Source organism: Hakea prostrata, chromosome 2, assembly GCF_041222555.1.
Source record: "Hakea prostrata isolate BN-2017 chromosome 2, UWA_Hpros_2, whole genome shotgun sequence".
Classification (NCBI taxonomy): domain Eukaryota; kingdom Viridiplantae; phylum Streptophyta; class Magnoliopsida; order Proteales; family Proteaceae; genus Hakea; species Hakea prostrata.
Genome location: NC_142601.1, coordinates 43,272,096 through 43,416,274, shown reverse-complemented (window position 1 = coordinate 43,416,274; position 144,179 = coordinate 43,272,096). Strand labels below are relative to the sequence as shown.

Genomic DNA, 144,179 nt, shown 5'->3' with positions numbered 1-144,179 from the left:
GGCGACCGCCTGGTCCTGATTGCCGGATTTTGCCCTATTTTGCCCCCTGACTCCTATAAATAGTAACCCTCGCCTATTTTACGAATATTACATTCAGGATTACCGTTTTTGGAGCTTAGACGGCTATGGAGACGTGCTGGAAGCAGTTTTGAAGTGCTGTTAGAGTCCCAGAAGGTTCTACTGTCTTTCATAGTTCATTTGATTGAGGTAAGTGATTCCCTGTTCACTCATGCTTCACCACTTGCTATGATAAAAGTAGATTAGTGTTTCTCTTTGGTTGTTGTTGATCCTTCTATTGCATTGCCTACCTTTTTGTTGATCTTGGTGAGATCAGATCCGAAAACGAAACCCTGCTTTCGTGAAAATGGCTGATCTAATCAAGAGGGAGGTTTCTGGATAACCAATTTGGTGTCTTTGGTTAGGTTTAGTATCACCCGTGGTTATAGGAGTGTTAGATTTGAGATTCAAACTATGATCATTCAAAATTCGGATTGAAAATGGATGATCAGAAGCCTGAGTTTCGGATTGAAACTCTCTATTTTTGGGGCGGTCACTAGTGGCGGTCGCTCAACTTAAGCGACCGGCCCGAGCGACCGGCTGGATTCCAGTGACCAAATGACTTTCGGTTTTGATCCGATTTGATTCATTCGACTTCTACCTTATTGTAACCCTGTATATAGGTATTCTCTATTTCAAATAAAAGTCTTATAATAGTTTCTGGATTACAAGTTAGAAGAATTCTGCATAATTACAGGTAAGGATATACAATCCTATTCTTATGTAATGACTTGAACATGCTAGTCCAGTGTCTGTTATTACTGTTCTTTCATTTCATATACTATTGTAACCTTGTTTAGCATACTAATCTTGTTATATGCTTGATGTTTGTACTGTCTTTACTTATACTTTGTTGATCATGAATGTGATATGTTGATGTTGATTGGTTTGTGGTTCTGATGGAAGGGGTATTCCATTGGGATATCCTAGCTTGGGATATCAGATGGATGTGGTATGGGACACATGCTCGCTGATGTCTCTAGCTCTATCATAACTACTGGATAACATACCTAGGTAGAGTCTAGAGTTGCATGGCTAGGTACCCCACATGCTACTACTCTTTCGGTAGGGGAATTGAAGCCAGATGACCCGTGATGACAGTGATGTGACGTTGGTCCACTGTTGGTCATATAAATGGTAGAGTTGCTTATGTTAGGGTTGGGCTCATAGACGTCCAAGGAACGGACCGGGTTTCGTGAGTCATGAGAGCATTCCGCCCCAACAATATGCGGATGACCATAAGATTATGGAATGGAGTCCAATAGCGGTAGCCAATCTGTGAGGGTTCTCATTCCTAGGTTGCAAAAGATACTAAACCGAGTTGGTTGGTGCCATAGGGGATGTATCTGGACTTCATGTAGTATGTTACTTTTATGACCTGCATTGGATTAGAAACCCCGACATGCGCCAGTACTCATGCCAATGGTCGTGGTGAGAGAGTGTTGACTTAACCCCAGCCATGGTTTGAGAGCCAGGTGTGGACTTTCCATTTTACCCAAGATCCCTACAAAAGTAATCAGTCCTTGCCGGATTAGAGTGACTAGACCTACCCAGAGGAGGGCTGGTGTATATCTTAAAGTATGTCAACTGTTGAGACTTGCATGGTTAGATCTTAGTGGTATTCATACTTTGCATTCATACTTATCATTTATGCATTTTTGACTGGTTTGACATATGAATGGGAATTATTGTTGTTCTTACTGAGTTCTCCAGAACTCATTCATTTATTTGTCTATGTTTTATTAGCTTGTACAGATGGAGGAAATGTGCAAGAAGATGGATTGGTTTCCTATGAAGGAATCTTCCCGTATGAAGAAGATGTGGCATCGACAATGGGAAATGGAGATAGCCTGTGCGAGAGCTCCTGCAAGTGCATGGAATGTGCTTATAGCACCCCATTGATGGGCGGAGGAAACAAGTTGCCAGACAGTTTGCTCACCGTATGGAGAAGAACTGAAAGACCCCATTTCTAGAAATTCATGAAAAACATTATTTAGCTTTAGAAAATGAAACTGGAAAGAAAATTATATAACTCTTTTTGATTGCTTCCACTGAACTCATTTATATTTTGATTATTTATTCTTTCTTGGGTTATTTTATTGGAGTATTTGGACTCCTGTAATCCTTTTATTTAATTATTGAACTATTCTTGCTCATGATTGCCTTTACTTGCATTTATTATTACTGATAGACTAGAACCGTGGATCCCGTGACAGATCACTCCCACAGGTTGTCGGGCGGGTAACCGAGACCGGCGGGTGGGGTGTGACAGTTACCATCCCAATATCTACTTCTATGTAAATAAGCACTTATGAATAAGGGTGTGCCAATTTTTGCACAGCCAACCCAAGACCATTTCATATGGATTAACTATTCATTGACACTTATAGAGGACATGAGGGCCTTTTCCAATGCTAACTAGGCAGGTTGCCCTGATGATCTGACTCCACCTTTCTTTTCATTTCAAGGAGCTTACAAAAACAAGCCACCGTTGTACCCTCCAGTACCAAATCTGAGTACCATACACTTGCAAAAGCTGCAGCCAAGCTTACCTAGGCGCGTTCTCCTCTTAAAGAACTTCAGGTGTTTACACCCGAATTTTATGGTGTGATAATGTCATTACCACATATTTGACAGCCAATCCAGTGTTTCATGCCGTAACCAAGCATGTGGAAATTGATTTTGATGTTGTCAAGAACGAATTTGGCCCAAGCCCAAACTGTAAAGAAACTCTGCGGCCCAAAGAAATGTGTCCGTCGCAACACAATGTGAAACATGAGCCATACTCTACAAGATGAGACAACTACATCACTTGAGCTACAACAATGATTATGATAAAGACAACTCCAACGCATAACCTATTGTGATATGGTTGATCATACTAGGAAACCTAGTAACCTTGTAACAATAGACTCTCAAACTTATGCGATATCATTTAACATAACCTCATCCATAATGACTTAGTGCAAAGAAGCCTTTCAATCCATGGATAGGTTAAGTTCTTTCTCAACTAAACCATGTTAGACTGTTTGTCATGTTTTTCGTGTTCAGCCTATTTTAACAAATTAGAACGATGTAGCTGACATAAATAAAGCACAAGTGATGGTAACAATGAAATTTCAATGTCATGGACCAAGTACCATACCTGCAACTTATATTTCACCATGTAATACAATGCGGTTGAGCATGAAACAAAGACTTATGCAAACTCAAGAAGACACGCCCCGGGGGGGGGGGAGCAACTCCACACCATGCATTATTAATAGGAAAGACTGCTTCTCATTCAATATATACATCATAGACTTGATCAACCCTACTTTTACTAGGTTCTTCCCTTTTGTGGCCTCACAACAAGAATAGGGCAGTTGGCATGATGTGCACAGTAGTCACTAACACTTCCAAGAAATACCCTGTAACATATATTCACACTGTTAGCACCATATCATATAGAGCTAGATACAATAACTATATAGACATAAAGCTGATGAATCATAGTATGAAATAATGTCAGAATAATTGAAACCCAACTGAGACAAGAAACCACTATAACAAAGAATTTGGCTTCATGCCATGAAAATCTATAATAGAAGCAATATTTACCTAATTAGGAGACTACTGTAAATGTATAGGAAATGCAAAAAGGATCTTCATATGGTCGTTGTTGACTTAAAAAAAATCCTAGGGTAATGTCCCTAGAGAGTTGATCCAAAGTTCAACTTCAATGCTGAGCGTGCAGTACTATGTTGTGAACGGTCGAGATCGAGATCTCGACTGTCCGTTCTCAAAAGTGTGAAAACACATTTTCAGAAATGGACGATCTCGACCATTCACTGCAACTGCGCCACACCCGAGCAATTTCTGTTGATCCAACTAGTACCAAAAAACATAAAAGTTCTAGTACTTACATGGACAGGGTTGAAGATATAAGCGATGCCAATGATAGTGTAAGAAGGGAGAGGAGCCAACAAGGTAGTGAATTCCCAATCTCAGTTGGGTGAGAATAAGGATTACCTTCAAGCCCTTATTTACTTTCACTTATCATGGATGATTTAACTCGAGACATTCAAGATCTAATTCTTGGTGTATCTTCTTGCTAATGAAATTGTTTTGGTAAAAGAGACAGAATTATGGGGAATGAAAAAAGCTTTGGAATCAAAATATTTTAAGGTAAGTAGAATGAAGATGGAATATCAAATGTGTAACTTCTATCACACATGGACATCTAATAAGGTTGTGAAACTTGAAGAAAAGGAGATTTTGCAAAGTAACTTTTTTAAGTATCTTGCATGAATCTTTAATAAAGAAGGTGATATAGAAGATGATGTTACTAGAGAACTAATAGGATGGACGAAATTGAGAGGTGTGTTTGGGGTTTTTATGTGATCAAACACAAAAAAAAAAATTATAAGACCATTTTAAAACCTACTATGATATATGGCGCAAAACACTAAGAAACTATATATATTTTGTAGTAGATACAAAGATGTTGAGATGGATGAGTAACAAAACCAGGAAATATGAAGAAATGATTATGTCATAACTACTCTTGAAAAAGCTTTGGTTCATGGTTAGCTACAATTAAAAAGTTGTTTGAGGTGACACGTCCATGTTCAATGAAGACCTTTGAGTGCTTCAATTCAAAGAAATGGTCTAATCCATGAAAATTTCAGGTACAGACCTAAAATCAACTCATGAGAAGTGGTGAGGAAAAGAAAAAAAAAATCAATGGCTAGGTATTTTATCATGTAAGACTTCAAATAGAACTAGCTGAAAGGTAAGGAACCATGTAGCCTACCGCATTTATTTGGGATAAGGTTGTTGGTTGCTACTATTGTGTGTCACTGTTGTAGCACAATATCATATATTTTTCCTATTGTAGGTAAAAAGTCCCTCGCAACCAATTTAGGAATACCCATTTTCTACAGCAATTTGTTTTTCATCCTTCGATTTTGAGCAAAGCAGTCCCAAAAGGGTACAAAGGCCAGTTGGAATGGTTCTTGATTGTAAGAAAATGCCATGTAAATGACCCTATTTTTGGCATTAAACTTAGTGGACTTAAAAGGAAGAAAATTTGTAAGACATTGAAACAACCCCCCCCCCCCCCCCGGTTCTGTTACCCGGCTCTATAAACCAACTACAATAGAATTCAAGTTTCACAATGATTTAATGGCTGCAATAACTCCAACTTGAGGAAATGATGGATGAAGAATATTCTTATGTAGGTGTAGACAATCAAAGCTTTTACGAAGAAATAAAAAGAAAAGTCTAGAAACAATGAGTGGCAAGAATTGAGGGGTTTAGAGAGAAATATGATCCATTGTTGTGTCTTATGCATATAGGATACTCTCATGAGGTTATTTTAAGGTGATATATCCGGAGGAAGTTTTGGATAAAAGCAAAGAGCATGTACAAATTTAGGTCTATGACCTTTGGATGTTTTTGAAGAAATAATTATTTGGTTTTTGCTTGTCAAAGGGAATGAAGTATGAGATGTACTTAGATGAGTTCAATAAGATATTGATGAAGTTGTTAATTCTTGATTGTGAGGATGAAAGAGGAGAATAAGGTACTTTTCTTCGTCATCTAACTATTCGTTTAGCAATAATATATATGCCTGCACCATATTTTCGTAAGAGGACTGAAAATTTTAAAAAATTATTGCTAGTTTGCTGATGAGTGAGACACTTATTAAAAATAGTGGTAAGGGGAATCAAGAGAAGGTAGTGCCTTGGTAGAGGCATATCAATTGAAATGATGAGTTAAGTCTGATGAGTTTAAGTACTAAAAAAAATCTACACGTAGCTAACTGATCTGTTGTTATTGCAAGAATGAAGGTCATGCAAAAGAAGAAATGTCTAAAATGTAAAGAGAATGGACAAAGATAAGAAGGGATGGAGATGTTATTCATCCACTATTGGTATTGCGAAAGGTCGATCCTAGAGTGATGGCAGAGATGCTTACCTCATTACTTCATCAAGTATTGATATTTATAGTTATATTCTAGATACAGGGTGTTCAACTCAAATGTAGCCAATTACGAATAAGGGCAAGAACTCAATGTTCAAAAAACAATGGCACACTACAGTCCAAGTACTTCAGCAAGCATGAAGATGATACTATCCATACATTTAAATATCACCCCTACCTCTGAATTGGACATTTATTCTAAGTATTCCTCTATTTTCTGGGAGATTAAAGAAAAAACATTGTGATACACTAATAGCGCGTGTGTCTCAACGGCTCCAAGGATGGAAGTCAAAGTTGTTCTCTTCTTCTGATAAAGCGATTCTCATTTAGTCTACTTTTGCCGCTTTACCTTCTCATTTTATGTCATGTTTCAAACTGCCAACAACTACTATGATGGATACTGAAAAATCTATGCGTAACTTCTATTGGTCTAATGGAGACAAACAACATATTCACACTATGGATTGGAGAACTATCTGTGCTCCAAAATCTGAAGGTGGACTCAACATTCGAAACCTTCAAGCTTCCAACCTAGCACTTCTGTCTCAGAAGGCATGGAAACTATTTAATCAATCGTCATCCCTTTGGGGTCGTCTTATGATGCAAAAATACTGCAGGCTCCGATCATTCCTAGAAGTTCAACCTCACTCTTTAGATTCTTGGGGATGGAAATCCATTCTCATGTGTAGAGATCTGCTTAAAAAGGGTTTATTTTTTCAAGTAGGTAATGGTGATCTCATCAATTTATGGACTTCAAATTGGATCCCTGATACTCTGCAGGATGTGGGTTGTTTTCCATTTGCTTCCACGGGTCCCTCCACTATTGCTCAGTTAACTGATCAGCGTACTCATACATGGAATCGTGATGTCCTTCGAACATGGTGGTCTCGTCCCATCGTAGACAAAATCCTGACCATTCAGCATCCCCAGCTGGATTTACCTGATCACATTATCTGGCAGTGGACAACATCGGGAATTTTCACAGTAAAATCGGCATATAGACTTGCATGTGCTCAATTGAATTATCAAAGGCTTCCATTAGCGAACGTAATCCCATGGCAGAAACTTTGGAGACTTCCGCTCCATCCAAGGACCACTCATTTTCTCTACAAGTTATTGCATCAAAACTTCCTATGGCAGATTTACTTCTCCTAAAGGGTTGCTTGTGCTCTGAAGATTGTTTGTTCTGTGGTGCCCAGGAATCATCTCCTGATCACATTTTCCTTCACAATATGCATGGCAGGTCTAGGGTGATTTGCATTTTCATGACTTGCTTTCTATAGGTACCATCAGAGAAACAGTTATACAATTTCTAAATTCCACACCGAGCAGAGATTTCGATGATAAGACTCTCCAGTCTCTTCTTGCCTTATGGCTACTATAGAAGTCTTATACGGCGAATATTACAGACACCCACATTCCTTAGCATTCTCAGCTTAGATTCCTGATTTGGAAGGGCTTGCAGATCTATAGTACAAACAAGGTTCCTCTGATTGGCTCAATAACAGCTATGCTAGTCATTAAATGGGTAAGCCCTCACCCTAATACTATCAAAATCAATGTAGATGGCTCCTTTTTTAAGGAGAAAAATCTTGCTGGTTTTGGTGGAATTGCACGAGACTGCCAGGGTAAGATGATCTTTAGTTTTGGAAGTGGTTCTTCAACTCATGATGTTCTAACTCTAGAGGCTCTAGCTGTTAGGTTTATCCTAGGCAATATATGAGCTTGGATTAATTACTCGGGTTAATAATTGATGGGGGCCTCAACACATCGGGCCGATGCACTGCCCGATGGGCCAAACCGGTCCATTGTGGAAATGGACTAGGGTTTGGAATTGCCATTATAAATAGCTATAATGTGGTCCCTCCAATCTCTCAAGTTCTTTTGTTCTCTTATCTCTCCACAAGAAAGAAGTACGGTAGAAAGACGAGGAGATTGGAGAAGGCTTCGTCACTTTGCAGATTTGGCATTCAAGGTTTGCATCAATCTTCTACAATATACGTCTGGTGTAAAGTATGTCCAATACTTTCTAAATTTAATATCGTATTCTAGTTCTTGCATGGTTTTATTATTGATTAGGGTTTTGAGGAAAATCCAAGAAGGTCTAACACTAGCTATGCGCAAAGCTTCACAGTGGGCAAAAGATTCCAAATTGCATACTATAGCCCTGGAAAGTGACAACCAAGCACTCATTTCTGACATCGGAGGTACCATGGAAGATATTTCCTATTATTTCTGATATTCGCAGGATATAGTGGATACTTTTGAAAATATCTCCATCACTCATGTGCTTAGGGAAGCTACTTAGTTGTTGATGCTTTGGCCAAAGAAAGGGGCGTTCTATGTCCTACATGTACACACCCCTCCTACTTATGTTAGATGGTTGATGTTGTATGATATTTTCTCTTTAGGTTGTAATCCTGGTTTCTCTCTCTAATAAAGTATTCCTTTTGCACCAAAAAAAAAATTACGAATCAATTTGCGACAGATCATGTATTGGATATATAACGGTATTGTCAAAGCAACTATAAGAGGTATGATTGCTATTAATGGATTGTAAATATTTGCATGTTTGATGCCTCGATGGGATTATGAGAACTGTGACTAGGGTTGGACATGCACTCGATATTGATTTCACGAGTAACACTAAGATTTCCTTTTCTGGAAAACAATATGTTGGAATTTAAATGTTTAATTAATTGTTACCTCTTGATCGTGTTAAGGCCGCGGCTGCCAACCACTAGTACAGTAGGTTGTATTTGCTCCGCAGCTTCACATATCTTTTCCTTCGGTTCTCCATTAAGAATCTTAGGTTGAGCTTTAACCTGCATAAGAGTTATCGGAATTATGAAGCTATGTGCTGTTTACTTTGTAGTTAACTATTGTGATTTTGGAGGTATCAAAGTATACGACACATTTGAAGACAAAACTATTGATGGATTTGCGATTTACCTGCCTCTGGTTGCATAATTTCAAGGCACGATCCATCAGTGCTGCAGAGCTCTGTTCTTGAGCTTTCCTTACTGAGTCCCACAGTTCAGGAGTCTCATAAACAGCTGTAAGTAAGGTGATACCCTGATGGTTGGAGATTGAGAAGAACATTCAAAAACTAACACATATGGAAAGAGATAAGGAATTAACCTTGACCGGGGGGGACTATGTAATACGGGAAAGGCAGCTGGACATGGACGAGGATAACAGTGCCATGTTCTTGAAACTGGGTTGGTTCAGTCTCTGTTGTTGCAGCTGCAGAAGAAGAAGAAGAAGAAGAAGAAGAAGAAGAGGGCAAGGAGACGAAGAGGTTATCGAGTGCCCACTTGAGAGCATCCAAGCTTGCTTCGCTCTCATCGATTGCTACCATCACCTTCATTTGTTTCTTCTCCACTTCCGTCATTACCTGCTGCTGCATATTCCCCTCCCCAGCGTCACCTAATCCGCTGCTTCTATCAGTTGTAGAGACTGCCGGTTCCATCTCTTCTTCGGACTCTACGAATCGCTGTTCTGTTTCTGTGGCCAACACACACAGTAAGTATGTATAATGAGGCCTCCAAGGGATTGAGGTTTTCAATTGTTGCTGTCAAAAACATGCAGATAGACCAAATAGTGACGTCAAAACTGTGATAAGTTCTTCAAAGTGGAGACTTAAGACGTGAAACCTAGGTCATACAACGTGGCAGCCATGCATAAAAATAAGACAATTTCCGACTACGTATTAGTCGGCGTGTTGTTAACCATGCAATACGTTTTAATTAAGGGATAATTACAATTACGTAATATTGCTTAGTTACTGTTTTCTTATTATATTTTTTTAAATCATTAATCTAACTTTTAACATTATGATTACCGATGCCCTTACCTTATGTTAAGCTCCTTCACTCAGGGCCTATTTAGTTACATAAGTATAGAGATTTCAAATCTATAGTGTCATAATTCATAAAATTACTGTTTGGTTAACATGAATTTATGGGATGAAATCTGTAAATTCATCTTGAAAAATTATTGTCAACCTGATTTTTGTGCATGTGCAAATATTTAGCACTTTAATAGTACAGGTAAAATCCAGAATTTCATTCTATACCCATAAATCTACAGATTCACATTTTCAATGTAAAAAGATAAATCTCTAAATCTCATGAATCTATGAATTTTCACAACTAAACGGGTACAAATCTCAAATTCATGAATCTAGAGATTTGAAATCTCTAGATTCATATAATTCATGACCTGACATCTTTATATTTTTTGAAAAACCCCGAAAAAAATCCTAAAATTTATATTTACTTATTTATCCTATTATCAAATTACAGTATTACCCTTAGTACTTTGAGAAAAAAATTAGCCTTAAATCTATTTTTTTCTTTCAAAATTTATAATTATCTTTTATGTATATCCCTTGATTTAGATTTTACTTTTAGAATTAACGCTAAATCTGAAAATTACAATTTATCCCCATACCTTATTGAGATTACCCACCACTCATCGGTCCACTGCCAGGCCACAGCCCACCCCGGACAAGAAAAGAAAAAGAGAGCCATTGGAGAAGGCGATGGAATCTCTGTTGCAGAGTTAAAAGCCTTAAAAGTTACAAACCGGATGTTTGGTTATGGCAGACCAAAATAGATAAATATAGAACGATTCATTATTTTCCCTAGTTTGTGTGTGCGCCTTCTCTTTAGCTCTCCAAGCAGCTTGAGGTAACTAACGAGAATGTGGGAAACTCATCATCTCCTTCTCTTATTTCTATTTCAAATCAAGCTTACCTATGCAGGCCAACTTTGATGTGAAAGGCTTGAGAATTGATTAGTTTGTTCAAAATCTCTAGGGTTATATTAATCAGACTGAGGATTAGATTTGAAGTTGGCAGAGGCTAGTCGATTGCCAATTCTGTATGGGGAAACAATATATATCCCGTAATAAGAGCATTGCCTCTAATTCCACTCCGGTTTTGCTTCAGCCTGATTTTGAAAAATCTGCAAAACCGACATAGACTAACTGAGGATGTGGTTCTGATAACTTTTTATATTCACTAAATGTTCAAATAATGTTCAAATAATGTTCAAGCTCATGCATGTATTCAGCTTACACAAGGTATTTCTTCCAATGGAACTGAACCATTACAATGAATGTAAGGAGATGAATCACAAGTATTACCACATCTTTAAATTATTTAATTAATAAATTTTCCGTCCCCGAACAAGTATCTCAAACCCTAAAAGACGGAAAAAAATCATAGAGAATCTCTCTAAGCTTAATAGGCACACTCAAGGCACATACAAGATCCGTCATGAGGCTGCTCATAGGATTCATAGCTCCCACATCATACGCCTTGGCTTAAGGATGTGCCTTCAGCTTAGCAGATCCATCATCATAACCCGTATAATCATCTAAAGAGAGATCCCCAAGAGGGGTGAGTTCCAATCCATTAAATTGGTGAGGAAACAACATGCAATGCCACATGGCACAATCCTATGAGGGAATTACAGGGAATTGTAGGAAAAGGAATTACAGGGGATGTGGATCCCACGAGGGGCCAGTAGAACTATAGTTTTTTTTTTTTGTTTGTTTATTTGTTGGGGGAAGGATACCAAGGGAATCTTTATCAAGAATAAAGTAAAATAAGCACTAATAGGTTTTATAAATTAATTTTTTATGTTTTAAAAATAAAATATGAGAAGCATACCTAAGGACCTAACTTCAGGCTATGGCTAGCTTCCATTATTCTTACATGACGGAGTTGAATGATGAAATTGATGATGATAAGGTTTTGAGGATTTTCTCTGTAAAGTTGACAATAAAGACTTGAAGACACTATTAAGACTAGCAATAAAATGGTCATTGATGTTAAGAAAAATTATGGAGATCTTCTCGCATGAGGTAGGATGACACTTCTTGTAAACCCACGATAATCATTGTCGATGGATTATATTGTTCTTGATCAAGGAATATATTAGTTTGGCGGGCAGAAACATGTTGTGCTATTCTTTGTCTTGAGAGAAAGAGAAATGACGGAATTGAGAAAGTTACATTTTTCATTTCTTACTTTATAAAAAGATATAAATGGAAGAAAGGAAGATGGAATGATTATGAACTGATAAAGAGAGTGAAATAAGAATATTATACTTTACATAGCCCAAGTCATTAACAACTCTAACTGATGCATCAAACTTTGGAAGACAAAGAAGATCTAAATACATTTATAAAGATTTTCATGATTTTTTTCCTAAATTGATGAGAGAATTTTATTTTGGGAAAATGAGAGAGAAGCCTTGGGTTTAAAAGAAAAGGTGTTTTTTAGAATACAAAGAGTTAGATTTGTTAAGAATTGATTGAAGAGAAAGAAGGGGTTAAGATAGTAACTGTTCTCTTAGAATATGAAGAGTGGTTTTATATATAATTATTAAAATAAAAAATATTTAAAAACTAAAAAGTAAGAATAGTACAAAAACTAAGGAAAGTGAAGACATATTGGTTCCTATTTTTAGGGCTTTGCAAAACGAATCTATTAATGTTGTTTAGTAATTAATTAAAATTTGTTAGTTAATTATGGATTGAAGTTATTAATTATGATCTTAAAAAAAGGGATGTAATTAATATTAATTCAATTCATTTTTATTGAATGTAAATTATAAAACATCATTTAATCATGTCTATTATTAAGTGATTAGGGTAGTTTAGATAAGAAAATGTAGCCATCTCTCTTTAGTTGTTGCGTTTATAATAGTAACGTTTCTAATTTATCAAGTCTCCCAAATTCTTTTGATGATGCCAGACTATGTCAAAAGGTGTGTTAACTACTTCTTTTCCAAATAATTATATTTCTTGAGCATGTTCCCAATATGGTGCTCTTGAGATAATATTATCCCCACCTTTTTCTCGGCTGATTTTTATTCCAAGAATAATATTCAATTCACCCATATCTTTTGTGAAACTTTGATATTAGAAAACCCTTGGTTTGTTGCACTATATTCAAACTAGTTCCCATAGTTAGTATGTCATCAATATACACAAAGATGAACACACATTTACCTTGATGGAACTGGCTTTTACATCATTTACTAAAAAACACTTGCTTGAATTATTGTATCAAGCCTGGGAGCTTGTTTCAACCTGTACAATGATTTTACAAGTTTATATATAAACATTTTGGTCTTGGCTAAATTCTACATAACCTTCATGTCGCTTTATGTAAATTTCGTCCTCTAAGTCATCATTCTGAAAAGTTGTTTTTACATTCATTTGATGTATAACCAATTTATATATGAAACAATTGTTATCACTACCCGTATAGCAATGAACCTTGCTTTGTGTCAAAGTAATCAATGCTTTGTGTCTAAAGTTTTTGACTAGTAGTCTCGGCTTATGCTTATCAAGTGAGTCATCTACCTTTAATTTTTTTTACAGAATATCCATTTAGTATCTGAAATGTTAGACTCATAAGGAAGGCCGACCTACTTCCAAGCATAGAAACAAATTTGAGGGAAATTCAAGTTTCAACCAGTTGAAAATGGGAAACCTAGGTGGGAAATTGGAAATTTTTGAGGAAACTTAGAACTTTTTTGTGCAAGTTTTGACATAAAGTTTCGACAGGTTTTAAGGATTATTTTAGGATGGGACTTTGCATTTAAGCTAATTAGAGTATAAAGTACACATTGACTGTATTTTGCTAAAAAATTCAATGTAGATATGTCATTCAATGTACATAACATCAATGTAGAGTTGTATGAAAAGTACACTATAAACTTAACTACTTATGCACATAAAATTCACTATATGATTTTTAACTTCAAAATAGTTGACAATAAAAGGAAAGTATAACTTAGTGGTAAGAGAAGTGCCAAGAATGGATCCATCATGTGAGCTGAGTGGTACTATGCATGTAACATCCTCTCCTCCAACCAACAAACATAGACATCCCATGACATTTTATGCTTATGATTGTCAAGGTAATCGACAACTGTAACTTTATGAATCTGGTCATCAACATGCTTAAGATAATCAATCTGAGGGAATAAGCAATTTGGATAGGGAAGTCCTGATGGAGAGGGTATTTGTCGTGGTATTTGGAGAAACATAAAATAAACAAAAAAAAAATTAAGAATTTGGGAAAACTACAGAATTTCCAAGAAAAAGTCCCAGGATTCCACAAAATTTTCCAGGTTTCCATGAAATTTCTCAGATTTCCACGAAATTTCCCATGTTTCCCACGAAATTTGGGAATTTTTTTTCTCATGAACCAGCTGGTCCAGCTAGGTTGAACTAGGTTTCGACAAGTTTCGAGATTTCTACAAGTTTCGATGAAATTTCAACAGTTTTGATCAAAACTGAGGACTTTTTTGGGTCCTCATGAGTTTCGTTTCGACTTTTCAAAAATGCGAAATTTCGCATGTTTCGACTGAAATTTGTCCCATGCTTCCAAGTGTTAAAAAAAAAAAAAAAAAAGAAGGAAACACTTCCTAGTGTGATTAGAAATGATTAAATCCAACTCACTTTCAATGGATTCATTCCAAAAAGTTGCATCTAACGATGTTATTGCTTTTTTATAAGACACATGATCCTTCTCTACTAAATAAGCCAGCCACATAGGATTATCATCTATTGAATAGACTATCCAATCGTTCCAAAATACTTAGAAGTCTTTTTCTTTTTTCTTCGAGGTAAGTTATTGAGACCTTCATCACTTGTTAAATGATCTTCATTTCCAACTTGATCATTCACAACTTTTGTCACCACTTCCTTTATTTGTCAAACTCACTAGTAACACTTTCTTATCTATTTGAGTTGACTTATAACCAAAGATATTCTCAAAGAATTCAGCATCGCTTGACTTTTCTATATCTCCTTTTTCACATATGCCCTTGATTTTTCTATATCCCCTTTTTCACATCCGGGGGCGGACCCACTAAGGCGCCGGGGGCCATGGCCCTCCCCCCGCCTCCGAATTTTTTCAAAATTTTTAATAATTCCTTTAATTTTTTTAATTTTTTATATTAATTTCCTTCATTTTTCCACTTTTTTCTCCTCTCAAATGTGAATATCACTATTTGTCCTCCCTCAATATTGAGAACAATTTTTAAAGGTAAAATAATGGTATAAATGTCATCCTTAGTTAAAACTAACTCCTCCATCCCTATTTATTCTCCCCACTCTTCTCTCTCACATATTTTCTTTCTATTTTTTCTCTTCTCTTTCTATAAACGATGGTTAAAGGAAATTTTTGAAAAAAAAATCTTATTAGAAATTCAAAATGTCATTTCTAATTATAAACTAATTCCTCAATCCCTATTTATTCTCTCATATCTCCTCTCTCCTCTTTTCTTCTTATTTATTCTCTTTCGTTTCTTTCTTCATATTTTCTTCCTTTTCTATAAGTGTGGGTTAAGGAAATTCTGGAAATAATCTTCCCCACAATTAGGTAATCTTTCTCTTTCTCAATTTATTTTTGTTTATCTTTTTCTCTTTTTTTTTTTTATTTATTCTTTGTTTCTTTATTTCTTCTGCAATTTTTTTACTTGATTTTATATTGTGAATAAAATATCTATAGTTATTAAGGTAACTAACTACCATTGGTTTGCATCTCTTACCTAAAAAATAAAAATAAAAATTGGTTTGCAATCTGACTTTTTAGGGTTGAAGTCATGTGTACTTTTTTTTATTTTTACTGATGCTTTAATTTACTTATATCTTATTGAAAATAAATATCATTATCAATAATTTACCTATTTTTGTCAAATATGTGTGGACCCCAAAAAATATATGTGGGTCTATTCCTTAATATAAGAGCCCAATGGGTCTTATAAGAGCCACACAATATGTTTGGCAAAAGACCATTGGTGCTTCCCCAATCTGAACTTCCATTCTTCACCCCCCCCCCCCCCCAAAAAAAATATTGAATCCTGGTTCCGCACCTAGTTTTTAGAACTATAAACCTACATGTAGCACTATGTTTTGCATATTCAATAAATACACAATTGAAAGTCTTTAGTCCAACTTTCCTTTTCTCTGGCTTAAGTATTTTTACCTTTGCCAAACAGTCTCAAACTCTTAAATATTTTAGATTGGATTTTCTCTAAACTATAATTCATAGAGAATCAAATTGGTTCTTTTGTGAGGTATACTATTCAAAATAAAACATGTTGTTAACCTAGCTTTCCCCACATATCAAGAAGTAATCTAGAACTTATAAGTAATGAATTCATCATTTCTTTTAAAGTCTTATTCTTTCTTTCTGCTATGCCATTAGATTGGTTAATATGGAGCAGTTGTTCATGGATTATTCCATTGCTTTCAAGAAAATTAGACAGATTAAAATACTTTGAACCTCTATTGGTTTTCATTTTTTTTCATTTTTTTTTTTTTTTTTGGGGGGGGGGGCCGTGGGGGGGTTGAAGCTATTGGTTTTAAGTCTTTTGATCTTTTTCCTAAGTTGTTTCTCAACTTCTGCTTTGTAGTATATGAAAGCATTGGGTGCTTCATCTTTAAAATGAAGTAAATACACCATAATGAAATGTGAATAGTCATCAATGAAAGCATCTACATCTTTCTTTCTACATCTAGTTTCAAAACACTTAAAATTAGATAAATTACTATGTATCAAGTTGATTAAATCACTTTGTCTATTCACTAATTTTTTTTAAATATCTTTATACATTTCTAGTTAGAATGATATAGTCAGGTTCTAGTAAGCAAACTGGCCAAGGAAAGGATGATCTTACTGGATACTTTTGTCACTAATTCTTAAGTCGAGAAACTCCCTATCTCTTGGAAAACATGTAAACTTTCTATGTAATACAAGAGGAAGGAGTGGACTTTTGGATGTTGTTTTACGGATAAAATTGAAAGAAGGAATAGAGCAGAGGACACGAAAGAGAAGAGTTAATTCCAAATGTCAAGGTTAATCTTGTAGAAACCGGAAAGCAATCGATCCTCAAGTTAAGAAATACAAAGGCTTCAAAAAGAAGAACGGAAGTTGTTTCAACTTTAAAAGGAGGTAACTTAAAGAAGGACTATCGAGTCAAGAAGAAACATGACAAGTCCATGGTTAGTCTCATTGTGGAGGATTTCTCATAGTGACGATCAAAGAAATAAATTCAAATGAAAAAACTAGGACTTTTTGGAAACAATATAATGCATAAGATAGCTCAACAATGATGAGTTGAGGCACCGATGTACTCTCCTTAAGGTGTTTGATTTTCCCTAAATAGTGTAGACAGCATTTACCTCGCAATATCACCTCCAAGATATTTCAACTCTAGTAGTTTTGAAGTTTTCCACTCCAATAGAGCCACACCCAAAGGAAGTATGAAGGTGAGACACAACACTCAAAAGGAATGAAAACAAAAAAATATAGTTTTTTTTTATTTTTTTTATTTTAAGACTCAAATAGATAAAATATGTACACAGAACACTTGTACTTGTTGGAAACAACACGCCCCTTGTGTAAATTCGTATGGCACCTATAGGGTAGGCGTACGGGTAGGATTGTGACTTTCTATATAATCACCTCCTATCATCAATTGAATGGCACCTTCTGCCTCCACAACTAGTCATGCAAATCCATTGCCTTGAATAACCTGATCTTTGCATCAGCCACTTGGGCAAATAAAGAATTTGTCATTCCCCGAGCTTGAATTCCTCCTGGACCTGAGTCAAATTTTTTTGAGCTTCTTTAACCTCTAGATTTAGGTTTGGGAAAGTAGATTTTTCCCAAACTCTCAAGGCCCCTTTAACCATCTTCAACTGCATCCAGAAACTCAACAGCGGGTCCCCTTGTCACACCTTGTCCAATGGTATCGGAACCGACCTAACTACTTGTGGATGTGATCCACAATCAAAGATCAGGTTATAGCCAAAGTAATAAATATCCCAGACAATACCATAATCATGAGAAAAAGTAATAAATCCAATAATAAATAGACATGATAAATGTCAAGCCTCTAAAGAATCCCAAAAGTAGTCTCCAAATGAAAGGAAAGAATAATCAAACTAAGGGTCAATTTGTTCCAAGTGTCACATATGTCTTATGTTCCAAGTGTCTTAAATGTTTCAATATTGCCTAACCAAACACACAAACATATAAACTATCCTATCAGAGCCACCACATCCTTAAAGGTAGTCTCTCAATGCTCAAAAGCATTGGACTCCATAGGAGCAGTCTAAATAGGGCCCAAGTCTCTGTGTGGCTCGAAGTCCTCTCCTATTGGTTTGTCATATTTTTTCGCCAGCACCAAACTCTTTGAGAAAATTATTCCCTCATAACTTGTAAGGCAATATTAAGAAAAACAAACAATCCACAAAGGTGAGTTCCAATGAACTCAGTAAGGTAAATAATTCACACATACCAGGATGATACGAGATGTAGGAATGCAAAGATGCAATGGTGCCCTAGATATGTAGCTAATATACTAACCATGTCGATCTCTATCTAGGTAGACACACATTAAGATGGATACCAGCCTCGTCTGAGTAGTCTCACACAAACCCCTCACGGCATCCAACCGACTTTTGGGCATCACAACCAGGTATGGGGATACAAGTCCAATCCAACTATGGTATGGGTTATAGGGCCACACTCTCTCACCATGACCATTAATTGGTAAGAGAACTGGTGCGTGTCAGGGACATCCTAGCCCAATGCAAAATCATAAAGGTCACACACTACAAGTGGTCCAAATACCTTCCCTCATGCCTGGTGCCCTTATGGTCTATGTATCCTTCTCTTCCTAAGAGTTTCTAATCCTCATGGGATGACTACCGAATATTTGATTCGCACCTTGTAACCCTATGGCCATTCACAAATGACAAGGCAGATGCCTCTCATGTCTCCTCACAGAATGGTTATCGACTATTGGACGCTCATGAGCCCAACCCTCAACATATGCAACCCTACCATGAATGATATGCTAGTAGGTCTATGTCTCTTCACATGATGATATACCGACTGTTAGATTCCCACCATCGCCTTATTGTTATCACAGGTCACTCGGCTTCACTTCCTATGTTGAAGGGGTAGTCACATGTATAAGGGAAGCCTAACCATGCATTTAGACATCCAATCATCCACAAGCAACAACTACATGTAGTACTAAAGGAACCAAGAGCAATAGTCTACACACAACCCCTGATGTATAGTGTTAGGCATAAAAACCCATGCATTCCCAAACCCAACATCACACATTTCAGCACACCACATCAAGTAATTAAATAAAGAACAACAATATATAATCATGTCTATTACTTTCATAACCACTATGTTTAAACAATATATTACAGTATATTAAATCAATAAGAACATGCTTTGAATAATTAAAGAGATAACATATCAAGCAACCAAGCATAGTGCATTGTTCCCTTACTTGATTCAATGTCTTAAACCTCCTAAATGACTGGGTTTCACCCAAACCAGTGCTCTAACGAGTAGTAACAAGCCATATTAACATGTTCATACAATTACATTTAAGATTTAGAATCAATTCAGACAAATCAAACTTCAAAACAATGTAAGAAAGAGGGCCGATTGGTTGAGTTAGCTGGTTGGGGCAAGTGGCCGCCTGGACCAACCACCAGGTCTCTCTGGCAAAATTCAAATATGAAATTCAAACCATTGATTCCCCATCTTTGATGAGTTTTGGGGTGATTGCAGGTATAAATCACGTCTCTTAAACACCAACTAAACATCCAAACAAGAAAACTTAAGGCCCTAGTTCTAAACCAGATCTAAAAGTAAGGAAGCCTTCTATGGAAGAATACAACATCAAAAAAGATAAGAAACATATTCCTCTTGCACGATCTAATTGGGATTAATGGAAAACAAAGGTTTCCCAACCAAATCAGAATTTCAGCAAAGGTTTCCCTCAAAATAACTCCATAGAATAATGATTTAATAGAAGAGAAAGGAAGGGAATTAGTTTTCTTACCTTCAAGATCCGAAACCTAATGATATCATGTGGTTTTCTCTGCAAAAGGTGTTATCTCTTGCTTACCACGTGCTCTTGACTTCTTCCAAGTCTTTCTGTCATATAAGAATATAATAATGATGAAAGTCATGGTTTAAAACCTTAATTAGGGGTTTTGATGTGAAAATCCCTAAACTGCCCGTCCGGTCCCAACCAACTAGCTCGGGTGACAGTTGGTTGGTCAATTGACTGCTTGGAGCAACCACTACTTAGTACTTTGCAATACAAAGGTAGTTTGCCTCCTCAGTTGGTCCAAAGATATATCGCCGATTTTTTGGCATTATTTTGCAATTCTTGTTTTGGTCTCCATTTTGTTTTGCTACCTACCAATCAGCCGAAATATTGCTGAGTTTCAGCGATATTTTGCCGATATTTATTTCCATGAGTGTTACTCACTGCATTACATAGTATAGAGATGAATGGGTACAAGATAAGGACAAAGACATAATGATTTGAAATCAAGATTTAGAGCTCAAGTCACTTTTGTTTTAATGGTTCAATTTACATTCCTTTTTATTTTGGTTAAGTTTCAATTCACTTTATGTAACTGTATCTTTTGAAGTATTTACATAATGTACTAAATGTTCAGGCTAGGTGACTACAAAATTTTAGATGGCAATTGTTTGTTTACTTTCAACTATGTGCGTAAATGGAAATTTGAAATGCTAGCAATTATAATTTCTTCTCTTAGGATTTCTGTTTCCACTGTGATAGTGATTCAAAATCTAAGATTAAATTAATGTTACAGAGAAAGTTTTAATTACCATGTGCCCTAGTAAGATTTAAGTGTTGTCAATGAAGGGTTGTTCAACTGGTAAGATATATTGTCACATCCACCCAGCCGGTACCCTACCTGGCATACCCGAGTGTGTATCCACAGCCCCAAAGATCAAGTATCGAGGAAACCAACCTCCCACATTTACAATAATATAATCATGAACAAGACATAATCAATGTAGCATTACATAAACAAAGAAATCAAGATAAGATGAAGAGAAATACAATATAATCAGAGTGCGGAAAGAATGATACAAATAGAATAATCAATGTAGAATAATCACATGTAGAGGGTGCGGAATGTAGCTCGAAACTAAAAGAAAAGATTACAACTGATTCCCAAAATGAAAGGAAAAAAAGAAATAAATCAAACTAAACTAATGTCTCTTCTAACTTATAAATACAACTTCTAAAAGTATAAGTCTCAGAATCCAAATAGCGAGTAACTAGCACATGAGTGCAACTAATTCTAACGCGATACGTCTTCACCCATGAGTTATTCACTTTCGTAGCCACCAGCTTGGGAGTAGTATGTGTCATCGGTTTGTGCGTCATAGTACTGGCCTTCATAGTCGTCAGTACCTGCAAGATAGTCTAACAAAGATATTTGCAAAAAGAAGTGAGTTCAAAAGAACTCAGCAAGGCAAGTTATATCCACAGTAACTTAGTAAACATGATAGCAAAACATAGCATGATGCAAAATGATATGAGACAGACAATGCATGTATGAATATAACTCTATGTATGCTGGTCTCTATTGGCAAACATGCTTTAAGTCATAGCACCATACTCCTCTGGGTAGGTCTCAAATCACTCTCCCTCAATAATCTCGGTATCTTGGGTTCTCCGGTGGTAATTGGGTCCTGCATCCCTCTTGGACATTCCTTGGCTAGGGTTTAGGTCCCGCTCTCTCACATCACCATTGGTTTGAGTATTGGCACATGTCAAGGTAAAACCTAGCCAAATGCAAGTCATATACTTGGTTATATCAAATCAAGTCATATACTTCCATTCCTCCCCTCTCATGATCCTTTCCGGTATCCTTCTCACTAGAGTCAGCGTATCCTATGGCTACAACCAACTCGGACTACGGACTCATCAACCCTATTGGTCATCCACAATAATAAACGGGAAGCTCTCATGTCCTCTCACGAATTGCACACCGGTCTTGAGCGCCCATGAGCCCAAATCTACTACTTACGATCCTACCAATGAATGGCCCCCCACAATGAGATCCATGTCCTCTCACAAGTTGGTTACCGGTCTTGAGCACCCATAAACCCACATTGCTACCACGGGTTACTCGGTCTCAATACCCTTCCGAATCGGGTTTGATATAATAGGGACATCCTAGCCAAACACTGCTAGACAAGCCCTAGGTATGATAACCAATAATTCGAGAAAGAGTCAAAGGGCACCATCGAAAATGTCCCATACCACTTCTACTGATGTCCAAGGACAGAAATGTCAAAAGGACATTCCCCAATCCCAAATCATACCTGAACAATCACATTCCCAATTCAGTCATAACATACACAACTGATATTTCATCATATAGAAAGATACATATAAACATGATCAATCAAATATGTAAATTACAATAATAAGTATCCATACATGATCAAAGTAATAAGAAAATACATGAACAAGGTCCTACTGTACTTAGAGTACTTGCAACAGTAATATCTTAATAAGAAAATGGAAGAACAATAGTATATTCATGAAATTCCCAAATTAGAAACTAAGATCATTCAAATCTAGGTTAATATGGAAACAATTGTCCTTACCTTAATTAGAATTGAAGAAATTCTAGAGAACAAATAGATCAAGTCCAAGGTTAGAAAACAAACCCTAAACAAGTATAAATGCATCATTAGGAAAAAGCCCTAGAAGATTGGAAGTCAAACGAATCAAATCGGACGAAGAAACAAGCTACTGTCAACCTGCTTGGTCGATTGGTCCAGTCGACCAAGTGAACAGTACACAGCTGAAAACTGAATTTTGATCCGAAACTCATCTTCCGGGATTCAAAACACTCCGAAAATTCAAAGGAACATTAGGAATAGTAATCTAAGACTAACTAGCATAGATTAGACACCAACAATGATCAAAATCATGACTTTCTAATTTGAAAAAAAAAACATGGTTTTCAATGAAAACAACCATGGATTCAAAGGAGAAATTAGAGAGAACAATGTTTCACTCTAAAGAATCATTAGCAATAGATCAGAGATAAGAACTAACATGAGGATGGATCTAACATGCTAAAGAACTAAGATTAAACATACATTCATGAAGATATCAATGATCTTACTTAGAAAATCAAATATGGAGATCATAGCATCATTTGAATGAATGGAGATTCATTCTCAACTTTGGAGACTGTAGAAGAGGTGTTTGCAAGGATACAATACCTACTTCATAATCACAGTAAGGAGATTAGATCATAACAAGAGTAAATTCAATAGCAAGTTAAGAGATTACTAACCTTGATGATGAACAAGAGATGAAAACTTTGAGAATTTACAAGTAGATCTTCCACAACACCAAGAGAGGCTTCGAGAGAGGTTCTCCACATTCTCTAGGGGTTTTAAAACAAGAGAGGCTAAGAACCATGAAGTCCTATTAAATAGAGTATCAAAACCCTAATCAAAGGATCTTATAAGATCTGTTGTCCTTGTTGGTCGACTGCTTGGTCAACTGGCCCAGTCGACCAAGCCTGACAATAAGGCTTAGTCAGGGACTTCAAGGTCCATACCTCTTCCAAAACAAATGAGCTTCTCCCAACTCAATATGACTCACATAGCATAAAAGAATGCCTTCAAATCAAGTCCAACTAGGCTTTAGGTTCATCAACCAAGCTCTTCTTCACCAAGGTGTTGTTTCTTCTTAAACACTGCCAAAGTTTCCAAGTATGGAACACCATCATCAATTTCCATGGGTTCTAGGTCAAACACCATGTCTTCTACTGAGATGGCCCATAGTTGCCTTCTTCCTTCACTTCGAGTCTTTGGACCTACAAACAACAGGGTTTCCGGGTCAAGGTTAGGGCTGAATTTCACATATATACCTCTCAATAGAGAGATCGTGGGTTCAACCCTTGCGGACAACATATGTAATATCATCACCCCATATATATATAAAAGCTCATGTTTCAAAAAAAGTGATTTAAGTGTTATGGGCTCCACCTAGCCCTAGCAACTATGCGGTGACATCAAAGTTGTTGTTTTCGGGTTCCTTTTTCTTTTTTTTTTTGGATGGATAAAACAATTCATTAACCAAAAGGGAGAAAAGGGTGGAGAAGATACAAGAAGCATAGGCAAGGACTAACAAAGCCAAAAGGCACAAAGCAAAGCAAAGGAATAAACCAAAATTGAAGAGGATAAATGCCAAAATCCTAGGCAAACCAAGGCTAGCGTTTTTAGTTTTTGGGTTTTTCTTCTAGAGTAAATGTTGAAATTCTTGGGAATGGATGCACAACCATGATGAAGATCAAAAGCAAAACACACGTGAAGAGTTTAACGTGGTTCGGCAAAATTGCCTACATCTACTAGAGAAGAAAAAAAATTCCACTATTTCCTGAAAACCTCACCATTTTCACACCTCACAAAGTGCTACCCTTTGCTTGCCCTATAACCTAAGTTATCCCACAAAAACTATTTATAGGAGAACCTAAAATATTAATTCCCATCTAAGTATAATTTTATCCTTGTTCAGACCCAAAACCTTGTTCCAATTTTCTTTTTTTAAATAAAAGGGTAAGTCTTTATTAATAATTATAAAAGGAAGTACACACACTTAGGAACCACACATCCAACCCTACAACAATAGCTGCCCCAAATACACTCAATTTCACTAGTTCCTTTATTTGCAATAAAGCAAGAAAAAAGATCAACGTGGAACATCATCAACTAAACCTGAAGCTTGGGAGTTGAATGGCATCCCATTCCAACTCTCTCTAGATATGGTCAAGCCACACCCCTATTGGGGTAGACGTTTAATCCTTGGCTATAGATTTCACCAAAAAGTCTACAATTGGATTCACTTCACGGAAACTATGTGAAATTTTGTAATCAATGTGCTTCAAAAATCCTTCACACCATACCATTGCCACAACACAAACTATGGGAGACGAAGAGATTTCATAGCCACCACAACCACCAAGGAGTCCGTCTCTATTCAAAGTTTTCCCATACCTAAGTCAAAGGCCGCAAGTAGCCTCTCATAAGCCCAATAAACTCACCTTGTAAACTAGTTTTAGTACCTAAGTACCACCAAAAGGAGGATCTTACCCTTGCCTCAAAATCACGAACCAGCCCTCCCACCCCTGCATGTCTTGGGTTTCCTAGAGCTAACCCATCAATGTTTAATTTGAACCACCCCGCTGATGGGGTTCTCCATACCATCTCCCTAGGCACGTTAACTGTTTTCAGCTACACCATCAAAGCCAGGCATTTCACTTGAGCATCATTAGCATTTAGGGCCTCCTCAACCTGATAAGTCACTTCTTGTACCTCCCTTTATACAACCTTAAACACCCATTCCACCCCATGCCCTCTTATATCATATATCTTGGCATTATGCCCTAGCCAATTATAGTAAGGAATGAGGACAAAGCCTTTTATCCACACACCTTCAAGGGCTGTAATGCGACTCTTTCCTTCTCCATGATTCCCACACATCATCTAAGGACTGTTTAAGGTCCACCTGACAGAGAAAGTTGACTAAACCCACTCCAAAGTTCATCAATGAACCCACACTGAGCGAAAACATGATCTATGCTTTCTACAGCCCTTCCATAAAGGTCACATTTGGAGGCCATCGCAATATCACACCTCTGAACAAATGAGTTAGTAGGGAGCCTTCCCAACATAATTTTCCACCCAAATACACACTGCCTAGGCAGAAGGTACATACTCCAAACAAACTTGTGCCAATCCACCCTTCCTTACTTACTTCGAACACAATTCCAAGCCGATTTTATAAAAAAAAAAAAACTTCATTTGTTTCCAGCCTTCAATGGCAAATATCTCTTCCATTTGATCCACCCAAAACAATAAACTGAGTTGCCTCTAAAAGGTACCTTAGAGTGGTAGATCAAGAAGGTGGAAACATCCACTCTCCTTCACACATAAAATCTGCCACTCTATGCTGAAAAATCCAGAAAAGTACTCACCCCCAACTGAGTACTCTCCACAATAGAGAATGGCCACAAGCACCTATCTGTCCAGAAGTTAAGACACTCAACATTGCCTATAGTCCACTGCTCTTGAGCATTAATAATCCCCCATACCCTTCTAAGACCAAGAAGAATAGAGGAACACACATTACCTCTTTTCAGTGAACCATCCTTAAACATGAATCTGAATCTCAAAAAAGATCCCAGCAATGAGACACTACAAGAAAAAGGGCCTACGGCAGCGTTTTCAAAACGCCTCCGTAAGTCTAAAAGTGCCGTTGTAAACCTTTCCCGGCATTTCAAAAAAGCTGCAAAAAATGCCGGCAAAAGCAGTGCCGTATTGTTATAGCGGCACTAAATAGAAGTGACGGTGATGGTCACTTACGACGGCACTTTTAACAGCGTTTCCTAGAAACGCCATCAAAAGTACTTGTTGCGGCATTTATAGGAAACGCCGTTAAAAGTTCTTGATGCGGCGTTTCTAGGAAACGTCGTGAAAAGTTCTTGTTGCGGCGTTGAAACGCCGTGATAAGTTCTTGTTGCGGCGTTTCTTATAAACGCCGTTAATAGTTCTATTGCGGCGTTTCTTATAAACGTCGTTTAAAGTGTTGCCGTGATACATTAATTATGCCGGCATTTTGTAAAACGCCGGGATAGGTTTTTTAAATTTAAAAAAAAAATCGTTCCAAAAAGCCAAATTCAATTTTACAAATGAATATTCAATTCCATCAATCCAAATCCAATTTTACAAATGAAAATCCAATTCCATCAATCCAAATTCAATTTTACAAATGTAAATGAAGTCCATTAGGTTAGATCCCTTGACAGTTTAAGTGGCCTAGGAAGAACTACATCAAGGTGACATTGGACCAGCCCCTAGTGGGGCAAGGAATGGCAGATAATCCCATGAATGCCATCTTCATTCCTTCCCCAAATCCTGTTGAAATCTCTCTGATTCAGGTTGTTGGCATTACTACCCTTGGAACCTATATTGAAGCTTCAAGTGGCAGCAACTTTGCTCAGACCAAAAGAGACTTTGGCATGTTTTCCCCTCAGGTTCTTATTCAATTCTCATTGATACACCTCTCTTATTCATCTGTGCAATCTTCAAAAACATAGGATCTGATTTGGCCAGACGTTTAAGACCTTCAACAAGTTTTGGAAGATCTGAAGCAACCTTGCATTGTACAGCCACACGCACAACAGGTGAGACGGAGAACTTCATAGCACGAATTGGATGAGCATCAACTTCCTTCTCATTTGTCAGGGTAGCATTCTTGGTGATGAACTGGTCAAGACCAACAAGAGCAACTGTATTACCACAAGGAACATCCTCAACTGATTCCTGCTTCTTTCCCATCCAGATGACAGTCCTCTGGACACTCTTAACATACAAGTCCTTCTTCTGGCCAGGTACAAAGTTTGGTCCCATGATTCTAACCTTCAAACCTGTAGAGACCTTGCCATCAAAGACACGACCAAAAGCAAAGAACCTACCTTTGTCAGAGGCTGGAATCATCTTGGACACATACAGCATAAGAGGTCCTTCAGGATCACAGTTCCTAATAGCATTAGCAGAGACATCATCCATAGGACCCTCGTACAAGTTCTCAACACGATACCTCTGGGCCTTGGAAGGAGATGGAAGGTGAAAGATCATCATTTCAAGTAGAGCAGTGCTAGCAGGGAGCCATGTTTGCATAACACGCTTCATTAAAGGCTTCCCAGCCAAGTCTTTCTCATCAGACTTCATTGTCACACCAAGCTTCTGCAACATAGGCCACAGCTAGTCTTTTTGATCATTCATGCAAGTATTGAGATGGGTTCATAACAGAACTGAACAAACCCCCTCTTGCAGGTTGGTGAACCAGTGTTCTTGCTGGTCCATTTCTTGGTAGCAGGGTCAAAATAATTCTCACCCCAGAGCCTCTCCATCATCTTTGACTCATCTACACCAAATTTGGATGCATACATTTTGGCAAAATTGGTCAAAGTAAAAGCCCAACCATGCAGACCTGCAGAAAAGGCAACTGTTCCTTTCTCTGGGTAAACCTGAACATCCCCAAGAAGTGGATCCTCATAGGTGGCCATAATCACATTAGCATTCTCAATGACCCTCTGAAAGGTCTGATAAGCCTCTTCTCCATCCACCTGGAGCTCCAGGAAACATCTCCTGCAGTTTACAGTTAAACATTTGCAGATTGCATCTTGGAGACATGGACTTAAATAATATTTACAGTTAGAAGTTAGTAACACTATATATATGCAATCAATTCTGTATTATACACTTGGAACTAAATCTCATATGCGGTAACTTGCAATTTAAAGTATCCCCTGTTTTGACTCAACTTGACTAGCTTTGACCAAAAGAGTCCACGTTTTGCAAATTTCAACCTAAAACCTCTACACATATTCCATTATCCTCATTGAATCTGGAGGAAACCTGGATCAAAACGGAGACACTTTTTATGCCAAATATCAATTAACCAAATGTTATATATTTCTTACTTTAATCACTCAACATACTGCTTATAAATAAGCATATACCACTGTTTGATTCCAATAAAAATGGTTAAAATATGGCATTGAAAAAAGTTTTGAAAAATCAACCAGCCAATTCAGGAACAAAAAACTGGATCATGGCAATGGCTACAATTCTCAGCTTTTAAATGCTGGGGATTTTCTCAAATCTGAAAATTTCATAAATCTTAATATGGCAAAACATTGCCCCAAAAAAAAAATGTCATAAGATGTTCTTATGTATAATGAAATATTCTTACTTAGAGCACCTTTAAACAGCATATCTTGGTTTCTGACCAGTTGAAATCAGGATCTAACTGTGCCAACTAATCAAGCATTAATAGTTTACCATTACTGGATAACCTCATCTTAACTAGCACATCAGATGCAATAAATGAAATTAGTGAGACAGCCAGAAATGATTATAGTGCAGAAAGTTAATAACAGAAAAACACAAATGAGAGATTACCATCACAACATTTTATTCTAGTTCTGCTATGTTGAGGACATGTATTCCCAAAAGGTCCCTAATCAAATTCCAATTTTCAGCTCAATAAGAGCTAATGAAGTGGAAAACCAGAGCAGTGAAACAGAACAACAGAAAAACACAAATGAGAGATTACCATCACAAGGGAAATGATAATAAGGCACCAGAATTTGAGACTACTAGTAGTATATCCAAAGAAAGGCAATGCTCCAACAGAAAAAACATATGGAATTAAAGGAACCTTAGACTGTGAAAGTCATGTCTAAGGTTCTTTTAAACCATAGGGAGAACCATATGGAATTAAAAGAACTTTTAAAATAGATAACAGAAATCTGATCTTAATCTAATGTTCAGATTTATACAGGAATATAGTAGAAGTTGATAGGAACTTACACAAAAATCATAAATTCAGAAAATCGTGAAATAGCACTGTTGTACTTGTGAAAGTTTAGACACTAAAACCACTTCCAAATTAAGTTTATTTTTGTGCTGAAAGTTCAACCTAGAAGACTTGCAAAGCAAAGCTAAGTTGTGGAGTAGAGAAAAACATCCCAGGGAGCCTAAAAACATGATTATCACACTAACGATCCTTGCATTTTCATTGTCAAGAGATAGGCTAGATCAGGAACAGAAAATCCAAAGAGATGTAGTATGACTTCAAAAACAGAAACAGAAAATATCAAAAAGAGCAACAAGATTTATGAGACATTAGGTCAAGGTTTCCATACTGAGCAAAACTGAAATGCGATAGTAGGAGAAACAAAAAATGAACAAATGAATGGAGACAAATAAATATATCATTGGAGTTATCCATGGAAGAACAGAGTAGATGTAAGACAAATAAATATATCCAGAGCACCTAAAACATAAACACCATAGCTAAATTTCATTTCAATATCTGCAACTGTAAGTCACATTTTGAAAAATTCAATATCGGCTTCTGTCTCAGTTTCATTTCAATAACTGCAAACACATATTTATCACAGTAATCATTCATCAATACAAGTATGACTTCAAAAACAGAAATGAGAAATGAAATCTGATCGGGCTTGAGATTTATCGGTATTGAAACTTCATCAGCTACTTTTGGTCGAAAGATCAAAAACAGCAACGAGAAATGAAATCTCATCTTTATCATGACTTATAGTGCACACTTAGTGATTACGATCTTATGAAGACAAAACAGAGATAGTAGAGACTTCAAAAACAGAAACAGAAAATATGGGTGTGAGATTCTAAATTTCTAACAAACATAAATTTCCAAATCAACTCAATATGATCTACTAGACGCAGGAGGAGGGAGTCTCAGACCTAACGAAATCTCCGAACAAAGCTCCTTACCTGAGATTCAGCAGCTGAAAGCTCTGACGAAAGCTCCTATTCGAAAGCTCGATCTCTCGAAATGCTTGCAGGAGTGAGTGATTCGAGAAGCAGCCGTGAGGTTAGAATCAGGCTTACGAAAGCTGCAACTCGAGTTCGATCTCTCGAATGAGCGAGCAATGCAGAGAACAAAGGGAGAGAGCGAGCGAGAGAGAGAGAGAGAGCGAGCGAGTGGTTTTTCATATTCGACTGCTCGTCTTCTCCACAAGTGAAAAATGGGCGCGGGCGGGAGGTATTAGGCAACCACGGCGTTTCATGGAAACGCCGTAAGACCTAATCATACGACGGCGTTTCCAGGAAACGCCGTGAGAAAGTTAAATATTAACCACTTTACAACGGCGTTTCTACGAAACGCCATTCTAAACCCATTTATTATATCCGTCCAAAGGCATCATGGACATATGACGGCGGTTTTTGACAAATGCCGTTATAAGGCTACATATACGACGGCGTTTCTCTAAAACGCTGTTAAAAAGTTTAATATAATGAAGTTTTAAATCATTTTTCATAGTTGTAGGCAGGGAACGAAATATCCCCGAGTCGGCCCCATTTGGAAAATTTCGCCCCCCATTTTGAGTATTTTTGTTCAATAATTTTGGTATATTTGATGCATATCCTAATTTAATATAAATATGTGATAAATTTAAATTATTTCCTATAAATTATTTCATTTAAATTCTCCTATCTAGTCATATTTAACATATTATCTTTTGAGGCCTACATCATTCGGACATAATTGGAATGATTATCCATTCACTCTGAAGATTCTATTACAAAATTCATTCATAATTTAAATTGTTTCCATAAATTATTTCATTATATATTCTTCCCTAACCACATTTGGCATGTTGACTTTTGAGGATTAAATCGCTAGAATATAGTTGGTAAGATTGCTCATTAATCTTGTGTAAATATCGTTTTGCCCCCTGGTTTCGTTTCGCCGTTTCGCCCCCTTCGTCGAAATATAGTTCCATGGTTGTAGGGAACATATGACGGCGTTTTGTGAAAAGCGTCGTTACAAAGCTATGTACAACGGCGTTTTGTGAAAAGCGCCGTTACAAAGCTATGTACAACGGCGTTTTGTGAAAAGCGCCGTTACAAAGCTATGTACAACGGCGTTTTGTGAAAAACGCCGTTACAGAGCTATGTAGAACGGCATTTTGTAGAAACGCCGTGATAAATAGCATACAGTGGCATTTTTTAGCGAACGCCGCTATAAGTTAACATACAACGGCGATTTCATAAAACGCCACTGTATTCTTACCCAAAGTGCCGCCATAGACCCGTTTTCTTGTAGTGAGAAGTCATGTTTCACCTTCCAAGCCAATCTGCACAGGCAAGCCAAATTAACATCCCTCAATCTCCTCAAACCAAGGCCTTTTTCTTCTTTTGGGTGACAAAGATGCAACAATTTGATTGTCACCAATTTGCATTGATCAATTTTCCCTGACCATACAAAGTTTCACATTCACTTCTTCACTTGAGAAATTACTGAGGACAACCACCAATACACAAAGAAAGTATGGATTGACATAATGGAGATAATGACTTCACCACCTCCACCCTTGCTTCCAGAGACAGTAAACAACCTTTCCAACCTTGTAGACGAGCTTTGATACGGTCCATGATAGTAAGAATCTATCCCTCGTCACGTTCCCTATACAAAACTCCACTCCCAAATATCTTGTTGGCAAGGAACCACCTCTATTTGCAACACCTCCTTCAGACACGTCTTTCTACTTGGAGCCAAATTCCCAAAGAAAACTTCGCTTTTCTCCAAGTTAATATGTTGGCCTACAAAAAGTTGTTACTTTCCAAGGAAAGTCTTCAAATTGTTACCATACTTTAGGGATGCATTTCAAAAAATAAAAATGCCGTCAAAAAATAATAAAAGGAAGGGACAATCACCCCCTAGGCCCTGGCAGAGCTTTCAAGTGTCCTCTCATCACGATGTCCTTCAAATTCCTACAAAGCACTTCTTCCACTAAAATAAACAACATAGGAGAGATGGGATATCCTATCACAATCCCCTCTCCACACTAAAGAAAACCACAAGACCACCATTCAAGAGTATTGATATCTTGGTTGACACAAAAATCTCTTTGATCCACCCAATCCATCGCATAAAAAACCCAATTTTTTCCAAGATGACAAACAAGAAATCCCAAGAAATAGTGTCATAGGCCTTCTACATATCAATTTTTAGGCCCATCCCACCTCCTCTAACATAAAAATTTAACAATTATACCAATTCATAAGCTCAAATATTTTTTGAAATCACTTTCCCTTTCTGAAATGCACCATGTTCTTCATAAATTAATTTGGGTAGTAATGTTTAGAGTTAAGAGGCCATAATTTTAGTGATAAGTTTGCATATAAATCTTTCCATACAAATAGGGAGAAACTTATCCAAAGATCTTGCCCCCTCCATCTATGGAAAAAATCGGTGTTATAAAGCTATTATTTACCCCTTTTGGAGGCAACCAGATGTAAAAAAAAAATGAATATCACAACCAAGAAACAATCATCCCAAATAATGTCCCAATAACTCTTAAAGAACAACCTTGAAAAACCATCAGGACTAGGAGAATTCTCAGTATCCAAATCCCCCACTGCCTTCTTCACTTCTTCCTTAGAAGGGAGAGAATCAAACAACAATCTATCCTCGTAAATCGAAAAGCATGGGATAACATCTAATAATTCTGGATAATCCACACCCACCACAGTCTTATGAAAGTTTTCATAAAGCGAAGACACACATTTAGCTAGAGGTAACTGATCTGAGACAAGAGCATTGTCGTCCTTTCTCAAAGAATGAATTTTTGTTTTAGCTCTCCAAATCTTCACACTCAGGTGAAAAAACTTAGTATGCCTATCACCTTCAAAAATCTAGCAAACATGAGCTTTCTTCCTCCATAATTTCTCATGCTAGTTAGACACCTTGAGAAGCTCTATTTTAACATCCGCTCCCCTGGCAAACAAAACATCAGTCATACCATTCTGCCCAATTTCATCTTGATCAACAGCAAGCTTTTTCTTTTCCTCCTCCACTTCCACATTCAAGTTTTAGAATGTCACTTTGGACCACTCCTTCAATGGCCCCCAAGAAATCTTAATTTCCTGCAAAAACTAAGAAAAGGATCTTCCCCTAGATGTAAACTCCATAATGTACTAACAAATGGAAGAAAATATTAGTGACCAACCCAAAAATTAAGAAACTAAAATGGAATGTTGAAGGGCCTCTCGCCCTCCTCACAAGTCACAACTCACTAAAATTGGAGAATGATAAGAAGCAACTTCCTACAACAGCTCTTGGTGATAGTCACCTAATAGATCCAACCATAATTCATTGCAAAGACTTCTATCTAACACATTAGCCAGATGCCCTCTCCTCCAATTAGTGGACCAAGTAAACCTCCTCCCAAAGGATGGCAAAGCCTCCAATTCAAACTGATCCACCCAACTCTAAAATTCCGCCGCCAAGGCAGCACTGAACCGACCAGGACCCCTCCTTTCTGATTAGAGGAGAATTGCATTAAAATCTTCCAAAACACACCAAGGCTGCCCACTAGAGAAAACCAATTCTAGGTCACTTTAGAGAACACGGTGACTTGCTCCAGAACAATTAGAACGGACACAAACAACCCTAATAGTCATTATAGAAACAAAAGTAACCACAAGTGCACGGTATCGCGTAGCTAATGGGTCGATCTCAGGGAGATATGCCACTTTAGAATTTAGCATCTTAATGGTAAAGCAAGAGTGCAATGATTCAAACTTTTTAATTAATTAAATAAACTAAATTAGCAAATTTAAATAAGTGGTCCTAACACATACATCTAATGCGATGAAATTGAGAATAAAATAAAATAGATATATACTAACCATTTATCATCTAATAAAAAAATGCATAAATAAAAGGCAGGAATAAAATATGCAAACAATAAATAAATAAACAAATAAATGGAAGTGATCCGCGTGTCAGCTATGAATGGAGGGAAGGGGAGTATTGTCACACCCCACCCGCCAATATCGGTCCCACCCGATAACCCGTGGGTGCGATCGGTCACAGGATCCACGGTTTTATCATCAATAATAATAAATGCAATTAATAATAATCAAGAGCAAGAGTAAGTTTAATTAATTAAATAAAAAGATTACAAGAGTCCAAATGCTCCAAAAGAATGAATCAAGGAATAGAAATAAAGTAACCATGTTCCAAATTTTATCAAGTTTAGCAGAAGCAAAAACACATAAAACTAGTTTGGTTTAATTCTTTTAGATCCCTCGAGGTCTGAAGTCATTTCTTCAAATATAGCAATGTAGGGAGCTATCCAACTTTGCTCCAAAGACTTATCAAAATGTCAAGTGATTTGTCTCCTTCTACCGCCAATGGGTGCTTATATCCTTCTACCGCCAATGGGTGCTATAAGCGCTCTCCATGCATCCGCAAGAGGCTTCATGACATACATCTCCGTCACCCACTGATGCCGCCACATCTTCTTCAAAGGAGTTTCCCCAATCATACGGAACTTCTCCAAGTCCGGTATACCCATCTGTACAACATAATTTAACATACAAAGAAAGGAATGAGTTCTAATGAACTTAGTAAAGAAAACATATCTCATATACATATCGACAGTGTATCAAGGTAAGCATATATATAAAGATGATATGCAAATATATGGATGCAGCTATAAATCTAACTATGCAAGTCTCTAATGGTGTACATGCTTTAAGATATAACATCAACCCTCCTTTGGGTAGGTCTAGTCACTCTAATCCCTCATGGACTGGTTACCTCTATTGGGATCCCGAGCAAGGGATTTAGTTCTCATCAATCATCCATGGCTCGGGTTTAGGTCCACACTCTCTCCCCCCGACCATTGGCATGAGTATTGGCACATGCGGGGGTTTCTAATCTAATGCAAGGTCATACAGTGACATACTGCATATAGACCAGATACTTCCCCTATGGCACCAACCAACTTGGTTCAGCATCCTTCCCTACCTAGGAATGAGAACCCTCACGAATTGGCTACTGTTGTTGGACTCCATTCCCTAACCCTATGGTCATCTACATATAGTTGGGGCGGATGCTCTCATGACCCCTCACAACTCCCAGCCGCTCCTTGGATGTCCATGAGCCCAAACCCTAACATATGCAACCCTACTAATGCATGATCAACAGTGGATCACTGAATCTCCGCACAGACTGGTTACCACTATAGGATGAAATAGAGTCACGTCATTATTTATCACGGGTCATTCAGCTTCAATTCCCTTACCGAAAGGGTAGTAGCATGTATGGGTACCTAGCCATGCAATCTAGACTCCCTAAGTATGTCATCCAATAATCATGATAGTGTTGGGAGCATCAATGGGCAGTGTCCCATACCATAGCCCTCTGATATCCCAAGCAATTGACACCCAGTATGGATACCCTTTGTGAAATCCAGCCCAACCCTAGCCAAGACACCCTATATGTTTTGGGTGAAGAAAGGTTTGTTTAATGGTTGACCTTGAAGTTGGACCTTGATATAAGTGTTGCTATCCTTGAAAGTCTTAGGAAGTCATGTTAGACCTTTCCCTTAGGGTTGATCCAATATCCCAAAGTGAAGGAAGTGGTCTCTTTGGGCCCTCTCAGTAGAAGACATGGTATTTGACCCGAAACCCATAGAGTTTGTTGATGGTGCTCCATACTTGGAAGCATTGTCAGTGTTTGGTAAGAAATTGCACCTTTATGATTAGGAGCTTAGTTGATGGACCTAAGACCCATTTGGGCATGGTTTGAAGGTGCCCCTATGTGCTAGGAAGGTTGTATGTTGTATTGGGAGAAGCCCATGAGGTTTGGACTTGAGTTGGGCCTCCATTTCCCTATCTGGGCCTTGCTGACCAGCTTAGTTGACTGGTTGGTCAATTGGGCCAATAGACCAACCAATCGACCAACAAGATCTGAAATCCGAGAAAACCTTCTATTTTGGATTTTCAACTTTCTATTTAAATGAACCTCGAGTCTTTTTCGTCTCCTTTGTTTCCCAAACCCTCTGAGACGTGTGAAGACCCTCTCCCAAGCCTCTCCTCTGCATTTTGGTGAAGATCTTTACGAGGATTCAAGCATTCCGTCTCCTATTCCTCTATCAAAGGTTAGTGATCTATCTATGCTGTAATCTATTTGTACTGTGTCTTAATCATTGCAATGAGACGATGAAGATGATGTTGCATTCTCTGTTAGCAGCCATCTCTTCACTGATCTCCTTGTATTCTTAAGGTTTTATGATCATCATAGTGATCTTAACCTTAATCTTTGTAAGTTCTTCATGAAGTCTTGATTTATTTTCTTTGATTTGATTTCTTAGAATGATTAGATCTGTTGTTCATGATGGATTAGGGTATGATGTCTGATTATTCTTTACTAGAATGAGAATCCTTTCATACCTGGTTTTTCCTTTGAATTCATAGCATGTCTCCATCGAAAGCTATGAATGTTACCTAATTTGGGAGTCTTGTTTCCAATTTAGTATTACTGTGTTTTCACCATTGTTGGTGAGTATTCCATGCTTTTTAGAGTTAGATTACTGTTATTGAAGTTTCCTCCAAGTTTCGTAGAGTTTCGGATAGTGAAGATTGAGTTTCGGATCAGAAAACTCAATTCTGCCTCATACTGACTGTAATTCCAATTTTGCTATGTTTCAACTGCTATCTTTTGGATTTACTTCTTATGACCTATACATGTTTTGTCAAGCTTGTTTAGGTGATTTTGGATCTATCCTCTGATCTCTTACTTGAAGACTATAAATTCGGATTACAAGGTGAGTATTCCAACTCACAATATGCCTATTTACATGTCTTATTGTATTATGACATGAATGCATGACCTAGCTACTAATGTTTTATCTTATTTACATCATGATACTTCTGCAACTACAGTAGTGTGTTCATATTGTTATTTACATATTGGAATTGATGATATAGTATTGTGAATGTGATTTGGACTATGATATGAATATGAATGTGAATGTGAATTGTATGGAATTATGATGTGATGTGAAGGCCTAGGTTGTGGTTGTGGAATGGGGAATGCCCTATTGGCGTTTCTGTCTTTGGACATCAGTGGAAGTGGTATGGGACGCTTTCCTATGATGCCCCTTGACTCTTTCCCTAACTACTGGTTGACATACCTAGGATTGGTCTAGAAGTGTTTGGCTAGGAATCCCCTATTATATCAAACCCGATTCGGAAGGGAATTGAGACCGAACGACTCGTGGCAGCAATGGGGATTCATGGGCGCTCAAGACTGGTAACCAACCCGTGAGGGGACATGAGAGCTTCCCGTCTATTATTTGTGGATGATCAGTAGGGTTGATGAGTCCGTAGTCAGGGACTATGCTGACTCTAGTGTGAAGGATACCGGAAAGGATTGCCAAGGGCGAGGAATGGACATATCTGGACCTGAGTTGATATAACTAAGTAGAAGACTTGCATTTGGCTAGGCTTTTACCTTGACATGCGCCAATACTTAGACCAATGGTGATGTGAGAGAGCGGTGACTTATACCCCAGCCATAGATGTCCTAAGGGATGAAGGACCCACTACCAAATGGCATTGTGTGATGAGACCTTCCTAAAGAAGTATGGTGCTATGACTTAAAGCATGTCTGCCAATAAAGACCAGCATACATACATAGAGTTAGAAGCATATTGCATTTATTGTTTCATATCATTGCATATATGTTTGTTTGTGAATGCATGTGAAGATGCTTATTGTGTTTGGTTTACTTGCTAAGTTCTTTTGAGCTTACCCTTCAGAGGACTTGTTTTAGATGACATTGCAGGATCGAAAGAGAACCCGTGCCCCAGTACAAAGTACCTTTCCGTACATGGTACAGCTCCGGATGTCCTTGGACAAGGTAATGAACAACAAGGCATCCAACACTCGGATTTGGACTGCATTGACAGCTCCTATTGACGGCAGCCGGCATCGTCTTATCCACCGATGGGATCGTGCGCTAGATGCTGATCTGAAGCTTCAAGAGGATAACCCAAAGGTGAAGAAGAAGAAGAGCCGACTGAAGATGTGGATTAGATTCTCTTATTTCTTCTAGACTTTTATTAGCTTATAGCTTTACTTAGATTTCGATCTCCCTTCCGCATATGTTTGTAGGGTATATTTCCGCTATACTCTACAATTGTCTTTTGAGTTGGTATCTTGTTATTCCGCACTCTAATATACTATAGTGATCCTTCTAAGATCCTTTCTTGACTTTTATTATTAATTTATTGGAATACAATGATTTGCTCTTGCTTTTGATTATGTTATTGTGCTAAATGGATATGATCGTTCCTAAACTTTATCTTTTGGGCTGTGGATCACTCCCCCGGGTAATCCAGATAGGGTATAGGCTGGGTGGATTTGGCGAGATGTGACACCCTTCCATCACAATTACATCACATCGCCAACCATTATAATGTAATCATTCATTCTACATCACAAAGTAATGAAAATACATACAAACATTAATCACAGTATATATTCGACTACTACACATTGAATCATACTACTACAGTAAGTTATAAAAGCAATGATACATATAAGAATTCAAACAATTCATTATAGAGCATATCATTGCGTATATATAAGAGTGTGTCCTTACCTGTAGATATGTAAAAGCTTAATAAAGTGCAGTTAGACCTCACTCACAACAGTCCCAGTATACCTCAGAGATCACCTAAAGATAGGTTATAAAGTTACATCAAGGACAGGAGTCAAAGCAAAGCAACAACCAACTTCACAGAGCTATTGTGACCTAGCCGATCGCTTGGGGCGGTTGGTTGGTCAAGCGACTGCCACGAGCGACTGCCCCTATTCCAGACTACTTGTAAGTCTAAAATTCCGACTTTTGATCTCCCAATTTTAACCCGATTTTGGGATAATCTAAATCCGAATTTTGACCTTAAGGAGCCAACGATACAAGCACGAATCAAAAACCCTAAAATATTTCTAATGATTCGATATTCACATCATCTCCTTCAATCAAATCTATCCTTTATGCGGATGTAAGGATCCGTTTTCAAACATGACCTAACCAAGATCACTGATGGGGAATAGAACCAACACAATTCACTCACTACCAATCCATTAAAGAGGATGGATCCACACCATTCTAAGAGATGAGGAAAGAATATAGAGGTTGTGAGATCAACTTACCTCTGATTGGTACTAAACTGACAAAGGATTGGATCTACTTTGCAAACCACGCTTCCCTCACCTTCCAGCACGTGTTCTTTGCCTCCTAACTGACCTCAGCCATAATCCCGAATATAATAATGAGTAGAAAGGTCAAGATTGGCTATATATAGAAGATTGGGGCAAAATAGGGTTTAAATTCCCATAAGAAAACCTAGCGGTCGCTTGCGGTGGTAGATTGGTCAATCAACCGCCTTTAAGCAGCCGCCCCCTAGTACTTTTCAGTACTTGGGTGCTTTGCTCAAGGGGTTGATTCCCAACTCAAACTAACCCTCTACAGCATGTGGGGGAGTTTTTACCTTGATTCTAGACATCTTCAACCACATCTTGACTCTAGCTAGTGATTCACTTTCCCAGTCCATCAGGGTTTCTACGGGTTCTTCTTTTGATTCCTAGTAAGGCAAGTTTTTCTTCGGTGGAATTTATATCCATGGGCTCAGGGTATGGATCATAGACTTCAATCCAGATACTCCACAACTTATTTCGGTTTGATCTTCAGGTACTTAGACTTGCAATACGGATCCCAGGTTAGAATTAAGGGGTTGTTACAAGTATAAGTCGGATGACTTTGACCGTGGACACAATTTGCCGTAGCTTACAGTCCACCGATCGAGGGAACGGATATTAAAGAAAAAAATGTAGAAAGTAAATAGCAAAACAAATAACAAAGCAATAAGTGGAAAAGTGAAACCTTAACCAAATAGAATGACGATTGTAGGCATCTTTGATCAAGGACCCAAGAGATAGGAAAACAACAAATAAATACTAAAAAGTAAATCTTAAGTTAAGAATATGGAGGGGTAAATAGATACGGGAATGGGGAGGGGGAGAAGATTAATGACGAAAGCTACTTACTTGTGTCTTTGAATCTTGAATAATAGAAAGAAAAAACCTTGAACGATCGATTTTGAATCTCAACCAACTCTAACATCCAAATATGGAATGATCCAAATCTGCAATTGCTAGACCCAGAGAAAAATAAATCCTCTTGAAAATTGAAAATTGAAAATTGAAAATTGAAACTTGAAAATTGAAACTTGAAACTTGAAACTTGAAGCTTGAACAAGAAATTGAAATTGAAATTGCATTGATCGAAAGAAATAAATTATACTTGCATGAAAGAAACTAAATGCTTGAATAATCATTGCATTACATAGAAAAAATAAACCTAAACATTGAAACTAAAAAAAAAAAACTAGAACCTCACAAAGCAATCCAAGAACTAGAGAAAACATAAACAAGCTAAAGAGAAAAGATGTGTGGAAGGCCTAAACAAACTAAAGAGAAAAAAAAATGTAACCTTAGTCTAAGAGGAGAGGGTATTTATAGGGGATGGTGAATGAGTGGAAATAAGAAAATAATAATAATGATGATGATAATTAAATAAATAGAGAAATAGGAGTTAAAAAAAATAAAATAATTAAAAAAATCGTTTGAGAATGTAAGGGGGAGAGAGAGAGAGAGAATAAGTGGAAGAAAAAAATAAAATAAAATTATTTTGAGTTAGATGTGGAGAGGAGGGGAAAAAAATATACATATCTTTAGAAAAGTAGTGTGGCTTAATTAAGGAAGAAAAAAAATAGTGAAGTGAAAGAAATAGAAAGTGGGGAGAGTGAAAAATAATTATGGAAATAAATAAAATTTAATAAAATAAAATATTCTAGAAAATCTATGGAAAAAATAGAAAATCCTAATCTTTGACTACTTGTGGGCCCCATTCATTTTTTATTACAATATAGTAAAATAAAATAAAAATTCTAACTAATCTCAGCTGGAGATCAAAATTGGTTTTTTATTTCCAAGATATTCTTGGAGTTGGCCCATAATCCCATCTCTAGCCCATCATGCTCTAATTAGGCCTTTTTCGCACTTGAGAATTTGAATGGACCTCTTGACATGTAAAAATTGCATGTTTCATACCCAAAACTCCAAATATTTACTTAAATCCTAAAATCTACAAAAACAACATAAAACCCAAAGTAGCTCCACTTTAAGAGTGTAAAATGCATGTTTCATGCCCTAACATTTCACACATAAATGTGCTCATTAGTCATATTCCTCCAAATCATGTCAAAACCCTTAAAACTTATCAGAGGAAACTAGTAACGGAGGGCAGGCCAATTCTTTCCGCCATAACACTAAGTACCCCATCCAAGCAATCATTAGCAAAAATTTCACTACAATAACCCAAGCGATTAAGGAAAAGCAAAGGAGCAATAGATACCTCAATAATTAGCTCAACAATACACAAAATGCCAGGCTTTAGTTGCCAAAACAAATGACCCAAAGTGCTTCCAACGACCTCTCTTCGGATTCCGCAAATATTCCAATAAAGGATCTTCATGAAGCAATTATTTCAAAGCCCCCTTAGTTGGAGCCAAATTGACCCCCCACACACCCACACCCCCATTCAAGCTTCCTTCCCTTTGTAACAACGCCACATCCACAACTTGAAAAGTCACATGGAAAGCTTCTAACCTGCCATCACCTATCACCCACTATACAACCAAAATATAATTATATGGATCCATAGAATACAAGACACCGAAATCCAACAGAGATTTCGATCCCAACCCAATGCATGTAGGAGGGGCCTAAGATTCACCCAAAGGATGCTATAGATATGGAAACATTTAGTTTTTCAAATCACTAAAGGAATCGATTGAAATACCACCCAAAGGGGAATTTGATAGAAAATCTTGAGATTTTCACATTTTCGTAAATCTAGAATATAACCTTCTTTTTAATAATAATCAGCTCATGTATAAAGATTTGAACAGCTTCTTGATTACTATAATGATCATCAAAAAGGTACTAAGCTTTTACCTAACTTAGAGCAGAATTCTAGCCCTAAACCTCTACCAACTTCAAGTCTTCGGGCCTTTTGACTTAGAAACAATCCTCCTCTCCTTATCCTTTTTTGTAATGGTATTTCTCTTTCATTTGCAAATAAAGATGGGCTTTTACTTGTCAAGTGAACTTTTTTCCTTTATATACTTCAGTTTAGATTTGAATCAAGCCAAAATAATTAAGAAGTTAACATAAATATAAATTATGCCAAAGAGAGACTTAATTAGAGGTTTAAAATTTAATTGTATATCATGTAAGTTTTGGTTGATTAGTTATCCATTTTAAGAAACGGGTTCACTTTGGTCTTTTAGTTAATGATGGTTTAATGAATGATTACAGTCTCGACCAATGGATCAGTGGTTTGATTGTGAGAGTTATACAATGATTACTTTTATTCCTTTTAATTAAGGTTGGTTCATGGCATTTGGCTTGCTTCAAATATTAACTGAAGTATATCAGGGGAAAAAGTTCAATTGAAGAGTGAAAACCCCATCTTTATTGCAAATAAAAGAGAAATACAATTATAGAAAAGGATAACAAAAGGAGGAGGATTGTTACTAAATCAAAGGCTCGAAGACTTGAATTATTTATTTCATTTTTGGTAGAAGACTTGAATTATTATTATTATTTTTTTTTTTTTTGGTAGAAAGACTTGAATTATTTAGTTCAAAACACAATATGAAATACATACAGCTGGTTTTTGGTTAAATGTAACTAGGAGATTGAATTTGGTAGAGGTTTAGGGCTATAATTTTGCTCTAAGTCAAGTAAGAGCCTATTTCCCCATAAAAACATGAGTCCCTTTTCGGCCTTTGTCACCAATGTGAATTGAAGTGTGTGAGCATGCCAAAGTCTCAAGAACTCAAAGAATTGGAACATAACATTTGTATATGACTTCTAGACAAACTGTTAGATTCTCCCATGTCCCCAATGCAACGACTTCATCGCCTTTTAGGAGAAAGCTTCTTAAGACTTGTGAGTCCTTTAAGGGAGAATTTGAACCCATCTACACTAATTTGATCACCATTCAATCTGTTGCATTCTTCATGGTTGTAGGGGCAAAACTAAATTAAAAAAAAAAAAAAATGATAAAATTCCAAGTGGAGTGATAATTCTGATTTAACTGATGTTGATGATGATTTTTCTTACATTGATCTCCTTATGTAGGCACAAGAGGTAGTTAATTACTAGCACAACCACCTTATAATTTGAATTTGAAAAAGAAAACACCATAACTAATACATCACTACTACAACTTACTAACTCCCATAACTACTATAGACTACTACAACTTCCATAACTACTAGTTAAAACAAACTTTTGAGATAATCTCCCAAAATCCTAATTAGGGTTACCTATTGTCCAACTAGGTAACTGGCCAGCCTCCCTCCTACTAATGGCATCAACTAGTTGACCAAGTTGGGTTTCTAATTTTTTAATGGACTGAGAATGAGAATATAACAATTGAGTGTTTTGCTCTAATCCACTAAGCACCTTTAGTACTTTATCCTCAAATGATGAATTCTATGAGAATTAGTGAGCTAATGGTTGCCCACTCCTGTAGGCATTAAGTTGCACATTAAATGGAGGTGGCCTATAAGGTAGTTGTGGGTAATACATCAAAAGTAATTCAATTCAATTAATTGATGGGGAAAAAATTCCTTACCTGGGATTTGCTTTCCCTTACTTGAAGTATTCACAGCGGAAGTCTAGATCCACGTCCTCATTCCACCACCAAAGATTTACCGGCGAGATTCCTCAATCACAGGGAAAGGGAATAATATCCACAACCCAAATGCCGTGGATTAATGGAATGAAGATCAAATGCAAGCAAAAAAGAAAATCTAAGCGGATTCTAAGAGAGAGGGAGAGAGAGATGGAGCCGCCGTTTCTCAGAGATTCGCTCGTGCGAATGAATCACTCCGTTTCTTACTCACTAATGCGGTGGTTACTAAAATATATAACCTATTTTGTAACCGCCCTAATAGTGAGTTTCCAATATTGCCCTTGGGCATTTAATTTATTAATCAAATTAATAAATTCCAACAGCTCCCACTGCACAAGGGCAAGTGTAATCTTCAATGTGTCCCGGACACACTGATATCCCAGGATATACACATTCAATCTCTCGCTATGTATCCCCGATACATAGACCTCTTGTGTCCCGGACACACATGCATATCCCAGATATACATATATATTGATCTCTTCACTATGTATCCCGGATACATAGACCACCGTGTCCCGACACTAATATCCACAAGTCATCGGCAAAATGGGTTGTGCGACCGGTGATATACCCCACGCGTGAGCCCCAAACTAGAAACTTTCCGGAGGCGAATGGCACATCACTCATAGAAACAAATCAAATAAGCATTAGTATAACACGGTGTCCTAGGTTTATTCAAACTCACGGACTAAAGGTATCTCGATCCCTCCGAGAGATCACCTTCTTGTCCTTAAAATGTTCACTACGAACACATACGGTTGGCGCCAGCAAACACTTTTAGGGTGCAGTTGAATCAAACATTTCCTTTGCGCCCCGGACCATCACTACACTAGGATTGACTCCTTTCCCGGTAGTGCCCCTTTAGGTCGAATCAATCATGACCATAGGTAACACCCCAAAGTAGCCACATCAACCCTCGTTTCATGATGTCGTCGAAAGTCACTAAGAACACTAATGGACCATAAGGTCCAGGACTCACACAATGAGAGGAGCGAGGATCCATCCTCTTATTTCCAATGATCGCTAAGCACACATAGTATGATATATGTGCTATGGTGGAACATTCTATATACAATAGAACGATGTCCATCTCAACACCATACAGGTCTTAGTCGCGCAACCCCTTGCGCTAACCCGAGTTTTTATTGTCGCCACCCTAGCGCCACATAAAGTACTCGACGCTCTATAGACAACATGAATAGTGGGAACATTCATGTCGATTCTCTTCACAATAGAGAAACTCATCTTGATTCCAAATCAAGGCGACATCATGATTATGAATTGACCTACACAAAGTCATTCACAATCCGTCTCATCTCTGCTCGCCTCCAAGGCGCCGAGAGGCGAATGCTCGTATGAGTGAGCCATTCTCTGGAAAGGAGAGAAGAAAAAAAAGAAAGGGAAAAAAAAGGAAGAAAAAAAAAAGAAAGCGAAAAAAAAAGAAAAGAAGAAGGATAAGAGAAAAAAAAAGGAAGGGGAAGAGGGAGAAAAAAGTAGAAGGAAGAAAGAGAAGAAAGGAAAAGAAGGGTCTCCCAGAAGGGGGAAAGAAGAGGAAAAGAGAAAGGGAGGGAGCAAAAGAGGAAGGAACAAAAAAGGAAGAGGGAGAGAAAGAGGGAGAGGAAAAAGGGAAAGAAAGGGAGAAGAAAGAAGAGGGAGGAGAGAGAGGGAAAAGCAAAAGAAAGAGGAAAAAAGAGAGGAGATAAATAGAGAGGAGGGGAGGAGAAACCAAACAGAAAAAAAGGAGAACAAAGGAAAAGGAGAGGAAAGGAACAGGTCGGAGCAGGACAAAAGGAAAGAAACGGAGAAAGGGGAGGGAGAGAAGAAGAAATAGGCGAGATAAACCCGAAGAGAAAGAACAAGAAAGGCAAGCAACAAAAGGAGGAAAAAAGGCCAAAGCTCGCAGAGCAAAGAGAAAATAGGGAAGAAAAAATGGATGGGAAAAGGGGTCCCAAGCAGGAAAAAATCCAAAGGGGGAAGGACAAGAGAGTGAAGCCAAAGGAAAGTGAACGGCAAGTCCAGGCCAAAGCCGAGGGATCCAAAGATCTCTTCAAGCAGAGAAAAGGAAAGATAAAGCCCAAGCCAGAGCAAAAGGAGAGAGGGAAGAGGAAAAACAGGGGGAAAAGTTCCTAAACAAGCCTCGGGGGAGCAGCCACAAAGAGGAGCAAAGACCATGCTTTTGATCGAGAACCCACGAAGGGGGGAAGAACAAGTGAAGATAACATCAACCCAATTCAGCAACAGAGGAGAAGAGCGAGGGCAAGAGAGAAAAGGGATTCTAGGAGTAAGAGGCATAGGAAAGAAGAGGAAAGGGACACGGGAAGGAGGAGCTCAGCAAGGAGAAAGCACCCACAAGGAGGAGAACCGGGATATCCGAAGAACCGGAGGACAAGAACATGATTCAAAGAAGAGATTTGAACTCGAAAGAGATGGAAAATCATCCAAGAAGGCACAGACAAGTTGTTCTCTATCTATAGTAAGAAGAATGGCCCGAGGGTGAAATCAAAAGATAACCCGGGAAGTCCAAGGGAGAAGTAGAGGAACAAGCACATCCCCAGGGAAGAAAAAGCTCCTCGGCCACAACAATGGGGGAAGGAACGAGGGGAACGGAGGAAAGGGAGAAAGCATCTAAAAGAGATGGGAGATTTGCGGCATATGGATCTCACCAGTAGAAGGTCTATTCTCTGCAACCCAGGGAGTCGGAATAGTAAGTTGTCAGATATCCTTCATCACAAAGAACAAGGAGAGATACTCTCTCTATGCAAGAGTTTAAACAAGATTCTCAACAAGCAGAATTTTAAAACATGAGCGAAGAGAAAAGATAAATGTGAAAGATAGTCATCATGAAGGAGAAATAAGAGCAGTAGCACATAGGGCACAAAGAATGGATAAGTTCTAAAGGAAGAGAGGCTCTCAAAGCCTTTAAATGGTTTAGTTGTGCTAGAAGACTAAAGTTGGCAAAGGATAGGAAGGCCAAGAGACTGAAGATTATTAAGAAATGTCCTAGTCAGCATGCCACAAATAGAATCAATAAAAGATTGGAAAAAAAACATACTAGAATTAAATGAATAATCAATGTACAAAAATGAAACCATTATCAAGAAAACCAAAAAAAGATACAGAACAAAACCAAAGAAGTTCAAAAAATCTAAAACATGTCTAAAAGATAAATAAGAAACAAGATGCGAAGGGAGCATAGAATCATGGAGTAATAGGGCCACCGCAAAACAATGCAGTGCCAGCAGAACCTCCACGCGAGGCCCAGTTATCGTCTGGAATAGAGGATAAGAAGGAGCGCCGTAGTGTCTAGGAATCAACAATCCACAAAGGATTTAGTTAGAAGCATAGTAGAACGTACATAACAAGATGAGGTATAACACAAGAATACCTCTGCTGGTGAATCAGAGCAAAATGAAGGCCGGACTGAAGCAAATCAAAGCGATTTCTGAATAGTCCCCTGAACGCGGGCCCACCGTTGTCCCACCGGACGCTGGACGGAGGTGAGCTTCTTCTGTGCGAAGCTGCACCCTACTAGTGCTAGCTCAGAGAAATACATGTGAGGGGTACGGCCAACATCCGATCCTCATCAAGCTCAAGGTGTGGGGCGATCGAAAGTTGACCTCATCGCATGAGTCAAGAAGATCTTCATAGCTCCAAGCGCTCAACTCACTAATCATGTTAGACATGATGGTATATGCGCCCATGGGGACCCGGCGCCTCTTATAAGTCAAAAGTGAGTCCGAGGGCGGCCTCTTGTGGTGGAAGTCCCTCCATACTAGAACTTCACAGCCTCCTCAAAGACTTTGAGTCCTATGCTTTATAAGAAGCATCAGGTATCCCTCATGGAGCTCGGGATTGTAATCGGCTACGGTCTTTCCTCCTCCAAGCATTGTATATATCAAGGTCCCTGCGAGTGCAATGGTACCTCCTCGGGTGGGTTCATGGTCGGTTTATGGTTTCAGATATCCGCTCTTCCAGGAGATATTGCACCTTGGTGCGAGGTCATAATTCCTCTCATTAGCTTATCTCCTTTAGTGAGGTCAGCAACAATGCTCTTGGTAGCAGCCATTTTTCTAGAGATATTACATACAAGAATGAGTTCAATAAATCTAGCATAAAACACAACTCATGCAACAAAAATCACACTAGCATAGTCAACCTATGGGATAAGCACTTAAACCAAAAGAGATGCTAAAAAAACATTCAATCAAATTCTCATGCAAACCCACATAGACTTATACACTAACTTCATTACGTGCAAGAAACATGATTTATAGACCCATAAAAAAATAGTTTTATTAAAATAAAACATGCAATCATGTTAAAGCTATGAGGTGGTTCAAAGAAACTTCTACCTCATTAGCTCCCACTAGGCCCCAATAGGCCTTAATGCCCAAAACACACAGAGCGGGCCATTGGTGTCGATAAGTTAGAAACACATTCGAAAGGAAGAAATATCCAAAAAACCATTCCGGAGGAGGTAGGAGGAATTGGGAGAGGACGGATGACGGGAGGATCAGACGGATGAGGCCGGACGGAAATTCGGGCAGTGACAGACGGATGAGGCGGAGAGAGCGGCCAGAGGATGAGCTCGAAGGAAATGGGGTCAGGAACTCGATAATAGACGGACGAGAGGGAGGGTGTCTAGTCAGATGACCAAAAAAGGCGATTTTTCAATTTTTCTTGAACGAAAAAACGAAAACACGCACTCAAAAATCATCCAAAAACACATGAAAAAAATCCAACAATAAATAAACAAAAATACAGGATTATCAATTCATCAAATCTCCAAGGAAACACAAGACCCACGGATCGAACAAAAAAAAGGCCAAAAACCACAAGAGGGGAAAACCATCCTCCCAATCCAACAAAAAAAAACAATGGAGGAACAAAAACGAACAAGCCGACCAAGGGGTAAACATCAAAAGTAATAATTCAATAATTGATGGGAAAAATACGGATTGCTCCACTGAAGTATCACGAAGCTAACCCGCCTCCCACCACCAAAGATTACGCGAACCTCAATCACGGGAAAGGGAAAATATCCACAACCCAAATGCCGTGGATTAATGGAATGAAGATCAAATGCAAGCAAAGAAGAAAATCTAAGCGCGATCTAAGAGAGAGGGAGAGAGATGGAGCCGCCGTTTTAGAGATCGGTGCGAATGAATCATCGTTTTATCACTAATGCGGTGGTTACTAAAATATATAATATTTTGTAACCGCCTAATAGTGAGTTTCAATATTGTTGGGCATTTAATTTATTAATCAAATTAATTAATTCCAACCGTAGTTGATTAGAGGGATTAAGTATTGAGTTTTCGCTATGGAAAAATTGGGGTGGTTTTGCCATCCTGAGTTGTAGGTATTGGAGTATGGATCATTGTCTAGTTTAGAAACTCCTTGGGCCAAATGCGCATACTCCTTAACAAACTCAGGGTATTGTGCAACCAAATAAAAATCAGTGACATTGTGAGAAATGCTAGAACATAAAGCACATGCTTCAGTCTGATTAAGTGGAGAGAAACTTGTAGGAAGCGGAGATGGGGTTTGTTGTCCTAATGACAAGAGATAGTCCAATTTCCTAAATAGCAAGTCAACCTTAGGGCTCATCTCAATGGTAGGATAATCTCATAAAGACTGCTCCTTTTTGGTTGCCCATTGGATAGAATCTCAATTCTAGTTGCTGAGGCATGGTGTTGGGAGTTTTCACTAAGGGTCTCAAAAAGTTCTCATGCCGCATTCTCATTTTTGTGCATGAAAGTCCCACCATAAGAAGAATCAACCATTTGCCTATGTTGGTCTCTAAGGCCATCATAAAAGCATTGAACTAATTGCCATTTAGGAATAGCATGGTGGGGGCACTTTCTAAGTAATTCTTTTAGTCTTTCCCATGCCTCATGAAATTGTTCTCATTGTTGCATTTCTACCCAAGTGGAAATTTTAACGTTATCCAAGGAGTGAAGCCAATTCTTAGCTTTATCTTTAAGGGAGAATGGGAAAAGAAGTAACCTTAAATTATTGACTGAAAGGTTTTGAATTTTAACCATGGAGGACACATCTAAAAAATCATCTAAGTGCTTATAAAGCTCTTCATTGGCAAGTCCATAAAAAGATGGTAGCATTTGAATCATATTAAATTTGATCTCATATTGAGCCACCTCTATGTTAGGCAACTTAATACCAAGAATCAGAGTATATGTCGGAGGAATGAAATGCTCACTCAAGGACCTCATTGGAGGCTCATTGTTTGCCATGGTTTTTCATCTTCTAAGGTTGGCCAAAGTCTGTTCTAACTCTAAATCAAGGGTTTAGGGATTGGCAACCATGCATACACAAAACAAAACAAAAAAGCTAAATAAATAAAATTAAAAGAAAATAACTATAGAAAAAGAGAGGGTTTAAGACGTACCTAAAGCGCAATCCACGTGATTTTTCAAACACGAATTACACATTTGGGATCGGAGGGATGGGGATGTTTTAAAAAGCCCAATCTAATGCAAATATTACAATTGAAATGTCCTAAATACAATTATATCTAAGAAATAAAAGATAATAACCGAAACTAATTATCAAATAGCTACTCATGCAATTACCTATAAAACGAAGAAAGAAAAAAAAAAGAGATTAGTTAAACAACCAAAGAAAAAAGTAGAAATTAGAAATACTAAAATTACTCTAAAAATTATGTCTAATTGACAAAAGTCAATCTTAGCAACCGTGCTTTGGCTCCCCGGAAATGGAGCCAAAATTTGATCATGTAGCTAACCAATTAAAAATAAAATCCTATACTATTCTAGCTAGCAGAAAGTACGGGTTCGAACTACGGGGAACTAAAAGGCTAAGTTACTAAGATTGAATTCAACAAAATCTAATTTAAAGTAAATATGAATTGTTTTTATTCTACTAAAGAAAAATCCAAAGAAACTATTAATCAATGCAAAAACTTTAACTATGAATAAGTGAAGATCTTTAGGATTTTGAATCCCCAATGCTTTTCACTGGCCAATATAACTCTACGCTTCAAAACAAAGAATGCTCTTTCCTAGATATGCTCTATCTTCGCAAGACTATCGTCCTTCCCCAAAGCTTAGCATGCTTAGTTTGCTTAGCTATAGAGCATCTTTGCCCAGAAACAAAATTAAAGGCATCAACTAGAAGACATAGAACAATCAAATTAATGAAACAAGAATAGTTCATCTACATCCCAAAGAAAAGGAACTACCTACTCATTATGACAAAGCTCATAAAACAAATAAATATGAAATTTAAAGAGAGGGTTGTGGTCTTCTTCTTGAGCAATGAGGAGAGAGAGAGAGAGAGACATGAAAGCCAAGATCTGTGTTCGTCGTCTCCTCTTCTCCACGGCTGGCTTGTCCTAGTTAAATATCTCGCACACAATGAATTTTCCCTCTTTAACCATCAATTCGACCTTTATTCGTTCGGATTCTAGGAAAACTCAAAACAAGAAAGTTGTATATATTTCCGTTATCTTTCCATAGCATCTGAATCACTGCAGTCCGAGTTTAGATGAGAGATATATTACCAAAATACTCAAAGTGGATCTGTTTACACGATTTTCGGATCTTATCACCAATTTTGTTCCTTGGACCTCCACCTGTTTCCAATTTGGCTAAGATTCGTGCTCTCCTTGCATTAATTACGTTGGATCTCAACATTCATGATTTCTTGGGTAGCAAGATTGAATCTCATGATTTAAAATCCACCAATATCTACTATATTTGCCAACTTTGTTCTACATTATCTATAATAACCAAATCACCTTATTCCTGAAAAAAAAAACACAAAAATACTCAATTAGCTCTCTTTTAATTAACTAAGTATGGAAAATTAAATTAAATAAAAAATGATAAATGCATGCTTATCAATGGCTTTCAATCGTTCTAACACATGCTATCAGAACCAATTTATTGTTGAATCTTTAAGAATAAGTTAAGTTAAAGTTTCTTTTGGTCGATTTTTAATCACCGTCAAGCTAATTGAAGTTTTCTTTTCCTTTTCTATGGTTCATTTAAGGGTGTCAATTGCATACTGAAACCGTTTAACCTACCAAACCGCGCTGTTTAAAACCACACCGTACTGCATTGTTTAAAATTTGGTACAGTACGTATCGAAACTGAATTTCTTTGACAGTACATTTCGATTTTAGGTACTCATATTGTTGATATGTACCAAAACCATACCGAATTGGTAGCATACCAAATTAAGGGATATAAATGTAATTTTACAATGAAAACACTTTACCTTTACCCTATCCATTATTCCCTATTTCAGTTTTTCGTTTTGTCCTTCACTCCTCTTCTTAGATTTGCGTGCTTTGTCTCTGTTAATATCAAATTCTATCAATTATTTGGTTGCAATTTCATTAGGATCTTAATGAACTAATAACAAAAGTGGCATGGGTTTGTTCATACCAAAAGTGTACCGCACTAGATACTGTGTTTAAACCGTTTTCTCGTACTGATTTAATACCGAAACCGTATTGAACCGTTTTTGCAAATACTGAAACCATACCGTATCATGTAAATTCGGTATGGTACAGTTCTGGTTTTCGGTATTCAAAGTTGGTACTGTACCAAAACTTTATTGAATTACCGAAACTGTGCCGATTGACACCCTTAGTTCATTTTGCGTTCAAAGTTTTTTTTTTTTTCTTTTTTTTTTTTGGGGGGGGGGGCACATGGTAATCTTGTTCAAAATTCAGCGATATAACAATTTAACAAAATAAAATGATAATGTCTAGTGTCTCTTTCATTTAGTATAAATGCAAGTATGGTATGTAATATGGTATAAGGATTTGAATTTTGGTATAATTTTAAGCTTAAATATTGGTATATATATTTTGGAATAAATTAATAGAAACACATTGTCAAAGTGACCTCTTTTGTTTGGAGATTAATTGTATTTCAAAATATAAATAGTTGTGTGAGTAACCTATTAATTGGCCCAAAGGAAGCTTGATAATAGTCAAGATAAGTGTATGTGCATTTGTGGTAAAAAGTATGTAATGATTGTTTGGTTTTACATGTGATTAATAAATCAACGTAAAGGAAAATTTATTGATTCGACGAGTTCTTCTTATCAGTGCTTGATTACTACACCGAGAAAAGACTTAGAAGTTAATATTGTTGTCCAAAGCAAAATCTAATGCAAAACCGGAGAAGTTATTTGAAATGTGGAAGACCTTTAATTGAATTTATTATTGTTACATTCAAAATTATATATGAACTCGCATGGTTGTTTATTGTTCTCCAATCTCAATTAATAATATTGTCAAAACCATTGCAAACATCAACTCAATTCCTATGTTGAGTGGCACAAACGTTAATTTTTGGCAAGAAAACTTATTGATTGTTCTTAAGAGTCATAGATCTTGACCTTGCAATAATGGTTGATCCTTTTGAACAACAGAAAGAGATGCAAAAGTGGCAGAGATCAAATTGCATGTGTTTGATGACCATAAAGAAAGCTATTCCAAAAGCATTCAGGGGCACTCTAACTTAAAATATAGATACAATTAAGGATTTTCTTAAAGATATTGAAAAGAGGTTTGTTGAAAAAGCTGAAGTTGGTATAGTGTTGACAAATCTAATTTCAATGAGGTATAAAAGCAAAGGTGATATCAAGGAGTACATTATAGAAATGTCTCATCTCGCTTCCAAGCTTAGAGCATTTAAGCTAGAAATCTCTAAGGAATTTGCTAATACACGTGGTATTGATATCCCATTTGATAGAGTTTAATCTGTTTAAGGTGAGCTATAACTGTCAAAAAGAGACATGGTCTCTTAATGAGCTCATATCACACTTTCAAGAAGAAGATATATTGAAGCTAGAAAAGACAAAGTGTTCATGTAGCCTCAACCTCTAAAGGAAAAGTAAAGCTGAAAAAAAGAAGGATAAGGAAGCTGTAGGAACAGCACCACTAAAGAAACAACAAAAGAAACCGATTAAATCAGAAGGCAGTAAATGTTTCTCCAGTGGTGTCACACCCTACCCTGTCGGATCTGATCATACCCGAATACTCGTGGAGGTGATACACTACAGAACTACGGTTCAGTGACAAACCTATAAAATCATATGATATAGCGTAATCAATGGACAAGAATGAAACATGACCAATATTTGAAGTTATATAATCCGATTTATCAAAAGGTTACAATTATCTCAAATAAAGAAACATGATCAAAACTGGTAATCAAAGTTTAAGAAAGAAGTGTTTGTTTGCAACGGAAATAATCTAAATTTCTTGATAGAAGATGCCATCGCCCTTCTCGAAAGATATAAGGGGAAAAAATGTAAAACAATGCTATAAGAGACACTATCAACTCCCAAAGCATCGTTGGTTACCCACTTGAACTCAACTCTATAGGAGCAATCCTGGCACGAGCACAAAGCTCCATGTGAGTCCACCTCCTCGCAAGTCATTCCCTTAAAATATTCTACTGACGTTGGATCCTTCATTTAATGGAGTCCTCATAACTTGCAATAAGATCTAACAGAATATGCATATAAAATGAATGAGTTTAATAGAACTTAGTGAGGTCAACTCAACAACATATCAAGCATTCATCCACATAACTCCAACATCGACATATAAGACTAATAATGAAATATGACTAATGAATTAATATGATGTTATGCTTCTAACTCTATCATGAGGTCTTTATGGTAGACACACATTAAGCTATACACCAGTCTCCTCTGGGCGGTCTTAGTCACTCTCCCTCAACAAGAGACGTCCATTGGGTTCTCCGCAATTGTTTGGTTAAGTCACATCAATCCATGGCTGGGGATATAAGTCACCACTCTCTCACATCACCGTTTGCCATGAGAACTAGCGAATGTCAAGGACTAATTCTAGGCCTAATATATAGTCATACGGTCTCGTACTACACATAGTTTAGATATTATTCCTCAATGGGAGGCATCTATTGGTCTGATATCCTTATCCACCTAGAAATGGGATCCTTAATGGGAGGCATCTGTTGGATTTTATTTCTCAACCCTATGGTCATCCACATATAATGGAAGCTCTCATGTCCTCTCACGGGTTGGCTACTGGTCTTGAGCGCCCATTAGCCCATGTCTATCATATGCAACCCAATCATCTCATGATGGGAGTGGGCCGGTTGATGCTAACAAGACCCAACCACTAACATCACCAGTTAACCAGCTTCAATACCCCTACCGAAAGGGTGGTTTAATCATGGGGTTACTTACTCAAGCACTTCTAAACACCTAGCATTCATGTACTTAGGTCTAAGTGCATATATATATATATAAGGTCACTAGGGTAATGAGAGAACCCACAACCCTAGTTGGTATATAAATATAAGAGGACATAGTCCCAAAATCAAGCCCACACATTCACACTATTCTCACATACAACAATGTAGGAAATTTCAAATAGAAACAAGTATAAACTAACATTACTCTCCATTCGTGCAAAGTCACACAAAATTTATTAGAGATTACAAGATATTAAAATATTGAAGATTTAAATAACTCATCATTCATGGTTAATTATATTCCTCACCTTTCAAGCTTATATAAATCTCTAAATCCCAAAGTAATCCACAAAAAAGAGAGTGCAATTGACCTAAAATAACCCTAGAAACATAAGAAATTAAATGATCAATAATCGAAAATCGTCCGAAATCAAAGGGGGTAAAACACACACCCAAACAGAGGCTAGGGGATTGGGCCATATAGGGCCGGTCAACTGGTCTTGGTTGACCGCCCAGTATAGGGCTCCAGCCAAATACCTTAATTTCATCCCTAATTTGAACTCAACTTGAAACAGAACTTTGGGGTCTTCAATTTGATGGTATTAGGGTCCCCAAACTACCTTTCGAACACCCCAGTTGGTTCTCAAATGAAGACCCCCAATTTAGGCTGTGAAACCCAGCCCTGGCCCTAATCCGGAAACTTTGTTATTTGTAGGTCTAGTGACCCGAAGTAAGGCAAGAAGTCATCTTTGGGCCATTTCCGTTGAAGACTTGATGGCTGGATTGGAATCCATGAGTGTTGATGCCAGTGTTCCAATGGTGGAAACTGCACCCTGATGAAGATTGGATTAGTTGATGGTCTTGGAGTGGTCTCTGTATTGATTCAAAGGCATTTCTAACTCCTAGGTATGTCACTCTAGGTGTGTGCAAAACCCCTTGATGTTTGGACTTGATCTAAGCCTTCAAATCCACATTTTGAAGTTGTTGTCTTGATTGGTCGACTCATTGGTCGATTGGACCAATCGACCAATTGATTCTGTTTTTGAAATTTGAATCCTGTCTCTTCTATTTAAGTCTAATCTCGGGAATACTCCGCCTCATCTGCCTCCTAAGCCTTTGGAACGAGTTAGAACCCTAATCTAACCCATTCCCTTGCATTCTTTGGTGATCTCTCACAAAGACTTGAAGAATTCTTCATCCTACTACAACAAAGGTATGATTTCACTCACTCTTTCTTCTATCTCTAATTTTCTTTCTTTAATTATGTTCTTCGTTGATATCAGGAAGAAGATGATGCACTCTTGCAACCATCTATTCCATGATCTCATCATGTTCTTTAAGATCCATGATCATCATCATGATCTTAACCTCAACTTGATGGAATCTTGAAACCCTAACCCTAATCCTTTGAAACCCTAACCTGTGTGATCATCTGGAGAACTTTTGGTAACCTCCCTTGTGAAGGGAAACCTCTTGGGTGACATTGTGTTCTTGGGTGACATTGTGTTAACCTAAACTTAATCATCTATATTTTTCCTGTTTTGATAGTTAACAATTTATCTCCTCTCATCTAGAGCTCTCAATTATTTTCCGGGGGAACCAAAAAGGGTGAAACCCTAATTTTCTGGAATCAAACCAAGAACCCCTAGTTTGATCATGGTAACCCAATCAATGTGTTTTCTTACTATATCTGTAATCTTCATATCCTAGTTCTTTTATCTTTGATTATAATATTTTTCCCTCATAATCTATGTTTAACCTAGTAGGTTAACCTTTTTGTTCCTAGGTTACAACTTGGGAACTTGATTTGATTTATGAATTGATATCCTCTATACCCTAGAATACTACCATGATAATTTCCCTTTGATTTGTACCCTTTTGAACCATCAAATTCGGTTCTTGATTCTCAAAATTCGGATTCTTGTAGGCCACTGTCTCCATTGGTAGACTCATTGGTCGACTGGTCCAGCAGACCAATTAATCAACCAATGAGTACAACAATCTCATTCTTGGTCTGTTTCGATTGATTTATGATCTTTTCCTTTATGCATCTTTCCTAACATGTTGTATGCACTTGTTTAGGACTGTCTTCTCAGGTTTAGTCAAGATCATACTTGATTCTTTAAGATCCTATCCAAGTTAGAAGGTAAGGACAGTTAATTCCTTAACTACATAGATTGCTTGTTCTCTGGTTTCTACTTTATGAAACTATGAGATTACCTACTGTTGTTGTACTTTAATTTTGATCTCCTACTGTGCGAACAGTAGCATTGGTTTATATTGTCTTTTTATTATTCATGATATATGAATTACTTATTATTGCCTAATATGATTTTTGTTTTTACATTCTCTTGTATATGATGAACTGCTGGTTGTGTATGTCATGACTGTTCTGAGAATGTGTTTGCTTAAGTTTGGTTTGGGATTGGGGAGTATCCTTTTGATGCTTCTGTCTTTGGACATCGGAGGGAATAGTATGGGATGTTCTCCGAAGATGCCCATCGACGCTTTCCCGAATCATTGGTTGTCATACCTAGGGATGTCTAGCAGTGTTTGGCTAGGATATACCCCTGTTATATCATACCCAATTCGGAAGGGTATTGAGACCGAACGACCCGTGGTAGCAATGGGGATTCACGGGCACTCGAGACGGTGAGTTATATCCGTGAGAGGACGGGAATCACATTGTGGGGGCCATTTATTTGAGGGTTGCATATGGCTGGACTTGGGCTCATGGGCGCTCGAGACCGGTGAGTTATATCCGTGAGAGGACATGAGAGCTTCCAATTTACCATATGTGGATAACCAATAGGGTTGATGAGTCCGGTGAGTAATATCCGTGACTCTAGTGGAAAGGATACCGGAAAGGATCGCCCGGGGCGAGGAATGGAAGTATCTGGACCTGAGTTGATGTAACTGACTAGATGACTTGCATTGGGCTAGGCTTTTCCCTGACATGCGCCAGTACTTATGCCAAATGGTTGTGAGAGAGTGTGTTGACTTAACCCCCTGCCATGGTTTGTCCTGAGGGATGCCGGACCCACTACCAACAAGAGCCGTATGCATGACCTACCCAAAGAAGTACGGTGCTATGACTTAAAGCATGTCTACCATAGAGACCAGCATACATAGAGTTTAGATGCATTCATACTTTATCTGTTTCATACTGCATTGCATCATGTTATGTTTTGCCACATGTTATCTATGATGTTATGGATTAACTACCTTACTGAGTTTCTTCGAAACTCATTCCTTTTTGTATATTCTTTGTTTAGATTATCCTGCAGGTACAGATTATTATGACGAGCAGTACAGTGAAGCGCAAGCCAATGAAGCGTATTACACGCAAGGTGCTGGCAACGATCAAGATTACTCTGATGATTCCCCGGCGGATCAAGCTGCGTACTACATTTGAAGGCAGCATAGAGTTAGAACAGATTAGTTGGATTGACGAAGTCCATACTTATGAAGACGTTATCTATAAACTAGAAGACGCTTGATCTTAGTTTATTTCTTAATAAATTTGTTTCAGTTGTATTTCCTTTTAGACTTTCATACTGCGTTCCGCTATATTGGTGGAGTGAGTTTCCGCCTCACTTTACTCTTTTTGATATCATTGGATATCTGGTGTCTTTTCCGTACTCTGATTATACTGATTATTCATTATTGTTTTGAACCTTTGTTTATAATATTAAACCTTGATTTATTTCTTGTTTATGATTATGTTATTGTATATGTGGGAGGATGATTTCCTCGATACTTGATCTTCGGGGCTGTGGATCACACTCTCGGGTATGCCAGTTAGGGTACCGGCTGGGAGGATGTGACATAGGCTCTCAATGTCTTCTACCGCGTGTCCCTGAGAGGTTTGAATCGATTTTGAATGCAAAGGATTGCGTGAACCAACTCTCACAAAGATTGGGAAGCATTAATCAGACAATAGGAAGCATCCAATGTAACCCAATAATGAAAACCATCACAACAATGCAACATATTCTATCATTATTGAAATCAAAAGAGAGGTTCTAAAGGGGTTTTCAAGTATCCTTACCTTATCGCGTGATTTCCCTTCTTTTTCACACTTCAGCACCACCCAAGGAGTGAAGAAACTTCAAAATCACGAGCTCTCCTCTCCCATGTTCTTAGCCTCTGATAAGCATGCATTTACCATTATTTATTTGATTTAATTCCCCATACTTATTTAATTAAAGAGAGCTAATTGAGTATTTTTGTGTATTTTTCAGGAATAAGGTGATTTTGGTTATTAGAGATAATATGGAGTAAAGTTGGCAAATAGATTAGATATTGGTGGATTTTAAATCATGGCATTCAACTTGCTGCCCAAGAAATCATGAAAAGTGAGATTTTAGCCAAATTGAAAACAGGTGGAGGTCTAACGAACAAAATTGGTAATAAATCTGAAAATCGGGTAAACAGACCTACCTTCAGTATTTTGGGCATATCTCTCTCATATGAGCTTGGATTACCGTGATTCAAGATGCTATGGAACGATATTAAAAATATCATATCTACAACTTTCCAGTTTTGAGTTTTTCCAAAATCCTAAAGAATAAAGGTCAAATCTACGGGTAAAGAGAGGGGATTCATTGTGCGAGAGACATAAAAGAGAAGCCAGCCACAGAGAAGAAAGGAAGACGGCGAATGCGGCTCTCATATCTCTCATTGCTGAAGAAGAAGACCACATCTCTCTCTATCTCCCTATGTTTCATTTTTATTTTTCTTTTGAACTTTGTGATAATGAGTAGCTAGTTCCTTTTCTTTGGGATGTAGATGACCCATGTTTATTTCATTAATTTGATTGTTCTATATCTTCTAGTTGATTGTGTTTGAGTTTGGCCAAAGATGTTCTATAGCTCAGCAAATTAAGCGTGCCAAGCTTCCGCGAAGGACGATAGTCTTGCAAGGATAGGGCATATCTAGGAAGACCATCATAATTTACTTTGAAGTGTAGAGTTATATCGGTTAGGGAAAAGCATTGGGGATTCGAAATCCCAAAGATCTTCACGTATTCATAGTTAATGTTTTTGCATTAATTAGTAGATTTAGTTTAAATTTAGTTTTGTTGAATTCAATCTTAGTGACTTAGTCTTTTAGTTCCCCATAGTTCGACCCCGTACTTTCTGTTTGCTAGATTAGTATAGGATTTTATTTTTGATTGGTTAGCGACACGATCAGCCTCCTTTTTGCATGACTAATGCGTTTGTGGGGTTAGAGAAACATAAATTAGGTTTTACACTTCTGGAGTAAAACACATACCCTGTCACATCCACCCAACCGGTATCCTATCTGGTATACCCGGGATGTGATCCACAACCCGAAGATCCAGATCGAGCGGCCATGCCTCCCACATACACGATAACATAATCATGAACAATATAATCAATGTATAAAGCAAGCAATAAATAGATCAAATGAATAATAAAAGATAATAAATAAGAGTGCGGAAATATTAAGTATCAACTTCTAAATGATAACATCTCTAAGAGAAAGAGTGATCAGAAGTCACTCCTTCACAATAGCGGAAAAGTGGTTAATACATCCCGAAATACAAACAGTGTAACGAGTAAATCCATAAGAACTAGAGAGAGAATATCCAAACGATTACAGTCATCCAGGGAAATGGGGCCTCCACATAGGTTTCTTCTATCCTAATGATTTCTTCTTCATAAGTGTGGATGAAGTAAACCCAACGTGGCCACTCCCTCACTAAGGTGGGGCTAACTCTGGTACGAACCATAATCCTCCTCGGTATAGCAATCCTGACTCTCCGCGTAGCCATCACCCGAAGGGTAGTATGCGGGGTCATAGCTCGGGTCATAGGACGTGCCATCAAGGTCTTCTATACCTACAGGATAATCTAACAAATTGCACAAAAGGAATGAGTTCAAAAGAACTCAACAAGGCAAGTCGTTTCATAATACATAGTTCATTTGATAAAAGTCACAATATGATGCAATATGATATGAGACAATGATAAAATATGATTCTAATCTTAAGTATGCTAGTCTCTAAGGTAGACATGCTTTAAGCCATAGCACCATACTTCTTTGGGTCGTCAGTCACTCCCCCTCAATCATAAGATATCTTGGGTCTGCCATGGTAATTGTGTAAGGTCCTCATTAAGCCATGGTTGGGGATTTAGTCACCACTCTCTCACACCACCATTGGTATAAGTATTGGCGCATGTCGTGGCGAAGCCTAGCCCAATGCAAGTCATCTACTTAGTCGTATCATGTCAGGTCCGGATACTTTCCCTATGGCACCGACCAACTCGGACTACGGACTCATCAACCCTATTGGTCATCCACAAATGGTAAACGGGAAGCTCTATCCATTTGCAACCCTACCAATAAATGGCCCCTTTTGGGTATCCGCAGTATAGTTCAAGTCCTCTCACGGAGTGGATACCGGTCTTGAGCGCCCTTCAACCATACTCCACCACAGGTCGTTCGATCTGAATACCCTTCCGATTCGGGTCTGATACGACAAGGAAAAATATCCTAACCATACACCTAGACAATCCTATGCATGTCATCCAACAACCCGGGAAAGCGTCGATGGACACCTTCGGAGAATATCCCATACTACTCTCTCCGATGTCCAAGGACAGAAGTGTCGAAAGGACACTTCCCAATCCCAAGTCGTTCGTAGTCAATCACAAGCTCAATCTCATCATATCATACTAAATCAACGATTCATCATATAAGCAAGACATATCATAACATGATTGATCATATATAAAAATCATAAAGTACAATTGAACATGACATTCTAAATGATATATAACATTCTATTACAGATAAGAAAACATATAACAGTCATGTATAGTAAGGAAAACTCATATGAACATAACCATTAAGTTCCCATAATGTAAATATGGTGATATTGTCACGCCCTCCCAGCCGGTACCCTATCTGGCATACCCGAGAGTGTGATCCACAGCCCGAAGATCAGGTATCGAGTGATCAACCTCCCACATAAGCAATAACATAATCATGAACAACCATAACAAGAGTGCGGAAGATAAATCATAGATTCAATAAAGAAAGAATGAATCGAAACGAAACGGAATAATAAATATATAATCGAGTGCAGAGATAAGTAAAGTGAAGCAAAAACCCACTTACATCCAGCGGAAAAGTAGCCGAAAGAATAAACTAGATAAAAGCTAATCCCGTAGCAAGTACATTGGGTAACTAAATTACTCCACTTTGAGACGACACCTGTAGGTGAGATCCATAAAAGCACAAGGACGCCCACTCAATGGCGGACTAAGCATTGACGGAGCATAACCACCCGCGGAATCTTCGAGTAATTGTGGTAACCGCAACACCTTCCGGAGATATGCCTCTGCCGCGCCTCATAGGGACCGCAAGTACTCGGACACGGATAGTCTAACAACATTGTACAATAAAGGAATGAGTTCAAAGAAACTCGGTAAAGCGTAAAAATCCATAATAACATAAATGGCGGGATTCCGAACAATCATGAATGCAATATGATATGAGACAAGCAATGAATGAATGAATCTAACTCATGTATGCTGGTCTCTATTGGCGGACATGCTTTAAGTCATAGCACCGTACTCTTAGGAAAGTCCACTCACATCCTCAACCATTTAAGATATCTTGGATTCCCTCCAACCATTTAAGATATCTCGGGCGACCGATTGGTAATGGGTCCTCATCCCTCGGACAAACCGGCGGGGTTAAGTCAACACACCTCTCACAACCATTTGGTATAAACGGCGCATGTCGGGGTAATACCTAGCCAAATGCAAGTCTTCTACTTGGTTACATCAAGTCGATCCAGATACTTCCATTCCTCGCCCGACGATCCTTCCGGTATCCTCACACTAGAGTCCTCATAGTCCCCGACTACGGACTCACCAACCCATTGATCATCCACAATGGTAAACGGGAAGCTCTCACGCCTTTCACGGGTTGGTACCGGCTTAAGCGCCCGTGAGCCCAAGTCAACCAATGCAACCCTACCAATAAATGGCCCCCACAATGTGATTCCGCCTCTCACGGGTTGGTACCGGCTTGAGCGCCCATGAATCCCCAGCACCACGGGTCGTCGGCCTCAATACCCCTCCGATTAGGGTCGACATACACGGACATCCAGCCAAACACACTAGACAATCCTAGATATGTCATCCAACAGTTAGGAAGGTGTCCAGAGGGCATCTCCGGAAACATCCCATAATATTCCCGTAGTAGTCCAAGGACAGAAATGTCAAAAGGACACCCTCCTCCCAAACCAACGAAGCATACACATGCATCAATTCATACATCACAATATGGTAACTCCATATATGGAAAGAAATCAATATTTACAAACATTTGTATAACATTGGTAAGTAAATCATACATGAATCAATCAATATGAATAAGTAATGCTACGTAATCAAAGTTATGCAACAGTAGTATATCATTGTAAGAATCTAATTTAGGAAACATATTAATGATATTCAAATATAGAAACTAGATTCATGCTATCTATGTAATTAAGGAAATAACCATCCTACCTATAACCGCAAAGAATCCTAAGAAATCAAGTAGGATCTTGGCAAACTTGAGAAGAAGGTCCTAAACAAGTATATACCACATATTAGGAAAGATCCCAACAGAAAATATAGCAAAGCATCCGAAACAGACCAAGGAGTTCGACTCATTGGTCGAGTGGATTGGTCGAGTGGTCCAGCGACCAATCGACGACCAATGCGACGATAGCAGAAAATCGAGTTTTGAGATATGAAACCGAATTTGATGGTTCAAGAGGATACTAATCAAGGGGTAGACTACATCAGTAGTATCAGCATATAGGGGACCTCAAAACACTAATCAAATCAAGGTATCAAGACCCAAATTAGGAAACAAAAAGTTACCATAAATAAATCAAACATGGATCTTGATGAAGTTTGAAATAGAAAACAAGGACAAGAACAATAGGAAGATGGATCATTGCTTTGGTAATGAAAACATGAAAACATGCATAGGTCTCATGGTATAAGGCTTAGAAGCATAAATCAAATAAGGAAATAAAACCTACCATATATGTACTATCATGCATCATGAAGAACACATAGTAAGGTAGAAGAGAACAACTAGAATTCTATGGATTATGGATCATAGAAAGAAAACACAACCATTAACCACTAACATGATCAATGAAAGAAGATCCAAAGAGATCAGAATCAGATTAGGAAATTAAAGAGATTAAATCATGGTTTGATCATGAATCCTTCAAAAGCTTGCAATGATCATGGTTAAGATCATTGTTCTAGCCTAATCCTTAGGATGATCATGAGAACATGTTCAGAGATGTTTGCAACAGAGGATGCAGACCTCACTGTCTCAACTCAAAAGGAAAGAAAACAAAGATGTAGGAGAAGAAGAGAGAGTAGACATACCTGATGCAAAAGAAGAGTTCCGACGAAGATCCGCCAAGAAAACTCCAAGGATGCAAGAGAGATGACTGCAGAGGCGGCGCCGAGGGTTTGGAGGCAGCAAAACGAAGTGGACTCGAGGTTAGGCAAATAGAGCAAGAATCAACCAATTGCCAAAGCAGCACCCATGGTGAGTGGATTGGGGGCGACCAACCACAAGCAACAAGGCCAAACGGGAATGAAGGCCGATCAAACCAAACCAAAGGGGTTTGACACAAGTCAAGTGACTACCAGTAGGTAGAAATCTCAAACCAAGATAGAGATCCTCCAAGCCACAACTAATTAGATCTCATCGGATTGTTTCCATAAATAGCACCTCACATCAACCTCATGGTTCAAAGCCGACACCAGCCCTTGGGATGGCCCAAAGCTGACTTCTTACTTTACTGGTCATCGGACCTACAAATAACAAGGTTTCCGGGTCAAGGTTAGGGCTGGGTTTCACATTATAATTAACATACTTGAGTTAACGACTATCCTTACCTTAATCAAGTTGTAAATAGATTTAATGATCACCAAGTATGGTCCCAAAATCAGTGTTGATACCCTAGATAACATATAAGTAATGTCAGAGAAGAAAGCAATCGAATCGGGGTTCAAACGGATCAATTCGGCTGAGTACAGGGGTCTTAACAGCTCTTGGTTGACTGGCTTGGTCGACTGTCAGTCGACCAAGACTAGTTAACCACAGGGCAGCAATGGAAACTTGATCCGAAACTGCCCTTCCGGTGCTCCGATCGTCACGAAATTTGGAGGGAATGTTTATAACAGTAAGAGGATACTACACACTAATTTTCATGATGATCCAACGGTTCAATCAAAAATTCCCAAATCAAAATTTTAGGTTCTATATGATACCTAACAAGAATTAAATTGGAATTGATAGCAAATTGTAAAGGATGATGGGAATCAATCAAATGAGTGTTAAGAATCAAGTTAGAATCTTAATTTCATTATAGTCTAAGCTTAACATGCATCTACATATCAGATTTGAATCATAAAAGGTTAAATTGAATAGAATCAAAGTGATGGAGTGCAATTAATCTCATTTGAATCATAACATAGCATGAGTGGAGAAGGATCAAGGAATTGAAAGGGGGAAACTCATGGTTAAGTGTTTGCAAGGTTGCAGCACTTCAGCCATGGTTTCAAGATCATCAATTGATAGAAAAATGAATAGATTAGAAGAAGAATAGAAGAAATCATACCTTGAGTTGATGATTAATGTGTACACTAATGATTGAAGTCAAAGATCTTCCCAAACATCAAGGAATAGTCCAAGAGAGTGTCCAACCTCGAGCTCTGGAGTGCCAATGATTAGTTTAGGTACTCATTCACAAGTTCCAAAAAGGTAGGGGCAAAATGGGAAGTGATGTAGTGAATTTTCGAATTCCATTACTCTTGGTCGACTGGCTGGTCGACTGTTAGTTGACCAAGCTATGACAGCAACTTCAGGAGTGGATTCGGGAGGCTATACAGGGTCAAATCGAGCGGGGTTTTCTCCTACGAGTCAATCAACAAGTCTAGTTTCAGAAAATACCTTCGGATTGATCACGGGGTTCCAAGAAGTGCTTCAACTAATTCAATCTTCATCGATGCGCAAATTTTCACTCAACACTGACAATGTGCTCAAGTAAGGGGCATCATTGTCAATATCCATAGGCTCTATATCTAGCATTGAATCATCCACTAAGAGGGCCCACAGGTCTCTTCTACCACCACTTCAGGTCTTCGGACCTGCAACAGTATAAAATCCGGGCCGGGTCAGGGTTAGGATAAGGCCGAATTTTACATACCCCCTCGGGACATGTGTCTTCTGCATGCTCGGGAGGAATAGTGTTCTCCCTTGAAAAGCACAGAGAACCCCCTCGGGACATGATTATTCTGAAGACTTGGGAGGAATAGTGTTCTCCCTTGAGAAGCACAGAAAACCCCCTCGGGACATGTGTCTTCTGCATGCTCGGGAGGAATGGTGTTCTCCCTTGAGAATCATAGAGAACCCCCTCGGGACATGATTATTTTGAAGACTCGGGAGGAATAGTGTTCTCCCTTGAGAGGCACAGAAAACCCCCTCCAGGAGGAAGCTTATTGACCCCCTCGGGAGGAAGCATATTCACCCCTTCAGGGAACATGCACGGAATAAGCTCAAGAAGCCCACTTGGACTAAGTCCAAGAGTGACATTACAAATGGCCAAGTCAGAAGAGTTAGTTACAGATAACTATTCAATGAGGCCGTTCCGATAATTGGGGAGATGAGTCAACAGATAACGGCTCTATCTGGTGCGACAAAGAAGGAGCCGTTATTCTAAGGATACTCCACTCACTCTTCAACTGTCGATCCAAAACTCAAGGAAGCGCCGCCTCTAGGTAACTTCTATATAAACCCACCTCCTACATGGAGAAAGAAATGAGAATTCATCTGATCATTTATGCATTACGTTCTTGAGAACTCTCTCAAGAACTCTTATTGTTGCCTTGGCTGATTTGGGCGTCGGAGGCGGTTCCCCGGCCAAGATTTGGCCGGACTATTCTTGTTTTCTTTGTGAGTGCATGCATCTCAGCTATTCCAACTTGGTTGGGGAGCTCTTCAGGTGGTCATCTCAGTATCCGGCCCCCGAAGAAGTTCTAGACGCAACAATATGAAATTTATGATGTTCTACAAAAAATACAATATATTTAAATTAAGGGAAAATTTCACGGACACCAAAAGATATTGCGAAAAACACATATGCCACAAAACTATGCCAAATTGGCAATGATTCGTAAAATGTCTCTTCAATTTGCACAATAATAGTTTCATTAGTAAACTCTATTAAATCATGGTGAGATAATTTCATAATTCATAAAAGTGTCCTAAATCTTTTGTGACTTTACACTATAATAAAATAAAATCTAAAATTTAATCTTCCTTCTTCTTTAATGAGTTCCTATGTACTTCTTCCTGCATTCATCATTTTCATAGTTTTTGGGTTGAACATTTGTCATTTTATATTATAAAATATACGATATAGAATAATACAATTAATGGTATATTTGTCATTTCTTCTAACAAATTAACTTTTCTAATGTCTTACCAGGGAAAATAAAATTGACCATTCTAATGAAGAAGTGGTCGATACCAATTTGGCATGTTTTAGAGTACCTATGCTTCACCAACTATTTTGTGGGGTCTCTGAAAAATTTCCTAAAATTAAATAAATCATAATACCACATGCAACATCTCCACAATGATCAACTTCCAGATATAGAGAGTCAGAGAATAATGTACACCTTCCCATCATCTGTTAAAAACCACACAACAAAGGTAGAGCCAAGGTCCAACATATCGGATAGTGTTGCTGTGTCGATGATTGGCAACACCACCGATACGGCAACATTTCGCCGACATGTCGGCAACTTTTGGCAGGAGTGTCGATGAAAATTCGACCCCTAGTTTCAGGGGGTATTTAAGGTCCTTTTGGTTTGAATTTTGTTGTGTAGCCTAATTTAAGGCCAATAAACATACTAGGAGCATTATTTTGGCTTAAAACATCACTTAATCTAAAGTTTATGATTGACACATGCCAGACTATATGCAGCCAAAATTGATAGTTTGGAAAACTCATATAAACTAATGTAAACATGTAAAGAGAATACAAATACACAACTGGTGAAGAGAAGTATTAAACTCTACAAGTCATTATACAATTATGTTGAGTATGACTCATGCTTCACATTTTGTTGCTGACAGACACATGGGTCTTGCTCCCTAGTGAGCGAGCGGGGGTCTTGGGAGGCCACCCCGGCAGGGGTGTGGGGGCAGCGCCCTTGGAGCCTGTAGACGTCTTACGTCACTTTGAAAAAAATCAAATGAAAAATTGGTGAAAAACCGAATGAAATTCTTGTAAATATGCTGAATTTGGCGATATATCGCCAAAAAATCAACTTTTCGCGATACATCACCAATTTTCGACGATATATCGTTGACTTTCTGTATAAGTCGTGTCATTGGGAGGAGTAGTGTAGCCCCAGCAACAGGGTGATATATCGCCTTGTGTCGGTGATATATCCGCTGACACTCTGTTCACTAGGTAGAGCCCACTTGTAAATATTGGAAAAAGTTAAAAATAAAAATCTTAACAAGTTCCATATGGCTCCACCCTCTACTAGCTCATGTGGACTGGATACATAAAGAGGGTAAAAGAAGCTTGACAAAGGAAAGGGAGATGTCTTTTTTTATTTTTCCAGTAGAAAAGGAAAGGGTGATGTCATATGTATAGTAGATATGAATCCGAGGCATATGGTTTTCAGCAAAAAAAGAAAAGAAAATCTTAGGCATGGTAGTATTACCAAATTACTATTACAGTATTACCCAGAAAAAGGAAAATATTTACCAAATTACCAACTAAATCAGAAAAAATGAAAAAAGAAACCGTAGGCGTAAGCTTTTCTAGTTTTTCTACTGTTGACGGTAATCCGTTCCACTTCTTTTGAAATACCGAATATACCCTCGTCGAAATAATTTCCAAGGCCATTTTCCGGAACCAGCTTTTGGTAGTGTTTCGTTGCAGAGTCTTCCTCTCCTTTCTATCTCTCTTTCTCTACGTCTCTGTTTTTCTCTGGAGTTCATCTTCCTCCGGCGTTCACGGATTCGTCGATCGGAGGATTCATCTATCACAATCGATGACTATGATGACACCGCCACCGGTAGATGTATAATATCATCTTTCTGACTCTCATTCCTCTTTCATTCTAGTCCCAACCTAAAAATTTGTATTTTGATTTCGTATATGTTTCTGTATCTTAGTCAGTCTATCATTGGTTGTCTCTGTATTGTAGTTTGGTTTCATCGATTTTGCGTTTAGGGTTTTATTTCTGATTAAGTGGTTTCTGAATCGACCTCAGTCCTCTATTTCGTTAATTTCGTTTTAGCTAATTCCATATGTAGGGTTTTTATTCAATTGACTGGCTTTGTTTGTATGTTTTTTGAACTTGATCCAAGCTTTGATTCGTGCTTCATTTTGCAGCAGGAAGACGAGGAGATGTTGGTCCCTCATTCAGATTTCACCGAAGGCCCGCAGCCAATGGAAGGTTATTCGTTTACTTGTCAATGAGCTTGTCTGTGAATTTTGTGATATAGGGCTTATATGTCTCATAGATTTGTTTAGCTTGATCCGTCGGACATAGTTCAGCTATTTTACTCTTCTTCTTCTTCTTCTTCTTTTTGGCGTTAATGATTTGGGAGTTACACTGCGCTCGTTGTTGTGAATGTTCTTGGGGATTGTATGTTTTTCTCTTTTACTGATTAGTTTGTTACTTTTAAGTAGTTGCGCAAGCGGAAACAGCGAGTACGGTTGAAAACCAGCCTGTGGAGGATCCACCATCATCAAGGTTCACCTGGACAATAGACAACTTTACAAGGTTGAACACCAAGAAGCACTACTCTGAGGTTTTCTTTGTTGGGGGTTTTAAGTGGTATGTAGATCTCTACTCCTTTCATGAATACTTGTTCAACATGTTTGGTTCTTGAAATCGTTTTACCCGATCAGTCTCAGACCCTTCCATTTTACTTTGGGCAGGCGAGTGCTCATTTTTCCAAAAGGAAACAACGTAGACCATTTATCCATGTACCTAGACGTTGCAGATTCAGCAAATTTGCCTTATGGATGGAGTAGATATGCACAATTCAGCTTGGCTGTCATTAATCAAATTCATAGCAAATACACGGTTAGAAAAGGTATGTTCTTTCAGCATATTCTCTGCCTTTTATCTTGGATGAAGTAATTGGTAAAATCCCAAATTTTTGCTTAGGTGGGGAAGGTGTTGATCTAGATGAATGTATTGCAGATTTTCGTGCATTATTGGGAAACCAACCTTAATTTTCTTTATGATAACCTATGAAGTTTCTCTCATATATATTTTTGTTAATTGCTTACCCATATAACTTGTATTGTCTCATTCAAAAAGAACGTTGTCCCGTAAGACTTTTTATCTGGACTCGGCACGTCCAAGGTGAAAGATCACCTATACATTATAATATATAGATGGTGGGGTTGCCTTACATAACTGGGCCTAAAAGATTCTGTTGGCCTTTAGGTAATGGACTTAGGGTGTGGTTGTTGCTGAGCATTGTTTGAGAGAACCAAGTCCATTTCCATTTCATATTGGATATTGAATGAAATGAAATTCTGTTCTGTTCAGTACGATGGGTTTGCAGAGGTCAAATTAAACAACTGCAAATTTGCAATATTGCATACAGGATGAGCCAGTGTGTTTTTGATATTGGTGTTTCTTGTTGGCAGAAGAGGTAGGGTGCTGAGTTTTGTTACTTGGTGATATCTCCTGTCTTTTACTTTGTGCAGATACACAGCATCAATTCAATGCTCGAGAGAGTGATTGGGGTTTTACATCGTTCATGCCTCTCAGTGAACTATATGATCCTGGTAGAGGATATCTTGTGAATGACACAGTAATAGTTGAAGCAGAGGTTGCTGTTAGGAGGGTTGTGGATTATTGGACTTATGACTCAAAAAAGGAAACAGGTTATGTTGGTCTTAAGAACCAAGGAGCAACCTGTTACATGAATTCTCTCCTCCAGACTTTGTACCATATCCCATACTTCCGGAAGGTGATGCCTTGAATTGCTTTTCATGCTATCTACTTTGATAATATCTTCTGTTGCCTCTTCTCTCGCTTTTTGTTTCCCTTTAACTTAACTTTTCTAATAATAAGGTGCCATATTTGTGATGGTACTTTTCAGGCTGTGTACCATATGCCAACTACTGAGAATGATATGCCATCAGGGAGTATCCCCCTGGCTTTGCAGAGTTTATTCTATAAGGTTCAGTATAGTGACAACAGTGTTGCGACTAAAGAGCTGACCAAATCTTTTGGTTGGGACACATATGATTCATTCATGCAACATGATGTACAGGAACTTAATAGAGTTCTTTGTGAAAAGCTGGAAGACAAAATGAAGGTGATTTCCTATGTTCCCCCCCTTTATTCTCCCACAGAGAGATAAACAGAAAAAAATATTGATCAGATATATGTACAATTTGTACTTACCTTAGTTTTTTATCTATTGGCTCAGGGAACTGTTGTGGAGGGTACGATACAACAGTTGTTCGAAGGGCATCATATGAATTACATAGAATGCATTAATGTGGACTACAAGTCCACAAGAAAAGAGTCGTTTTACGGTATGGATGATTTCCAGTACTGATTGTTCAGGTAGGAACTGTAATCATCTTAATCCCTATCCTTACAATAGTCGACTCTATTTGTTTGTGAAACAGACCTTCAGCTTGATGTCAAAGGCTGTCGAGATGTGTATGCGTCTTTTGATAAGTATGTGGAAGTTGAACGCCTTGAAGGTGATAACAAGTATCACGCTGAGCAACATGGACTACAGGTAATATGCTATCTGTTAGTGGTGAGCATCATGTAATGCTTCGGCATCTCAAGCTTCAAACATGCTATTTACAGAGCCTTTACATGCACATCCATGCTATCCTCCATTGCACAATGAGATGTTTGGGATTTATCATGAGCTCTTTATATAGGAGTCAGATTCTATATTGGTTTTTGGAAGTTAGAGAGTCACTTCCTATCCAGTCCTTACTATCTCTGTTGAACTCCTGCTGCATTCTTTCAAAGTTGCTGATATTAATGACTAGTGGAGAAGGGCATCTTGAAGTTCTATTGTTTCTTCTGTCTTGTTGAGTACTGAGTACTTAATTAACTTGTTTGGGTTTTATATTTATTTGCATGATATGAATGATGAGGTATAGATGATCATCTCTGATGACTTATTTGAAGATGATTCTTAGGAGAAATATTGTTCCTTTGGTTTTCCAGGATGCTAGGAAGGGTGTCTTGTTTATTGACTTCCCTCCTGTACTTCAGCTTCAGCTAAAAAGATTTGAGTATGATTTTATGCGGGACACAATGGTTAAGGTTAGTATGTAAGCTGCTCTCTTTCTATGTCATGATTTTTTTGTTATATTTTCTATATATTTCCCCTGTTTATATCTTTGGTTTGTAACTAATGAAGTGATATGAATAAAGGAGAAGGAGATTATTCGGGGTGTGATTATGGTTCAATTTATGAACTTTCCATTTATGAAGAGAATGTAATTAGAGCTTCCATTTTTTGAAGTCACCAAATGCAACGTGAAACTTATATCAAGCTATAGATCCCATCTTTCTGAAAATAATATGATAGACATTCATTTAATATGTTTAAGTAATGCAATAGGTCGAATTTTGTTTCTTTTGTCACTTGAAGTAGGATTTTTCTATGCAAGAGTGCTGTGTTCCTGGGGTTGCACGACAACAAGAAGCCTTGTCCCAACTTATGGGGTCAAGTACGTTTATCCTTTGCCTTCTGTTCAGCTCTATTTGAGGCCATACTAGATATAAGGTCTAAGCTACGAATATCCTTTCTCGCCATTTCTCTTAAGGTTCTCTAAGGTTTGCCTATGGTTATTCTAATTCCTTTGATGTGGATAAATCACTTCTCCTTGTAGGGGCATTTGGAGGATTTCGTTGAACATGATTTTCTCGTAGCTTATCATTTATTGGAGCTACTCCCATTATAGATTAGATCATTCTTTACCTTATCCTTCCTAGTTTTGCCACTCATCCATCTTAGCATCCTCATTATTGCTACTCTGAGTTTATCTATGTGATGCTTCTTGACAGCCTACACTTTGCACTATACATCATGGTTGGTTGGACGACCTATTTTTACTTTGAGCTATAAAGGAATACATCGATCACATAAAACCCTAGATGTACCTCTCCACTTCATCATCTACCTTATTTTAATGTTTTGAGAAACACCATACTTTATATCACCTTTTTGAGTTATGATTGAGCCAAGGTATCTAAAATAATCTCTTTGTGGAATCTCTTCCTTATCAGTTTCATTGTTTCATCTCCCGATCATGACCAAAGTTACACACTAGATATTGTCTTGGTTCTACTTAGTTTAAAGCCTTTTGATTCTAAAGTTGGTCTCTAAGATTCTAACTTGGTATTAATCCCTACTTGTGTTTCATCTCTTAAAACAATATCTAGCGAACCTCATCTTGAATGTCTTTGGTTAAATCATCCATGATAAGTGCAAATAGGTATGGGCTTAAGCTGATCCTTGATGTAGCCTAATTGTAATTGGAAATTCACCGCCTTGTGCCCTCGTCTTTCTTACACTTGTCACTTGTAAACTATGTTTATATATTTTCTTGCAACATTTCTTTTCTTTAGTGTTTGCAAATAAGCAATCTAGAAACTCTAGCATAAGCTTTTTCTAGGTCAATAAAAACCATATGAAGATCTTCCTTAGGCTTGCTATATTTTTTTTGTAAAAACCATATGAAGATCTTCCTTAGGCTCACTACTCTCCTAATTTGGTAAATAGCTTCCATTGTAGATCTTCCAAGCAGAAAACCAATTTATTTCCTTGCACTAATCCATCCATATGTTCCTAAAATTGTAATTTTGGACTTCCATCTAGTCCTACTTGAGGTGCATGTGTGCTAATTATATTTACGATCTCTTTCTCTAGTGCAAGTTGGATAACTATGATCCTATCGCTTAATCTTTAACACCCACCACATTGTTCTTTAAATCTTTATCTGCTACTATGCCTACTCCACTTTTATCCCAATGTACCCTAAGTTTAAAGTCATCCAACTCCTTTAGCTTTTTTACCCTTCCATTTATATTCTTGAATGTAAGCTATATTAATCTATCTTTTATTCTAAATGGCTGTTAATTCTATACTCTTACCTATCAAAGATCCTATATTCCAAGATGCCATTCTGATTTTATGTTTTTGGATTAGCTTCTTTACCCATCATGGTTTGATATTTGGATCTCAATGGGGACCTCGTTGGCCTAGAAAACAAAGATCTCGTGAGATCTTGACCGAGATATGGTATTTTTTGCCACCACAACTCAAATTACTTTGGTGGCCCATCTTGGTGGGTTTTAGGGCTTAGTTTGGGTTGGACTTTGATATTTAGTCTAGTCTAGGCCTTTTAAACATAGTATGACTTTAGTTTTGTGAAAAGACAAGTCTGGATGTTAGTTACAACCAAGGTTGTCAGGGCAGCAAGGCGATCAAAGCAGTTGGGGCTCGCCTAGGCGATTAGGCGGCACCTGGGCGGCAATAAGGCGACCGAAGCGGTTGGGTAAAAATTTTTAAATACGACTACTTTTAAGTTGATAATTTTCTATTATAAGCTACACAAACATTAAGCTACACAAACATTCAAGAATTACGTTCATCTAAAAAAACAAGCATTAAAGAATCATAATTATGAAAGATTATTAAAAAAATAACACAAGCATAAGTTCATCTCATCAAGCATCATAACATATGACTATAAACTATATCAAATTATAAGTATGAAAATAAAAGTAATAGTTTTACATGTTTACTTATCTCTATGATAGTGTGATGCCAAATAAGTGCCTTATCCATTTAATGATTCATTGATTCTTGATTCCGAAATGACTAGCAATTAAGTTTGTATATGGCTTTGTAGAATAAAATTTGATTTTTAAAAAATAAGAAAAAATATTATTATGTACAAAATGTCAAAAATGTGACAGTTTTGGTGTCTAGGTGGCAATAAGGTGCACAAGGCGACAAAGTGACAAAAAAACTGCATGTTAATAAATTGGTTCAAAACAAGGCTCTGCCTTGTCGCCTAGGCGAACGCCTTTGACAACCATGACTTCCAACTTGACCCATTCTTTGAAACCAATACATTGATGGAGTGAACTGGAGAATAAAAGATTACATATTCTCCCTAATATCAAGTTAGAAAACATTTACTTAAATGATATTTGGTACAGTAAGTGCCAAGATCTGGTTTGGCATCAATTAAACCAGTGCATGGAATCCTACAGTTAGGCAGCAGATACCTATGCCCCTATAAATCAGCTTGGACACCTAAAGTGTGGCCTGGCCATGTCTTGACAAGTATGGTTTCTATCACAATCAATGATGCCTATCCATTCATCAAGCCGTTTATGCCCCAATTTGATAACATGTTGAGGAGAATCGTACTTCCCAATGAACACTATCAGAATAAAGAGACACCGAATCTGAAGAACATAATCATTTATGTGAATAATGGTCTCATCTTTCCTTTATGATAATCTCTACCACGAATAATGAAACAAAATTCTTGCTTTGCCCTTCATCAATCAACATAGCAAGCTTTGCTTTGGAGCAGACATGCTCTGAACTTGAAGATAAAGAAAACACTCAAATTCAACGAGTTAGTGTAAAATTTTGTGAGTGAAACCTATAATAATAATGGCCGAATTGTAATTTTGGGAAACACATTAGAGGAGCACTACAATTAAAGGAAGAGGTTTACATGGGAACTAAGGAAATATAGGATACAATGCAAATAAAGAACACAAGAAATGTAACTTGGGGGAAGAGAAAAAGGACTGAGGGCAATTGAAAAAAATAAAGCCTCTTAGTGAAAATTGCTGGGGCGAGGTTGTGTAGGAAAATTACCCCTTGACTCTGCTTGTGTGGTAGCCTTTCTGTACCGGGTTTGCCGACCATTGAAGAAAATAAAGAAAAGGAATCATGGGGCTTGCAAAAAGGAAATAGTAGAGGAGAGTGAACCTATCACGGTGGGAAAAGTGTTTTCTTGAGTTTAACTCGCACTTAAGACTTTGCCAAAGGACCACAACTGTGATGGAAGAGGTGACTGGTGGTAGGTATCTTCCAATCGGATAAGTATTTTTTTTTCTCTTTGATTTTCTTCTTCTCCCTTCTCTACTTGACTTTCTATTGATTTCTATTTCTTACCTCTCTTCTATTTTCTTCACTCTTATTATTTTTCTTTCGATTTGCTAGTTCTTATGATCTTTCTCTTCTATTATCTTCACTCCTATTTTTTTCTTTTGATTCTCTAGTTCTTATTTCTTTCTCTTCCGTTCTTGCCCCTCCTATTTCTTTTCCTTCAGACTCTCTAGGTCATGTTTGAGAGCCATCAAGATCGAGTTAGCTTGACTCGTCTCAACCAAGAGATAGGATATTTAAAGCAGAGGCTTGACCAAGATCTCGGTCAGATTGAGATCTCGGGTAAGATATTATAAACCCCAAGTTTCGCAGACTAGATTCTCAAAAAGTGAAGATCTCGGGAGTTCTTGAACCATGGTAACTGCACTTGTTCGTGGCGTGGAACCCTTGCTTACCAATCGCCGCACCTGAGTGCTGAGTCTGTGCATTGTGGGGGAATCATAGCTGACCGTTGCTTACTTATCAATGCACCCAGGTCATAGTGTAGTACATCATTTATTGCGTTTTGGGATCACCGTAGCATAGTGTTTCATGTAAGATTGTGTAATCCATGTGAAAATGGTTCAGCTGGGTCTTTTTTCCAGGGCCGGCTGCCACCTGATGCACCAATTTTGTGTTGTGTTGAGAAAAATAAATCCCTTGGTTGCTAGTTAGAATTTGGGGATACCAATAGATGTTAATTATTGAACTAATTTCATGAAAATTCTTTGACTGTGACCTTGGTAGTTACATTGTTCATTATTTATAGAAACTTCAATTGAACTTTGAAAACAATGGGACATGTAATTCATTATCTGTTCATAAAGCATTTAATGTAAGCCATACCTAGCATTATGCGTGATGCTTCATGAAATGTGTATGATCAAAAAACAACATTCTCAGGTTACCCCAGTGAGTTTTGTAGATCAGAGTAAAAGCGAGAGTGTCTAGACAATTCAAGGGGCTAACGAAACAAAGTCTTCAGCAGCTGTTGATTGCCACACATCAACTACCTTGTACTCCAGCCCTGCTGGGTGCCCCGGTGACCACAGTAAAGTTGAGCTTGTTGACTTTATCCAAGTGGTTAAGGAAACAAAAGTTTTCAGCAACTGTTGGTTGCGACACATCAACCACATTGTGCTCCAGCCTCCACCATCCCTGTGCATGCATGGGTGGGTGGGGTGTTGCTTCTGGCTATTAGGCACATATTTCCAAGTTCTGCAGAAACTTTCAGAAATATTTTGATTTGCAAATGCTTGTAACAAACCCACATGCTACTTAAAGATGTACATACTTCAACTGATTTCTGAGGTTTTGTTTCTGTGTTACATTTCACCAAAAATCCCAGTTGAAATGTTACTCTGGCTATAGTAAAAATATATAGCTTCAAATGAAATGGATCAAAACTTTAACGCATGCCACTCATATTGAGATGGTTCATCAGTGAAGCTTGGAATACTCATTTTTTGTGCTTTGTTTGCCCTATCACTACTGGTCAACAAATTTGAAACAAGTACTTTGAGCACTAGGGATTAGGGAAGCAAAGTTGAAGTGACATTGACTACGTCATTGGAAGATTTTTGTGCAATATCAAAGTTGGAGGAGAATCACTTTTCTGATAACTGAAATTTGCAGGGAAACAAATGCATAGGTTTTGACTGAAATTCCAGTTTCTAGCACTGCACCATTGGTCTTCCTCCTCTATTGGCAACTTTAAGTGCCTCATTGTGTTGCTCTGTGTGTGAAGTAAAAAAACTATATTTTAAATTAAATTTCAGATCTTTGCTTCATATACTGCATTTTTACTAAGCAGTTAGTTTGCTCCTTTTGGTCATTATGTGTTTGATTAAACCATTATATTTTGTTATTTGGCTTTGAACTGAATACCTTTCTTCTCAGCTATAGAAGAAACTAGATCTTTTTATCTTTTGGTTGAGAGGATAATTCCCCCCTTTACTTTTTGATGTTCTTGTTTGAAAATGGTTTAATTTCTTGGGTTGCTTTCATTCTTGTAGATAAATGATCGTTATGAGTTCCCTCTGCAATTGGACCTTGACCGAGATAATAGAAAATACATGTCGCCTGATGCAGATCCAAGAGTTCGCAACCTTTACACACTTCACAGGTATTTGATTACACTGTTCTGGTCAACTATCAGAGCATTGGTTCTCATCTATGTTTATTTGCAGTGTTTTAGTTCACAGTGGTGGTGTGCATGGTGGACACTATTACGCTTTTATCAGGCCCACCTTATCTGACCAATGGTACGTATCTAATCCTTGAAATGGTTGTCTTTGTATGAACTTAATACAAATTTTAAGAATATTCTTGGGACTCGAATAAATGTTTTCATAATTTACTGCTGTTTGTATTCTCTGAGATTAGGAGACTTGTATGAAAGAACTGTCCTTGATCATGGGTGGTACTGAACCTATCTGTTTTTTGCCAAGATAAGGGCATGTTTGTGAGTGAACTATGCTATGCTCAGGGGTATACTGATTCGCATCAGTTTGGATCTGACAATCTTATCAAAACTGTTGACCAATCTGAGGATCAAAGGCATTATATGCACAGTGGTTTAGTTTATTCATGCTATATGGTATATCAGATGAATTTGGCCAGATACCAAGTCAGACTGGATAAGCTGGTAGTGATCCTGAAAAACATGGCTATGATACTGCAGTGTACAAAGTTTCAAAAGCTTTTCATCATTCATTCGGCCTTTTCAAAGTCATAAGCTGCTCAACTAGCTCTTGAATCTTTTCTTGTTGTTATGCTGGCTTGTTAGTGGTTTTCTTGATATTGGCCTTTCACCTTCCAATGCTCAGACAAGGGTTCTGTGTGGATTGAAGCATTGGGGTGTGCACTCTGATGCATGTTTTTGTGACAATTTAGTGTCCTATTTGCTCATTATAACGTTTTATGATTTACAACATATGTACCGTTCAAGAGTTACTGTTATGGTGTTCTTGATTATATCAACCATTATTTCTCCATAGTAACTCTTAGTTGTTATTTTCAGGTTCAAGTTTGACGATGAACGGGTTACAAAAGAAGATATGAAAAGGGCCTTGGAAGAACAGTATGGTGGTGAGGAAGAGGTGATATTCTTGTAGCTCATATGGTTCTAAGTGCACATTGTCTAAGTATCCTCTAGTTGGCATTCCATTTTAACATGTGTATTCTTTTCACGGTTTCTCAAAACAGTTGCCACAGACAAATCCTGGCTTCAACAACACCCCATTTAAATTTACAAAGTACTCCAATGCATACATGCTTGTGTATATACGCGAAAGTGACAAAGAGAAAATAATATGCGATGTGGATGAGAAGGACATTGCTGAACATCTAAGGGTAGGATACTTGTATAATAATTTATCTGAATTTTTTCACTTGACCACCTTTTTTCTTTTATTTTATTTTAAGTTGGGGTTGAAATTTTACTTACTGCATCTTGCTTTGTGTTTCAGATAAGGTTGAAAAAAGAGCAGGAAGAAAAGGAACATAAGAAAAAGGAAAAAGCGGAGGCACACCTTTACACAATTATAAAGGTAAAGAGATACATTGTGAATTCCTTGAATAATCGATTTTCTATCAAGATGTATTCAAGGTGACCCATGTCCTCATCTTACTAATTTTTGTTTTATACCATTAGGTTGCACGGAATGAGGATCTTGTTGAGCAGATTGGGAAGGATATTTATTTTGATCTTGTGGATCATGAAAAAGTTCGGAACTTTCGTATTCAAAAGCAAATGCCTTTTGGCGTTTTTAAGGTATGGTTTAGTTCTTTTAGTGTTATTGCATTTCAGGAAGTTTGGCTTTTGGGACGCGCTTTTGTTCAGTCTAGTCGAGTTCAGTTCATATCATAGAAGAAAATTCGAAATTTCGGTTGAAATGTCTACATTTTTAAAAAATGAAACGAAATTCCAATTATTTCAAAGAAGTGTTAAATTTTGACCGAAATTTCGGGGATTTCGACCATTTTGGAGGGTTTCGACCGATATTTTGACCATTTCGACGAAATTGCAACAATTTCGACTGAAATTTCGAACATTTCAACATTCCAACTTGTTTTTCCTTAGTTTTTGTTGATTTCTATCCCATTTTCACCTAATTTCCACAACTCTTTTGCCTTCAAACACCTCTTTTGCTCTTTTTTTGCCTCCAAACGCCTCCTAAGCCACAACAACTACCAAGAGAACTTCGGCAACAATATAATGTGAAGCATAAGCCATACCCAACAGTTCCAAACTTCCCCTTTTTTTATTTTTGTTTTGTTCATGCCTTAAATGATCTTGTATTGCCTTGAAATTAATATATGTTTAGCCTAGGACTATGATCTATGATTGTGTTTTGTTACTTATCTTTTTATTATTTGCTGCCATTTTTTCATTTTCTGATTTTAATAATTATTTTCTAAAATTATGTATTTTTATTTTATGTATATATGATATATTGGCTTCAACTTAATATATGTGAGACACCATAACTTGATCTAGTCGGTCATTTTATTTTGTTGACTTGTTGTAGATGTAATCGTTCTACCAAACAATTCATGTATACTGATGATTCTATGCCTGTATGCAATACAATTTGCATTTGTTGGAACCAGTCATTTGTTAGTATACTTGAATGATCAATTTTCAATGTTTTTTTTTTTTTTTGGGCAAAATACTAATTCCATTGTGTTTATTATGCTTGAAATAGGTAGTATGCAAGAATCCAAATCATTTTGAGTCCATATAGGCCTGAAATTGAAGTTTCAATTTCCAAAAAAAAATTCCAGTTTCGACTGAAATTTTGACCAAAACATCGAAATTTCGGCCTTTTACAAGGTCGAAATTCCTATTTCGTTCGAATTTTTTTCCTTGGTTCATATACTGGTTTTTGTTGGCATAATTTTGGGAATAATTATCTCTTGCAACATAATATTGGTGACCATAATTGTCTAGTCCCACGTAATATCGATGACCCTTGCAACCCTATGCAAATGGCTATTTTAGAGTGTTGATGGAGATAGAGACAGAATATTGATGTAACATCTGTATTTTTTCTTTCCCCTGTAGGAATTTTTTTTGGGGTCTCAAAATTGAATAATCATCACCACGCCTTGACCCAACTAAATGGGGTCGACGTGGAATCTGGCCTTCCAATACGAGACATAAAATATGGCAAAGTTCTTTTTTGCCTGTCTACATTGATGGGTTTTTGAAAATCTTTGTGCTTTCTCAATCTTAGAGTGGTAACATTGGTCTGTGCAGAATGTCTTAAGATTTGGGGTTGTTGGGGGATTTTTTTTTGTGTGGGGGGGGGGGAGTGGGGTTGTTGAATTTCATTCTCCTGTAGGTAGGAATTTTTCAAGTGCCACTGAATCACTTGTAGCAGACCACACATTGAAATAGAAACAAAGAACTGATAGAAATTAGAAAAAGATAGGATTTGGTTGAGACTCCCACTCTTTCCAGGGATTCTCATCTGCTTATTGGTACAGGCTTCTCACCCTTGTTGACTGTGTCTGACAGCATGGCATGGTTTAAAACCCAAAAATCTATTTTTTCTTATATTTATTGGCCACTGAAATCCAGTCTTCCCCTTGTTTATAACCTTTAATAGATTGCAGCAACTGAATCAATATTTGTGTGGAATCATGGAAAGGAATTCTGTTACAAGCTATGCAGTATCTTAATAAGTAATCACAAATGAAATCCACTCCATCTAGATAACTAGAATAGAAAGAGCCCTAGGAAAAAAACTACTAATTACTTAAACAAATCAATTAAAAAGCAAGTTTTTAGCACTCAATTACGCCCATGGGTTTTTCTGGCCTCGGAATCGGGTTCTGCAGAGATGTCAGAAGTGGTGAATTTCCCCCCATTAAGGTTGGTGATGTGTTTTTATGGTAATATGGCCAAGATGGGTCCTCAATCTTGATATCTACCCTCGTTTAGGCCCTTCTAATCACTATAGAAATGTTTTAGAGTAATAAAGCAAATGATTATTAGTCCGTATCCATTTCCTATCAGAATCACTTCTCTCTAAAGTTTAAACTGAGTGTTTGATATTTGCTCCTCATTGGTGTTGTTATGTACAAGAAGTAAGTCACCTGCAAAATGCAATCAATGCAATTAACAAAGTTATTTTGTCTTTGGCAAAATGCAATTAATAAAAATTGGTTATGTTTAGAAATTGAGATTTTTCCATCCTTACATGGTTTATGTAGGGAGTGTCACCAAAATCACTGTAAAAATCTACCACATATCAGATGAGATGGGGTTCAAATATTGTGGGGAGGGAGGCAGTCTGCTAATTCACTGCCCACATTTCATGTTTCATCCAAAAACCAGAGTTGCTAAGTGTCAAGATAGAGCTCTGAAAAATCTATTACCTTGGGAGTGTATAATAGTAGTCAGACACTTGGAGTAATATAGGCATGCATGGACAGGCATGACTATATTAGGGAGAGTGTTAAATTAGGTTCTGTAAATTGACATGTTGCTTATTATGTAATGTCTTTCTAATCAATGGCTGGAATTGTTTAAATTATGTTTTGTAATCTGACTTGTTGCTTATTGTGAGATATTTTTCTATTCAATGGCTGGAATTGCTGCATTATTTTTCTGAGGTGTACTAAATGGTGGATCATTTAGGCAGCTTTCCAGAGCAGGACCAATGTGGAGTTTTTTTTTTTCTTTTCTTTTGCCTATAAGACAATTTTATATGATGAATTAATTGTCCAACTGTCAATTTTCTGGGCCAGAAATGAATAGTTCATTGAACTCATGGCAATATACTACCTAGATTTCAACTTATACCAGGGATGATGACATTAACCTTTCTCTGGTGCTGTGTAAGATCTCATTTGACATCTCTGATGATCGTCCTGCCAATATGCAATAAAAATAGCTTGGGTCTGTGCGTGCATATACATATATGCTTTAGTGGTGATCCTTTTTCCCTTTTTTTTTTTTTTTTTTGTCTGGGTATATGCAGTGGTTTCACTAATGAATGATCATTTTAGTTTACTGATGTATGTTCTATTCATACATGCAAAGAAATTGCAATATTCAAGCTTTTCTGGTTATCTAACCATGAAGTTGTCCACAGGAGGAGGTTGCAAAAGAGTTTGGCGTTCCAGTGCAATATCAGCGCTTTTGGCTTTGGGCCAAACGTCAAAACCATACATATCGTCCAAACCGGCCATTGACTTATCAGGAAGAGCAACAATCAGTAAATACCTTTAATCATATTTTTGTTGTTATAGTACTATAAAGTAGTCATGAATGTTGCGCTGTGCTACTGCTTTATTTCTGCTGCATTTTGCACTCGTTTAAAAAAAAGAGATTTTGTTATCTAGTTTCCCCATATTTCTTGAGTTATCGTGAATCTTGATACGGAGGCATTGATTTACTTCTTAGTGTTCTTTATTAAAGACAGACAAAGCGAGCTGCCTATGCCTTCATTGGCAATTCGGCATTTGAGTGATATTTGCCTACCATAGTCATCCTTATTTTTGTTGATGTGGCCCTTTGGTGTGTTCATCAGCTCGGGATATACAACTTCTAGGTTTTTTATGAGCTAAGTTTATTGTTCTGGTTAGTATTCCTTGTTTTGATGAGGAAAGTGCAAATTTCGGAAGAAGGGTTCTGAGTGAAGATTGTGAAGTATTGTGATGCAAAAGCTTTTGCATTTCTTCACTTATTCCAATGGTAACAATCCCCACCAACCTCAACCATAAAGCACACACACAACCCTCACATGAAAAGGGGGAAAAAAGAAAAAAGAGGGGAGAGAAAGTTGTCCAACACTAGAGGAAGTCAAGCAGTGAAACTGATGTATCCAGCCCCAGCCAGCCCCAAAGAGGACCCATGCCCACCCGTGAGCCAGAGCCCAACTAAGAGGGGCGAATCCATCCAAGTCGAGTATTAATGGTGATCAAGTCCAGTCTAATTAGTTAACTCAGTTTTATGTCCTAATTTGGAGTCTTAGTGGTTAAGTAATATCCTTTTAGGGAGTCCTATTTTGAGTCATTAGGAAAGAGTTATTTCCTTTTAGGAGTCTTATTTGAGTTTGTTTCAAATTAGGAAAGAGTATTTGAGTCTATTTAGAGTTGGGTGGCTATAAATAGCCTTTCATGTATTTGGCAGTCTTGATTACTGAATAAACCAGAGTTTTGTGGATTGGCTTGAGAAGTAATGGGATCTTGAGGGACACCTTGCGGCTGGGTATTGTGCATTGTTTCTTCAACTTGAAGGCTTTCTTTGCTGCATCAAGCACACAGAGTTTTGTGCAAGTTCTTTAGTTTCAAGTAGGTGGAATACCCCCAGCAAACCCTAATCCTCTTTATCTCTGGCCGCAGCTGTCACAGCCCCTCCCCTCCATCTCAGACCTTAAAAACAGATCCAACCCCATTGCAAATCATTTCCCTGCCTTCCCCTTTAGGTACAGCTCAATCCTAGACCAGCCTAAGCTGCTGTGAACCTTCCCCTTCAGCCCCTTCCTCCCTGCAATACAGCAGGTTATCACACCCTGCACAACTCAAACCCCAACCCCTTTCCTCCCTTTTTTCACTCTCTCTGAGTCGCCTTAACCCTAGACTGGAGTCCTAATCCCAATTTCCCCAAAGCTGCCCTGTTTCTGGAGTTGCAAAATTCCTGCACTTCATCTTCTTCATTGAGAAGTTGCAGAGTTTTTGAAATTTCCAGAAATTTTAGAAATAACCCCAAGCCCCATCCCTCCCTACCTTCCTAAATCTGTCCTGGACTATAGAATACCCACAACACCTCCTCTAACCTACAGGACCAGCAACTTTAGACCCATCCTAAACCCTGGCCAAAACCCTAGTTTACCCTAAAATCCCTAATGAAGTGCTGGACCCATCCCAGAAGATCCTGGATATCTAACCCTAAAATCCACTGTTACATGAAAGCAACTATCCAGCTAAAAAATTAGCTTTGTTTATTTGTCATTTTGACATTGTAATGCTGAGGTGTAGCCTCAATAGGGTGAGGGCCACCCAACCAAGATCAAATAGATGAACAGCGGTCAATTTACTAGACCTTCGGCCGAGGCTGTAAGGGGTTGGAGTCCTTCTCGGTTGGAGTTTCACGTCTGATTTAGGGTTTAGGTCTAGGGTTTAAGAAATTTGAACTGTTTTGTTTTTCCTTTCAGATTTCAGACTAGGGCTAGGGCTAGGGCTTGGTGATTCTAGGAAATCAATTTTTTTAGGGTTTGGAGGGGGAAAACAGAGTTGGGGTTGGGATCAAATGGGGAGGGGAGTTGTGCAGGAAGGGGGGGGGGTGTTATAGATCTAGAAGGGAGGGGTATTCTTTGGTGGGTTTGGGGAGATGGGAAAGTAGGTTTTAAGGGAAAGAAAAAGTAGGCAGCAGTGTAGGGGAAGAAGAGCCAGTAAGTTAGGGTGGGACAAAGAGGGGGAATCAGTCTAGGCTTGTTACTTGAGTCTAAAGCCTGCAGAAGGGAATGGTGAAGTGTAGGCAGACAAAGAGTTCTGCCAAAGGAGAATCCTTTCAACTAGAAACCTGATCGCATGAAGGTCCCTTACCACTAATGAGAGGCTCTACTAACCTTGCTCTTAGGCAGCAACACACTTTTTATTAATTCTTCGATTTGTACTTTGTTACATGTCCAGGGCTTTATTTAAAGCCATACATAAGATGTCCTAGTTGAATTAGGACTTTGAAACTGCCTAACCTAGTTGTACTCAACATACAAATCCAAATTCTTATAGGACTCTTATGAGTAAACTAGAAGGACTCCTTGTCATATCCTAGGTTGGCTTTAAAACTAAAATAAAACATGAAAAGATTATTCGGCCTTTATCACTTAAGTTGGGTAGAACTTACATCATTAAACCAATTAATCTAAAATAAAAACCTATTTTCGTACATGACCTGACCACTAAACTTATGGGCCCATAGAGTTGGCTCATGACCACATAACCTGCTGAGCAAAGGCCCAACACCCATTTCTTTCAACCCTAAGTTAATTTTGAAGGGAAGTTGGCCAATTTGGCCCTGGACCTGCGTCAAATGCCTTCAGATAATGGTTAATGTTAGTGTGTCCAAAACTAGAGGAAGATCCAGCAATGTAACAACTATCCAGTTTAAAAGCCCAAGGGTTCATTCAGTTGGCAAAGATCAGTGCCTTGTAATTTGGGGTCATGGGGTCAAATCTCTCAGGGCCCAGGGACAAAGCCCTATATATATATATATATTAAATAGTTACCTAACCCCCCCCCCCCCCCCCCCCCAAAAAAAAAAAAAAAAAAAAAAGCTATCCAGCTTAAATTCATTAGATTTGTTTATATGTCTTTTGCACTGTAATGTCATCACATAGTGGATAATATCAGAATGTCCAAAATTGGAGGAAGATATGTCAAAGTAGACTTCTCTCTTGAATATTCAATCCAGTAGTATTGGAATATATTTGGATGCTAAATTTTAGGCTTTGAACCAAGTCTCTTTCTGATCTAAGTTGAAGACAATAACGTAAACATAAGGGCACCTCTATAGACGCGAAAACCTAGTTACAGACCCCGATGGATGCATGATGAATTCAAACTGCTTGCTGAGGTTCTGCCAGTGGCTAGATGATGGGAGTTTCATTATTAAGTTTTGAGGTTTCTTTCCCCCCTTCCCCTTTTTAAAAACCTAGGTCTCTCTCTCCCACCCCCATGCCCCCATGCCTCCCGAAAGAAACCCCATAGTTTCTTTGTAGTTTAAGCACTTGGTTATGGTTTTAGTATTTATATTAGCAGGTTGGTTGGTTCTTTAATGTTATTGCTGCCTATTACATGGTCAATATGCATTCTATGATTTGTGCAACCTTCCTTGTAGGTTGGACAGTTGAGGGAGGTCTCAAATAAAGCACATAATGCAGAACTTAAGTTATTCTTGGAAGTGGAGCTAGGGCTGGTAAATATTATTATATTAATTACAATAATATGCTGTCAAGCATGGTTGAGTATTATTTCTGTGTAATCTCAATGCTTTTCTTCCAATTTTGTAAAGGATTTGCGTCCTATTCCTCCACCGGACAAGACGAAAGAGGATATTCTGCTTTTCTTCAAGCTATATGACCCTGAGAAAGAAGAACTTCGGTGCTTAGTGTTTCCAACCTTTTTACTGTTTCTTCTGTAGACATTTTTTTGGGGGTTAATCAAATGGCATGATTGATTTTGTTTTTATTTTTATTTACTTTTGCTTAATTTTGTCAGGTATGTTGGAAGGCTTTTTGTTAAGGGTGTTGGTAAGCCAGTAGATATCCTTACAAAACTAAATGAAATGGCTGGCTTTGCCCCCAACGAAGAAATTGAGCTCTTTGAGGTCAGTCTCTGGTCCTTTACTTGAACAACAACGAAGCCTTGCTTTGCACTTCTTTTATTTACTTATGTTGGCTTTGAATGGGACCATGTAGCCAATCACATTTTAATGGGGTAACACTCCGATTGTTGGTGTTATATGATAACATTAGGAATTTGTTTTTTTCTTAGTTTTATGTATTTGTTTTGTGCTGACCAGGAAATTAAGTTTGAGCCCAGTGTCATGTGTGAACACATTGACAAGAAACTCACCTTTCGATCTAGCCAGGTATTTTATTTTGGGGGGTTAATTTTGTTGCTTTTTCCCCCTCCCTCTGTCCCCTTTTTCAGTTTCTTTAATATGTGTCCTATGTTTGCAGCTTGAAGATGGGGACATTATTTGTTTCCAGAAGTGTGCTCAGGTTGATGTTGATGAACAATACCGTTATCCTGATGTTCCGTCGTATTTGGAGTATGTACACAATCGCCAGGTATTCCGTTTTGAATTAGTGCGAGTCCATATTGACTAGTATACAAACATTTACTTTTCATATTTTTCCAAAACCACTTTCGGCTGAAGTTATGTTTATCATTAGTTGTTGTGCTAGGCTGCTACCCTAACCCCATTTGTTTGGGATAAGGCTGTGTCAATGGTAGTATTTGTTGTGTTTAATAATAGCACTGGCAGTTGTTCTTGTAGAAGTAGGCAGTGGGAAACACTTGAGCATGGTTGTCAAGGCGAGGCAAGGTGATAGAAGGCAACAAAAACCATGATGACACCAAGCAAGGCAATAAGGCGTCCCCTAGGCGACAAAGTGACACCAAGTCTCCTTGACCCAATGATGGGCCTAGGCGCCTAGGCGCTTAGGCGGCTGCCAAGGTGCACCTAGGCAGAAGCTTTGACAACCATGCACTTTAGTGTTGTAATATTTCACAGATAACATTCTAATCTACTAGTTTAAGTAGCATTTAATTCATAAATCGATGTTGTACAGTTCGTAGGTTCAAGGGTATTAGTCTTGTGGAATCATGCTTTTATGGTTTAGTCTCAGTTTTTGATAATTATAACATCATCTGCGATGTGGATGGTTTGTTGGTCCTTCACAAGCCTCATAATCCAGCCAGGTTAAAAGCTCCAAGTGGAAGAGTAACAATTGGAGGTTGAGCATTGGCCATGTTTGCTCTTCTGCTGTTGTGTTGTGTCTGTATGGATACAAGATCAACCAAAGAGTCGTGGTGACTTTATATTTTGCATTGGAATTTGAGCCATTGGTTCTGTTGAAGTACACTGCTTTGGACAGGCCCAAATCCATCTGGTATAGAGAGATATGTCCTATTTTTGAATAATTTTTTGATCTAATTGGATCTTTATTTATTTATTATTTATTCATTGGGTGTATCTTGTTACTTCTGTTTTAGCCTTTTAGTTTTAGTTAGCTAAGCATTAAAAGTTGTTTGGTCCATGTTAGTGTTCTGTTTAGTTTTAGTTGAGGAGGAATATTCGAGTTAGGAATTTTTGTTTAATTTCAGATATTCTTTTAATCACATTTATTGGAAGATTTGATGAATTGGTTTTAATATGGTGTTTGTTGTTGCCAACTTGGTACGATAAGAATAGGTTTTATGACCTCTTTTCATCTTCTCCTCTCATTTCCTTCCCCTGGATGGAGGGTAACACCATCTTCAGGAGAATGCCTCACTGAACCCCTAAATCTAGTCAATTGGTTCCAAAGTTCTAACTGGAATATGCTTTCTATTGGGCAGATCAACTTTCCAAGTTCAGTTTCCTAGGCTTTCACCCAGCCAGTATTCAGATTTAAATTTCATTCCAAGATCTGTTGATATGCTTTGTCATCTTTTATAGATTCATTGCCTGGTTCCTAGTGGGAGAATCAGGTTACAGTTGGGTTGTTTTAACAGGTTAGTGGGCAATGTTTCCTCTCTGAAGTTTGAATTCAAGTTGATTGTGTGTGGGGGAGTGTTGTTGCTGGAACTCGTCTGCTCTGTTCTGGTTCTACTGGTTTCATCCTTTTTCCACTCCAGGGTTGAAGACGGTCTTTCCCATGATTTTCCTTTTGTGCCTGTATTTAACTTGCCCCGAGGTTGATATGTTCAGTGTCTTGAAGTTTCAAGTTTATCTTTGCACAAGGAATATAATTCTTATTTGGTCCCATGGTTCCAACCACTATCCTACCCCCAACCCAACATATGCCAAAGGGAATCAACCAAAGTCTGAGGGGTTTAATGCGAGTTTTTCTCCGATTTGTCTGTCATAAATGGATCAACAGGGTATAGGTGTTTTAGCTTCTTATCCACCTCTCTGTTGCAGTATTTTTGGTACCACAATCACTGCAATTCTGCATAGGAAATCTATATGGAAGGATGGCCTTACTGTTGAATAATGGTATCTGTTTTTATTTTGTTTTGATATAATTTAGTTTAATGACCGGTTTTTTCAATGCTGGGCCAGCTGGAATGAGATTGGTCTTTAGGAATCAGAATGGGTTTTCTATTACTGAAGAGCTGAAGGTGGCAATGATGGCTTATGAACTTCTTGATGGATGCTATTCTCATTGTTTGATGATGACTCACCCAACTTGTAAATGTATCTGCGTTGGTCCTTGGAGATGCATGCATCTTAGAAGGTTTAGTGGTGGATGGCTGATTAATAAAAGGGAAAGTCTGGGAAAAATTAGAGTTGCAATGAAGGGAAGAATGCAGCTGATGAAAGAGCAAGAACAGGGGTGGCGGTAGGGGAAGAGTGCTTGCACACAGGCACTCTCGAATTAATTCATTATCTTGTATCCATGTCCAGCAATAGGGAATTATGTTTTATATAAAGAAAAATTAGAGACTCCTAATGAAATCACATTGTTGGTTGGACTATGTACTTCAGCTTGATCGTCGCTTGTTGTAGATTGTATTGTTAATATTCAGAGGCTCTTAAGAACTGACACTAAATTAGAAAGTTTTGTCAACAATTAGTGGAATCCATCACTAATTGAAAGGAGTAAATTGTATGATCAAATCAGTATGTGGTGGGTTTTGATAACAATGGCAGAATTGCAAAAATAAGTTGAACTTAAATTAGCAAGGGAAATAATTATTTTTCCAGACGTGTCTCTAACAATTGGAAATTACCAGAAAGTTTTGTCGACAATTAGGGGAATCCATCACTAATTGGAAGGAGTAAATTGTATTATCAAATCTCTATGTGGTGGGTTTTGATAACAATGGCAGAATTGCAAAAATAAGTTGAACTTAAAAATTAGCAAGGGAAATAATTATTTTTCCAGATGTGTCTCTAACAATTGGAAATTACATCACACTTAAAGAAAGATTAGTGGGCCCTAAAACAACACACTTTCTCTAGCTCAGACACTGATTCAAATAAAAGGAAACCAAAATCTATGCAGTTAACTTATTAAAGAAATAGAATAATTCGAAACGGAAATATTTTATCCTACTGAATAACATAAATTCCTAAAATCCTACTATAGCCATCACTCAAATTGTCCGCTTCATCTCTATCTAGATACATGATTGGGTTTTGGTCGGTCCATGGCATTTGGATCAATTCCCCTTGTGTTGAGAAACACTCATTCATGAATGAGTATCAACCCTTCAGATTGGCATCTAGAGATTGACTTTGATGGTTTGATGATCTGGTGTGTTTCATGGTCAAACATCACGAGTTGCTGATGAATGGTATCTATTCAATGGGAATTTGGTCATAAGTTTCAACCACCAAATTTGGATTGTCAGTCAATTCTTCAATGGCAACTTTGATTGGATCGTGTAGTTCAATTTGATTGCGTTCGTTTTCCAAATCAGATTTGCCTTGTGTTGATTGTATCATGCTTGGCATCTAGCCATAGAATGTACTTAATATCGGCAGAAGCTCCCAAAATCTATTGTCAAGTAACAAAGTTTTATCTGTAGTTTAGAGGATCCATGTCCAATTGACAGGACTAAATTGCATCGATCAATTTTCGTTATGTGGTTTACGATTACAATTGCAGAATTGTAAATAAATTGAACTTGAATTAGCGAGGAAGACAATTTAAATGAATATTACTGATAGGAGTATGCTTGGTGAAAAACTAAAAGAGTTTAAATGGAATATAAGAGTGGGTGCAAGGTCACTGTGGAAGGTTACAATAAGTAAAGTACCTGAAGGAAGTAATGGGGCAATGATGAAGCTAAAATAGGGAAAAAGTAGAGAAGGGGAAAAAGGTGTAAATGAGAGGACATGCTTTTGGAACAGTGGAAGGGGATGGGTAAGATTTCTACCATTGGAGAACCAGAGGAAGTGAACAATAAATGCTTTGGTTGCAATTGGTGGAGAGATGGAGAACTTTAATCAGTGGTAAATCATGAGACTGGAATTTCATCTCGGCTTCTTGAATGAGATTGTCAATCCAACAGTTGAACTATATAAATCTGTCTAGGAAGCTGCTATCTAGGAACCAGGACAAAATCTTGGAGATCCCCGACTTTGGAGGAGGCTGTTGCTGGAGATTGACTTGTAATGATAACTTCAACAAGATATGGTTTTGTTCTCCTCTTTTTCGTTCTTTTTTGGGTGGGTGGGTGCGGGGGGGGGGGGGGAAGGGGGTGGTTTGCTGTCTTGTCCTCTCCTCTTGTTGTCTTTATTGTTTTTATATTAATTTTTAACTAAGTGTGACAATTTGATTGGGGTCACAAAGGAGGAGGGAAGAAGGCAGCGGGGGTGATTTCTAGTGATAATTGAAGGTGCTTTCTGTAGGGATCATGGTTTGAGGACATGCTAATGTCTCGATAACATAGTTTCTTTTTATTAGATATTGAGATGAGATGGTGTAAACCCTGGATTTCCCCTACTCAAACGAGATCTCGAAAATCTTGATCATGTCTCAGACATATTGGTGATATCTTACTAGTATTTTGGGTACCTTGGTCATATATGGGATTTCTTTGTCAAATCTCAGTGAGATCTTGGTGTATCTCGGTGCTCACCCTTATTTGGCTTTGATTTCAATAAATTTTTTACCCGAACTTGGTGGTAACTCGGTTTTTTGGATCTCTGAGTTGGCCTTCAAGATCAGGTTCTTGAACCTTTGGAGTGATTTACTGATTTGGGATGCTACATTGCTATTGGTTTTCAACTTTCTTCCCCTATCGTCCGAGTATTTCATCTGCTTTCACAGGGTTGGTCTTTTTTCTCCTGGGTTGCAGAAGAAGAAGAAAGGTGCAGGTTTTGGAAGAAGGAAAAATATTTATTTTGTTTGTTTTTTGTTGCCCCCAATTACTGCAGAACAGTAACGGAAGAGAGGGATAGAGAAGATGAAGACAAATGGGTTGAGAGATCAATGGAGAAGGTTGTTGGTCCTTTGGCTTTGATACAAATATGATATTGGTGGAGAGCTGCTTAGGAGAAAGGGAAGCCTGGAAGAAATCAGAATTGCATGGATGGAAAGATTGCATGCACAGGCTCTAAAACCTTAATTCATTATCTCATATGTCATAATTATGGGGAATAACATCATATATAAAGAAAAATATAAGAGTCAGAAACTTTGTTAAACTAGACACAGAAAAATTTGGAACCATATGTCTGGTGCAGCTAACTACAAAAATATATAGACTAAAATAAACCAAAAGGTATTAGTTTCCCAAATAACATAATTCCTAAAATTCTACTAGACCCATGACTCAAAACTGTACCTGGTTCATCTATATCTAGACACCAAATTGGGTTTGTGTCTGTCGAAGACCATGTATGTGCATCATTAAGTCTTATTAAGATGGGTTGGAAATATCTACTCTTGGTGGATGAATAAGAAACACAGGAATATTGTATGATATTTGGGAAAGCTCCTGATATTGTAATCTGCTGTTGATATTATAGGATTACCAGCTAACGCCCCTAGATGACCTCTCAGTGATAAAGGAGGTAGGGGTGCAAGAGATAGCCGAAGGTTTGCCTAAAGATCAGTGATCGAGTGCTCTTGTGCTGAAGATGAATGGGGCCAATTGATCTGCCGAAGTTGTGGATGTAAAAATGCATCGGTGGGTTAGTGTTCCGCATGGTACAAAATTCGGTCGAAATGTGTCGAAATTTCGCATTTTGGAAAATGCAAAACGAAACTCACGAGGACCCAAAAAGAGTCCTCAGTTTCGATCGAAACTATCGAAATTTCGTCGAAACTTGTTGAAACTTGGTTCAACCCAATTGGACCAGCTGGTTCATGAGAAAAAAAAATTCCCAAATTTCATGGGAAACTTGGGAAATTTCCTGGAAACTTGGGACTTTTTCTTGTAAATTTTGTAGCTTTCCCAAATTTTCAAATTTTTTGTTTATTTCATGTTTCCCCAAATACCACGACAAATGCCCCCTCTATCAGGACTTCCCTATCCAAAGTGCGTATTCCCTCAGGTTGGTTATCTTAAGCATGTTGATGACCAGACTCATAAAGTTATAGTAGTTGATTATCTTGACAACCATAGGCATAAAATGTCATGGGATGTGTATGTTCGTTGGTTGGAGGAGAGGATGTTACAGGCATAGTACTACTCAGCTCATAGGATGAATCTACTCTTGGCACTCCTCTTAGCACTAAATTGTATTTTCCTTTTATTGTTAACTATTTTGAAGTTAGAAATTATATATTGAATGTTATGTGCTTAAGTAATTAAGTTTATAATGTACTTTTCGGACAACTCTACATTGATGTTATGTACATTGAATGACATATCTACATTGAGTTTTTTAGCAAAATACAACCAATGTGTTCTTTATACTCTAATTAGCTTAAATACAGAATCCCACCCCAAAATATTCTCTAAAACCTATCGAAACTTGTACGGAAAAGTCCTCGGTTTCCTTGAAATTTCCCAAGTTTCCTAACTTTTCCATTTTCACCCGGTCAAAACTTGAGTTTCCCTCGAATTTTTACCATGGTGTTTTGCGCCTTAGAGTGAAGTACCCGCGTGAGCAAGTGTGAACAAAGAGGAAGTGAGAATGTCGGCTTGAGTAATGTGAACATTGGTGAGAATCCAATGCTCGAAAAACCTAAGGGTTCCTTCGCAAGGTTTGTCCATCGAGGGGATCTCATAGGCTACTGATTCTAGTCCGCATATTTTGTTTAAGACGGGGAATTTGATTCTCTTTCATTCCTTCAATCATTGATAAGATTTAAGAGGTCAAGTTTCATTCAAACCAATTATTTTGAGTTACTGTTTTTACGTAGATGGTAAGTAAAAAGGCAATGGGAACTAGAACGAAAAGTGTAGTAGCAATAAATACGAGAATATTTACTTCCATAATAGAATCTTATTGATTATTATTATTTTTTTTTGTTTTTTAAACTTTGCAATAACTCAGGATCTAATCCCATAAAGATGATAAATCTTTCTCTTGCCATCAGTGCAAGCAGATGTAGACAAAGCGGAAGCGAGAATGTCGGCTTCAGTAACACAAACATTGGTGAGAATCCAATGCCCAAAAAACCTAAGGGTTCCTCCGCAAGGTTAGTCCACGGAGGGTGAGTCAGGGCCTAAGATCAGGCTAGAAGGCGTAGTCGATGGACAACATGTGAATATTCTTTTACTACCCCTTGTTGGTCTTGAGGGACGGAGGAGGTTAGGTAAGCTGAGAGATGGTTATCGGTTCAAGGACGCAAGGTGACCTTGCTTTTTTAGGGTAGAAATTGGTAGGAAAAAGGCCTCGAGCCAATGTTCGAGTACCAGGCGCTATGATGCTGAAGTAACCCATGCAATACTCCCAAGAAAAGCTCGAACGACCTTCAACAAAAGGGTACTTGTACCCCATTGGTTTTGCACCTTTGGTTCTTTTATTCATTCAAAAAAAGGAGCCTATTAGTATGGTGGTCTTTAGAAATATATGTTTCTTTTAGTGTCTTCGTTTTTCACAAGTGAAGCAATTTACTGAATTCCCTAGGAGCATAGTTGTCAAGGCGAGGCAAGGCAAAGCAAGGCAAGGAGAAGCAAGGCAGTAGAGGGTAATGAAAAACAAGATGACACCAAGCAACGCAATAAGGCGTTGCCTAGGTGACAAGGCGATACCAGGACGCCTTGACCAAAGAATGGTCAGGATGCTACCAGATGCCTTGATCTATGCCTAGGAGTAAGGTTAGGGGACAATCTTGCCCAACTTGAAACTCTTTCATCAGTGTTCTGCTTGACATCTTCTGCTCTGTCTTGTTAGATTTTATTCAGGAACACTTCGTAGAACTTCTGGGATTAATCATAAAGCTTGTTGAGTAGAAGTGTTAGAATAGTCAAAAGTCCTTTTTTAACAGTTTGATTTTCTAGCTAAGTATAACTTGCAATATTTTATTACTTCATTCTGAATATCTAGACACACTTTACATAATTTGATGATTAACAGGTTGTTAATTTCCGATCTCTAGAGAAACCAAAGGAGGAGGATTTTTGTCTGGAGCTGTATGTATTACATATATTTCTTTTCTTGTTACTGTCATTTTTAATCATTATGGAATTTGTTTTAGTAATTCTCTCTCCTCCCCCCCCCCCCTTGCTTCTCTTATGAAATTGCTAGGTCAAAGCTTTACACATATGATGATGTTGTTGAAAGAGTTGCTCGCCAACTTGGTTTGGATGATGCATCCAAAATTAGGCTCACTTCCCACAATTGTTACTCTCAGCAGCCTAAACCCCAACCAATTAAATACCGTGGGGTGGAGCATTTATCTGACATGCTGGTTCACTACAATCAGGTAGGTGATCAACTTGGAATCTTGTAAATACTTTTTAAAGTTTGGATTTCATTAGCATAGCTCGATTCTCTAACTGGATGTTTTTTTCTTTGACAGACATCAGATATCTTGTATTATGAAGTATTGGATATCCCTTTACCAGAATTGCAAGGTTTGAAAACTCTAAAAGTTGCTTTCCATTCGGCTGTAAAGGATGAGGTGAGTGGAGAGTCTCAGTGGTCATACAACATATTACTTGAAGATTTTGTGTATCACACTGTACCCATATCGTTATATTTTCAGGTGGTCATTCATAGTATTAGGCTTCCAAAACAGAGCACGGTTGCTGATGTAATTAATGACCTAAAAACTAAGGTGACTGCTTGCATCATCTCTGATATATATATTTTTTTGTTTCCTTTCACTTTATGGAGGATATAGATGATTACTTTTTTTTCCCCATGGACTATTGACGCCCTTTCTTAGTGAGACCGTACTGTCTTTTGATTTATTGATTTAGAATGCTCTTCTCTATCCTGTAAAAGTGAGTCGAAGGTAAACATATTTCTGTGACATATCTGGAGCAGGTTGAGCTGTCTCATCCCAATGCAGAACTCAGATTGCTAGAAGTTTTCTATCACAAAATCTACAAGGTATGTCTTTCATTATTCAAATTGTAATGGTTTGTAGTGGATTAACACTGATATGTTTGTTTTCTGTGAAACAACCAAAGAACTAGATATCTTTGACCTGGAGAGTTGAACTGAGATTGCCAAGTTAAGTAGTTCATGGAGATAAACTTCCAGAAATAGGCTTTATGTTGTTGTAGCCTCAAAAAAAGTGAAGGCCAGATCTTTCAAATAGAACCAAGTCAAATGGACCAAGAAAGGGTTTCTTGAAATTTCAGTTATGGGATATAAGGGGGTTCTGCCATAGGCCTTGTATCTAGTATGGCCTCAAACAGAGCTGATTGGAAGGCAAGAGTCCATGTAGCCAACCCCCTTTAGTTGGGACAAGGCTTCTTGTTGTTGATGATGATGGATGTGCTTTAGATAGGATGGCTTAATAATCACACACAAGGTGGTTACGTTTGGTTTATGGGGAAAGGGTTTAAGTTTCAAAGTGTATCAAAGAAACTTCACTCGTCTTATGGAAGATGCATGGGATAATTTTTTTTTTTGAGATGGGAAACTGGGGTCTACAAGTATTAGAATGGATTGAAACTTGGACAGAAAATATGTAATAATACAGATATATGATCCCTAAGAAGCTTTATTAATGGGTCCTTCCCATTGAGGAGAGAAGAGGAGAAAAAAAAGGGGGGGAGGGGGCTTACTTACACATAATAACCATTCAAATCTAATTTGAATTTTGATTGAACTCTAACTTAAAATAAAAACCAGCTCAAAGTAGAAACTAAATGACTTAGACAAGGATATCTGAAACTGACTATATATGACTAAGTTGTGAGCTAACTTACATTATCAAACCAATTAAACTAATTCACTCACTTATTTTCGTACTTGGCTTAGACATGAAACTTTTGTGACCATAGAACGAATAACAGCCCAATGCCCATATCTATCATCCTTAGGTTGATTTCAAAAGAAATATGCCAATTCGTGATGGATCTACATCACATATTAGTGGAAATGAGCTTTGTGTTGGCTTTTGGTCTAAGGTGCTTTCCTTGCATTTGGCTCTATTAAGGGACCTAAATGTAGGTTGGAGGTGGAACTAGGGGATCTTAGTAGTTGTTATTTGTTTCAATTTTAGCTGGGATAGCTTAATATTAAGAATCTTGTTTATCTCTTACTCTTAGAATTAGGTTGCTTCTTTTTAATATTTTCTTTTGAATAGCATCATTTACAATCAGTAGTTATGCTATCCTACATCGGTTTGATCACATTTTTTTCAGTTCAGTTTATGCTTTTTTTTAATCTTGCTAGTTGCTACCGTGGATCCAGTGCTTGGTGGGTTTCAAATAAAGGCTAATGTGAATTTTGTCAGCGCAAGGAAGATTCCTTCTATGACCCATTTTTTTCTGTTCTGTGATCTGTTTGTAGTAGTCTCTAGCTCAAATTTTCAGGTTCAGAATTAGTCTAAATTTGTAGTTGTGGGCTTGTGGTCACTATATCCTGTTATGTATTTTCTGGGAATATCCTTGATAAGCACTAATAAATCTGGCAATCCTGAAATAAAGGAATTGCTGCATAGTTTTTGGGCCAGTATTCTACAAATTAAATAGATGACCTTTGGTACCATATCATAATGTGCCTGTTGATGCTAAATAATTCTTGAATAACATCTTTGCAGATCTTTCCTCCAAATGAAAAGATAGAAAACATAAATGATCAATACTGGACACTACGAGCTGAGGAGGTAGCTCTTTTTTCTCTCTCTTTTTCAATGTAGCATATCTTATGGAGCTTAATTTGCTGTTATTTATTTATTTATTTTATTTTGAATGCTTTTGGTGGGTTATACATCTATGCCTGTTTATTTGAGTTATACACAAGGTTTAAAATCTTTTCTCATCTTGAGGTTTCGGCCAGGTTGAGACCACCGAAATCTTGAGATTTCAACCAAATTCTTACTGAAACCTGGTAAAAAAATCTGCCATGTTTCCTTGATATGTTTTGGTGGTTTTTTTTTTTTTTTTGGGGGGGGGGGGGGTCTGTTTCTTCTTGGATAGTCTACTTTAAGCCTACAAGCACATGTCCGTGGTTAGTTTGACTAGAAAATAACACAAATTTGTCTTTTGGATTCGCAAATGCTTGGTTTCCTTTTTATTTATTTATTTATTTTATTATTTTACTATTATTGTTGTTGTTGTTGTTATTATTATTATTATTATTATTATTATTATTATTATTATTATTATTATTATTATTATTATTATTATTTCTGATAAGGAAATCATGGATGGATGCCAAGTACTTGGTTATCTGTGAATGAAAATGAGTGTTGTATTTTCAAGAAGCCAAACATGCTTGAAGTGTAAATTGAAATAAATAATAAGCCATTTCAATTGACAATCAAGCAAAACATTAAACCTACATTAAACTGTGCGTAACACGTAACTATAACTTAGCCATAAGTAATGAAATATCAAATACAACTTTGATTGATAGGATTATAAAACCAAAGAAATTCTTGACTCTAGACTATTAGAAGTTGCTGTGTCGGCCTTGTTTGATCGCACTGTAAGTCTGCTGGACTTGATGTGCATTGCGCTCTGATTGTTAAGCATGGGAATCCCATGTCACAAACTCGGGGAAGAACCAACCATATTCCTACGTCATAGACATTTATGTCCCATCATCAATATACTCAAGCTAACCCATCCTAGAATATGGGTCACCAAATTGTGATGTACCAACACCAGTACCCACTAATCCACTAACAGACGAATTTAATGTTGTTGTCGGGTACAGGTATGGTGGCTGGTGTGCTAGGGAGGAGAACATTTCATCATTAAATGAAGATCCAGTAGCACCATATGAGTAGGGGAGCCATAGTCGACACTAGAATACAATGGAGCAGGCATATACTCCCCCATCCCGATCAGCAGAGCATAAGGATTGAAATATGATCTACCATGCTTTAAGGGTGCTGTCAATGAAATATTATCATTGATAGGTGATGGAGATGCCGGTACCCACCTGATCTGGTGTCTATCTTGCTAATGCTGAATCCATTGACAGAACTTTATAATGTATCAATGTCCATCATATCAGTCTGTCTACAGGCTAGAACTAACCATGGACCATCTCGGCCCCTCGAGGAACCTAGTGGATGAGGGCCTGGTTTTGTGAGTCTTTATCTTATGTGCCATGTGTATACTGTGATTCCTAGTGAATTTGATGAGCCTCTGTGTGTTTGGGCAGTGGAACCACATAACGCTTTCAGACTCCATTATAGTTACTGCCTCCACCATTGCCTCCACCATTGTGTGCATCTCCTCCACTAGTAGCATCCTATCCAACATTAGGATCATGAGTCTGAGTCTTGACACTGACTAGGAGCATGGGTCCCATCTAGGTCTTGTGCCTGACCTGAAGGTTGAGCCTGAGTCTGTGCCCCACAGTCCCCTTCACTAGCCGCACCTAGGGCTGTAAGTGGATAATTGGAATCTGCTTCCAAATCTGCATTCCTATTTGTTTTGGGGTATCCAAATTCATTTGATTACTAACATCATGTGGATGTGGCAATAGCCCTTTTTGATTGACTAGGTATCTGATTAAGTTACTTGGTTGGATTTATTTTCTTATTTTTATAATTTTTAATTTAAGATATGTGAATATTTTTTTAGATATTCTATTACAAGAAATATGATGGGAAATCAATTAATGGAAAAATGTGAGGAAATTGAGACTAAGAGAGTAGAAGAAAGGGAAGCTTCTAAGTTCTCAAATTCCTACTTAAACCTCACCAATAAAATGGTAGATATGTCAATAGGTAGTAAAAAATTTGCATTCAAATGCATTTATACCCATCTAAGAGAATCTGCTGCATAAAATATAATTGTGTGAATACTATTGAAATCCGACTGAATCTGTCTGAAAACCTATAGGGTATTATCCGAATCTGTCTGAGAATAATAGGATGGGGATAGGGTATTGCCCTATCTGGTCCACATCTCATCTATTTACACCATACAAGCCCCACCTGAGGAAATGGACCAGTTCTCATTATCTGCTGTAGCAGCAGCTCCACCTATAGCCTGGAATGGTATAGCTAATGCATCCTGTGCATGTACCTGACCTTCATCAGCGATGAACTCATCAACAGCAACATCCACACCTACCTACTCAAATATATTATGGTCGACCCTCCGTTTTGGCTGATCCAAAAGTGACACACCTCTGTCCCTCACTCAATCCACAATCGAGTCTTTGCCATCTAACGCCATCTGTAAACATGGGTCAGATTGATGGTATCCCTATGCCTGTTGCCCTCTATACCTATACATATGTGCTGCATCTTCAATGTAATTTTATAATGCATGTGTGCTAGGTCATTAAAGAATTGGGAACCCAATATGTATTGCCTCTTCTAATGGATTGAAAAAAAGTGCTCCTGTTTCTTTTGCATCCTAGCATGGAACATGTCTTGGAGAGGACTTGGAAGACTATTTAAATTTCAAATATCATAAAACTTGTGATGTTAATTTAAAAAATTACAAAATAGTACCAGAATCACCATGTTTCTGGCGTTGTGATGCAGCTTATGTTTCAAATGTCTTAATTGCGTCCCTGAAACTCTTCGTCTACAGCCATCTGTAAAAATGGTTAGGTGATTATCAGTGACTTATTCACTTTACCAACTTATTTCAAATAAAACTTCTATTTCACTTCAGTGTTGCTTATAGACTGGAGGACACTACTGGGTTCCAACTCTGCAACAGCTTGGTTCAATGCTTCTATCAAGTCTATGTCCAACCCATGCCTATTTATGTATTGGTATTTGGGGCTCAGTTAGTACGTTGCACAATTAAAAATTTGCAATTGCATAATGTCATAGTCAGTTTGTTAATTAATGTCATATGAGGTAGATTGCTTAAATAACCATTACTTACCCGCTCTATACACTTAGATGCATAACATGGTGTGACGATCATTAATAATCTTCAGGAATGGGAGTTATGTTGTAGACTTTTTCCTGCATCGATTCAATGACAACATACAAATGTGGCGTCGTGGGCCCCTTGAAAGTGGAGTCTACCAAATGTAGGACCTCTATCATTGGTCGAACATTTTGACCACATTACTCAATTGTCTCCAGAAGTCATCAGATGCTGGTAGCATGTGCTTGTCTACCTTTGGTGCTAGATCCTTTCCATTTAAACCACTCCTCATGCAAACATAGATCTTAGTCTAGATTTCTTACACTGAAAGATCCTCAAAGCAATGGGCAGTGGCGAATCTAGTAATCCCTAATCACACTTAGTCCCCACGCAGTTCTACCTCATCAAATTTATGCTTAACTATGATTGCAAGCAAAGTTTCTCTTCTGCCTTGTTTTGGCAACAACACCTTATACAATCTTGATTTTCTCAATATCTTTAGACAAGAGGTCAATGGTATGTGCAGCACATGGTGTCCAAGAAAGGCTTTATTTCTTGTTGTCCTTGCAACATTTTCCCAGCCTTTTTGAAGTTACTACATTGCCCGTTACAATTTTGGACAACACTCATTCCAATCTCAATCACCACTGATTTCAGGACCATGTAGATGTATTTTGCACCCCGTATTTCTCTGGATGCATCCATTGATTTCAGTCCTCCCGTCGGAGTAAACAATAAAGTTGATGATGGACTTTCTTGTCAAACCAGTCTGTTTATCATGCATTTAGGTTACACCAGAACTCTCCGCAAATGGTCTGATCTTAGCATTCTCCTCATCCTCGAACTGTTGTGCAAGATATTCATTCATTAACTCATGGCCAACCTTAACATTCGACGATAGTGTCAATCATTGTCTTGTATTAGGGACCTATTCGTTGTTTGCTACAGCATCCACTTTGCTATTGACTTCCTTTGCATCCTTCATGTTCTTCCAGGCCCCATGCATCTTGAGCTGCTTCATCACCTTCTTTCTAAACACCTGAGAATTCCGCTGTATTATAGGATCAACTCATGGGGGCACTATTGGCTGTGGTGGAGCTCCCCAACTCTGAACTTCAATCTTGAATGATGAGCACTTGGTCGATTTGAAATTCTATCAATTCTAACAACCAGATCAAGACAAAATCAAGCCTAAAGTAGCTAGGCTTGGAGAAGACAAATCATGCAAACAAAATCCAACACTTGGGGGAAACAATGTACTTGTAAATTGTAGTAATAAAATTTAAGGGTATAACTTGAATGACAAAGAAACACCTACTAAGAAAGCCAACTGCATTAATAAAAAAACACTACGTTCAAATTAAACCCTAAATATCATGCCTAAATTAATAGCCTAAAGTATTATAAAATGAGGGAAGACCTTATAAGCTAAAGAGTAGTGTGAGTGTGTGAATGAGAGGGGAGAAATATACTTAAAAAGAGATGATAGGGAGAAGGAAAATATGGGAAGAAATAATAGAAAAGAGAATTAATATTAGAAGTTTAGAACAGGAAATGAAGAAATTAAAAAATTAGAAAAGGAATACTTTGAAGATAAAAGAGGCGAGAGAGAAATTGGGAGGAGAAAGAATAGAGAAATAAAGAAAGAGAGAATGGCAAGAAATAAAAAGAATGTAAAAATTGGAATCATGGAGAAAAAAGAGACAATATGGAAGGAAAGTGAGCAGTTGTTAAAGGAAAAAGAGAGAAGGGAATAGAATAAAAGTAATATAAGAATGTGGACTAGAATTTGTGGAGGAAAGTGAGGGAGGAAAGGAGGAGGAAGAGTAGGAAGGGAAGGGAGAAATATTTGAGATTTTGTGATCAAATCAAATAGAATAGAATAAAATAAAAAGTTTACAAAATTTTGTGATTATTGAAACAAATTGGAAGGAGACAATGCATAGGAGAGAGAGAATGAAGTATTTAACCTATCTAAATAGAGAAACTATCAATCCTTGATTGCTTGTGGGTCCCATGTGTACAGTTGGCTTGTTTTCTCTTGTATGAAAAAGAAAAAAATCATAAATACATTTAAGCCCCTCATCATAAAGGACTCCCTTGATGTTGAGAAAAATTTGAGATATTGATATCAAATTAAATAGAATAAATTATATAAAATAAAAATATCTACAAATTCCTAGGATAGTGTGGAACGAATTGGAAGAAGGCAATCCATTTGAGGAGAGTGAAATATGTAAAGAGAGAGTGTTAATCCTTGACTGTTTGTGGGTCCCATGTGTACAATTGGTATTTTTTCTCTTATATAGAAAAGGAAAGAAAAAAAAAATTAATAGGTCTGTGCCCTTGATCGTGAATGACTCCCTTGATGCTAAGAATACTCTTGGAAAAATTTGATCGGGTCCTTGCTTGCAACTGGTCCACTTTCAACCCATAGCCTTTCTTATCCCAAGAAGAATAATTGTGTATGGGTGTCCAAACAAATGTGTCTTTGTAATGGCGCATGTCTGCTTGGCTTAGAATCAAGGTACGGAATTTGGGTTTTGCCATGAAACCCCGAAACTTTGGCAAAATTTGGGAATGTTTTGGTGGAATTTTGCCCCCCCCCCTCAAAGTTTTGGGTGTTTTTTTTTTCTTCCGCTAAAAGGGTCATTTTATAAAGCGAAGAAGAAAAAAAAAAAAAAAATACAGCAATTAGAACCTTAAGAGGAACCAACCTCGCTCACACGTAACAAAAGTTGCCCACAATACACCTTTCCTCACTGGTTCCTTCTCACATTTGATAACAATTAACCCATTATAATTGGGCACTTACTGACATCAACTTTTGGTTTAGTGACACACAAAATGTCTAGTTGATGAGTCATTAACAAAAGTGTAAGAGCCCTCCTCCCAGACGCATTACCAATGCAGCAAATATTCCAAAAGAAAAGCTTCATAGTAACAGTTACATAGCAACACTGTCCTCTCCCAATGAGAGACTCTTATTTACTGTAGATAATTTCTTTAAAGCTGCATCTACTTTCTTGAATTCCTTTGCCATAGAACCCTTTTTTACTTGTTAACACTTTCCTCATTGCGTGAGCCTTCTTAGGACGACCAGGCTTTCGACAAGGAAAAACTACTTCCAATTGCAGCGTTCCATCACTTTCAAGCATGGCCGAACTCTGATGGGTCCCACTAGATTCCAAATCATCTTCCCTAGTTGCCACATCAGCCCCCATTGAGCTCCCTCTTAAACACTTCCTTTCATTGGCCGAATTTCTAATTACCTTCTTAGCTTCAGGTCCAACCAATGAACACCCCCAAAGAAAGGTTTCCAATTTGATAAGAACTCTTACCCCGTAGCAAGGACTTTTTGAAATTCAAATGAATTGGCCGAACCACAAACTTCATTCTTATCTGCGGGTCCCACTAGTGAATTCCCCTAAGGAAATTCACCAACTGATTTAGAATTCTTAGCCGCATCTAAGGATTTTTGAAATTAAAAAATGTTGGCTGAATCACTAACCTCAAATTCATCTAGCTGAACCACTAGCCTCAAATTCATCTTCGGGGCCCACATGAGAACTCCCCAAATGAAGGTTACTAGTGTGAGTAGAACTCTTACCCGCATCAAGGACTTTTTGAAATTCACATGTACTTGCTGAACCACAAGCTTCATTCTTATTTGCGGGTCCCACTAGTGAACTCCCTTGAGGAAAGTTACCAATTGATTTAGAACTCTTAGCCGCATCTAAGAATTTTTCAAATTCAAAATTGTTGGCCGAACCACTAACCCCCAATTCATCTTTGGGGTCCACTTGATAACTCCTCAAATTAGGGTTTCCAAGTAGTTTAGAACTCTTTCCCGCATCTAGTATTTTTTGAATTTCAAAAGGGTCGTTGTCCTGGGTATGAGACGAAGAAGACTAATTCGGAGAAGAATCCTTACCCAAATCCAAAACCTCATTAGCAGATAACTTTGGATTTAAAGAGGAATTATCTAAATTCCCATTGGCCGACGGAGAATCCACCAAACCTGCCTCCATTAAAGCTGCATGAACCACTAAAGAGGACGAATTTCTTTCACCCTCAACCTCCAGCGACTTTGCAGTCCTAATAGAAGTAGGACCTTCATTCTGAATATTATCTTCATGCGCCAGTTGTTGAGGAACATGCTTCTCTTTTGCAGAAGGAACATTAATAGTGCAATTTTGGCCCAAATGGCCTTCCCGATTACATCGAAAACATCTCTAAATAGCATCCTCATAAATCACCTTTTGAATAAAACTGAAAACACGTGTATAACTAGGTTCTAGGCATCCTATTTGAACTTCAGGCACTCGCTCTGCTTCCAATTCTAATTCCACTAGAATTCTAGCATAGTGTCCCACAAAACCTAGACGAGGACGACGATCTAAGGAAACCGGATGACCTACCGTCTTGGCAATTGAGAGTAATACCTTGGCGTGCCAGTATTCAAGAGGAAGATTAGAGAAGCGAATCCAAACCAGTTTGGTAGAAGGTTGGGGAGCATTAATGTTAAAATCCGGACGCCAACGTTGGAAATGAATCAGTTGATTGCCAGTATTCTAGACACCTCGTCTCCAAACTTCCGTCAAATCCTCCTCACATCTAAATTGAAAAATCACGAAACCCTTCCCCAAAGAATGTAAAAAAACTCCTTGTTTCAGTTTCCAAGATTTTGATGCCAGATCATGTAGAGCATCCATTGTCGTCTGACGAAAGTTTACCCTCCCAATCAAGGAGAAACGAAATTGAGTACGCTGCAGCTCATACTCAGTTTGAGGAATAACAATGCACCGATAAGATCCTGCCTGCATAGGAGATGGGAGGGAATCGATCTCAGGCATAATCGAAGTCCCTACCACCCCTGCAAAAGATCTCTCACTGTCCACCATCTGAGTGAAGCCATTACCAGCCTTTTTCGAAGGTTGCAAACGTAGAATCATTGATGCCTTAGGTGCACCATCTTTCTCCAGATTTTCTCTCTCCTCCATCTCCTCTCATTGATTCCTCTCATTGAGAAACTTGATCAACCTTGAAAGAATAAATCTACTCTTAGTTTTGGGTGGTTGTTGGGTCATTTTTGGCCTTTATTTTGGTGTCTATCTCAATTTAAGGCCAATAAACATACTAGGTCCTAAAACCTAACTTAAAGTGGTGCTTTTGATTGGCACATGCCCCGTTGTATGCAGAAGAATTGGAAATCTAGAACATGAAGTTTGACCAATGTAAATATGAATATTATGTTGGACAACACTTATATTTTCATTAAAATGCAATGACACATACTAGTGGAATTCAATATACAAGTTGTGTCGGGTTGGATCCATCCCTTGGGTCATGGAGCAGTACTTTGAATATTGGACATAAGCATGCCATGACATGGTACAAATAAAGTTATCCATGCAGTCCATCATTGGCATAACTAGTTGTGCTGGTCTTAATGATATCCAAAGATGGAGTCACAAATGATGCACCTGATCCATCTCCATATTCATGCAGACATGCTACTACAATCAACAAATGAACCACCATATGCTCCACCATATCCGTATAGCCATAAGCTTTGTATGGTACAACGCCTTAGAATTTTCAAAATTCCATTGGAATTTTTGAGATTTCAGTGAAATATATTGGTGAAATTACCGAATTTCACTGAAATCTGAGACACTTTGTTTTCGATCCATGTTTCGTGTCACTAGGTAGCAACACAGAAATTTGGCCCATTTTCTGCAATATTTCACCGATATTTCTTGCCATGCTTAGAATTGAACCCTCTTGACAATCGAAAGAAAACCGGACCATTTCACGTGTAAATTTGCAGATATTGAGTCCGGTAGTCTATATATCCTCTTAAGCTCCAAAAAAAAATTCAAAACCTGCAATTAGCATGAAAAAACCCAAGGTAGCTCTATTTTAAGTGTGTAAATGCATGCTTTATGCTCTAAGATCTCACACATAAATGCGCATTAGGAACATATATAGGACATTATCTTCATCACCACCTCCAAATGAAGGTCTCGCTGCCTCTTCAAGTGTAGCCCTTCCTCTTTCTCTACCTTCCTCTTGGTCTGTCCCCTTCATGTAATTTCTCACAGTTTGGCTAATCAATAGGGATTTTATGACATGCAACCACAATTATCAAAGTGCCAACTATTATTTGAGTCTAGTGGGCCCACCTCCCATGAACCTCAGGTGACAATGATTGCATGCTGTTTTTCTTTTATCACCATCGATTGGGGTACCATGTAGCTAAGCGATGTCACCTTTAGCTGACTGTGTAGCTGGCCTCTAGCTCTGCTCGTCTTGCCTCTATGAACTCCCTCCCACCTTCATGCCCCTATAAACTCTCCTTCCCTTACTCTTGTGAATTCCCTCTCCTTGCCTCTATGAATATCATCTATTACAGTTGACACTCACATATTGCATACATGAAACACTTTCATAACTCATTGGAAACACATTGATTTAATTTCTTTGAGAAATATTAAACAAGAATTCAGTTATCTTCTGTTTCCCTATCATAAATAAAACCATTTTTAAAATTTGTTTCCAAAATAAAATTGGCTGGCCATGAAAGGACATGGGCAGCACTTAAAAGACTTGTGGAAAGCCCTAGTGTTGCTTCTATAATTTTCAAAACCAAAATTGGTGTTTCCCCTTTTTATAGTGTGTCTTAATTTTCTTATGGGGTTACATGGGCAGCACTTAAAAGACTTGTGGAAAGCCCTAGTGTTGCTCTATAATTTCACCAGGGGCCCCTTTTTATAGTGTCTTAATTTTCTTATGGGGTTCGGCCCATGCTGTTCAACATACATTTTTCCATCACTATACATTACATTTATGAGATATATATATATATGTTTACATGTAAGAAAATACAATTTTCAAATTAGAGAATAAAAAACACATGTTGAAAGAAAAATTCGACCCAATGCGTTTGTAGATCAGCCAACGGTGTTCAATGTTGACTAATTTCAACATCATTGGACAACTTTTGAACATACATTTTAAAAAAATAATGCTTTAGAGAAAGGGCAAATTACATATAAACTCCCTGATTTTACAATCAATTACATCTACTACCCCTGAAGAAAAATCAATTACAAACGCCCCCCCTAGGGTTAAGTGATGGTGGCATCACCAAATAAATATTAAAAATACCAGTCTTGGCCTTCTTAGATTTTTATCTAATTTACTGGATCCTAAGGTTATCCTTCTAATGATGAACACAAAGCAACTTTAATCTAAAGGTCACCAATTCACAACCTTAATTTTCTATCGGTTGTGTTCATCGCTGCAATCAACCGCCTCGCCCGTTGGTTGCTGCCTAGCATTTGGCTTGGGTTTGGAGCCAGTTAATGACCTCACCAAACACCATGTCAATGTTCTCTTGGGTTCACCGATGAGCTGATGCAACATTCCAAGTTAGATCCGAATCCTCTTGTCCTTGTTGGAGCTCTTCGACGCAAGCCGGGTTACAAAGCACATCTTCCGTGCCTTGGTGTCCGTTGAAATCTAGATCCATTGAATAAACGATTTTTCTTCTTTCATTGAATAACAAAAGCAGCACACCAGTCCAGGTCTCCCAGTTGGATGGTTGAACTTGATTGTTCCTAGCCTAGATCTCTGTGATTCTTGATTTCTCTCATCACTGTTGCATCTTGAGACTTCCTTTCTCCAAACAAAAGGAAAAATGCTTGCAGCAGCAGAAAAAACAGGTACATTTTACAGAGTTTTTGTGTTTCAGGTGTTCTACTTTTTTCTCTTTTCTTTTTCTGGGTTGTTTCCTCATCTGGATTTTACTTGATTCCAACTGATCAAAGCAGCACCATTGAAGGATGGGGGTTGTCATTGGAGAAGAAATTCCAGTGTTCCTCAGGAATTAAATAAATTTTATTCTTCCATCTTCACAAACTGGGGCTACTAAATTTTCTTTTCAGTCAACAAAATAAATCTTGAATCTGTGACCTGAAAGCAATTGAAGAAACCGGATGAAGAAGACGATTTTGACGAACAGTTGAATTGCCCCGGATGAAGAAATTACTGCATTTGGACAGTTATCCTTGTTCAAGATTGCACTTGAATCGCGGTCGGAAGTCTTATTTCCCAACGGAGGAGAGGAGAGAAGTGAAGCCGTGAAAGGGGAGAAAAGAAGAGAGAGAAATGACTATAGGGTTTTCTTTATTATATTTAATATCAACCTTTGGATTTCAATTTGACCACTTGTTGTGCATCCATAAAGAAATGGTTTAAATAAAAATCTAAAAAGGAAGGGCAGGATTGGTATTTTAAATATTCATTTTGTGATGACATCATCACTCCCCAATCCTCACTCCCCAATCCTAACAATAGGGGGTGTTTGTAATTGATTTTTTTCTGGGGCTAATAGACATAGTTGATTGTAAAATCAGGGGGGTAATTTTCCCTTAGAGAAATGGGTTTACTTCAGAACTGAATAAAAAACTTCAATCTTGCTGTTGGGATGTTGAATCGACTGCAATCATGTGCTTTTTGGCGTTGTTTGATTTCCCCTTGATTTGAGGTCCATCTTGCTCAAAATAGGCAAAATCAAGTTTTCCCCTTCAAAATGGGGTATAGACAAATTTTCCCCCTTTTTCCTTTTAACAAGAGGATTCTTTGGTTTACCAAAAATCAAAGGACTGAAATGTTGACATATTGCAAGATTTCGAAATGTGGTTCATTTTCATTTTGACCATGGTTTCGTTTCGGCCAAGTCAAAATGACTGATTTATCCCAAGATTTCATGCCATGGTTATTTGTAACCATTTGACTCAAAATGCTAAATTTTCTGACTTGTGAGATGTGGACTTGGATGGTTGTTTGATTGTTTGATTGTTTCTTGCTGCATTAGAACCTTTGGGCACGGTACAGGTACCTCTTCTGAAGTAACTTTTTTTTTTTTTGGGAAAGAGGGGGGGGGGGGGTTTGTCGTTTCAGACACTGGGCTTTTATATATATATATATATATATATATATATATATATATATTTTTTTTTGGGGGGGGGGGGGCTTCAGACGGGGCTACTTAAACCTAGAGTTCTATCCTGCCATCTGTGACTTGAAAATCATTCCTTGAATGTCAGGAGACTTCATGGTACTTTTTTGGAAGTAGATATATTCCGATAAATTGTTATTTTATTTATTGCTTTGAGGAGGGCTGGGTGGTAGGGAGCCATTAGGAAAGGGGATAGATGAATGGATATGTTGAAATAAGGATAAATGAATGGTATTGTTGAAATAATCTGTTGAGGTGGAATAGGATTAGGTATTGCTTGAAATGTTTTTTATTCGGTATTTGAACCTCTCCAAAGAAGTTCAGAATTTCTTAAAGCCCCATTTCAAAATTTCAGCACTTTGGCACGCATTTTTTTGAAACAAGTTGAACATGGGCTTGAAGATTCTAATTTGATGTTTTTACTGCAGATTCCTGAAGAAGAGAAAAACCTTGGTGCCCATGATCGCTTAATTCATGTTTACCACTTCACAAAAGATACCTCTCAAAACCAGATGGTAAAAATTTATTAGATTGTGTTCAAACCATCATTATAGCATAAAAGTGCAGATATTTTTGCAGACTGCTAAAGCTTGTTCATGAACAGATGTTCTCATATTTAAAATTTTTGCTTTCAACAGCAGGTTCAGAACTTTGGGGAGCCCTTTTTCTTGATCATTCATGAAGGGGAGACTTTAGCTGAAGTTAAATTGCGTATTCAGAAGAAATTGCAGGTCCCAGATGAGGAATTTGCAAAGGTATCATTTTCTCGGTCTTTATTATTTTAACTTTCTACTTGGAGTCAGAGATACGTCTAGTGGATCACTTTTGGCTGCATTTGGCTTAGTGCTACCTCTCTCTGTGTCCTCCACTCCATCAGGTGGTGGTCGGGGGGTGATGAGAGCATGAATGTTAAGGTTCATATAAGTGTTAGATAACTGTCACAGCTGGATGTTGAAGTGGCATATGTGTGGATCCATTTTTTGCTGTCTTCCTCAACTAAGCACAATCTTAAACCATCATAAGTTTTTTTTTCCCGGGGGGGGGGGGGGGAGGATGGTATGTGGAGTTTGGTATATTTTATCATAAAAATAGTCAACAAGTCAGATAAGTCAATAATATTGGAACATTGATTATTTTGGGCACATCTAATACAGTTTCTTTACCTTGTTTCAGTGGAAGTTTGCCTTTCTGTCGTTGGGTCGTCCTGAGTATCTTCAAGATTCTGACATAGTATCCAGTCGTTTTCAGGTAGGAATATTTGTGGCCTTTGTGGTATTCGTTGCCTTCATGCTGCATTTATTTCTGTTGAGTTTACATTCCCCCCCCCCCCCCCTTCCCATCTTCAGAGAAGAGATGTCTATGGAGCTTGGGAACAATACCTTGGACTCGAGCACTCTGACAGTGCTCCTAAAAGGGCTTATTCGGCCAATCAGGTATCTGTTATGTGGTTACTAGAAGGGTGCAATAGTTAAGTGATAGCATTTTGTTACCACATTAGTGACTTGTGTCGAAATTTTGCAGAACCGACATACATTTGAGAAACCAGTAAAAATCTACAACTAGGTAAAAGTTGGTGAACCTCCACCAAAGCATTGGCTGAACCCTGTAGCCTCCAATGCATGTGTCAGTGTGAGAATGGTGAAGGTGAAAGCAACATGAGAGGTGATCACAGTTTCGAAAGGCCAGGATTTATTGGAAGGCTATGCATTGGGGTGGTCTCTGCAGGGTTCAGTTGTCGGTTTTATTGCCTATGTACTCTTTATTTCCAGTGTGGGTGGGGGAGAGACTTCCCTAGTGCGGTGTGTTTCTTCTAGCATCGGCGACAACCCCTGCGAGTTCGATTTTCATTTTTTCCTTTCTTTTTTGAAGTCCCCTTCTTGTGTGCCAGGTTGGTGGTCTTCTATCATCATTTCCAGTGTAATCTAGATTCTAGAAGTACATAAGAAGATTTTGCACTAGGGTTGTATACAGGGTATAGCTTGCTGTCATTGACATTTTTTGGTTTAATTCTGTTCTTTTTTTTCCTTTTTCACCCTCATTAGATATCTAAGGTGATTCGGGGGTTGTACAGTGGTTTGTTCATGCCGCTGATTCTGGCGTTTCAGTTTGTATTTAAGTACTGTATTCTCCAGTTCCTAGATTGGTTAAATAGCTTTCTCTTTCCCTTCCACCCCTACCCCCATAAAACTTCCCCAGCACTCCTTTAAGATGGTGAATATTGTCACTATGCTATACTGGGAATTGTCAATGTGTGGAAAGTAGCAAGCCAATTTGTCGTATGGTACGATCCTGCACCCAGAGCAGTACAGGCATTGATTCTTATTGATCTCATCAAGGTAAAGTAACGGTTCACTAATTTGGGTTTGGGTTGTGTGGAATGAGTGGAAGAGAGATTGGAGCCAAGCTATTTGCATACGTTGGCTACTTTCCACAACATTAGTTTTTAAGTAAAATGTAGAAGTAACCCATTGAATCTCTATTTTGTTGTTATGGTGGGGCGGGCGTCCACTTGGCATTGCCAATATAGCAGTTTTGAGGTTTTTTATGCATGGTGGTGGTTCACATTCTTGGTAACCCGGTTATGTTCTCTGGGTGTTTGATTTGGTCTATTATTTATTTTTATCATGATTAGTCGGTCGATATATTATAAAACCGTAGAATGATAAAGAGGTGGAGGTGGGGAATGAAGAAAGTGAGGCAGTGTTGATCGTCGTTTGTGGATAGTGTGCGGGACTGAAAGATTGATTTTATCTTATCTTATTGATTTTAGGGTGGAAATTTGGTTATTTTATCTGGTCCTGGCATTTTCATGCACGGATGGACAAGGAATGCCAATGACTACGAGTACCGTTTTACTTGGTCCGAAGCTCTGCTATTAAGAGGGCCGAGGTTGCTGTTTTGGAAGACGGTTTGGTCTGGCCAGGACTCCAGGGACGGTGAGGGCCATTCTCACTGCTATCAACGGATGGATGGCGGTTTGGAGGTGGCTGTTGCTTGTAAAGCGCTATCGCTCATCGAAGAATCAACGGAACGATTGAATCCCTATTTGAGTGAGGCGCGCAAAGACATTGGGCTAACGCGCATCCGGCTTCTTGTTTGGTGGGGGCAAGCACTTGGTAATTAGAGTGGGATGCTTGTGATGTAGTTGATATGATAGGAAGGAAGGAGTGATACGGAAGGGAATTTTATGCCAAAATAGAGGAGTGAGAGAGAGATTGCTTTACTTTCAACAGCTCGCTGATTCGTGGTTTTGATTTTCATTCAGTACCGCATTTGTTTTTTTTGGGGGGGGGGGGGTGACCTTCTTGGCTTAGTCTGTGGCCCCCTTATATTCAGGGTCAGGAAGGGCCTTGGGAGTTGAGAGTACAAAGTGAAAGAGTAGGGTAAAGTCACTGAAGCTCAGTGAGATCCTTCCACCGAGCCAAAAATTGGAAAATCTGAGAATCTTGGAGAGCTCTAACTAGGCTGAGTACCCTCATTGTCATGAGGAAATCACGACACTCAATAGAAGAGGGCACATCCAAAAGGAACATTAAAGGCAAGATGAACCCGGGAATCAATAGGGAGCTGTATTTTAAAGCAACTTTACTAGAAGGCAACAAACCTCTCTTTTGCAGGAAGAGTATTGATGCAGGCAGCATTGCAATCCATGGCGTTGTATCAAATGCAGTGTCTGAAATTTCCAAAGACAATATGTGCAAAAATAGATGTGATATGTCAAAGATTTTGGAATGGTCAGCCAAACAAGAAGAAGCAATTGAACTTAATTGCATGGGGCAAATATTGCCAGCCAAAAGCTCCGGGAGGAATGGGGTTCAAGAGAATGGAAGACTATAATTCAACATTGTTATTGAAGCAAGGATGAAGGATACTAGCACAACCTAATGCTTTGTGGATTCGTGTCCTAAAAGCAATATACTTCAGGAATCAGTCTCTTTTCGATCCTAAAGTAAGTGCAAAGAAATGATCATGGATTTGGAATAGTTTTGTGACTATAATTCCTCAATTAAAGACAATGGTGAAACGCAAAGTCGGACTGGAACACAAACCTCTTTCTGGTTTGATTCATGGTTACCAACACAAATGCTGGGTCCGACATCAACACAAGACTTCACATGGTCACGACAAGCAACTGTCGCAGAAGTTCTCAATAATTCCCAAAGCATCAACAGAGAGATATCCTCAACTCATCTCAACATTACTTCTGTTCTTCTGATACCAATAACCCTGTCGGACCATGACGATTCATGGTCCTCTTTGCTTTCTCCAAATGGAGAATTCACGGTTAAAAAAGCCTTTTGTGAGATAATCAAACGACACTTTCTTATCTGGGGAACTTTTCTTTGGAGTGGTGGAAATTATTGAAGTAGACCTATAACAATGTAGCATGCCGTTAACACCGTTTTGGTCCACAATTCTTTTTCCACACTTTTGCATTGTTTAACATAACCCTAACTCTCTCCATCAATGTCCTATTCATGTACTTTGCCACTCCATTTTGTTGTGGAATATGCATAACCGTATGATATCATACAATTCCTACCTCCTTGCAAAAATTACCAAATTCATCTTGTGCATATTTCTTTCTATTATTCGTCCTTAAAATTTTGATGCTCTTACATGTCATACCCCACCTAGCCGGATCCGGTCATACCCATGGGGGTGATACACCGCAAGACCTAGGTTCAATGACAATTCCATACAACATATGATATAATATAATCAAACGGATAAGAATAAATCAAGTTCAAGTATTAAATTATCAAATCTAAAATAATGATTACAACGGACAAAAACCTCAATTCAAAAACTAAACATCAGAATTACAAGAAAGAAAGAAAGTCTACAGTCTGCAACGAAAAATATTCTAAGTAAAGATCTAAAAGAAGGCTCCATGAACAATCATGACACGAATAAGAAGCGTCATGTGCATCCACTTCTTCTCCGATCATGCCTTCCTAGTAACCACCTGACAAGGGTTCCTCAATGGAATTGGGGTCCTCATAGCCTGTAGAGAAGTCTAAAGAACAAACAAAAACAAAGGAATGAGTTCACAGAACTCAATGAGGTTAACTAACATCCATGTCATATATTCATCTCATTTTCCACAACATATTCATAAGATAATCATGTAATTAATAACATAAATAAACTAATGCATGAAAATGATATGATGTTCCTAACTCTATCATGTAGTCTCTAAGGTAGACATGCATTAAGTATAAACATCAATCTCCTTTGAGCGGTCTTAGTCACTCTCCCTCAACAAAAGACGTCTATTGGGTTCTCCGTGGTTGTTGAGTAAAGTCCTGTCGGACCATGGTTGGGGTATAGGCCACCATTCTCTCATATCACCTTTTGGTATGAGATTTGGCGTGTGTCAAGGATATTTCTAAGCCTAATGCAAGGTCTTACGGTCTCGTACTACATGTGGTCCGAATATCTCTTTTCATGCCTTGTGCCCTTTTGGTTCGATACCTTTCCACCTAAGAATGAAATCCTCAACGGGAGACATCTGTTGGATCCCTTCCTTAACCCAATGGTTATCCACATATAATGGATATGATGCTCTCTATGTCCTCTCATGGTATGGTTACCAGTCTTAAGCGCCCAAGAGCCCTTATCTATTATATGCAACCGTAATTTTCTATGATGTTAGTGGGCCTGTTCGATATCCAGGACCCATCCACTAGCATCATGGGTTAACTGGCTTCAATACCCCTACCGGAAGGGTAGTAGTATTCTTAAGGATTCCTAGCCCAACACTTTTAGACACATATCAATCATGTATTTTAATTTATATGCAATCACATAGGGTCACTAGGGTAATGGGCAAACCCACAACCCTAGTTTGTAACATATGATAAAAGGAGTAATCTAATTTACATCATCCATATATTCTCATATCAATAATTTAATACTTAAAAATAAAAGAAAAACTCATTCCATCCAATCTCATCCATCTTATACATTCTCATATCAATAATATAAGATTTAAAAGTAAAGAGTAATACCCAAACAATAAACTTTACATTCCGTTCGCGCAAAGTGACACACAAGCATATCATAATAGATAGAAATTCACAGCAATTCAACAATAGAATTTAAAATAGCAACAATTAATTATATAAAACATGGTTAGTCATTCCTCAGCTTTCACTTTGATAATTTCTTCAAAGTCCAAAATTCACTCCCACAAGTTGGTGACTAAAAAACAATAAACCTATTCATGTAAGAGGATTAATAAATATAAATTAGAAGTTAATTTGGGTTCAAAAGATATCCTAAAATCTTCCCACCAAAACATAATCCTAACCACTAGTTTAAAAAGAGTAGTTCTCAACCTCAATCGTGAATGATAACTATTTTGCCACCGATTCGAAGTCGAATGAAAATGGAACTTTGGGAAAGTCTAATTGGCAGCAATAGGGTTCTAAGAGTACCTTTGTCACACTCCACCCGCCGGTATCGGTTCCACCCGACAACCTGTGGATGCGATCTGTCACAAGATCCACGGTCTTACCATCAATAATAATAAATGCAAGAAATAGAAAATCACGATCAAGAGCAAGTTAAAATAATTAATAAAAAATGATTACAGGAGTCCAAATACTCCAAGAACAAATCAAATCAAAGAATCAAATCAAAATAATCAAGTTAAAAAATTATCGAGTTCAGTGAAAGCGATAAAATAAACTAAATAAGTGTCTTTCCAGTAGCTTTCTCTAAAGCCAAGGTCTTCTCTTCTAAAACAACAAGAAAGGGGTTCTCCAATTCTTCTTCAAGGACTTTTCAATATGTCAGGCAATCTGCCTTCTTCTGCCGTCAATGGGTGTTGTAAGTGCATTTCAAGCATCCCCAGGAGGCTTCGTGGAATACATCTCCGTCTCCCACCACATCTTCTTCATAGATGTTGTTCCAGTCACACGGAACTTCTCCTGATTCCGTCGCACTACCATCTATACAATATAATATAACATACAAAGAAAGGAATGAGTTCTGACGTACTCAGTAAGGATAATACATTTCTCATACATATGACAACATATCAAGATAAGCATATATGAAATAAATGATATGCAAGAATATGAATGCTACTAAGATCTAACTATGCAAGTCTCTAGACAATTGACATGCTTTAAGATATAACACCAGCCCTCCTCTAGGTAGGTCTAGTCCCTCTGATCCCTCATGGACTGATTACTTCTGTTGGGATCCCGGGTAAAGGGGTTCAGTCCTCATCAAACAACCATGGCTAGGGTTTAAGTCAACATTGTCTTACCACGACCATTGGCATGAGTATTGACCATGTCGGGGTTTCTAATTCAATGCAAGGTCATACAATAACATACTACATGAAGTCTAGATATTTCCCCTATGGCACCAACCAACTCGGTTCTGTATCTTTCTCTACCTAGGAATGAGAACCCTCATGGATTGGGTACCGTTGTTGGACTTCATTCCCTAACCCTATGGTCATTCACATATTGTTGGGGCGGATGCTTTGATGACCCCTCCCGACTCCCTGGCACTCCTTGGATGTCCATGAGCCCAAATCTTAACATATGCAACCCTACCATTGCATGATCAACACTGGACCACTGAGTCTCTGCACGGACTGGTTACCGCTGTAGGATGAAATAGAGCCACATCACTATTATCATGGGTCACTAGCTTCAATTCCCCTACCGAAAGGGTAGTAACATGTAGGGTACCTAGCCATGCAATCTAGACTCCTTAGATATGTCATCCAACAATCATAATAGTGCTGGGGGCATCAGTGAGCATGTGTCCCATACCACGATCCTCTGATATCCCAAGCAAAGAATACCCAAATAGACACCCTTCCATCACAACTACATCACATCATCAACCATTATAACATAATTGATCAATTTATATCACAAAGTGATAAAGTATATAAAAACATCATTTACATCATACATTCAACTATAATTCAATGAATTATACAATTACAAAAAGTTATATGATCAACGAATAATGTAGGAACTAAACGATTCATCATATAGCATATCATCATATAGAAATAGGAAAGTGTGTCGTTACCTGTAAATTTGTAAAAGCTTACTAGAATGTAATTAAACTTCACCCACAACACTTCCAGCAAATTCAAAGAATACCTAAACATAAGGTTGCATGAATATATAGAAGACATAAGTCAAAATAGAGCAAAGACAAACTTCATAGAGCTACTATGACCCAACTAGTCGCTTGGGCCGGTCGGTTGGGTCAAACGACTGCCATAAGCGACCGCCCCTGTTACAGACAGTTTGCAAGTCTTAAATTTTGACTTTCGATCATCCGATTTTAATCCAATGTCGGGATGATTTAAGTTTGAATTTCATTCTTAAGAAGCCTATAACAAAGGTACGAAACAACAACCTAAAATTCTAAAGATTCATAATTCAACTCATCTCCTTTGATTAGATCCATCCTTTATTCGAATGCAAGGATCCATTTTTAGACAGGATCTACTCAAAAATCATTGATAGGGAATAGAACCAATACAACTTAATCACCACTAACAAAAGGGGAATAGATCCACACCATTCCAAAAGATGAGGGAAGAGAATGGAGTAAGTGAGGATCACTTACCTCTTCAAGATTCGCAAAACAAATGAAGGATTGCTTCTTCGCAATCCACGCTTCTCTCACCTTCCAGCACATGTTCTCTGCCTCCTAACCATCCACAACAGCCATCCCGAGTAAAATAACGAGTAAAAAGGTTGGGGTTTGCTATATATATGGAACATGGGGCAAATTAGGGCAAAACCACGCAAGCATACCTAGCGGTCACTTGGGGCGGTTGATTGGCTAATCAACCGCCTTAAGCAACCGCCCCCTAGTACTTTTTAATACTTGGGTGCTTTGCTCAAGGGGTTGATCCCCAACTCCAACCTAACTCTAAACAACATGTGGGAGAGGTCTTACCTTCAATCCGGACATCATCAAACACCTCTTGACTCTTATTGGAAATCCACTTTCCCATTAAGGAAGGTTCCTCATCAAGAGAATCCAGATCCATCGACTCAAGATATGGATCATGGACTTCAATCCGGATACTCCACAACTTATTCTGGCTTGACCTTCAGGTTATCAGACTTGCAATACGGATTCCGGGTTAGAAATACAAGGATTGTTACATCCCTCCCCCCTTAAAATAAATTTTGTCCCTGAAATTACAACATACCTGTAAGTCCAAAGAGATGGGGGTATTTGGTTCGCCTATCATCTTCTTTTTCCTAAGACACTTCCTCAAATGAATGATTCTTCCATCTAATCTTCACCAAAGGTATGGTTCGATTCCTTAACTGTTTATCCTTTTGGTCCAAAGTTTTTGCAGGTTCTTCATCATACGTCAAATCTGCACTCAAACCTTTTAGTTCATGTTGGAGCAACTGTTCTGAGCTTGCTAAGCATTAAGGAAAGATGAAGGAAGGGCCAACCTGTAAGCTATTGGTCTAACCTTTTGAGTAATCTCAAAGGGTCCAATATATCTAGGGTTGAGCTTCCCTTTGATATTAAAGTATGACACCTTTTATAGGTGAGACCTTCAAAAATGCTCGCTCACCAACTTGAAATTCTAGATTTGACCTAACTTTTATCTGCATTGGACTTCTGTCGAGACTGAGCAAACCTTGATCCTTTCTCTAATCACATCCACCATAGTACCTGTGGTTTCAATTAGATAAGGGCCAAGAACACACTTTTCCCCAACTTTATCCCAATAAAGAGGAGTTCTACAAGTCCTTCCATACAAAGCTTTAAACGGGGCCATTCCAATTGTAGACTGGTAACTATTATTATAAGCAAACTCCACCAAGGCTAGGTGGTCATCCCAGTTACCACTCATATCAATGACACACGCCTGAAGCATGTCTTCCAGAATTTGTATGGTCCTTTTCGATTGTTTATCAGTTTGCGGATGATGACTAGTACTCAAATTCAACTGAGTTCTTAGGGTTTTTTGCAAACTATTCCAGAAATGAGAGGTGAACCTCGGATCTCTATCCGACACAATGCTAATAGGTACACCATGGAGTCTCACTGCATTAGCAACACACAGCCTGGCCAACTTGTCCATAGTATAGGTGATCTTCATCGGAATAAAGTGGGCCGATTTAGTTAGTTGGTCCACTACCACCCACACTGAGTCATTCCCTTTACTAGATCGGGGTAGACCTGTAACAAAACTCAAGGCAATATCTTCCCATTTCCAACTAGGTATAGGAAGAGGTTGCAAAAGACCAGATGAAGGCTACCTAACAGCTTTCACCTACTGACAAGTTCCACAAATGAAGTCTTCCATATCATTTTTCATGCCGGACCACCAGAAATATCCCTTAATATCTTGATACATCTTTACACTTCTTGGATGAATAGTGAAGATGGATTGATAGGCATCAGTCAAAATCTCAGTCCTGAGGTCTTCCTCAGCTGGAACACAAATTCTATCCCTGAAAACAAGAGCACCGTCAAAGGCTAGGGAGAAATCTGTCACTTCCTTAGTCTTCGAGGTAATTAGGTCAATCTTCTTTTTCAGTTCCGGATAAGTCAATTGCAAAGCAACAACTCTATCTCTCAGACTCGGTCTAACTGATACAGCTGACAAAACAACATTGGAACCTTCTGACATGATCTCAAGCCCAAATTCAATGATGGAGAACAACAAAGGCTTACTTAAAGATGTCAGATCTACACTTCCTCGATTGCTCTTTCTACTCAAAGCATCAACAATCACATTAGCTTTCCCTAGATGATACTGTATATCACAATCATAGTCGTTCACCAGTTCTAGCCATCTCCCCTGTCTCATATACAACTCCTTCTAGGTGAAGAAATACTTGAGACTTTTGTGGTCAGTGAAAATTGCTTCTCACCATACAAATAGTGACGCCAGATCTTCAGAGCAAAAACCACAGCAGCTAATTCCAAATCGGGAGTCGGATAGTTACGCTCGTAGTTCTTCAACTATCTTGAAGTATAAGCTACTATTTTACCATGCTGCATTAGCACATAGCCCAAACCAACCTTATAGGCATCCGTATACACTATCAAACCTCCAGAGTCATCTGGTATAGTCAATACTGGAGTGTTAGTCAACCTCTTTTTGAGTTCTTGAAAACTCTCTTTGCAGGCTTCATTCCACTCAAACTTGATTCCCTTCCTGGTAAGCTTCGTCATAGGAGTCGATAGTTTAGAGAAATTTTCAATAAAGTGCCTATAATAACCAGCCATACCCAGAAAACTTCGGATCTCGGTGACTGACTTGGACCTGTCCCCAATCTGCCACAACTTTCACCTTCATAGGATCAACTTTAATACCTTCAGCAGAAACATTTTGTCCCAAAAATATAACCATCCAAAAGTCACATTCACTGAATTTTGCATACAACTTCTTCTCTCTCAATCGTTGCAAGGCAAAAGTCAAATGCTCAACACGCTCTTTCTCGCTCTTTGAATATATCAGAATGTCATTGATGAACACTATAATAAATTTGTCTAGAACATCCTGAAATACTCGATTCATCAGATCCATGAATGTTGCTGGAGCATTAGTAAGACCAAATGGCATGACTCTGAATTCATAGTGCCCATATCTGGTCCTAAATGCCGTCCTATAGATATCACTAAATTTACTCTCAACCATGATATCCAGATCTCAGATCGATCTTTGAGAAAACAGCAGCACCTTTCAATTGATCGAATAAGTCATTGATCCTAGGAAGAGGATACTTATTCTTGATCGTTAACTTGTTCAATTCTCGGTAATCTATGTTTATCTACATACTACCGTCCTTCTTCTTCACGAACAACGAGGCTCCCCAAGGTGAAATACTGGGTTGAACAAACCCTTTGTCCAATAGTTCATTCAATTGGGTTTGGAGTTCTTTCAAGTCAGTTGGAGCCATTCGGTACGGAGCTTTCAAAACTGGGGCTGCTCCAAGAATTAGATCAATAGAAAACTCTAATTCCCTCTCTAGGGGTAAACCAGACAAATCATCAGGAAAAACATCTGGGAAATCCCTGACTACCCCAATATCAGACAACTGCTTCGTACATTTTGAAACATCTACAAAAGAGGAGAGTAGTCCAACATCTTTAGTCCATTCTCTGACTTTCACCGTCGCAGCAACAATCTTCTTACTCAGCTTCCTTTGGTTGCCTTGATATTCGAACGGAGAAGCATCTTTAGGATGGAACAACACTTTCCTTTCAGAACAAAGGATGACAGCTCCATGCTTTGTCAATCAATCCATTTCGAGTATCACATCAAAGTCTTTCATATCAAGCTTAACTAACCGAACTTCCAAAATTCTATCAGCTATAGTTATTGGACAAGACTCAACTACTTCATTTAATCTTACAACAGATCTAGTAAGAGGACTAATAACTAGTCCTCTTTTGAGTTTCATAAGTGTGACAAGAATACAATTCACAATTGAAGATGCAATGAATGAATGAGATGCTCCACTATCAAATAATACAAAAACAGAAGTAGACGATACTCGAATAATACCTGTCACCACATCATGATCTGTCTTGGATTTAGTACCAGTAACACTAAAAACTTTTCCTGCCTGAGCATTCTTAGCAGTCTTCGTCATAGCTGACACCTGAGGATTAGGTTTATGAGTGCAATTACAGGAGTAATGACCCGCCTTTCCATAGTTAAAGCAAGTAACATCCCTAATGCCAACGGGAGCTGCTGACGTAGGAACGATAGATCTTTGATTACTCATCACTGGAAGAGGATTAGCATACACCGGTCTTGTACCTTAACTTCCCACAGCAGGATGTACCAATCCAATGCTAGATCCATAGCTCGAGCCCAGAGCTAAAACCGAAGTAGCACCTTTATGTTGAAAAGAAGGTGTAGGATATGGAGCAGGCCTAGAGAATCTTCGGTTATGGTCCACCAGATTGTTCCGATTCGCTACTGATCTCTGGAGCTGATAATGCTCTCTCTCATTATCTTCCACTTTCTTGGTATTCTGCACCATCTAAGCATATCCCTCAATCGGCTGAATAGCAAGATAAGTCTTCAGCGATGGTCTTAAGCCCTTGAAGAAATTTTCGCCTTCTCAAGATCACCTCTTGATGCTTCAGGGGAAAAAAAGAACAACTCTTCAAGTTTCTACTGATACTCAAGGACTGTACTAGATCCCTAAATGAGATCCATGAATTTAGACTCCTTAGCATCTCTCATAGACTCAGGAAAATAGTTATTGCAGAAGGCCTCTTTGAAGATTTTCCAGGTAAGATTCTGATGTAATGCTTCCAAAATCGGCCGAGTAGTGCTCCACCAAGCATTAGCCTCATGCTGTAGTCTCTGTTTAGCACACAAGATCTTCTGAGCTTCATTACAATAGAGGTTGTGAATGAACTAGGTAGGGTAATAACAATTCAATCATTGACCATGGTTGGGGATTAGGGCCACACTATCTTCCACGACCATTCTCATGAGATTTGGCACGTGTCAGGGAACTTCCTAGCCCAATGCAAGAGGTCATTTATGTCATTTTGTCATCCTGGATTCGGATATCCTTCCTATGGCATTAGCCAACTCAGTCTGATATCCTCACCTATCTAGGAAAAGTCACAACCTATGACACCAACCAACTTGGACTACCTCCCTTAACCCTATGGTCATCTACATATAATAGGCAGGCTACCTTATATCCCCTCAACTACTACAATAGGCTATTGGGTGCCCATGAGCCCCTTATTATATGCAACTCTACCAGGAATGACTCGAGGTCTATTTGTGTCCTCTTACCTATTACAATAGGCTATTGGGTAACCACAACCTAACTGTTGTCATGAGTCACTTGGCTTTAATACCCTTGCCAAAAGGGTAATGGCATGATATGGTTTTCTAACCATGCATCTAGACACCTAGAACATATGCACATACATAGTCTATATAAAATGTAAGGTACCAAAAGCAAGGGGTGAACCCACAACTCTGGGTAGATTATCTAAGAATACATTATCCTTTCATTCGCATCATATCATCATAACTATAACTGAAAGTAAATAACAAGGTGACGAATAAAATATTAATTAATGTTACTACCCATACATGTATGCCCTACATGAAAGTTGCACAATCACACAACAAGCATGATAATCATGAGATAGAACAAAAATTAGATACATGAATACGTAGAATTGATCACCTATCACAGTGTTAGTATTCTTTAAGAAACCCAAATGTGAGTAATTGATAAGCCAAATGATCACCTACGACCTAGCAAAATCATGTAAAATAATTGAATTACAATTTGGAACCAAATTGAACAAAAATTGGACTTCGAATGAAGTCATTCGATCAGACTTAAGGAGGGCCGGGTTCAAAATCTACTAGGACCGGTTGATTACTCCCTAGGCTGCGAACAGCTTGGTCATCCTATTGCTTATCAAAACTCTCATTTGGGGGGGGGGGGGTTTAAAGCTTCAGTGGAACAATATTTATGCCCAAAATCACTATTCGAAACACCCAAAAAAGTCTCTGATCGTAACCCCCCCCCCCAAATTAGATAACAGAGAGTTGCTCACTGGCATCTCTGAGATGATGATTCAAAAACAAATGGGGAAAATATCATAAATCACCACTCATTGGGGTTAGAGACATGATGGGAAACATAAACAATCATTCAATTTCAACTAACCACTACAATCACCACCATCAGTGCTACCAACCATCTTAAATATTTCAAAAGAATAGTTGCAAAAAGTGTTTTAGAGGTTTCCTTATCTCAATATGCGATTATCTTTGTGATTTGCCCTTTGGCACCACCAATCTTGCAAAGACCCCAAAAGTTCCCAAGCTCTTATCCTCCAAGAACATAAAATATTCTTTTGAGAGACATAAGAATAGTAAGGGCTTCAAGACTCAAATTCTCGGAAATATCCTTTTTTGGGTGGGGGCGGTTAACTAATTGGACCAACCTTAGAGAGACCGCCTCTTCAACTTCTTCATCCAAATACGGTTTCCGTCGGGCTTTGGTCTGGAGACTCCTCTAAACATGCTTGACTAAATGGTAACATTTACCTAGGCATTCCAACCTCAATTTTTGTGCATGCCAAATCCACATTCCTAAGCCATTTGGGTTGGCTTTCTCTCTCCTTCCAAAATCATTTACGGTGGCCGGGTCATCTCCTATCTCGTCCGTGTCATAGGTTCAATTTCTGAACCCATCGCTTAAACTCGAATAAGCCAAAGTTGTTTTCTACTAGCACTTCGAGTTCTTGGATCAGAAACAAAGGGTTATCAGGTTAGGACTCTAGGGGATTTTGCAATTATTTTCTGTTCTTATTATAAAATCTCTTTTGTCCAAATCCCACAACACCCCCCCCCCAACAAAAAAAAAAGTGAATTTGTCCCTTATAGACCACTTTAGACTCAAGTTCAGTAAATATATCTGTCAGTTGATTTTTCTTGTTGGGATGAATGGCATATCAATATTTCCTTTTTGCTAGTTTGTTAATGATGAAGTGAAAAGTATTTTGGCATATGCTTTGTTGGTGAATGGAATGCTAAAGTCATTGTGAGTAGGTGTCTAAACGGATCAGATTCAAATCGTATAGTGGTAATACCATATCTGCATCCTATTATATTCGGATGGATTCGCCTATCGGTTTTCGGATGTATTCAATCGGTATCGGATGATAATCAAATAATTTTTTTCTTAAGTAAATTCTTGTAAATGGGCATGTATACAGATTAAATATAAGTTTTTGACTACCTGTTGACATCTTAAAAATTTTATTTGTGAGGCTAGGTTTGAAATTTAAGAATTTAGCAACTTTGGTAGTTATTTAGTAGAAAGTCTATAAAAATAGTAACATATCTCAAGTAAAAAAATTATAAAATTAAGAAAAATAAAACCAAATAAGTAACTTAATCTAATAATAATTAGTAAGAAAGGGGTATACCACATCTTCATCCTATTAGTAATCGGACGGATTCGGATACCACTAAATGAATGCGGATTCGAATTCGGGAGCGGATTTCGGTTATCCATTTACACCCCTAATTGTGAGATAAATGGCCAATAATGTAACATCAAAGAATCAGAATGAATGACAGGAAAAAATGTAGCTCCTTAAGTAGAAGTTGAATCTAAGCGAACTTTGTGGTAGTGGATGCAAATTGCTAAACATTTAGGTTAGGTGCTGGGTTGAGCAACAGTGGCTGGCTTATGAAAACTCCAATATATCAAATTGTGATCTGCCCAAAACCCTAAAACAAGGATTGAAATGCATAAAATAAAAGAAATGGCTCTTGAAGAATTTACTCCCTTCAAGCTTGAATCCCCAAATCTGTCATTCATCAAATATATCCTTACTCAAATACTCCACCCAACCTTGATTCTTTCTCCAAATCCTTCTTTGTTATTTTTATTATTATTTAATGTTCTTATGCTTTTTTATGTAAAGCTCTCAAAATCCTCTATTGAGGTGCACCCCAAGAAAAAAAAGACCCTTTATTAAGAAACAATTGCATGGCAAGCACTAGCTTTGGACTTCCTTCTATACCTTAGAATTGGTCATGTGTCGTGGGGGATGTACTAAAGCCAGTGGTGTTTTGAGTTCTCACCTACATGCTATATACATTTGAAGAACCAGTTAATATTAGAAAATTGAAGAAAATTGATAGACATAATAAGAAAGTGAAAATAGGACATTATTTTCAAGTAGCATCATCAGTAACATGTAAGACACACAAGAGAACAAGAATATAATTAAATCTCCAAATGCTATTCAAGTTATAGTCTTTGTCCAAACCAGTCCATTCTCATTTATCCAATGACATACTTCAACTAGTCCTGGGCCAAAACCTAGTAGCCTAAAAGCAATACTATTTGGATTCCACTTCGACGTATCATAGTGGCATGCCATTATGGCATGGTTAACTTTCATTTGAGCATGTATATCAACTGCATACACTTTTATATTCTGCAAAACATGGCAGTAATAGACTTGAAACAGAAATGGCATACTATGACATAAAACTGGTGGTTCTGAGATGTTTTCATGGATAACTTTCACAGTTCCAATTGTTACATTCTCATAAGATCCTTCAATGCTCTCAGTACCCCATACACGTATTTGGTGCCCCAATTCTTCGACAACAAAATCTATGAGATCCTCAGCAGAGGTCACACAAATTCTAAACTCACCTTGAACAGGGCTTTCTTTACATGTTTTGAGGCTTTCTTGAATATATTTGTCCATGTTTGACCCATCCACCACTCCAAAAAGCTTCTTCAGTTCCCCTATCTTGGTGGAGGAAAATGGAATTTTTGATGTGACAGATCGAGGTAAGAATGATTTGTATGAAATTGGGTCCCTTAGATCAGGAACGAGGATATGAGCTCCCCGTTTCACCATTGACTCTCGAAAATATGGCAATCCTCCTTGGCTGGCAATTGACAGGGGTATTTCATTTGGAACTTCATCATATTTCTCTTTAACATGATTCCACTTGGCTATTGGTGGTAGGGATGTGTAACTCATTGCTTTCTTCACCAAAGAATGTGTAGAACAAGCAACATTAGCCTGCTTACAGAACAAATGTAGGCTGGAAGCCAATTCATTTCTCTCTATGATTTCTATGTACATTGTTGCTTGTTGGAGGCTTAATGGAGAAGCCTTTGCAACTAACCAATGTGGAGGGAGTGGCTGACCAATATGATCTTCCCAATATTGTGAAAAGTCGATTGTATTAGCTTGAAAACCCTACAGTTTTATAGGATAAAAATAACACATCAGATAATAAAGGTAAAACATGAAGGCAATAACCATGTTAAACATAACAAACAAGGAAGAAAAAAATTTGTTTCTCTTACGCTCAAGAATGTTACCATCAGAAGGCCAAGCAACGAAATACAATGCCTCATGTTGAACTGAAGCAGAGAGTGGAAAGAGTCGAGACGATGGTTTTGTTGAATGCACTTTGGGTGGGGGTTGAATTTATATCGATAGAAAAATTCTATAGTACCACTAGAAAGTTAGGTGATAAAGAAAACAAAATGACTGGCAGGCTTCAAAGAATTACATTTCACATTATTTTTTCTAACATTTCTAACTAAACAAAAATTATATTTTTAATCCTTTTTAAAATGGCACCACCTCAATAAAAATAAGAAAACGTGGATGTTAAAAGTGCTATTTAATTATGGAGATTTTTTTTTCTTTTTTCTTTTGTAAAGAACCTTAACCATATATTTTTTAGGTCAAGTAACATCCCACATGGTTGGCTTTGGGCTTGACCATTAATCACAATGTAAGGAAAAATTTGAGAAAAGTATTTAGTTAAAACAAGGAATTTTTTTCTGCTTTTCTTTTTGGGGGTGGAAGTGTAAAGTAGAATCCAGTAAATGGAGATATGAGCTTTTGAAATTATAGAAGGGGTCTTTAAGGTCCTCTTGGGTATCAATTTTCATTATTTTACCTATTGAAAAGAAATGAATGCAAGAATCTGAAAAATAGTTTGATAATTTTTGTCTGAAAAATAAGTTTAATATATTAAAATGAAAAATCGATAACAAGTGGTAATGAAAATTGAGAATAGATCATTAAGGTTTAGAGTGAGATAAAGGAAAACCAATAGAGTTTTCATAAGGGGAATGTATGTTTGCTGTTATATCCCTAATCTGCATTTGGATTTTAACTTGCATAAAAATAAGTATAATAATTTTTTGACCCAAACTAATAACAGACAAAAAATCTATTATGATTTTTTGGGTCTTTATTTTTTTTAAAACAGAATAGGATTTAAAATGGATACCAAACATATCATAACAGAAAAACGTCAGAAAATGACAATGAGATTGATACCAAGAAGGCCCTAAATTATAAAGGCTCTTTTTGGTATCTTCTTCATTCTCATTTTCAGACACAAAAATGTTTCTACAGTACTTTGGTTGGATTTATAGACTTTATTTATTTAGATTTATTCAAAAGAATAGTGAAATCATAAAGCGGTCAACACTTATTATGAATTATGGCCAAAATTCATTTTGGTCATTGTTCGGAGAGTTTAATGAATGTATCAAGAAATCTGACATTGTTCCTACCAAAACAAGTTGATCAAAAACATGATTCTTAGATTATAGTAAGCTTTGACCTGAAGTTTCCCACTACGCTCCCTGGCCAGTGGAAGAGCGCCTCCGGTGGTCTTTGATTATCATATGAGGCAAATGCATAGAAGTCAAGGTGGGTCTTCTTGTTGACATTAGAAATTTAGACGATGATGGTTCACTTCCATTCATGAAGCCGGTGACAGTTGATGGAAGGATGCAGAGGTAGAGCTACTAAGGGGGCTGACGGGACCCCTCGATTGTTTTTTAAGTTTTCATATTATTTGTATTTTTTCTTGATTTTCTCTTTGTATATGTGAAATACATTATTTGCCCCCCTACTTTCAAGAATCCCTAAACTTTCTCAACTTTCAATTCTGTCAAATAACAATTTAAATCTTAAGTTTTATTAGTTCCGCTTTGAAGAATTCCTAAACTTCCTCCTAAAATCCATTCTTCTAATAACAGTTTGTTATAAATAATATTTATATATGGATGTTCATTACCTCCAAAGAGATTGTACTTCCAATTGAAGATCTCAACTACCTCAGGATGCAATCTTAGTGATTCACATTCCCATATTATTGATGATCACTGCCATCTCATTACATAATGTTGGCAGTCAATATTTCCATTCTATGCACCTTCTATCTTGGGCGACTATCTATCTTTTCATATCAAGATTATCTTATTATGTATGAGAATCATATATTGTATTTCTTTGTAGACTCTGATATTTCTATATCAGAGAAGATGCTAGTTCCATTATAAATATGTAATTGACTAACTCAATAGAAGGGCTGAACTCATATTGTCTTTCTTCTCTATATTCAATATATCTTCTTTATTTTATAGCATGTTATCAGCATGATTCCGCTCAAAGTAATTGTGAACGACTCCGCTCAAAGTATTGCGTTTTGAGAAGAAAGACGAGAAGCTATATATCATTATGTTTTCTATTCCGAGGTGAAAAGAATGTTCGACCTCCCTGCGCATTTCTGTAAACAATGGATGAGTTTGCATTGTCCATCTTGTAAGGTAAGTGCATCGTGATAAAAATGTATGTGTTTTATTGAATATAAAAATCAAATAATATATTAGGTTGCCTTAATAATTGTGGTTTATCATTAACCAATCTAAACATACTGGTTTTATTTATTGTATATAGTAGTTGTTAATTTTGCATCATAAATATTGTTAAATGCACCTGAAGTTGCAAGATTTGAACTGTAAATGAATACAGTTCTATATATGCACATGAAGTTGCAAGATTTGAAACTATAAATGAATACAGTTCTGTAGATGCACATGAAGTTGTAAGATTTGAAACTGTAAATGAGTACAGTTCTGCAGATGTACATGAAGTTGCAAGATTTGAAACTGTAAATGAGTACAGTTCTACAGATGCACATAAAGTTGTAAGAATTGAAAATGTAAATATAATTCTGCAAATAAAGTTGCAAGATTTGAAACTGTAAATAAATACAGTTCTGCAGTTTTTTTTTTAAATTAATTCTCTATTGAAATTATGTTGAGAAAATATTATTGATGAAAATATGTTAGCAAATTTTCAAGTTTCATATTTGTTGTTATAATAGCAATATTGTAAAATGAGTTTTAAGAAATAATGGACTATTAATGAAAAGTCATGAAGTTCGTATTATTAGTACTGCTCTGAATGATATTATGCCTATTTGTAGTTGAGTAAAATAATGAATTGTTAATGAAAAGTCATGAAGCTCGTATTATTAGTACTGCACTATTCTCTGAAGTGAATGTAGCAATTCATGATATGCCTAAAAGAATGCAAAATTATATTTATGGTCATGACTATGGAAGAAGACGAAGCAAAAGACGAAATAATTATTGTCATTATGATGGAAATAAATAAGAGAATAATAATGATTATCAATATAATTCTTTAAGGAGTGAAGATAATATTTGTTATCGATATAGTATGAAAGCCATTAGACATGTATCTGTCATACTCCACAATATTTAATTAGGCTTTGTCAAGACATAATTAAAGAAATAAAAATAATGTGGAGATAAATTGAATTTTTCAAAATCATGATACTTTAACAATTTTTGCCTATAAAAGGGATAATTTTGATGCCTCACAGATACTACATATCTAGATGCTGCAAATTCCTTTGAAGATAATAATTGAAGATTTGGTTATGTTATTAGAGTTCAAATAAAAATAAAATTGATATTATATTATTTTGTAATTCTTTTCTCCTCAAATCTCATATCATATGTTAGTTTATCTTAAATTTAATATTTTTCCTTTCTAATTTTTTTTTTATTGATTTCTATATATCTTTTAATGTATTTTGTTTCATTTTGATGAAGAATATGAATATTTCTTAATATGCTATGATGCATATTATATTGAGAAAAAAAAAGTTTCTCTTATTTGATGATGCGGAAGCTAATGTTCATACAATAATTGGTAGTATAAGTGAAATTTCTAAAAGAGCTAATATATTATTATTTGAGATATCAAATTGGCAATAAATAATGCATTATTTTGTAGTAAGTCTCAAAGAAACTTATTAAGTTTCGAAGTTATTATCAGATTGAGACTACAAATAATGGTAAAAGTGAATATCTATATATTTCTACAAAAATGTTCGATATTTTCTCTCAATTTGTATTACACGAATATTCGCATGGTTGAAACACATGCTTGAGTAAATCAAAAGAACATTGATTCTGATAGTTTTATTATTTGGCATGATCAATTAGACCATCCCGAATCAAGTATGAAGCGAAAAATTATTGAAAATTCATTTGTCATCTACTTAAGAACCAGAAGATTCTTCAATTAAGTGAATTTTCTTGTGTTGCTTGTTCTCAAGAGAAATTTATCATTTAGATATTCACTAGCTAAAGTTGAGATTAAACATTCTATGTATTTGAAAGATATAAATGGTGAAATATATGAGCTCATTCACCCATCATATGGACCATTCAAATACTATATGATTTTAATAGATGCATCTATAAAATGGTCACATGTATGTTCATTATGAACTCGTAATTTGGTATTTGTGAGATTGTTTGCTCAAATAATTAGACTAAGAGTACAATTTATGAATTATAAAATAAAGATTGTTTGTCTTGATAATGCTGGTGAATTTATATCTTAGGTTTTATGATTATTGTATAACAATTAAGATCATAATTGAATAGCTTGTTCTTTATATTTATATTCAAAATGGTTTAGCAAAATCATTTATTGAATGTATCCAATTAATAGCTAAATCATTGTTTATGAGAACAAAATCTCGACATGAAGATTTATATGCAGCATTATTTATATGCATCTGGCCAACAAGTTGTCATAAATTCTCCCTATTATAATTGGTTTATGACCAGTCATAAAGTCAAATATTTCTCATCTTAGAATTTTTTTTGTGTGCAGCTTATGTTCCAATTGCTCCACCAAAGCGCACAAAGATAAGTTCCCATACAAAGTTGGGAATATATGTTGGATATAAATCTCCTTATATAATTCAATATCTAAACAAGTGTAGGAGATCTATTTAAAGCAAGATTTGTTGATTATTATTTTGATGAATTAGTTTTTCCAACATGAGAGGGAGAGAATAAATAGTTGAAAAAAGAGATTGATTGGAATGCATTATTATTATCTCATTTTGATCCTCACACTGAGCAATGTGAACTCGAAGTTGAAAAGATAATGCATTTATAAAATATTATAAATCAACTGCCAGATTTTGTGACCTGCTAAAAGTTAATAAATTTCATATTCCAACTGCAAATGTTTCAATCATGATTGAAGTTCCAGCAGGACAATCTATCAGTGCAAATGAAATTAAACCACGGTTAAAACTTGGAAGATCAATCGGTTCTAAGAATAAAATCCTAGAAAAGGAAAGGAGTAAATGATCAAGATGGTCATAATATGTAGACAATTGATTATGAAAATCTTGAAGACATAACTTTCTATAAAATCCAAGAAAAGGTTCAGGTACCTGAAAATAATGAAGAGATCTCGATTAGTTATGTAGTTATGTCATTGCAGGAAAAAGTTGGAACCGAAAATATAAAGTTGTCGAAAACATTTTTGCATATCATGTTATTGTTGAAATAATGCAATAAGACGAGGATCTTGAACACAAATTTGTTGACGAATGTAATGAAGAAATGATTGGCCAAAATGTAAAGACGCAACTCAAGCAGTATTGAATTCGCTTGAAAAATTAAAGTTTCTGGACCTGTAGTCCAACATCTGAAGGTATAAAGCCAGTGGGGGTACAAATGGGTTTTCGTGCAAAAAATGAAATGAAATTGTGATATATAAAACATGAATTATGGCACAAGAATTTTCGCAGAGGCCTGACATTGATTACATGGAAACATGTTCTTTTGTGGTGGATGCAATCACCTTCAGATATCTTATTAGTCTGACAGTATATGAAAATTTTGACATGCATCTAATGGATATTATTACAGCCTATTTATATGGCTCACTCAAGTATAAAATTTATATGGAAATCTCTGAAAGGATTCAAAATGCCTGAAGCACATAAAATTCTTAGGAAGTTTGTTCAATAAAGCTTCAAAGATGATCAGAGCATATATGGTATAATTTCCTTAGTGGATATTTACCAAATGAAAGGTATAAAAATGATCCAATTTATTATTGTGCCTCTATTAAAAGATACGGATTTAACTTTGTTATAAAAAATGTATATGTTGATATCATCCAAAATCCTGAAGAATTTCGAAAAGTAGTAGATTATTTGAAGAAAGTTGAAATGAAAATTTTTGATGAGACAATGTATTGTTTTAACTTGTAAATTGAACATTTGAAGAATGAAATATTCCTTTATCAATAAATTTATACAGAGAATATTTTGAAGTGATTTTACATAGATAAAGTACATCCATTGAGTACCTCAATGATTATAAGATCATTCAATGTAAAGAAATATTCATTTCGAATTAAGAATTTCTTGGTTCTAAAGTATCATATCTTAATGCAATCGAGGAATTATTAACATTATGTCTATATTTCAGTACATTCGTGAAATGATTGACCTAATATTATTTTATGAATGTAAACATCAACTTGTTATGCAAATGCAGGATATTTATCTAATCTACATAAAACTAGATTTCAAACAGGCTATTTATTCATAAGTGAATGTTAGCTATTTTATGGTGTTCAAAAACTATAGTTGTCACTTCTTCAAATCATATAGAGATAATAGTGATTCATAAAGTAAGCCAACAATATATTAGGTTAAGATCAATAATACAACACATTCATGAAGCATGCGGTCTTCTACTAGAAGAATGAGTTTCAACGATATTATATGAAGATAATGTAACATACATAGCTCAATTGAAGAGATGATACATCAAAGGAGATAGAACGAAACATATTTCACCGACATTCTTCTTCATTCAGGATCTTCAACAAAATGGTGAAATCGATGTTCATTGAATTTGTTCAAGTGATAATTCGACAGATTTATTTATTGAGGGATTGCTTACTTCAAATTTTGAGAAGCTGGTATATAATATTGGAATGTGCGTATTCAAAGATATTCAATGATGTTATTATCAGGCAAAATAAAATACATGCTACACTCTTTTTTCCTTCACCAAGGTTTTGTCTCATTGGGTTTTCCTGGTAAGGTTTTTAATGAGGCAGCTACCAATACGTATTATTCAGATATGTATACTCTTTTTACTTCACTAAGATTTTTTCCCACAGGATTTTTTCTTAGTAAAATTTTAACGCGGTACATTATCTATTGATGGACATCTAAGGGGGAGTGTTATAAATAATATTTATTTATGGATGTCTATTACCCTCAAAGAGATTGTATTTCCAATTGAAGATCTCAACTACCTCAGGATGCAATCTTAGTGATTCACATTCCCATATTATTGAAGATCACTGCCATCTCATTACATAATGTTGACAGTCAATATTTCCATTCTATGCACCTTCTATCTTGGGCGACTATCTATCTTTCCATATCAAGATTATCTTATTATATATGAGAATCATATATTGTATTTCTTTGTAGACTCTGATATTACTATATCAGAGAAGATGATAGTTGCATTATAAATATGTAATGACTAACTCAATAGAAGGGCTGAACTCATCTTGTCTTTCTTCTTTGTATTCAATATATCTTCTTTATTTTATAACACAGTTTAAATTTTAAGTTTCATTAGTGTATAGAATTTTAGCCACTGATTTTTTTAGATCTATCATAACCATTGAATTTTTTTTTCCTACTTAATTTATGAAAATTGACTATTTTCCCCATATTTTTTTTTTTCCCCATATTTAGTTAATACATTTCAAATCTATCTTTCCTCCTACAATTTCTTTCATAATTTCTTCCCTACCTTCTTTCTTTCATGAATTTTTAAAGTTTTAAATGGTAATCTAATTGTAGAATTTTAGCCTCTATGCTTTATTTCAATATATTTTGAATAATTTATCTGTAATTATGGTATCTATATTTTAGTTCTCCTATTAATTTATCTATATTTTTATATGCACTCCATGTCCGAATATGATAACATAATTCAGAGTTGGGACCCACAGTGGATTCTACATGGGCCCACACAATATGTTGGTGAAAAGGCATTAGTCCTCGTCTAAGAGAGAGGTGATCTAGACTCATTATTTGCCCCCCAATGTTCAATCCTTGCTTCGCCTTTGGAAGGAAGAAGGCAATGTATCAATGGGAATTCCTTACGGATGAAAAAGTTGGTTGGGAGTCGGCCCTTATCAAGTATGTTTTTGGTCAAGAAACAGCATCATCTCAATGAAGCAAAACACATAGGTAAAATGGGGACAAGTTGGTGGCGTTCTAGTCTATGGCTTAGATATAGGCATCTTCATCTTTGTGTTTCAAGACACATTCCTCACAAAATAGGTCTTTTCTCAAGGTCCATGTACAATTGGCTCCTGCCCTCTCATCCATTGGTGAAACTTTCCTAGGGCCAAGGGGTAAGTACCCTCCCCCCACCTATGCCATTTTTGAAATTTACCCAGAGAGACCCTTTTGGCCCTCTTTCCACGTGTGAATTACCAAAACACTTGACCCCCTCGATTGAAAAAAATGTGTAGCAGTAAAGACAATGGGTAACAAGGTCATTTTTAATAATTAGCTTTTAGGGTATTGGGCAAATTTGTAGAAATCAAAGTGCACAATTTAGCACTACCAAGGTCGAAGAATAGAAGAAGCATCTTGATCTTGAAGTATGGTTTCTTAGTTGTGGTACTATTTTTCTTTTAATATTATTGGTATAGATTTTTAATCAATATTTGTCCACCACCCCTAGATGTTAAATCCTAGCTCGATCTGCCCCTACTCTCTTCCTAAGACCATGTACACGTAGACTTGCTTTGAGGAAGAAAGAAGAGAAGCAACTACTATTCTGGGTTCATTTTCCTGGAATCAACTTTGACTGGTGGGGAAACAGCCTTTGTGTACCATCTCCATGGTAATTGGTACTCCCATTTGTGTGGACCAACGCATGAAAAATTGAGAGCTATTATTTTTCGCAAGATGTTGTGTGTTGGTCAAGGCGAAGGATGTTAAATCCTGGCTCCACCCCTGCTCTCATCCTAAGACCATGCATGCCTAGACTTGCTCTGAGGAAGAATGAAGAGAATGATCTGCTACTTTGGGTTTGTTTTCTTGGAATCAATTTTGATTGTTGGGGGACTAGACTGAGATAGATGCCACTTGTGTAGATTAGACTAAGGTATCCTCTCTATAGGGAAGCTTTGGCCGAAGAGTTAAAGAGGCAATGAAAGTAACGAATTGAAAAGGGAAAAGAATAAAAATAAAATTTGTGATTGCAATAGAACTGAAAATTGAAGTAAATATTATAAAGAAAATTGGAATGAGTTGCTTGTTTAATACACAATGTTGCATGCATATTGTGCATATTGCTTATTAGGCTTGTGAAGCTCATTACTCTTAATGTCAATAGAGACCTAGGCCTAGAATAAAGGCAATGGGATTGATACGAAGGTGATGATTTCTTGTTTAGTTCAATAGAATTTAAAGTTTATCTGGTGATATGTATATATCTATCTCTAAGGAAAGGACAATGATAGTTGTAATTTAAGCTAGCACTTTAATGCTTTGTACATATTGTGAAAGAGTAGGACTGGTGTCATCAGTTAGGGTGCCCATGTTTTTGTCTTGTTATGGTAATACTCTGATAGTACATTTAATAGGTAATGTGAATTGCCACATGCCTTGGTAGGGTTTTGGTGATGTGGGCCCCACCTATCCCTAGAAATTGGTTGTGACCAAAGTTCGAAATGTCGACCCATGTCGCCGTGTCGCCCCCCAGCGACACGGCGACATGGGCGACATATCGCCGAAAGCCGACCGACTTTTGGTAGGGGTTCGATGAAAAATTGAACCCCTGTTTCGAAGGGTATTTCAGGTCATTTTGACCTGAAATTTGACGTGTAACCTAATTTGAGGCCAATAAACACATTGGGAGTGTTATTTTGACCTAAAACATCACCTAACCTAAAGTTTATAATTGGCACATGTCCGGCTATATGTGGGCAAAACTGGAAGTTTGGAAAATTCATATAAACTAATGTAAATATGCAAAGAGAACACAAATACACTAACACAATTAGTAAAGAGATGTACTAAAGTTTACAATTCATTATACAATTATGTTGAGTATGGCTCATGCTTCACATATTGTCTCATGTCACCCCTTCTATTCAATTTGGTGCACCAGGTCTTTACTAATTCCTTCTTTGGGAATTTTGAATTTCACCCCTCTTGTGAGGATCTGAGTATCACCTCTATTTGTTTTGCTGACAACTTTTTATTTTTGGAAGCTCTTCTAGATCCAATGTTTTTTCTCTTAATGCATTGTTAAGGAATTTTCCAGCCAATCTAGTTTGTTGGTGACTTAAAACAAGTCTACAATTATTTTTGCAAATACACCCACATGAATATACAGGTTTTCAGTTGGATCTTTGCCTCAAGTACCTAAGGTACCTCTGACTTCAAAACGACCTTTTGGAGATGAGTTTACAATTAAGCTTGATCATGAAATAGAAGGCAGACATAATGTTTGGAGTACTCATACACTGTCATCTACCAGGAGATTGACCCTTATTTGATCAGTCTTAGAGGGGGTTATATTAGAATCAGAATACAATAGGCATCATATAAGACATACCAATATCATCAAATCAAATAAAGAAAGAACCATTACAGTAAGATATTCTTATGTCAGAAGCACTTACCCGTATGTTGAAGAAGAAATGAAACCACAATAGAAACAAGAACTCGAATTGGGGGAGTTGAGGCATATTGGACAATACCTTCTTTTAGGTATTAGAACGCCCCCTTTAAGTGCAGACTGGGTTGACCTTGGTGTCCTCGCCTCCAAGATACAACAACTCCTTAGATTTGAAGGCTTGTACTCCAACAGATTATACTTGTGAAGGAGATACGAAGGTAGTACAACATAGGAAGGGAAGGGGAAAAAAAAAACGAAAGGTTTTTCTTTTTGAAAACTAGGTTCTCAAAATTAGTAAAATAACACTTGTTGGATTCAATTACCATACCCCAACTCGTTTTGGACACCCTAGGTAGGATGGTATCTGGTCGTAAGATCACCTCTGTAAGAGAAATAGTTGTGACTGACTGTCACCTCTCCACAACAAACCCTAGAAATGGGTTTTTCCTACTCATAAATTTATGAATATTAATTAAATAATATTATATATTGCATGGCATGGTGAGACTAGGGTCCACTGGCCATGGCCACTACCCGGCCGAGCTTGACTTGGCTTAGCGCATGTAGTACATACTTTTCTTCCAGCACAAATCCCACTTAGAAACAATTATTAATTTTAACAGTATTATTTGAGATCCATCCAATGTGAGACTAAAATAAATTTGGTAAATTGGTTACCTTATATATGCCAAATTGGCAATAGCTTGATTGAAATCTTTCCATCCACGAAAGTCCCACAAATGCAAGTCAACAAGAGTCCTAAAATAAAAACTATGGGAGATAGAGTTTTAACAATTTTGAAACATACATATATATTATATTATATTATATCATTCTGAAAACAAAATCCAATAGATTATTAGCTATTGGATCAACATCTTTATGTTACCTTAGAATATTATTAGGATCAGATGGCAATATTTTTCTACTACGAAAGCTTAGATCATGGCTCATATAGAGTTGCTTGGAGGAATATATGTACCAATGGAGGAGTGCAATCTAGGAGTGTGACGGCTTTATGTGTGAACTCCCCTAGGATCCGAACTCAAAACCTAACTTGCAGGTTCAAGAACCCACAATTCTAGTAAGAGACAAGTGTAGGCCTTATAGATTGAGATCATTACATGGGACCGGAACTCCATGAGCTTGGATGGTGAAGAAGGTGATTCAGTCCTTTTGAAAAACTTTGGGAGAAGATCTGGTTTGAACCTGGATGGCCTCAGAAGGTGGATTTCTCACTCGTGAAAACCGCTTTCGGAGTTCCTCAAGCCCAAGTAAAAGCCCCTATCTTATTCTACAAGGTTAGACATGCGTCCTAGATGAACCAGAATGAAAAAGACCCTTTCTATGCAATTTTTGGGGGTTGGCTGTTGGGGCAGTTGGTCCAATTCAGCAAGGGAAAATTGGGTTTTGACCCCTGGAAACCCTGTTAATGGCTCTCTATCCTTATAGATAGGATTATTATAATGTTAGGAGGCTCACAACCTTAGGACGAGGGAGAGCTCATGTGTCAATGAAGAAGTTGTTGGCTATTATGTGCCAAAGACCAAATCAAGTGTCAGTTGGTGATATTGAAAGTAACCAACTACCCCATTCACTTTTCCATTTATTTCTCCCATGATTCATGAGTGTTGTTAGGTGAGATATTTCTGCAGTTGTAGATTTGGTTGGGAAGCACCTGTCTTCTTTTGGTTCTGATCGAATCTAGCACATAGGATGAGATTCCCATCTCTTCTAGTTGCTGAATTTTTATCTTAGAGAGAACCTAACTTTGTGGGAATGTTGAGATTTGTGAATGATTTGAAATGGAGTTAGTTGTGAGTGTTTCGGATCTTCAACAAGATGCAGTTTCCATAAATGGAACAATGACATCAACATTCATGGATTTCAATCCAGCCACCAAGTCTTCTACTGAAATGGCCCAAAGTTGACTTCTTGCCTTACTTCGGGTTGTCAGAACTACAAACAACAGGGTTTCCGGGTCAAGGTTAGGACTGGGTTTCACATTAGAGCTTATGTGGTTGATATGGGTGGAAATTGGGATGAACACCTTGCATTAATGGAGTTTGCCTATAGTCAACCATTGGAATGGCTCCGTTTAAGGCATTGTATGGATGGACATATAGGACTTCCCTATATTGGGACGAAGCTAGAGAGTGTCAGATTTTGGGTCCAAAATTGATAGAAGTTACCAGAGCTATGGTAGACATAATAAGAGAAACGATCAAGACAGCTTAGTCTAGGCAAAAGTCCTATGTAGACAGAAGGGCTGACTTTTCTGAAGGTATCACCTATGAAGGGGGTGATGAGAGATTCAACATCAAAGGGAAGCTTAGCCCTAGGTAAATTGGGAAATTTGAGATCACTGAGAAGGTTGGGCCAATTTCTAATCAGCTAGCCCTCCCTACGTCCCTAGCAAGTGTGCATGATGTGTTCCATGTTTCTATGCTACAGCAATGCATAGAGAACCTAAACCACCTCCTACAGCAAGAGCCCGAAGGCTTAGGTGCGGATCTTACCTATGAAGAGTTGCCTGAAGAGATCCTGAATCGCAAGGACAAGAAATTGTGAAATTAGACCATACTGATGGTGAATTTCTGACCGCGGAATCATACCCTTGAAGAAGCATCATGGAGAAGGAAGAGGAGATGAAAGTGAAGTATCCCTACCCCTTTGGAAACTCATGTATCCGCAGATTTCAAGGATGAAATTTCTTTTTAGGTGGGAGAATCTGAAATATAAGAGAATCCTAACCCGAAACCCAACCTGCAAGTCCGATAAACCACAGTTCTAGTAGGAGACAACTGTGGGCCATCCAGAATGAGACCATTGGTATGGGACCGAAATCTATGAGCTTGGATGGTGAAGATGGTGATTTAGTCACTTTTGAAGGACTATGTGAGAAGATCTAGTTTGAACACAGACTCGAAAGGTATTTTTCTCACTCATGGAAATCGAGGAAGGTCCTCAAGCACATATAAGAGCCCCTATCTTGTTCTACAAGGTTTGACAAACGTCTCAGATGAACCGGACCAAAAAAAACCCATTCTATGCAATTTTAGGGGGGAGGGGAGTGACCGTCGAGGTGGTTAGTCGGTTGACTCACCTCCACCCAAGGCAGTTGGTTCAATTTAGCAAGGGAAATTTTGTGTTTTGACCCCTAGGAACCCTATTTAATGGCTCCATATCCTCATGGATGAGATTGTTATAATGTTAGGAGGCTCACAACCCTAGAATGAAGGGGAGAGCTCACGTGTTGGTGAAGAAGTTTGTGGCTATCACGTGCCGAAGACTTAATCAAGTGTTGGTTGGAAACATTAAAGGTAACCAACTACCCCGTTCACTTTTCCATTTATTTCCCCCATGATTCATGAGTGTTGGTAGGTGAGATGTTGCTCTAGTTGTAGATTTGGTTGGGAAGCACATGTCTTTTTTTGGTCCTGATCGAATCTAGAAAATAGGATGACATTCCCATCTCTTCTTGTTGCTGAATTTTTATCTAAGAGAATATCTCAAAGAAGAAGCCCGCGGATTGAAGAGGGCAAGGTTCGGACCCAAGTTTTATTTGGGCACCTAGGGAGGCCACTCTAGGCAGTTGGCTGCCCCGGCATGGCCGCCGGACCTCCCCTATTTGGGTTGAACAGTTGGTTTGGTCTAATGTCCCGTTTAGCCTCTGACATAAACCTAATTTTATTTGTCTTTTCTATAAGGCTTTTGTTGCTTGATAGCCCATAGTTTGTGGACTATCTTGGATTCTTTAGGAAGTTGTGATCACTTATCAAGTGAGGGATACAATCTCATACATTCATGTGTTTGATTTTATGCTACATGATATGCTAGCATGCTTTGTTATGCTAATGTGGTTATAACGAATGTTGTGGACTTTGCACGAATGGATAATTTGTGAAATGCTTCTATTGCATGTTATCATTGTCATTTTCTTTCTATCATTCGTGAATATGTTGCGATGGGAACAGAGTGGTATAATGCATTTTATGGATATTACCTATTCGAGGTTGTGGGTTCACCCATTGCCCTTAGTATCTTCGCACATCATGTATATTGTACATGCATTGCTTTAGGTGTCTAGATGCATGGCTATGATCCCCATTATCGTGTTGTTACCTTATCGACATGGATAATGAGACCGAGGGACCTGTGACAATAGTACTGGAGTTGTGGACTTCAAACAATCAGTAGCCATCCCATAAAAATACACAATCAGAACACATGTCATTCATGGTAGGGTTGTATATGATGGAGGTTGGGCTCGTGGGTGCCCAACAGTCGGTAGTCATTAGTGAGAAAACAAGGGAGCTTCTGCCCTATCATATGTGGATTATCATAGGGTTACGGGTGCTATTCGACAGGTGATAAACATTCTGTGAGTAGTGACATTCCCTAGATAGGCGATGATACTCGACCGAGTTGGTTTTTTCCATAGAAAAGGTACCTGAACCTAGTATGAAATGATT

At 37.6% G+C, this 144,179-nt stretch overlaps 2 protein-coding genes and 1 pseudogene across 8 annotated transcripts; 1 reads left to right on the top strand and 2 right to left on the bottom strand.

Moving 5' to 3' along the window:
• Positions 1-26,977: 26,977 nt before the first annotated feature.
• On the bottom strand, positions 26,978-34,875 carry LOC149024405 (elongation factor 2-like). The gene is given in 5 exon segments (XM_089143469.1): positions 26,978-27,747; positions 27,750-28,105; positions 32,883-33,160; positions 33,260-33,369; positions 34,734-34,875. Coding segments are annotated over 5 exon segments (1,641 nt in total). The 3' UTR covers positions 26,978-26,992.
• A 34,507-nt stretch (positions 34,876-69,382) lies between these two features.
• LOC149024404 (ubiquitin C-terminal hydrolase 12) lies at positions 69,383-113,218 on the top strand. 7 transcript variants are annotated; one of them, XM_089144663.1, is made up of 32 exons: positions 69,383-69,554; positions 69,872-69,932; positions 70,169-70,316; positions 70,421-70,578; positions 71,204-71,469; positions 71,602-71,820; positions 71,935-72,043; positions 72,140-72,255; positions 72,702-72,800; positions 78,675-78,784; positions 78,849-78,923; positions 79,682-79,760; positions 79,867-80,013; positions 80,130-80,210; positions 80,315-80,434; positions 83,766-83,888; positions 87,515-87,592; positions 87,689-87,777; positions 87,895-88,003; positions 88,199-88,267; positions 88,359-88,469; positions 96,371-96,426; positions 96,542-96,719; positions 96,816-96,917; positions 97,002-97,073; positions 97,286-97,351; positions 99,015-99,080; positions 111,724-111,810; positions 111,934-112,050; positions 112,469-112,543; positions 112,642-112,728; positions 112,817-113,218. In XM_089144663.1, exons 1-32 carry the CDS (start codon positions 69,525-69,527, stop codon positions 112,856-112,858), a joined length of 3,345 nt encoding a protein of 1,114 aa, XP_089000789.1. In that variant the 5' UTR covers positions 69,383-69,524; the 3' UTR covers positions 112,859-113,218. The 7 variants fall into 7 exon arrangements, with proteins under 7 accessions (XP_089000789.1, XP_089000787.1, XP_089000788.1 ...); XM_089144661.1 differs by having other exon boundaries at positions 70,166-70,316; XM_089144662.1 differs by having other exon boundaries at positions 69,869-69,932; positions 111,937-112,050.
• Positions 113,219-128,086: 14,868 nt separating this feature from the next.
• On the bottom strand, positions 128,087-128,947 carry LOC149024403 (polygalacturonase-1 non-catalytic subunit beta pseudogene; annotated as a pseudogene).
• Positions 128,948-144,179: the final 15,232 nt, after the last annotated feature.

What these genes read in the sequence shown, in the direction of transcription:
- LOC149024404 (XM_089144657.1), top strand. Translation starts at nt 69,821, where the DNA reads ATGTTTTTTGAACTTGATCCAAGCTTTGATTCGTGCTTCATTTTGCAG. An exon ending in TGCCTTTTGGCGTTTTTAAG is followed by an intron (nt 80,435 to 83,765) that starts GTATGGTTTAGT and finishes AGTTGTCCACAG; the next exon opens with GAGGAGGTTGCAAAAGAGTT. An exon ending in TAGTATCCAGTCGTTTTCAG is followed by an intron (nt 112,544 to 112,641) that starts GTAGGAATATTT and finishes TCCCATCTTCAG; the next exon opens with AGAAGAGATGTCTATGGAGC.